The sequence below is a fragment of the Coloeus monedula genome, assembly GCF_965178545.1.
Source record: "Coloeus monedula genome assembly, chromosome: 6".
Taxonomy (NCBI): Eukaryota; Metazoa; Chordata; class Aves; order Passeriformes; family Corvidae; genus Coloeus; species Coloeus monedula.
Genome location: NC_138786.1, coordinates 57,117,464 through 57,261,642, shown reverse-complemented (window position 1 = coordinate 57,261,642; position 144,179 = coordinate 57,117,464). Strand labels below are relative to the sequence as shown.

The window sequence follows — 144,179 nt, the reverse complement described above, 5'->3', positions numbered from 1 at the left end:
ATAATGGAGCCATAGAATGGTTTTGAGTTGGAAGGAGCCTTTAAGGTCGTTTCATTGCACCCCCCTGCCATGGGCAGGGACACATCCACCAGACCACATTGCTCAAAGTCCTGTTCAACCTGGCTTTGAACACTCCCAGGGATGGGGCATCCACGGCTTCTCTGGGCAACGTCTAGAGCATTCATTCATGTGAATAAATTTTGAAATAATTTTCTGACAATATTAAGTTTTTTCCTTTTGTTGTGTCTTCAGGAGTGATTTCAAACTGGATTGACTGTACTTTGACAGACAGAGCTTGCACCAAATCTGCTGCATTCAATCAGCACTAAAGTCAGTCATTTCATTGCTTAAAAAGTCAGTGACTACTTGATCACTAAGTTGATGTATCAGTGGACTCTAACTGTTATCACTTCAGTTTAAAAACAGAAGGCCAGGTAAGGGTAGACAACAATCTGACCAGTCTTGTCAAAGTTGAGGTGCCTCTGACTATGCCACAAGAATGAGATTTAAGCACCTGTGAAATCTTAGTGTCCAAACCAACAGGGTTTGGTTTTAGTACGACAGGTACTTCCAAACAACATCAGCAAGAAGGAAGGATTTTCAAGATCCAATTTTGATCTTATTGGCACTAGTTCCAGAGTTAGCTTCTCAGTCCTCTTCTGAACATGGCAACAAGAACCTTTCCAAGGGAATTGTGTGCACTTTAGAGCTGATCCTAAAACATGTCTGAAGAACTGAGCATGGGTAGGAATTCCCAGTGAGGGAGGGGAAAGGAAAATAGAAAGAAGCACTTTTGAAGAAAAATGTAACAAGGCAAAAAAATATAATGGAAAGGAAGGCTTATCTGGGGAAGGTTATCAGAGGTTGGAGAAAAACAGATTATTACAGCCAGCCATGCAAGGCAGGGCCTGTGAGGGATGCACACATCAGTTTGAGAGGATCTGTCCCTACATGGTGTGTTGTCTGTAAGGAATTAAGAGAGGTCTGGGAGTCACTGGTGCTTTATCACTTTGGTTGAGATGTTGGAACCTGCCCAGGAGCTCACAGGCTGGCTGGAAGGAGGAGGGAAGAAAGAATACCTGTGGCAGAGTAGTTGAGGGAAGGATCTCAGCCAGTTGTGAGAACCAGAACACAGTGATTATGTGGATGATTATGATTAGGTTTATTGCAAATACAGTATTTAAATATTGCCATTGAAGTACATAAATAACAACTCTATTATCTATTACAATGGATTGTCATATAATCAGGTCATGGTGCTTCCTGTTGAGCCATGATCTTCAGTAAGACCTTGTTCTCTGCACTTCCCAGAGAAGTCTTGGTGTAGCTTGGTGCCCTTAGTCTCACATTTGGCCAATGTCTTTGTCTAAAAGGTTCTAATATAAGCAGGTTTGGCTAGAAAAACACATGCTTGCAGTCTTTTCCCTTGGAGAATTACCAGTTTCAAAGCACCTATGGAGCTACTTTGGAATTTTCTCTCTGTGTTTGACCAGATCTTTGCATCTTTACTCAGTGGTATATGGTGTGGGAGGGAGGGTGGAGTAGGATGGGATCCACCCCACAGCTGTCTGCAACCTTTTGAGACCAGTTTGCCCAGCTGACCCAGTCTCCAGCAGCATTTTATCCCCCTTTACAGGCCAATATGCACCCAAGTCAATCACAAACAGCTCAACTTCCCCTCCTTTGGAATTCATTAATTATGTGAGCATCCTGACACTTCCTCCTGCAATACCCACCTGGTGCTCTCACCTTAGGACAAACCACATGGCCAATCAGAGACTTTGGAAAGGAAGAAGTGTGTGTGTGTGTGTGTGTGTGTGTGTGTGTGTGTGAGGGGAATCATGCATGAGAAGAAAGATTGGACTGTTTCACTGCCATCATAATATCTCAGAAGACAAGATGAGGAAAGTAGGCTGGATGTAAGTGGGACAAGGTGTTGGTGATGTGGGATGGTACCTGTCCACTGAGGGCTTTTTGTGTCACTGATAATTTCAGGCTTTAAGGTGAAAAAGTAAAGAAAAGGTTTGCTTAGCATGGGACTGCCCCCTTTGCAATGGCTTCTGTTTAAGTGACACCTCTGCATCCTGCCACCTGTAATAGGAAAGGATGCACCAAGGATTGTGAGGTAGCACTACCCCATCCTAAAAAACACTAGAGGCAAGCCCAGGGGCACTAATGATTAAGAAATACTCTCCTGGACTCACCTACAACCACCTATCAGTACACACTGCAATGTCCTGAAAACACAGCACAGCACCCTGGAGACATCCAGTCTGTGGAAGGATCCTTCTCCTAAACTGGCCTTATCTGTATCAACCCAAGGGGCCAAATTCTGGAGTCTTAGACATGCTCCTGATCAAACTGTATTCAAGATGCATGGACCAGACTCTTGCTATCTCTGTGAGGGACACCAGCAGGAACAACACCACACCCACCACATTCCTTTCCTTTTTGGAGACAGGGATGCCCAAGTTGCCCATGATTTCCATGTAGGCAGTTTAGTCATTGCAGCAGTTGTTTTCCTCTTCTATCAGGTAAGAACACATAAAATTAGTTATATTTCCCCATACTAAAAATCATTAAAGAATGAGGCCAAAGCAAGAATGACGTCCTGACGGCAGAGGAGAACACCCAGACAGTCCTTTCCTTTTCTCTGTGACCCCTCTGTCTGCTCTACTGCAAATACTTGTCTCAGGTTGAAGTGCTCCATTTCCTTCCTAAAATCTCTTTATTGTACTAGTAATCAGGACAATATAAAATGTTCCTTTTAGACCATCTGGAAGCCACAGGAAACATCAATTAACTGCATATATTTGAATCATAAGTACATTAGGCTAGAAATTTCTACATATTCTAAAAATGAAATCCTATAAAGATTTTAAGCTGTGCAATATTTAATTAAGTGGTGGCCCCAGATTGTGGGGAGCAGAATCATGTCCCTGGGCCATGGAGCAGGGTTTGCCACAAACCCACACAAGCCAGTCCCCATCAGCAATGCAGCTATAAAGTTTCTTTCACATAGTGAGCTCCCTGTCTAGCTGGCGCAGCCACATCAGAAGTATTTCATGTATAGCCTCTTTTGAAATGCAGATGATTTTTTTGGGTGGCTCCAGCTGAGCTGCTGAAAAATAAAGGAAGTGTGCTCCCTACTGTCTGGAAAAGCTCTCAGTGGAGCCTGACAGTTTGATTCAAGCACACTGGTCTAAAATACCAGTAACAGTTTAAAACTTAAGCCAAGCCCTTTCTTTGTACGCCTGCAACACGTGAGGATGTCTGTGTGCATCAGAGCCCAGCTCTCAGCTGCAGCCAACCCAGCCACCAGCCAGCAGCAGCCCTTGGGTGGCCTCATGCTGCAGTGGGAAGGTGAAGAAGAAGGAAATATGCCATTCCCAGCCTTCCTGTAGGGAGCATTGGCTTTGGCTTTGCTTGGTGACCTCGAGCAAGTCACCGCACCTCTCTTTGCCCTTCCTTGTGGCCAAAGCAGGATTTGAATTCTGTCACTTGAGCACAATTCTGTGACCACTCCTGGAGCTCTGACTGTGAGCTGGCTGCTCTACAGGAGCAAAGAGATTTCCCTGCCAGCCAGGGCAGCACAGGACCCAGCACACGAGTTACTGGTTGCAGCATTCCCTGGCTCTCTGGAGAGCGGGAGGGAGCTGCAAGCAAAGGGCTAACCACCACCACTTCCGTGGCAAAGCCTTCAGAGGTCTGCTCTGTGCAATGAAATGGATAATGAAAAGACACTAAAGTGGAGACTGGATTTGCTGTGTTCTGCCCAATTCACCTGACACTGCCCTGTTCAAAAGCGGGGTGAAAAGTCACCCCTGTGTGGGTTTCATTTCGCTTGGGAGCAAGCCACAGGAAACTCAAACTACTGTTACGGAAACTGTATGGTGGAAAAGGAGTGGCTAAGGGGACGTGGCAATGGTTGATGTTAAGGTGAGAAACATGTCAGAGAACAGTTGTTGATAGAGATCACCAGAGGTGACAATTACTAATATTTGCATTAGTGAACTGAAATAAAAATTAAGGGCATTATTAATGGCATCTGTTGATGACACAAAGGTAAGAGGCATCATCCATGGAGAAAAGAATTAGGGATGCAGTATGAGAAAAATGGAGTGAGTTTAAGAAACTGGAGTATTAATAAAAATACTATGAAATTCACAGTACATAATTCACAGTACAATGTTCAGGGTCTTGCAATAAGGAACTGATGACAAAGCCTTTTCTATAGGCTGGGAACTCATCTGCTAGAATTGAGAGAAGCAGATAAAGACCTGTGCATATGAGGTGATTATGGGATGATTACATGCTGCCAATGTGATGTAGCTGTGTAAAAAGAAAATGTGGTCTTAAGCGGTGTCAGGAGAGACACTGACTGTTGTACAAACTGACAGTAAAACGTCACCCCTGTGGTATGCGACAGACCCTGATGGAGACAGATGAACTGCGCTGGGAAAGAGGCAGTGCTCGAGGGGGAGGAAAGTGCATTCTAAAGGGAGGCTCTGAGCATTTTCCCTCGCACAGCCGGGTGCAATGACGGGAATGCGGCTCTATCTGCACAGAACCCAGGCTCCCCACACCAGCGGCGGAGGGGACCTATTTAGGTCCACGCACAATGTTGTTCCAAGGGGGAACGGGTGCAAAACCAGTAGTAAAGTGAAGCTGGAAGTCAGGGGGTCAGCGCTGCGGGGATGAGCGGCTCCCTCAGATGCGTACGTGGCAGCAGGAGAGGAAAGGCGATGCTGGAGTGCCATCGTCTGTCTCTTTACAGCATTGCCGTCATCTCGGGAGCAGGATCGGCGCTGCGAGAATCAGACAGGACTTCTTACTCGATCTGCTAAGAAAGAATCCGTGTGTTTTGTACCAAAGCAGGGCAGCAGGTCCTGACTGTCACCTGGAAGCGCAGCTGGATGTGCAGCTGTCCCAGGAGGACACCCAGAGGGGACAGATGGACAGCACAAGAGGGACTCCTCCAGCTGGCCTCTGCTGATGGCTGAAGAATCTGTATCACGTTCTGAATGAAATCAGCAGAGAGAAATAATAGCTAAATACCTACAACCTCTGCGGGGAACAAATGAAAAAAAGGAGAGGAGAGGAGAGGAGAGGAGAGGAGAGGAGAGGAGAGGAGAGGAGAGGAGAGGAGAGGAGAGGAGAGGAGAGGAGAGGAGAGGAGAGGAGAGGAGAGGAGAGGAGAGGAGAGGAGAGGAGAGGAGAGGAGAGGAGAGGAGAGGAGAGGAGAGGAGAGGAGAGGAGAGGAGAGGAGAGGAGAGGAGAGGAGAGGAGAGGAGAGGAGAGGAGAGGAGAGGAGAGGAGAGGAGAGGAGAGGAGAGGAGAGGAGAGGAGAGGAGAGGAGAGGAGAGGAGAGGAGAGGAGAGGAGAGGAGAGGAGAGGAGAGGAGAGGAGAGGAGAGGAGAGGAGAGGAGAGGAGAGGAGAGGAGAGGAGAGGAGAGGAGAGGAGAGGAGAGGAGAGGAGAGGAGAGGAGAGGAGAGGAGAGGAGAGGAGAGGAGAGGAGAGGAGAGGAGAGGAGAGGAGAGGAGAGGAGAGGAGAGGAGAGGAGAGGAGAGGAGAGGAGAGGAGAGGAGAGGAGAGGAGAGGAGAGGAGAGGAGAGGAGAGGAGAGGAGAGGAGAGGAGAGGAGAGGAGAGGAGAGGAGAGGAGAGGAGAGGAGAGGAGAGGAGAGGAGAGGAGAGGAGAGGAGAGGAGAGGAGAGGAGAGGAGAGGAGAGGAGAGGAGAGGAGAGGAGAGGAGAGGAGAGGAGAGGAGAGGAGAGGAGAGGAGAGGAGAGGAGAGGAGAGGAGAGGAGAGGAGAGGAGAGGAGAGGAGAGGAGAGGAGAGGAGAGGAGAGGAGAGGAGAGGAGAGGAGAGGAGAGGAGAGGAGAGGAGAGGAGAGGAGAGGAGAGGAGAGGAGAGGAGAGGAGAGGAGAGGAGAGGAGAGGAGAGGAGAGGAGAGGAGAGGAGAGGAGAGGAGAGGAGAGGAGAGGAGAGGAGAGGAGAGGAGAGGAGAGGAGAGGAGAGGAGAGGAGAGGAGAGGAGAGGAGAGGAGAGGAGAGGAGAGGAGAGGAGAGGAGAGGAGAGGAGAGGAGAGGAGAGGAGAGGAGAGGAGAGGAGAGGAGAGGAGAGGAGAGGAGAGGAGAGGAGAGGAGAGGAGAGGAGAGGAGAGGAGAGGAGAGGAGAGGAGAGGAGAGGAGAGGAGAGGAGAGGAGAGGAGAGGAGAGGAGAGGAGAGGAGAGGAGAGGAGAGGAGAGGAGAGGAGAGGAGAGGAGAGGAGAGGAGAGGAGAAAGGGTGAATAAGCCCAACTCAGTTCATGTCTCTAACACTGACTTCACCATGCAGTGTCTGAGCTGACTGGTTTGCAGCAGACCCTCACACACCAGACCGTGTCAGCTTTTGCTCTGATTGTGGGGGTAGCACAGAACGAGTGTCTTTCTGCCACTCATCTCTTTGGTTGTTATCTTACACGAGACTTCGTGGTAAAGAAAAACTGCAAACATTTTCACTTGAAGTACATGCTTTGGCTCATTAATCCTCAACAGTATTGATTTTCTGTTGCGTTTTTTTCAGTTAATTGCTCCAAATGGAGAGGAGCTGCCAAGGCTGCAGTGCTGATATATATCCCCCCCCCCAACCACACACCTCAGGAGAGGATGGAAGGTCCATTTTTTAGCTGCTAAGTGTAGCTGTAACAGAACTCATAACCAGCTGTCTCTGTTTTGCATTTGCAAATGTTTTTCAATGTAGGTTGATGTTAGGGCCTGCCAGCATCTGCAGCAATGCTGCCAGCAGCTTATTAACAGGCCAATTGCCAATTGCTCAACATTGTCATATTACATCAGAGCCTGAAAGTCTCTGCAGTCAGAGCATCCATTTTCAACATCCTTTGCATATATTTATAATATTTTCTTCTTATAAAGTGCCCTGCTACGCCTCTGTTAAATACTCCCTCAGCCATTTGGTGAAGAAAAGCATTAAGAATAAAGAGAACTGTCACTCAGTACCACATTTCTGAAAGCAAACCCGTATGTGATGGATCCTTACTTAGCACTGTCACCGAGTTGGTGCGACAGGAGTGCCCATCCCAGGAAGAGTTTTGTGGGGTGTGCCAGGCGAGGAGATCAAACCCCCTGAGACCCCAGATCCTGTCACACTGCTACAGCACTGACAGCCCTGGGAAGGATAAAGTGCAGGAGCGGGGGAATATGACCCTCCTTGCAAAGATCTTTGGAAGCCTGGAATGCAAAAAAGCTCACAACAGCATGCAGGACCAGGCCAAAAAAGGCTGGTGTGTGAGGCTGTCCTGCAGTGAGCAGTCAGCTGGCAGGAGCAGTGGCAGTGCTGGGACACGTCAGGGTGCTTTTGGTACTCGGAGTGCCCAGCCCTCTCTGCAGTTGGTTGAGTGAGTGCTGTTTTTCAGAGCAGAAATGCTGTCCAGCAGGAGAGAAGGGACAGCATTTCTCAGCTTTTGCTCTGCATTCATGGCCAGGGCTGGTGTTGGAGGTTTCTGGCTCCCTTAGAGTACAGCCAGTGCCTCTACTCCTGCCTGTCCACCATCCCTGATACTGCTCCTCCTGACCTCTGCAGCCCCTCCTGCCCTGCCCACTGGGACAAACACTGCACAAGCTCCTGGGCAGAGTTATGGTGCTCATGTCAAAAAGTGCCATTTGGAAAAAAAAGTCCACAAAACCAAAGACCCCATGAAAGCAGCCACCTCATGCTGACAGCACTAAACTCCCTGAGTGTGGGAGGACACCCAGGTCTCTCAGTGTGTCATCACAGCATGGCATATTTAATGCCAAACCCCCATCTCTGCAGGATCATCCCATGGCACCATGCCCATCTCTGCACCGTGAGGTGAGGGAGAGCAGCCCTGGTGACCTGAGGGGAGGAAGGCCTGGATGTCTCCAGGAGAAAGCTCTGATGACCTGACAGGAGGGAGGGCTGCATGTCTCCAGGAGTAGCACGTGCTGTTGGGAAAGATGAAACAGGAAAGCCTTATAAATATGATTGCCTGACAAAAGATTTTGGGAATATGAAAACTATAAGCGACATCGAAATGAAAGCCACCTTTGAGATACCAAGTCTTAGTTACTGAACAACTGGAAAACAATGGTATGGCCGACTGAATGTAATCCCCTCTTGATTGAACAATACCCTCTGCTTGCAGGCAGGTCCAAGGGTCAGAGCAGACCCTACTAGCTCAGCAGAAGGGGTCCAAAGAGTAGTTTTAGAAGTTAAGATGTAACACTCTATGGTAATATAAGAACTCTTATAGGCTGTATGTAAATGCTATAGGATTTGTATCTTGTATTAGATTGGTTAGTGACAATTAGAATATTCAGTACAGAAGATGATTTATTGTATTGTAACCAGGACTTCACACACTTTTTACTACACTTCTTTTTACTATACTCTTACTATACACTCTTACTGTAGACTCTTACTATTCTCTCTTTGCTTACCCGCGTACTCTCTTGCTCTCTTGGGCCTGCTCAGAGCTGCCAGCTGCAGCTCTAAGCAGTGCCCCTGTACCCACGCCCTTCGCAATAAACCGCGTGCTCCAAGACCCCCGGACTACAGAGATCTCTCGTCAGCACCCGTCTTCACCGTCACCACCCGTCTCCCACCGTCCGAACCCGCACCGAGCGTCCCCAACCGAGCCACCCTGCTCCTACAGTCTGGCGCCCATCGTGATTGCCGAACCCCCCAAGAACCTTCAGCCTGGCGCACAACGTGATTGAAGGCTCGGTTCAGCTTTCTCCATCTGTGGGAGACTTCTCCATGGACGGTAACTAAAAGACCAGTTATAGCCACCTAGAACGTGTCGTGAGCACGGCATACCGTTGCTGCGCATCGTAAAAGCCGGAGCTCTATAATTCTGCCGAGGCAGCCCTCGAGCACGGGTATTACCTGGAGCTCTTGGAGGGAATTGCCTGGCAGTCCTCGAGCACAGGCGGCCACTGCTGCGCAGCGGCTCCCTGGAGCTCTTTGAGGAAGTTTGCTGTGGCACCCCTCGAGCACGGACACGCTGCTAAGCAGTGCCGACCGGAGCTCTAAGGAGGGACCCTGCCGCGTACCCCGAGCACAGGCGAGTAGTGCTCAGCACCGCCCGCACTGGAGCTCTTAGTGTGACCCACCCGTGAGGTCCTGAGCACGGAAAGCCGTTGCCACGCGACGCCTAAAACCGGAGCTCTGAGAGAGGACCCAAAAGCAGCGTCCTGAGCGCCGAGTGGAGTGCCTGGCCAGCCCCCCACGACGGACCCCTGAGCAAGGACACTGCTCCTACGACATCTAAGTGAGTATCATACTGGTCTGATAATGGGACAAATGCACTCTGCCCATGACAGAGATCTCTATAAGCAACTTAAGCATTTACTAAGCTCTAGTTCAAGACAATTACCTAAACAGGAGCTAAAAAACCTCTTAGAATGGACTCTGATTAATTTCCCAAATGCTGACCGTTCAGCCGTCTTTACAAGAGACTTCTGGGACACAGTTGGGGTTAAGCTCTTTAATAATATTTCCTACCGGGATATGGCTGCCGCGCAGCTGCTCCCAGCTTGCAGAGCGCTGGTGGAGCTGTTTGCTGCGAAGGCGCCGCCCGCAGCAGTCACCCCGCCGAGCCCGGCTCCTGCTGCGAGCCCGCCCCTTGCCGCCGCGAGCCTGCAATGGGGCACGGCCCCCGCCTCTCCGCCGGTCCTCGCGGCTCCAGTACCCGCGGTCCGGCTGACTCGCGCCGCCCCGCCCCCCGCGCTCACGGTCCCGGCACCCGTTGCCCCGGCCCCAGCCACCCCACCGGACCCTACGGCCCCTCCCACCATCCCCGCCCCCGCCATCCCGCTCGTCCCCGCTGTCCCGGCTCCCGCCCTCGGTTCCAGCGTCTTCGCGGCCCCGCCCCTCGCTTCTATCACCCCGTCCGCCAGCGTCTCCGCGACCCCGCCCCTTGCCCCTGCCCCCACGTGCCCCCCCGCTGCTGCCGTCATTGTTACCCCACCCCCCACTGCTGGCATATTCGTAGCCCCGCCCCCCGGCGATACCCCGGCGGGGGCGGCGGCCACCCCCCTGCTAGCTACGGGTGCTACCGCTCCCCCAGCCGCGCCGGTTATGGCCGTGGCTGCCATTATAGCCGGCCCCCCGCAAAGCCAAGCGGCGACCCTTCTTCCAGCCCCCCAGGTCCCCCTTGCCGCCACCGACACGGCGCCGGTGGTAGCTAATAGCCCATCCGCGTCCGTCGCTGCTGCGTCTTCACAGTCTCCTGCCGCTCCCGAACCACCAGTACCGACAGCGCCTGTCACGACCGCGCTGGGGCCCCCGGTGCCCCCGGTACACGTTGCCGCGGGAACCCTGCTCCCTCACCCTACCGTTCAAGCGCACACAGCACGCCCCGAGCTGTCCCCCGGCCCCGCGGCAGCACAGACGCCTATGTCTACTCCCGTCCCTGCCGGCGTCCCTGCGCAATCCCCCGATCCCGGCACACCATCGCTCCCGCTGGAACGCGGAGCGCCCCAGCCCCGCGAGCCACTTGCTGCTGGTGCCGCAGCGTCTGCGCGGATGACTGGAGCCCCCTCCGTGCCTGCCGCTGTCCCAGCCCCGTCTCCCGGCACCGCCGCTCCGGCAGCGTCGTTCCTGCCCGCCGCACCACCACCCACCCCAACCCAGCCTACAAGCTCCCAGCGGCAGCACGCCGTGATCCAGCCGCCGGCCCTCCTGCCTCCCGCCGCCCCGAGACCATCTCCTGCCGACAGAGCAGCTCTGCCGCCGCCGCCCGCCTCCGTGGCCCCAGACCGCACCCTGCTGTATCCACCGCAGCCTCCCGCTTCTCAGCTGCCAAATAGTGCAGTCCCACCGCCACCGGCATCCATGATCGTCCCATCGCCCCCTCCCTCGACCGCGGCCGCAGCCCCAGCCCCTGGTTCTGCAGTCCTGCCATCTCCCGCTCTCCCCGAACCGCCCGCCACACGGACTGCCGCCATCACAGCCTGCCACGTTGCCCTGATGACGCAACCCACGCATGCGCAATTGCTGCAACTTCCGGACCAGCGATATCACTGCGCTCACACTCCTCCAGTCGCAGCACCGCTCCCGGGACCAGCCGCACATCACCCCGCGGCTCCGCCGCCTGCCCCCCTGCCTCCGCCGCCGCATCCCGGAGCCAACCCAAGCAGCACCGAATCACGCCCGCACTCCCTCGAACACCCAGCCGCGCTATCGCCCTCCGCGCTCCTGGCACCGAATGGGACTACTTTGTATCACCAATCGATTGCACTGCCGCGGCCAGGCACACAAGCCGTGCAACGAGGAGGGGGAGGGTGGAATATGACACCTGCTTTTATAAATACAGGACAGACTGAGAACTATTTTGCCCCTGCAAATGCCAACACCTTAATCCCAATACAAAACAATTCCGAAAAAGAATTAAGTCTGTTCCCAAACAGGTTCACTGTCCCCCCAGTGTTTGGGACAGACTCCGCAACCCATAGAGAGAAAGCGAGTTCTAAGAGTTTGTCAGCGCTACCTTCTGAATCAAAAAATCCTCCAAAGTGCTCAGATTATGCTCAATTAACAGATTGGCATGAAATAAGACTCCAAATCTATAAAGATGAAAGTCTTAGTTTATTAGCTAAGCCTGTGATAGCTAGCCAACAGCCTAACAGTCCTAAAACGTGGGCTCCCATCCCCACTCTCGAAATTAAAGAACTAAAAAAGGCTGTAAGATACAGTGGCATTTGCTCACCGTATCTTAAACAACTGCTAAAAAGTACCCTAAAAGGAACACATCAAACTTTAAAACGCATTTTAAATCAACAGAAAAGGGGAAAAGCCCAGGCTACACCTCAAAGAAGGTTGAATAAAGCCTTGTATGTTTTTAATTTCTTGAACAGCTCTGCAGAAGAGCCTGATCCCCCCATTTTCAGATATTTCTTGAACAACAAAAAAGCAAAACTGAAAAAACACCCCCCAGTTTTAATTAAGATTCTAGAATCAGGAAAAATAGAAAGACCATACAATCTCATAATGTGGGGAAAGGGATTTGCATGTCTCTCCACAGGTGAAGGAACCAAGTGGATTCCAGCAAAGAAGGTGAAGCTGTACCACGCATCAAAGCCTGTTGTCGGTTCCACTTCAGCCAGTGACCCCACGAGTAGAAGCCGAGAAGCCGTCACCCAAATGTGAACTATGCAGAACCACTGAGAGAAGATCATCTGCCAGAAACGGCTCAAGAAAAAAATGGAGTTCTAGTATTATTTGTGTAGATGCATGTTATTTTTTACCTTTTGTTTTTGTTTTTGCAGTGAAGCTTTACCTGTAAATCAACCAAAGACAAATGTCTGGGTTGCTTTAGCCAAATCTGCAGGCTCCGATACCATCTGTCTGTCTGACACAAGCCCTGACAAACCTTTCTCAACTTATAGAGTGCCTTTCCCAGAAGGTTTTAGTACAGTTACAAAACCTAAGGGACCTAGCTAACCAAATTACAACAGATAACCCATCTTGGCTAGACAGCTTGTTTGATGGTTGGAGCTTTGCACCTTGGCTAAGGGAACTCTGTAAAATAGGCTTGATTATTCTAGTAGTAATAATTATAGTTCTAGTAGCAGTATCTTGTATACTTCAGTGTGTGCAAAAAATGACGAGTAGGACTGTGTCTAATATCTTAGTTGTTCATCGGAACGGGGGAGATGTTGGGAAAGATGAAACAGGAAAGCCTTATAAATATGATTGCCTGACAAAAGATTTTGGGAATATGAAAACTATAAGCGACATCGAAATGAAAGCCACCTTTGAGATACCAAGTCTTAGTTACTGAACAACTGGAAAACAATGGTATGGCCGACTGAATGTAATCCCCTCTTGATTGAACAATACCCTCTGCTTGCAGGCAGGTCCAAGGGTCAGAGCAGACCCTACTAGCTCAGCAGAAGGGGTCCAAAGAGTAGTTTTAGAAGTTAAGATGTAACACTCTATGGTAATATAAGAACTCTTATAGGCTGTATGTAAATGCTATAGGATTTGTATCTTGTATTAGATTGGTTAGTGACAATTAGAATATTCAGTACAGAAGATGATTTATTGTATTGTAACCAGGACTTCACACACTTTTTACTACACTTCTTTTTACTATACTCTTACTATACACTCTTACTGTAGACTCTTACTATTCTCTCTTTGCTTACCCGCGTACTCTCTTGCTCTCTTGGGCCTGCTCAGAGCTGCCAGCTGCAGCTCTAAGCAGTGCCCCTGTACCCACGCCCTTCGCAATAAACCGCATGCTCCAAGACCCCCGGACTACAGAGATCTCTCGTCACCACCCATTCTTCACCGTCTCCATCACCACTCGTCTCCGTCCCCGACCGCCCGAACCCGCACCGAGCGTCCCGAGTGCACCCCAGCACCTACAACGTGCCTCCCTTAGACATTAATTAAACATTGCCTCCTGTGCTGTATGCCGCAGATAATTGCCCTTAATTTCACATACTTATGTAAAGGAGAAGTAATAACTCCAGTGCCTTTGTTACCTGCCAAGGGCCTCATTACTGTCAGGGGATGCAGTCCTGGACGGGTGGCTGTGGTGCACCATGGCAGTACACCCTGCTGGGCTCCACTCTGCACACCCTCCCCTTTCCCCCAGGGCTGTTGGGAGTCTTTGGGGACTGATGGTGTCAAATCATCCCCCATGGGGGCCCTGAGCTCCTACTGGGACATCAGCTCTGGAAAGAAGGCAAGAATTTGCCAGTAGACCTTTGGCTGGAGCCACCAGTGTTAGAGTGAGATGTTTTCAGTCAGAGAGCAGAGAGCTTTCTCCAAAGCATCCAAACAGAGCCACCTTGGTGGTGAGGGGAAGAGGGCTGTAGGACATCCCTTCCAAGGACGTGTGCCAAGTCCACAGGAAAAGGGCTTCACACATTTGTTGACAGTGTTGAAGGTGTAAGAGACCACACAGCGACCCCCTTATCTCACCTGAGTGAAAACACCTCACAGACATGGATCTAAGACATCAACACTGCTCCACACACCTCACCCTTCTGGGTCCCACATAAGAGGGTTTATACACCCCAGCAAAACCAGAAACTAGACAAATTCAGATTATCCATGCTCCTTAAATCCTTTTCTCTGTCTTTTACTCACTTTTTACACCCAACAATCCTCTCCACCCTACCACGCATTCCTGTTGATCCCTTCCCTTCACAGCAGCCCCATGCTCTCTTCCAGCTCTTACTGCTTTGCCTGTTAGTCTGCTTTCTGGTCTCTCACCTCTTCATCCATGACAGTGCAGGTCATGACAGCCATGAACAAAAGGTGTGAACCTTGAATTATGCTCTAGCCTCTGAATGGGTCAGAAACCAGAGAGATGTTCCACAGGTAGTTTTCTCAAGCTTAGTATCTCTGCCTAAGCTAGAACAACCATTCATTACTATACTCCTGGCTGATCTGAATGACATCTCAAGCACACAGAGATCCTTCCCTGGAGACTATCCTACTCCCCTCTTGCTTGTGATGGCTCAGGAAGTTCCTGAGCCAGAGGTGGCTTCTTTGTGATAGGACTCATCTACTAGGCACTGTCACTTTTTTGCTAAGTCTGTGAGAGAGCAGGCAAAGAGGTTAAAAATACAGTTAATACTCTTTAATAGGATTTTTTATTATCTTTTTTCTGAAGCTGTATCATGTTCTGCATGTTAGGAGATAATTGGGTCTTAGCTGCCACAGATAACAGAGCAAAAATCTCAATCACGAATAACAGAGCAAGGTGAAATACACAGAAATTGGCAACAAGACATGCTTACTACAGAAGGGATCCAGTAGTGCAATATCTGGTCAAAGGATTGGGATCTTTCTGCAGCCCATGTTTACAGCTCAGCCCAAGCTGCTGAGATCTGTGGCTGTGATCCAACAAAGCACATATTTATCTCTCAGTATGCAACTAATCCTATTCACTTCATTTGTACCACTTACGTACCTCAAGATAAACAAATATTTGTGTGACTTGTCGGATGTGGCTCTCACTGAGCCAGAAGGAAAGAGAGAGAGGTGATTATGCAGTTCCATGGGGAAGAATGTTTTGAGATGTTTTTGTCTTCTTCATCCTTGCAAAGGATGCTGTATGAATTAGAACCCCAGTAAATGCTCAGTTACTGTTCATAGTTACTGCCACTGAGTCTGTTTTGGCTGATAGTGACAGGAGTCTTTAGGGATTGCTTTTTTAAAAAAAAAAATGTTTTCAGTGTTACATTTCTTTTAGTTAAATAGATCTCAAGACTGGAAGAAGTCTTCATGGCTGCTTTTCCTAGTGTTCTGTCACTCCTGTAACTAAGTAAGACCCCTTCTTGAGCCCTGTAAGAGCATGCTGAGCTGGTCCTTGCAAAAAGAGGATTTTTCGATGCATTAATAAAGGTGCCAGTGTTCACACAGCTGTAGCTGGTGTGTGTGTGCTTATGCAGATAAGTATTTTGAGCTGGGAGAAGCCTCTGTTGGCTGCACACTTGATCTCCCTGCTGAAATGAATGACATGAAGTGCTGTGAGACACATTATTCCCATTCTTGCCCCAGGCTGAGCTTGCCAATGTTCACATTACAGGGAGACCACTTGACCCATCTCCACTTACGATGTGCACACAAAATACACTTCATGATTTTACTACAGAGTGTATGATTTGCCTCCATGGGCCAGCCTATCATCTTCCATAAATTCCAGAAACACCTTCTGGGCAGCAGCCAAAATAAGGACTGCTGGGGAATCTGATATCTGTTTCATGTTTATATCAGGAGGAGTCAAGCAGTGATAGATCTCCTATCACTTCACTCAAGTTTCTTGCTCTAGGTTATGGGATGAGAAGAGAGTTTCTCCAAACAAAGTTGTGTAAACTTGTAGAAGGCAGTAAACTCAGAACACACCAGAACATAAAGAGTTATTAAAAATCTCCTTTCTCAATTGGTCTTTGTGCTTAAAACTGAACATTATCTCTTTTACTTTCCAACTTTCTTATTTCAGGGAAAACAAAAAAATACATAAAACCAGATTTTGATATATTTTATATTCACTTTGTGTGACAAAGTTCATTGTAGGCGCTTGTTGGGATCTCCTGACTTCTGTTTCTTCTTGAAAGGCTCTTTACACTCTTTGCAATTTAGTTTTTCTCCATAGCTACATTATTTCTTGGTGATTGCCCTAAAGACCAAGGAAGAATGCAAGACAGCTACATCCTGATAATAGCTTTGCTATCTACTGCAGCTGCAGCTGGCATAATAAGAAGTGATTTCTTCTGGGGTACATAAGTTAATTTTTCTCCAAGAGCTCAACGATGTACAATTAAATTTGTGGTTTAATGAGACAGAGAAATGTCATATCATTGCCATGAATTAGAAAGGTATAAAGCACTTCCCAATGGGCCAAGTCAGACTTATCAAATTTTAAATTAGCCATCATTATAGTTCAGAAATTATCACAGATTGTTCTTCCAAGACCTTTTAAAATGAAGATTTAAAAGATCACATAAATAATACCATGTGCACATTTTAACCCCCAAACTGTAGGCCAGTAAAAGGCCTTGGATGAAGTCTAATTAGGCACATGGGCCATAAGTGAAATGCAAAACCCCAATCACTGTCAATGGAGCCAAAATTCCAGCTAAAAACTCTGACACTTTGATCCTTATAACAAAACTCTCATTTTAACCACATTTTTTTTCATTCATTTATGGTCCAGTCTAAGTGTCTTATATAACCTGGGCTGCTCTCTTACTCAAACATGACTAATTGCCCTAATCATGCCAAGTTCCTGATTCAAGAATGTCTGGTACAGTAAGTACCACAGGCCAATCCTACAGTACATGAAAGCTATTTTTACCAACCTGAGACTTCTGTTCAAATGAAATTTTTCTTATAAAGTACGTTCTGTGTTAATTAAAAAAAATATTGACTGTCTACATAGAAAGCATAATTGGCATGTTAACTGCCAAAGTGGGTAAGAAGAATGGTCATTTCATAGAAATTTGTTTGCATTACTCATACTTTAATTTCTTTTCCATTTCTTCTAACTAGTCTATTAATCTATTGTTACTCCTCAGATGTCTTAAACACTCTTTGCAATGCTTTTGTTCAAAGGCAGCCCAACATCAGTATAATTCAGTTTACCCTATTGCCAACAAGTGGACTATATTCATTTTTAGCTCTTTTCATAGTTGGATAGATATCTTCATCTTACACATTGAAAAACTAAGTCTCTGGTATTTCTTTTTGTCTGCTTTGCTTTGCTTTAATCTACTATGTTTTCAAATGTACAATCTGGGTTTTAGCTGCCAAAACCATAATTATTTCAGGAACAGTGAGAGTTAAATAGTGAGTATTACAAGAGGAAATTTAACCTAGAGCTTTCTTCCTTGACATCCCACCAGCCTCCGCTTTTCACATGAACTTTTCTCGTATTATCCCAACATTACCCATGTCTGACCTGTTCCCCACCCCTCAGCAGGTAGTTTCCACCACGACATGGGCAATTTGCAGGCTGTGCAACCACCCCATGAAGGAGAGAGTGAGTCAGCCTAGAAGTATCTGAGGGAAAATTAATCTTCAAGATATGGCACTTTAAAAAGGATAGATATGGGTTATCTGAATCGTAGGTCATACATATAAAAATATGGCATCAAAGAAGCTCCCTTAACAAACATTCTCTCCACCTCTGCTTGCACCCCTTATCTGACTGAGGAGCAAATTAAGCTGCAGCAGCAGGAACAAGCAGGAGAGCTGTTAGTACCGCACCGAGCACCTCTGAACCACCGAAACCCCCGGGGACCACCGCAGTGTGAATGCTCAACAACAAATTCCAGATCAGATGTGCTCTGTTGCCCTTTCAGAGTCTGCATAGATCTTCAGTACTCTCTTCAGATCTCTTGGATAGCAAATTCCCCAGACCAGATCTGTACTGGTGTTGTGTGGATCATCTTTCTTCACGTTAATGGGGATTAGGCACGTAGGAATAACCAAACCTCCTAGGTTTCTTATTCCATTCCCTTGCCATTGCTACTAACCTTGCCATCCAATCACCAACACGATCTGTTTTAAGAGCACTTATCTCATTTGTGAGAATATTCCAATACTTTAAACAAACTAGGTTTTTTTTAATTTTATTTTGTAAATTTCCACTATCTCAGTTTTTCCCTCCTGAGACATCCTGTACATGCAGATTACAATTTCTCAAAATGCTTTCCAACTACTTTCCCTTTTTTTCTTTCTTTTTTAATTTAGGAAACATTATCCCTAGCCCTTTAATTAACCACGCTGCCCATCTGCTCCAAGCTCTCATCAAATAACACCACTCTCGTGGCCGTGCTCTTCATCTAGTGTTCATAGCTATCACACTGTCTGGCCTCCACGATAGCCAGCCTGCTGTTCCAGGCCAAGGAATCATCTCTGCTTCCATTCCCACGGCTGTGTTACTCGCAGGCACCTTGCTATTAGAAGCTGCTTTCTCCAGTGAATCATTACCCCGATTGTGAGCGCAGGCAGGATGCAGCCTGGTCCTGAGGACCCTTCCGAGGAGCAGGGACAGGCACTATCAGTGTGAGCCAGTAGATGGCTCTGTTACAAGCCACTGCAGCAGTTTTTGGGTCTGTGTGCGTCTGTGCGGGGTGATCTTGCAGTCCTGCACCTTTCTTTTGGCGAAGTGGGTTCATATCCAAATCCATTTCTCCTCTAAATGTGTCCACTGTAGATAAACTGTGCAAAGAATAGAGCCCATCAAACCCAAAGCAAACCAAATATGTCAAAACATGAGAGTCCCCATACACTCTGTGTACAAATGCTAAGAGAAAATGCTGTGACACCCCTGAGTATTAGGTCATCAGAATGACAAAATTAATTACCTCCATCTTCCCTCAGTTTGTCCTTGCTGATGTTGCCTAGAGTTTGAAGGTGCTCAGAGAGGTCACAGCTTTCTAGTATCACACTAGAGACACTGCCCTTTGTTGCACAGTATAATTTTTAATTGCACTTAACTGTAAGAATGGCCATACTGGATTAGATTAGTTACTGTTTCCAACAGCAACCGACAGGGAATGCCTAAGGAGGACTATAGGAATGTCAAGGAACTATGAGATACTCTGAGTAATTGCAGCCCTCAGCCATTCCTGCTCCAAGGATATTCTAAATTGGAGCAGTCTTTACCTAATCAATAACCTTCAACAGATTTTTCTTGCATGACCTTGTGCAGATTCCTCTTGCCCCCATTTAAGGCTCTTCTATCAACAGCATCCCACACCAAGAAGTTCCACAGCTCATCTACACCATCTGTAGTGTGCCTCCTTTCATTTGTTCAGAGCCTTTCCCTGCCATCTTCATATGCCATCCCTAGCTCCTGGATTAGAAGTCTGAGTGAACAGCCTCTGCTCCCCTTCCTTGTGTACTTCCTCATGTAAAAGATTTGTGCTGCATTTTGTTCAGTCCATGTACTTTCTGCCCACGTCCCCAACACATGGCCAGTATTAGGGCTGGAGATGTACCCTGGCCAGGTAATTCACATCCTTGTGTGCCTTGCTCACTTCCCACAGCTCAAAAATCAGTATATTCTACAGCTGTGCCAAGGGACTGAGAGGAACTGTGGTACAGACATGGCTTAGAAACCCATTGCTGCCAGCAGCACGGCACTGTCTAGCCCTAATAATGCTTTTTCCCCCCCATTTTCTGCCTTGAGCACCTGTTCAATTTGATTTTGTCCCATCAGCAAGAGTAAGTCTCACCACGAACTGGAACTAGGTCTTAGACTGTGCTTCTTGTCAGGCCAAAATGACATTCAGTGTCATTAAAAGGCTGTTTTCATGGTAGTTCCTGCTGAGTAATCATGGACACCAGGCACCTTGTACTTTTGGAAATGTCTCACTAATAGTAACCTGGGGGAGGAAGGAAGAGTGCTCCCTGTGGAGCCTGACACATCACTGATTCAAGTATGATTAAGTCTGCCTGTCCATCAGAGCCCTGTTCCCTGCACTGTGTCCTCCTCACTGCTCTGGCTTTGCCTGTTCCTTCTCTTCTCCAGGTTTGTGCCTGACTCTGCTCCTTGTTGTGGTTCTGTCCTTTGAGAAACATGCATCTTTCCTCAGGCCCTCTGGATTTCCAAAATCCCTCTGTGAATTGCTCAAACTAATATTTAAATACCTGGAAGGAGGGGGCAGTGGGACTGGGCACACTGCAGGTGTTTCAGTCCTTGTCTTTCATATGAGAAACATGCAAAAGCTAGCAAGAGACCTTTACTAAAAAGTGGTTCAGCTCCTCTGGCTGTTTTGCACTGTGGACAGGCTGTAAGGCTTTGTGCTGAACTGCAATAAACAGGAAGCATTAACAATAGCTCTGAGACAAGAAGGCTCCCCTGAAAGCCTGTGGCCCAGATATTTGGCTGGTGCTAATCAGAGCCATTCAGCTGGCCTTGGGGACCTGCATTGATTACATCAGAACTAGTCCCAGCTCACATGTCTCTTGTGGAAAGAACAGGTGACAGCAACAGAAAGTGGTGGGGAAATGTTTTATTGTCCAGCTGGATGTTCCTCATAGGTCAGAAATGAGCTTGCTTTCCACCCTCATTTCAATCTATGCAGTAAATATCTGCTGTTTTGTTGGTATTTTTGAATCACCCAGAGGAGATGCTGGCCTGGTGCATCCTCTGGAAGGCTGGATCACCCAATTAATCATTTCACCACAGGAAAATTATTCTTTTCTGTGTTAGTTCCCAGGGAGCATCTGATTCATAGTCTGCAAAACAAACCAAGGGGCCTGGTACCCATGGACAGCTTTGGAAAGAGTACGAGTGCAAAAAGTGCAAGGCAGGAAAAACCCTAATTACTGAAGTAAATAAACACCCATTTCCACTTCCCATGGGTCAGCTTGCTCAGCTCAGCCACCACTTGTCCCCACAACAGCATTTTATCTTTCATCTACTTCATCTAGAGGCAAGGGATTTTTTTATCTTCAGGTAGATGCTGGTGCCTATCGCCGAGTGGCTCAGGCTCCTGTCTGCCCTTAGGTGCCGCTACAGCACAAATAAATACAGCAGGGTTCAGCTTGGTCGTTCTCATGTGCGGAACCCAGCCCTTGCCCAGGCTGCCCTGCATGTCAGAGTCACGGGCAAAAAGCACCGAGTGCCTCACAATTACACCAAGCAAGAGTCATAAAACTCTCACGGCTCCTCGTGAAAGACGCTGCTGGTGGTTTTTTTTTTTTTTAATTCCAAAAACTGTTAAATTCAAGTGGCCTGATCATTCCCAAGCTATTCCTTTACTTTTCCATACTTAACATGTTTGGGTCATGTCTCCTTCCTAGAAACGGGGCATTGCAGTTCAGCTGTCCTGTCCCTTGTGTGGGCAGCCCCACAGGTGTCCAGCTGCTTGATCAAACACTTCCCTACCTCCAGCCTTGCAGGTGCTTGCAGGGGCTTCAACTTATTCCTTCAGGGAAGTGACAAAGTTACTCCAGACTTTACAGAATGCGCTAAAAGCAGTGATCCTTCACTCTCACCAGTGCAAGAACCATAAAGACTGATGGTGAAATGGTAGAAGAGCAGGATGGAGCTTCATGCTGAAGTTCACCACTCTTGAGACTTTAGTAGGTGTTGGTCAGTGTCCCGAGGTGGCCCTCACTGCTGCTCCTGGCTTTTCCCATGGATCATGGATCTCAGTTTCTCCAAGCTATGCAGCCAGTTTCTCTGATCCCCTGCTGTGAGAACAGCTCTTTTGCTATAAAAGCTTACCCTCCTGTTTCTCTCTTCTACCCCAGTTTCTTCTCCCCCTTTACATTTTCTTAAAGTGAGAACATCCTGGTTTCTTTTTTCCCCCATCTGAATATTCTCCCTTTCTCTTTGGACTGCAGAGTTTCAAGTCTCAGGCCAGATTCAATCTCTGAATCTCTGGCATTCAAGCAGAGCCTGGAATGAGAGCCTTTTTCCTTACTGCATAGAATTTTGCAGTGATATGGACAGGAAGAGTGAAGATGTCTCAAGGATACATCCAGGCTGCAACAGGCTCAAACACAACATTCAGTAATGCAGCAATTTCATCAAAATAACCCAAATTCATCAGTTATGCAAAGCCTCTCCACAGCACCCCAGTGAGTAAATTAACCAGTTTAACCCCAGTGAGGTCAAACCAGAACAAAACTCTGTCCCTGGGATAGGCAGTGACTTGCCCACAGCCCCAGAAAGAACAAGAGTGAGATTTGTTTTGTGCCCACAGATATACAGTTTCTGCTCTTGAAATCATTTCCTCGAAGGAAAGGGATGAATTAGAGGCCCTGCTTCCCTCTCACGCTGGGGAAAACTCTGATGTTGTTTTGCCTGAGGCATGTCATGAGCTAGGTAGGAATTGTTTATGTGGGCATCTCCTGCTCACCTGTAGGACCAGTCCAGATCGTAGGTGCTGCCAGGGGACACCTGGGCAGCAGCAGTGGCCAGACCCAGACACAGCAGTCCATGAGCACATGCCAGACAGGTGTGGCAGAAACCAATCCTGTGGAACACTTCTTTCTGTGAGTTCAGTCCTCTGGGTGCATCCCCGAGGATGTGATGCCAGAACTAAGGCAAGGGGGGCTGCGGATATGGAGGAAGCCTCTCTCGGGAGCCAAGTGCAAGTATTGGTGCTTAATGTTGTGCACCCAGCTCTGTAAACTGTGGCCAAAGCATTTTAACTAGGCTGGGTAAGGGCTTGCTTCTCATATTGCTTCCTGTGCTTTTGTGCATTGTTACTTCACAAGTTATTCAAAACATCTAAAGGAGGCTAAAGCAATTACACTGCAACTAAAATAAAGTCCTAATTTTGTAATCCACTTCCCCCCTCACCCACACAGAAAAAATCCACAATGAAATATAGCGCATGAGAAAATACAGAATATTCCACCCACCCTTCAACAGAGCATGTATGAGCACAACCCTATCACAGCCAGCACCAGGCTAGAGAGCTTTTCGTTAATTCGGAATATATATGGGCAGAAGCTTGATAAGCAAATAGCAGTGTTCCCAGCACACCAGCCAAGCCCCATGAAAACTAAAAACAATAAATTTATTGAAAGCTTTTTCAAAATAGGAGGAAATTATTACTCATTTGAATTCTGTTCATGTTAAGGTCAATGGTCTTTTTTTCAAATTCTGATTGTTAATATTAGATGAAAGGACATTTCCTTTACATTGTATTTATGAACTCTAGTGGCACAAGGAGGATAACAGCTACATACATTGCACACCAGAAACATTTCTCAATTTTGCATTGTTTAAGAATTAGTTCATTACTCATTTTCCTTTGACCTTTAAGTTAAAGCCAGGGTTATTTAAATACATTGGGCCTGATTCTGGTTCTAGAATTTGTGTGTATGTGTGTGTGGATACATGATTTGCATTCAGCCAATGCAACTTAGACTGTGAACATGGATAAGACTATGGTTTGAAAACACTGGTCTGAGGGGGTTCAGTTCTCTCATATTCTGTATGATGGAGACATAAATCTCAAGAGATTGTAGGATGTCACGTGTCTTCTTTTGAGTTTGACAGAACAAGCCCTGTTTATACCCCTAAGGTTGAACACTACAGCATTCAGCTGAATAAGCCTGGCTTTGCATGCTACAAGTTGCCTGCATTGCATAATACTGTGGGTATTCAGGAGGAAATTTTTGATTGCTCAGGTGAGAGCTTTCACAATGCTGCACGAGCACAAAATTATGGTCTTAGATTTGCTGCGGCTTTCTGCTAACAGCAAATATAATTTGACAACTGAAGGTAGCCCCAGAGCCTTTTCTGTGGTCTGTACCATGGGATAATTATCCATAAAACAATATAGTCCTGGTGACACCTCCATTGCCCCCAAAATTGCCTCCTTTCCCTTAGCTGGTGTTATTGTCATTTCACAGAACAACAGCAACACTAGCCAGAAGCTTTCTGGTTATGTGGTGGAAAAAAAGGAGCAAAACTTTCTCAGATTTGCCTGTGTTTAGGTGCTGGATATTGCTCCAGGTACATCCTTGCACTCGGTGATTGTTAACAGGGACCAAAGAGATATCAACATTGTCAAACTTTCACTCAGCAGTGGAGCCATGTCAGATCTGCCCTGATGTCTGCGAGAACCAGGTCTGGCTGTGGGTTTTCCCTCCCTTTACATCAGCTGCCAACTGTGTATTTTTGACAGCCAGACAACAGAACTGTGTGCTGAGCTCAAGCACTGCCGGCAGCTCTGTGACTTCCACCAAACACCTGTGAGCAGTGGCTTCCTCCTCACTGCTGAGACACTGCTCTCATTTTTCTGGTGAGAGTCACACCAGAGTACGTCCTTTTCCTCCTGAAGGCATGACAGTCTGTGAGCAGCATGGCTGAAACACCATAACATTTTAGACCAAATCCTTTCCCCCCATCTTTTCCTTTTCCTTTAATGATAGGGTGAATGTGGCCTTCTCTTGCCATGTCCTCATGCACACACCTCCATCCCAGCTTTAGCAGTTCTGAAGGAAATGGAAAGTATGTTGACACTTGTGAGTGGCTTGGAATGATTTAGAAGTCTCAGAACCATTCTCCATCACAACTGATACCAACACAGCAACAGTTCAGTCTGTGTCCTGCAGTAATTGTTAAAGGCTTCTAGAAAACGCATGAAATTAGTAAAGGCATTTTCTGGTTTGATTCAAAAAACTCTTGTGTTCTCAGATTCAGAATTCAGCAATAAACTCTATGTTTGGATATCACTGAGAAATGTTAAAATACAGGAAAAAAATTATCAGCATTCTAACAGAATGAGGCAGGCAGCCTTCTCCTTCCACTTTCTAATCTCCTGTGCTCACACATGATGCACAACAGCAAAGCTGCACAGAATATTTTGAACAATTCTAGTTTGTGAAGAACTCCACTAAAATTTTAGTCTCAAGTAAAGTTTTAGGGCCTCATTCATATTTCAGAGTTTTGGCCTAAAGAAAACACATGTTGCTAAATTATTGGTAACGATCTGGATAGCCACAGCTCATTCCAAATTTGCAATAATATTGCCTTTGTGATGAACAGTCATAAATTTTATGTGAAAATTTGCAAAAAAGGCATGTGGGGGATGCTTTGCAGCCTTGTGAAACAGGGCAAAGAACACTGTTTTTCCCATTAGCCTTCCAAACTCACATGTCTAAGGGCAGATTAAAGTGAAAGACACAGTGAGGGTGTCCCGAGGCCGCCCCTGCTCCAAAATAACAATAATACACAAATAGTTCCACTATTGAATAGGTTTGGGTAATCCTTTGTACTTTTAGTATTTCACCATCTGCCATGTCTAAAAAGAAGTACATGTAGCCAGGAGCACTGTGAAAGACAGGCAGGCAAGGGATCATGACCCCTGCTTTTGACCTTGATGCTGAGAACTCCCATCTCAAAAGAGATCTAGGGCTGCAAACCTGTCACTAGCCCTGCCCTTCGGAGCCAGACAATTGGCAGGGCAGATTCGTCTCTGTAAAAATGAGAAACTGTTGTGGGGGGCTTAAGGGGAGGAGAACACCAGAGAACAACTGCATTTCAAATAACCTCACTTATTCCTCTCAGCCCTCCTATCAGCATTTCCCTTCTCTCATTTCCATACCGAAGGCAGATATAAAGCTGTGAAAGATGTTCAAGATGTGGCACCCATTTGGAAACCTCCCAGGCAGCTGTACTGACATGTTTTTAAAGACTGCCTGTAGGTCTTTCATCTGGATTAGCTGCACATTCTTCCTTTGGCTTCTTTTCTGTACTGAAGAGCTCCCTCACTTTTATCCACTGCAGGACAAAGTTCCCCTTAAATCCCCACCTTAGAACTCGCTAATTTACACAATAGAAGAGACTTGCTTACCACCACTTTGCATCTGTATTTACACATGAGGGGCACCTGGATCCCAGTGAAGTTCCTTTTGGGGATTGACTTCCCTTTGCAAATCAGTACATTCCAGAGCTTCACTCGCTTTAAGTTCACACCAAATATGCAAGTTTAGCTGGCTTGTTCTTGAGAGTAAGGCAAGCAAGAGCTGGCCTCCTACTCGACCTCGCATATGAGCAAGGCCTGTCTTTTCTGTTTTATAGGTTTTTCTTGAGTGCCAGAAGTAAGCAGAAGTTTCTACTTTCCAAGGAAGGACTGGTGGATACAACACACTGATCTGGCTGTCCTGGTCTACTTCTCTTTCATTGGGTTGGTTTTTTTATTATTGTAGAGGAAAATAATATAGATGGAAAAAAAAATCAGGAAGGTCTATGCCAGACACATAAAGCCGAGGTGTTCATGTTTTGCAAATTGTTTCTTCTCCTGCCTACTCATAGATAATGGAGTTTTTGACATCGAGCCACAGAAAAACAGAAAAAAAATGTTGCCTGCCTTGGCCAACCTATTGAAAGAAATCATCTCCTCTTTCCAGTTTGTTTCCATTCCCCTCATTAATCCTTCTTTCCTGCCCAGCTTAACTCTCCCATCCTGTTATCTTCGCTCCAAGACAAGGCTGATGCCTACCATAACAAATTCCTCTGAGAGACCTGGCAAAAAGAGAACATGACAAGAATCTGCAGGCAGATAGAAACCTGAATGGCTACCCTTAAGCTATATTGATATTTCTGTAGTGATATATACAGGGATTGCAGTAAAAACCTAAAGCTTTGGCTCACTAGGGCCAGTTACTTGTTTTTAGATGTGGCTGCTAATTGTTCTTCCAAAGGAAAATGAAAAGTCCCAGTATTAACACCAAGCTCTGGTGTACTGCTATAAAGAGGAATTTTTTCTTGACCTTACAAATCAGCAAGATATGTCATGTTATTCTGATATTCTGGTATCCAAATACCTACAAATATTATCAATCAATATCAAATAAGAGAGTCCTACTCAAAACCCAGAGTAACAAATATGTGTATGAGACTATGTAATTGGGTCATATGTTGTCCTTTAAAAATGTTGTTTTCCCTTCATTTTGGAAAGGTTGAAATAAATGATCTGTCTCTGACCTAGCAAAGGGAAATGAAATAAGAACAGCTGGGTAGGTCAAGAAGGAGATGAGTCATGTTACAGTCAACTCATCAGGAAGGGCCAGAAATCTGGACTACAGGAATTAGGACAGCTGAGTGGGAGTGAAGCAATTGCAAGTGTATCAGACTCTTATCCAAATCCCTTAAAATGGCCTTTGGTTCTCGCAAAGTCAGCAGAAAACTGGCAATACATTTTTGGAAATGCTTGACAAAAGTGGAAAAGAAATTGCTTTTAACACAATGCTCAGTGGAAAATGTCAGTACTTCATTTGAAAATATGGGCTGCTGTCTTAAAATCTGGAAGGTTTTAGCAGAGAAATTGTTGTGGCAAAATATAAATTAATTTAGGTGAAATCAACAATCTATCAGAAATGTCAGAAGATTTCTCAACCTGACTTGATGTAGACTTTTTGGATTTCTAATCCCTGAAATATATTGTACAGTCCTAAATCAATACACTGAAATACTGGCAAGCATCACCAACAATACATATGCTTTCATTTTACTATTAGTGGCATTAATGTTAGAAAGAGCAAACTGTGCTCTTTTATATGTATCTGATTACTTCCATTTACAAATATGGATTTGCTCTAATAGTGTTCTTGTAGAACAGGACACACCCTGCAATGCTTCACACTTTTCCCCCTATAAATCATGCCTAAACTCCTTCCCAAGGCCAAAACTGACTGTATAACTTTTAATCACTTCCACTATTTCTGCTTCTTATCCACTCACTTGATTCCACAGTGTCCCGAGGTTATGAATGTCCTAGTGATGTCTCAAACCCAAACCAAGCCACTGTGGATGAGTCAAAAAAGCTCTGAGTCCCCAAGACCACAGATAATGCTCTAAATGCAACTGTGAAGCAAGAGTAAAAGTAAAAGAACTGAAAACTTTTTTTAGGTCAATGAAGATCAGGTAAAATTGGAGGCAAGCAAAGGCAGGCAAACAGTTTTTGGATTAAGCACATGGGTTTTTTGCTCTATGATTTTGCCTCAGGTTCATTTTGAAGTTTATAAGTTTTTATTTTTTTAATTATAGCACCAGTGTTTGAGGTTTGATTGGAATTTGGGGGGTTCTTTTCTTTTTTTTTTTTCCCTGGGTAAAAAGAATATCAAAATAGGATAAGTGCTCAGACAAACTGGCAGGAAATATTTTCTGAAACCAAGAGGAGCAAAGATGAAGATGAAAGTACCAGCTATTCACATTGTCCTTCTAGTCACTCCGGTGCTGAGGGTAGATGTTTTTTCATGAGGAACAAGAAGGAATGCAAATTCTCTGCAGGACCAAGGACTGGCACTGTGTTACCCAGTACAAGAACTCCCAGTAGCTCACTGCTAAATAGCTGCATGGTGGGATGCATTCAGGCATCCCACAGCATCAAGAGAGCAATGAGTGCTTCAGAGAGCGACTGTTGTGGAGTCTTCATCCTTGGAGGCACTCCAGACACAGCCAGGTATGATCCTGAGCAACCTGATTTGGCTTTGAAGTTGCATCTGACTTTGAAGTTGGCTGTGCTGCGAGTGGGCGTGTGACCAGGTGACACTGAGAGGTCCCTTCCACTCTAAGATGTTCTGTGATTCTCTCTAAAGCTGCTCTAATTAGTCCCCTGTGCAGCCAGGGGGACACAAAGCAAGACGGTGATAATGCTTTAGCACAGACTCTGTAGCCAGCAACACCAGTAGTGTCTCTCTTTCCAAGGGTGAAGACAAGATGGGAGCATTGCTGAAGTAATGATGACCTAACGACATAAACAAAGCAGTTGTTTGGAAGGTGAGATAGCATCTCTTTATTAAGACAGCTGATAACGGTGGAAAAACAAAGATAAGGTTTGGGGAATGTGAGCTTTTTTCAGGTCTGCTTTTTTCATGTCAGGTCATCTTCAGTTGATCTTGTAAATAATCATAATTACTGCATTGCTGAACTGTGGAGAGATGGTGATTCTATGCATATAATTACTTGAGAAAGTGAGGAATGTGAGATTAGGCTTTAAAATGTGCATTAAGGAGACATACAGACTGATGGAAAAGGAAATTTGAGTTTGTTTTGAAATAAAATACAGTGTAAAGGGAAATTCTACAAGCTGGATTTTAAACTTAATTTCAAAAGTAATTTTAATTTTCATGTCCTTGGGATACTCCAGTTCACACAAACTGCAAAACTACAGTTTGGTTCATTGGAAATGGTGGTATCTGGTGAAGAGAACCTCTTGTCTGGGACAGCAGAGGACATTTCAGGTCAGAACAAGTTCTTTGCTAGCAGTGGTGGCCTTCAAAGAGCTCCCGAGAGATGCACTTGCCTCATGTCAGCCCTGTGAGTCACTCTTTTACACAAGTAATAAATGCATCCAGATTATATACACTTAATGCAAGAAGCCAGGCCTTTTATCTTGTTTTGTTAGAGATGTCTTATTTCCTCAACTGTTAAACATGAAGACATCTCTCCAGTGCTGCGTGGCAGCCGTGTGTATCCTGCATTCAGAGAGCTGTCTGACCCAGTTAGGGCAGGTCTGTAGTTCAGACAGATCCAAACCTCCCATAGTTTTGCCCTTAGATAACCCCCTAGATTATTTGTGAAAAAGTCCCTGCCATTCAGCAGCAGAATAAATTATTTGTTTAGTGTTTGAGGAGAACCCCAAAGCTTCCTTTCCCCTCATTCCATGCAGCTCAGCATCTCTCTTCTGCTGCCTCTCATTCTGTGTGGATTAACTTGAGGGTGAAGTTATCTTGACAGGGTCCTGGGGGGCCTCTGTTTCCAAGTGTTGGTATTTTTAAAGAATTCAAGGTTATATGAGGGGTGGGCTACGTATGTCCAAAATAAGGCAGGGATTCTGAGAAAAGTCGAGATGTGCTGGTTGGAAAAGGCACAAAGGACCCACATCCAAAGCCCAGCGGATCAATGGAAGGATGTGCAACACCCTAATCTGATGGAGCACGGGGCAATGAGATGCTCAGAACCTGAAGCCTTTGATACCTGAGCCCTGTAGCAAAGATTCCCTGGATGCCACAAAGGTGAATTGAGTTTAGCAGGGAGCAGATAAATACAGGAGGGCGCAGACTTCCATGCACCTGATGAGGGAGCACAGTTTGCTTTCATCTAAGCGGGGCCCTGTGTTTTCTAAACACTTCAGATGCTGCGTTCTTGTTTTGGTTTGGTTTTCATTATTAAAAATGCAGCAAATGAAACCCCCAGAGAAGAAGCTGGAGGGAGAGCTGCTCCCACATTTTCACCTCTAGGTGGATTGCTTGACCCTGCCCACAGTCCCACCTCTAGGGAGTAGCAAAAACATAAATCCCTGTGGGACATGGGAAGATACGGGTTTTACGTACCAGCAGAGTGTGCCTCAGGAAAAGGCATGAAATCATTGCCAAAGAATTCCAGCGTTTATGTGCAGCTCCAAAGTAATCATCTTCTGTTTATTGCCTGGGTAAAACCCTTTATTTCTTGGGGGCTGCATATTTGAGTTCCTACCTATCACAGACAAAACAGGCATTTTGTTCTTGCAGCTGCACTCTATATACTCAGAAGTTCCCTGTGCTCTCTCAGATTTTTCCCTTATTTTCCCTTTATTGGCATAATTTCCCTCACTGAAGAACTATAGCAACATATTTTTTGTACAGGAAACAATGACATGTACCAGGGCTACCATGAACATCCTGTTATCTGTAAGCAATGCTCCCTATGCTTATTTTTCACTAAGAATATTTCCAAATTTTCAGACCAAAATGGCTTGAAAACTCATTAGTTTACACTAAGCTGTCCAGACTCATCAGGCCTGATATTTCTCTGAGTATAAGCCTCTGAAATCCATCCTCAGTGAATTATGTCTGCAGGGCATCAAAGGCCCTGTAGGGAGGGATGAAAGTTCCCTATAACTCTCAGCTCATGATTTAGGCAATGACACCAGTGCCAGGTGCCCTGCCTGAGGAGAGCAGAGTCAGCAGCACAAACCACTCTATTCCCTGTGTACATCTATTGCATGTTCCAGTAATGCACCAGGTGCACGTTTTCTGCAAAGCAACAGCTGATGGCGAACATCTTTTTGACACCTCCAGAGACTCCAAATCTTTAAGAACATCGTCCCTTCAGTATGGGATGAGAAGCAGCATCTCAACTGACACGTGATTTGTGACTATCTAGCCTAGCTTGTGACTGTCAGCCCTTGAGTTCCAAGGCAAGGAACACTCAGGCTAGGCACATTGTTCATGTCCTAGACACAGACACCCTCAGTCCTAGAAATGGCAAATGAGTTGAGGATGTTACAGACAGAAAATCTGTTCCTGGGTGCCACAGCATACCTGATCAAGGGTCAGCACAAAACACAATTGACTGGAGAGATTTACTTGAGCAAGAAACCCTGGTATTTCTTATCACAAGCAAGTTGTGCTTGGATAGAACTTTAAAAACCATCTATGTGGTTAGTGCCTCCTGCACAGCCACAGTATAGTCCATCCCCACATGGGCTCGTGCACACCATTGGCATGACTCAGGCTGTCCGAGAAGTTTGCTGATTAATCTCTGCATGCCAGCTAACGAGAAGGCACTGGCTGGCTGCAGGTGGTGGGTGCATTGGCTCAGACCACAGCACTCAGGATGACTTGGATCAGCCTTTCAGCAGTGTGCTATGATGGGAACCCTGTAAAACACTTTGGCAAACATGAGTGTGCACTGTGTGAATGTTACAGCCACCAAACCTGTTGTGGGTCCCTGTGGCTAACCAGAGCTCTACTAAGATTTTAGCAGGGATTTAATTTTGTAGGATCTCCTAGGGGCATTTGGGAAAGGTATCTTTCCTATAATTCCTTAGACCTTGGGGGAAACTGAGACCTAATCCTACGTAGTTATTGTGTAGGATTTTGCTAGAAGAAGGTACAGAGGTTTCATACTTGAGCACTCTAGAGCTAAGGAGAGCTGAGCTAAATATCCAATCTTCCATAGATGCTGACTCACAGGTTCTAAAGATGTGCTGGGGACTGCTGAATGGCACCATCTCTTCTCTGGTTATACCCAGGAGTCTGTCAGGAATGACATGGCATCCCCTGTCTGCCCTTCTCCACCTTCTCCTTCATCCTTCACCTTCCCAGCCCAGTGCTTGCTGCCTGCAGCTGGCAGTCCCAGGAGCTGGGGCACAGCCTCCATGCTTCATGGCTGCACTCCTGGACATGCTCCTGCTTTTAGGGGGCTGCAAAAGGCTGCTGTACCAAATTCATGTCTCTTGCAGTCTCGCTCTTCAGCTGTGACGCTTCCAAAGCACAAAGAAAGGTTTGTTAACACAGCACCAGCTACTGTGATTTTCAAAAATCACACCTTTTGCCTTGTGCTGGGAAATCTGTGGGCATTGGGGTGAGATATATACACACATACACACGTACTGTGTGTGTGCATGTTATAGAGGTTCTGCATATCTATGTATATATGGATCTGTATCAACTTACATGTATGTGTGCATGCACAGGTTAAGCCTTATCTGTAGAACAGGGTAATATGCCCTCTTTTTTTTTGAAAACCAAACATTTATTGATGACTTGTCAAGCATATTCCTTTTTGTTGTTTTTTTAACTTGGCCAGTTCTTAGAGTACAATAGTACATTGGCCATCTGTGCAGAGGAGAAGAGGGGTTTAATGAATAGACAAAGCAGGGAATGATTGACTGATTGGGACTGTTTCCCAGTCTCATTCATACCAGCCATACAATGGAATCACTCCCCATTTACACCGCCAGAAGTGAAAGGAGAATCACGTCTGTTTTGAGTTCATTCCTCAGAAGCTCAGATCATCCTCCTGGGCAAAAGACTTTAAAGCACGTGCTGCTGAAGCCAGGCTATCTGGTTTATTCAGAACATGCCCCAGCCTTTTATATGTGCTAGTAAAATTAGCTTCTCCTCGGCCCCTCTGATGGTGTCACGCAGCAGACGTGGCCTTTGTATAGGGCTAGGACAGTTTGTGTCCGGACAAACTTGTTTATGCAACCCAGTATGCCCCTTCCTTTTTTTGTCCCCATGTATAATGACAAAGTTCTAGGCATGTGGGCAGATCACTTACTTTCCCCTTTTGTCAGAGTACAAATTTACAACAGCCTGTTTGCATACCGTGCTCTGGATTTTAATCAAGTTCACTGTAAGGAGAGATAATAAAAATGAGAACCATGATTACTTCACAGTTGATTTCATTTGAATAAAGAGCTGCTCAATGACAGATGGTTTCTAGAGCTGCTCTATATGTGAGCTGCCATGATGTTGAATAGTAAGGAGAACAAGAAAGTATGCTGCTGTGGTCTTTGGGTCCTTACTTTGTCTTATCTATATTCATGTTTTATTCAGAGAGGAAATTAGACTCCACACCATTTTTTATTCAGAAGAGAAGGTTGGAAAGGGATAATACACAGTATGCAAACCTGCCAGCTTCTCTCGGATCAGGTCCACACCCCTCTACTGTGCCAATACAGCTTTAACAGTATTCTCCACCAGCAAAATGCCTTATTGTGAGTGTAGCTCATATCAGGGGAACTGCACTTTTGGCAGTGTGACTTGTTCCACCTGCAGCCCAGAGCCAAATGTGTTATCCCAGAACAGCAAAGCAAGGGGTTTTGTTTGTAAAGACCTGTGTGAGGAAGGGGTGTCTCTATGCACTGCCTGATGTGGCTACACCAGTGACTGCAGCACAGAGCTGAGTCTGTTTCCACTGGCTTTGAATTTGGCTACTTCTGTGGGTTACTTTTGCCATATGTAGTACAGTGTTTCACAAAACTGCTGAGGACTTTGTTCTCAGAGTTTTACTCTGTGGCAGAAATGCCCCTCTGGCATATATTAAGGGAGTATATATAGCCTGTACAAACCAAAGATGCTCGGTGACCTATCCTTGTATGAATGAGTGGTCTTTCATCAGCAATTTACAGCAATTTTAATCCCTCCCTCATTGCATGCTTACCTGATCCTACCTGCATTATTCTGAGCTGAAATGGAAAATTATTGACTTGATGAATTAAAATGCTACGATTGCTTTGCATTTGGAACAAGTTTTCCAGAAAAGGCAAAAATCTACAGTTTCTAGGAACCAATGAAGAGCTAGGAATGTCAAAATTTGCCAGGAGCGGGAATAGCTTTTCTTAGACCACCTGCTGTGCTTGGAAGGGTTGGACAAGTTTTTAAGGACACCACTGAGTTTCACAAAGTTCCAATCTTCAAAAACAGGTACAGGTTGAAAAGTACTGCTTTGAAATCTGTTAATACACCAGGAAGAGATACCGCTTGAGATGAAAGGTAGCTGGTGCCTGTGGCTTGTTGGTGTCAGAAGGGACTGCTACTAAAAGTGGATTCCCGAAGGGCATTAGCCCATGTGGTTCAGAGGGAAAGAGACAGGTAATTTATCACCTCAGGAACACAGAGGTATTTGCTGAGAATAGTTACTGAGGGATTAGAACATGCCATAAAACCACCGTCTTTACTGCATCCACAAATTTTGCATCCAATAATGATTAAAGCCAAGAGGTAAATATTTCAGCTCCTCGGGCCTCATTAATGGGAGTCTTTCCAGTGGCTTTTAAATGCTTTGAATTGTGCTCACATAGAGCACATTCATCTTGTAAGCTTTTGGACTAAACTTTTTTGGCTGTTGAGTCATGGGTTCAGCTAGTGACCACCTGTGACTCTTGAGATCACTGTGATTATTAGCTTAGGCAAATGCACTTGTCTTCCATTCCTCCTTCCTGTCTCCATTTATCCTACCGGGGTATTCACCTGTTGTGTACTGTCTAAATCCTTGATTAGGAGGTCTCCGGGTCAGGGCTTGTCTTTGTTTCCTTTGTTAGATCTCTTCTACATTAATCCCTTTCACATTGGCAGTATATGAAAGGTGGATTCCTCACAAATTCTTATGAAGTGCCCAATTAATAAGAGCAAGAGCATGTTAAGAGCACAGCATGGAGACAATGCTCCATTCAGATGCTGCATGAAATCTTGATGCTGATACTGTCACTTGAGTGAAGTCTGTCTAGGGCTGGGAAGAATCCCATTATAAGCACTAGGAAAGGATTATGAACAGAGCTGGACATATTTTATTTATTTACTTGGAATCTGGTGGGTGTGTGTATAATAAAATAATAATAACTGCTTTCTTTGTTTTTCACTATGCACCATTTTTACAGATTTTAGAAATTCAGATACAAATTGATCCTGGGTAAAAAAAAGAAAAATTGTCTAAACATTAGCCCATGAACCTGAGCATAATCTGGGGCTTCATTCTGCTTTACACCTTCTCTAGAAACGTACCACAACACATAATTTTATGGTCATTTGGAGAAACAAGCATCCTCTCCTGGGATAGCTCTGTGTTTCTAAGGGACTCATCAGTTCCCATGTGCCAAAAGATTAGTGAAGTTTGGACATCAGACCCAAAACATGAGTAGAACAGAATATCTAAGAGGATCAGTGATCTAGTGAATAGCAACCTAGGAAACAACATCCCTGCCCACAGCAGTGGGGTTGGAACTAGATGATCTTCCAACTCAAAGCATTCCATGACTCTGACAAGGAGGAATATTGTGGCAGACAGGCACTAAATAAAAGAGGGTTATATTAGGCTGAGAGATGAGCTGGGAGCAAGACGGCTCTTTGGGGCCGGTGACAACAGGGAATTGGAAAGGGCAAACTGACCATGAGGACAAGCAAGATGAAAGTTCTGGTATTCCTGGTTGAGAGAAAAACCTGGGTTTTACATGAAATGCCAAATTAAATAAGGTGCTGAGCTACAATATTTGCTTTTACAACAGATGGCTACAAATTCCCAGAACGAGGTTCACATCCGAGGTGGGTCCAGTGGGCCCTTACTGAGAGGGCTCAGAAACCCGGCTCTGCTTCCAGGATGCTTCCCCTTGCAGGGCTCCAGGCTTCCTTCTTCCCTCACTCCACATCTCCACACACACAAAGGTCAGAAAGCACAGCCACGCATGGAGTGCCTTGAGTTTCTGACTCTGCCATGGCAGTGCCTCAAACAAACATTCCCACGGTGCACGTCCGGCTGTGGGTGTGAGGTGATGAAGGCATGCCTCTGTGCGCTCCCAAAAGGGCTCCCAAAGATACTGGGTGCTCCTTTTGCCATTCATTGCCCTATAGAGCAGCCTTTAGGCCGCTCTGAATGGTAACAGGTGCTTCTGGCCCCATTGTGCCGTCCCAGCTGTCAGGGATTTCTGGGGACCAGTGAGTGAGATTGTGTAGGAGTTGCTTTAGTGGCTCTTTGCCATTCAGGAATTCTTTTTCGCCAAGGGAATCCTCCAACAGCTGTTTGGGCTGGCTTGGTGACAGCTTTGTGCTGCTGGAGCTGGGCAAAGCAGCCCCAGCTGGGCCAACTATCTGGCTCCTTGCGTGTAACTTGCTTATTTAGGCCTGTCGCCCTGTTTTGAAGGTAATTGCTGCTACTGGTGGTGAATGCAGCAAGCTGCTGAAGCCGGTGGCCTTTGCCAAGGAGCAAAATACCGACTGATGTAATTGGAATGTGAGATCTGCAACGCTTGAAAATTCTGCCAGAAAGTAGTTAAATGGAGATGGCATCTCATTAAAGGGAAGAATGGGGTCTCTGTGCATGTGTTCTCTCCTTAGACTGGGCAATGGAACCCCAGCAAGTTTCCACTGCAAAAGATAAGCATTTGAAAGAGAGGATGGGAAAGAAATGGATCTGTGGGTGCAATGGGTAGGTGCAGAGCTACTGTATTCAAGGATGTCACATCCAGGTGCAGCAAATGAAGGCCTGTCTGAAGGCTTACGAACAAAGATAAGCTTTGCCATGCCATGGTTTTGGTTGTGCATGTGACCTGAATGTCTGTCCTCATGCCTTTGTGCTACTGCCTATTCAGGAGCCACGAGGAGCAAATCATAAGGCCAGCTAGCGACTGTCTCCATATCTACTGAGTCACGATTGGCAACGCACGCCCCAAGGATCAGCTGTTTGATTATCCAGAGAGCATGTGGCTTTACTCAGCTGCTCCAGGCAAAAAAAGCGAAGAAGGACAACTGACTGATTGTCAAGGAGTGTGGACAATGAGGCAGGAGCGGGAATCCATGTGACTGGTTTCTGAGTACGGTCCTTCAGCACCCAGTCAAAACAGAATGGGCCTGGGCTGGCTGATGAGCTGCATATGTAAAAATATTTGTCCTTATTCAAAACGGAGTGGGACAACATATACTGTGAATGGAACAATGCATGCAAGCATTTGGAAATCCAAGATGTGCCTTGCAGCTAAATCATATGAAATGACATTATCTCCCCCAGTGTATTGTTGGTTGGGTAATCACGTCCCAACAAAGCTGCAAAGAAATAAAAGTGGCACAAAACAAACCCCTTGCTAATGAGCAAGCAATTTGTCTGCTCCTAAATATGTAAATACTGAAGCAGATTAAGCCACAGTAGCTTTAAAATAGGTATTTTTCTGTTCATTTATCTGTATTTTGTAGCCTATTGGATTAAAGTGTAAAGCTGACAGGCTGCTTTAAAGAGATGTTCCTTGGGGGACATTAAAAAGTCTTTATGCATGACACTAGACAAAACACCCACAGCACTGTCTTTGCTCTGAGTGAAAAATCAGCGCTTTTTTTGTCTGCTTTTTATAACCAGCTGTTAAAGAATACTCTTTATTTTGGTAACTAGACAAAGGAAGGATGTGCAATAGAGTTAGACATCACCTAGGAATTACAGTATTTGCCATTATTTGAAATACATTTCCCTCAGGACCATTCACTTCCCTCGCCTCTGTTGCAAACACTGTTACAGAATTATTTGGCCTGGGTTCATCCAAAATAATGCCTTGAAGGGACTTTCCCAAGGGAGGAGCAGTAAATGTGATCCCAGACTGCTCAGCTATTTCCTTCTGGACCTTAATGAAGACACTGCCTGCAGTTGGTGCTCCTGAGGGCTGCCAGGCTGGATGGGCCAAGCAGGTTTGGACAGCATTCCAAAGCTTATCTAGAAAAGAATGGAGCCCCAACACATCTCCATGTCTGGTGGGGAGCAGGAGGAGGCATGTGGTGTCCAGCGTGTGTGGACTGTTCCATCCAGCTTCCCACAGGAGGGGAGAGAGGCTGGCTGGGTTTGGAGCCTGGGCTTGCAGCTATTCCAATGCAGGGGTAAACTTCATTTGCACCCAGAGGCAGCACGTGGTGGGGTTGGAGGGAGGGAGGATGGGCTCTCCCTGAGGTGATATCCTCCCTGCAAGGGACTCTCCAGGGTTCTTAAGCGTAGGCTGCAGAAATCTTTTTTATTCGTAGATACATGTTGCTCTTCCTTAAAACAGAACAATTGCCTTTTTTATTTTTCCCCTCTCCCTCCTTCCCTACCTCAAAACTTTCTTCTCCCATGAAGACTTTATCCGAAGATAAAAGATTCCTCATTTTATTAAAAACAGCCATTCTGGGTATGAGCCATTGCACCAAATTAAAAATAAACCTGGAAAATATTGGCAATAATAATAATAAAGAGCCTGTATGGTGTTAGAAAACACTCTCTGAACATATTAAAATAGGAAAGTAAGGGAGAGCTTTTCTAAAATGGATCTGCAAGGATCTCTTTGGGCAAAGCCTGAGCATTGGTGGCCCAGCTCCTGCTCCTCCAGTCCTACTCCAGTGCTGTACAGGGTCCTCCCACATCTCCTGGCTCTTCCCCATCACACAGGGACTCCTTTGCCACATGAACTGGCGTGCCAGACCCATCCCATTGCCCCCACACCAGGAAATGTGGTGGTTCTGTGCGTAAATATTGGTGTGCATTTACCCTGCTCCAAAGCTAGAGCATAGCACAGATTAGGAAGAACAGCTCCACACTCCTCTGAAAGTCTGTGTCATCACAAGCTGCTACTGAAGGGAGAGGGACAGCTATTTGTTAACTTTTTGCAGTGCTTTTTGTCAGCTTGAGCATGAGTAATGTCAGCTCACTGATACTTTTCATGCTTTAATAAAACACATCCAACACTTTGGGAACAGCACGCATCTACATATTTTTCCTTCAGTCTCAACCACCCTAAAGATCAGCAGTACCAAACACTAGGCAGTTACCACGACTGAGCTGCAGTCACTGGTGATGATGGACCAGATAAGAGAGAGAGAATATTGTTTTCTCAACACCACTTTTGTCTCACACTTTAAACCCCCATCAAAGAATTTCATACATATTTCTCTACGTATTTCAACTTGTTGTAGGGGCTGGACTTGGATTGCCTTTTTAGTTAATTGCTACTTCACTTTATATTTTATCTAAAATACACCAGTTCTAAGAAGTTCTACTAGAACTTTGTCTCAGGTACAGCACAAATGTCAGCTATGTTTTCATTTGCTCCTTTACTTCCTTTTTTTCTTTTGTTAGGATTTTCCTCCAGACCATTCCTTCTTGAGGTTCAGAATCCTCGAACCTCTGTTCCAGCTCCTTCACTTTCCAGCTCAGCATCCTACTATGATTCATGAAGCAGTTCCAAAATGCACACATTCCTTACAGCTGAGATAAGAATCGCTGGGGTTTTCTTTGAGGAGCTTGTCTACCTTTGGCCTCACATGAAAATGCTGCCCTTCATAGGAAATAAATTTGCACCGCTTTGATTCACAAATTCATCTCCCCTGTCCTTGTGGACCTAATCCTGTAATTGGATCCAGACACAGAAGCTACATGTACACTGGTAAATTAAACATGGGCAGCAGCACTCCCAGGCACTGCAGCCAGTGGGAAAAGGCAGTGCCTGTGCTAGTGAACTGCCTGGTTAAAGCTGGTCACATGGCAACCACTCACTGGAAGTGGACCCTGGACTGGTCTAAGTGCTGTGCCTGAGAACAGAGTTAGAATGGGCAAATGGCCAGAGAAGTCCTGGATGCCCCATCCCTGGGAGTGTTCAAGGCCAGGCTGGATACGGTTTTGACAAACCTGGTCTGGTGGAAGGTGTCCCTGCCCAAGGCATGAGATGATCTTTAAGGTCCCTTCCAACCCAAACCATTCTAGGATTCTAGGATTCTACGAAATTCATGTCAGGAATGCTCTAACAGGCTGCTAGTACAGGCACAGCCCAGCACTGCCATGCCATATCTGAATTTACAAGTGCTGCTGCCTGAGTCTCTTGCTACAGAGCCCGTGCTGTGTGAGCAGTCCATAATGACCAACTCACTACTTTATCTGAGTGAGTGGTAGTTTTGTGGTGCAAACCACGTCTGCTGGATATTACAGCACACCACTGGTGTCTCAACTGCATGTGAAGGTGTATTTGTCTTAAGTATTATAAGATACACCATGAAGCTTAAGCCATTGCTAAGCCACACATATTATCTGGATGCATAGGTAGGCAGGTATGTAGATGGCTAGATAGGTTGATAGATCAGGATTCTTCATCCTTTGGCTCTTCTCCAAAGTCTAATTAGAGAAGATGATGTGGAAGGGACTTCAAAGGGATCTCAGTCTCACTGCAGAGCATTGACATAACCCTTACACAAGGCTCCCCATGAGTCCAGGTGCCCCAGGACCTTCTCTCTGACAGCGACCTGCAGTAGGCTTGTAGAGTCCAAAGCAGGGCACGATGCAGTAATCCTCCTGTGGGCATGGCCTCCTCACAGCTTTTGGCAGTCAACAACTCCCTCAACTTCTGCATTAGTAGACTCTAAAGGAATTTTTCATCATGAATGTTTCTGTTCCTTTTCTGAAACCAGTTATATTCTTGGCCTCCGTAACACCCTGGGCAAGGAGTTCCACCAATCCATTAGATGTGGTATGAAGCAGTATTTCTTCTTACTTGAGTTTGCTGCTTGATCATTTCTTTGCATGTGTCTCAGTTCTTCTATTGTAAGACCAGCTGTCTTTATTTACCTTTTGTATGCCATTTGGGATGTAAAACATTTTTTTCTCAGATGTTGCCTTTCATCATCACTTTTTTCCCCCATAAGGTAGATTCCTTTCTACTTGTTCAGCCTTTGCATAGAAGTTATTTCTCCATAAATATCACACCATATTCTGTCACAGTTACAGATGTAATACAGTTCTGCTCTGTGCTGTTGAGCTGGGGGAACCAGACTATTTGAATGTACTTGGATTGGAGTAATGGCTTAATAACATCCTTTTTTTTTCCCCCTTTATTCTCTTTCCTGTAATTATCAACATCCCATTTGCCTTTTTGATCGCTACTGAGCACTCACTGGTGGTGTGATAATCTCATAGTACTGTCCCCAGTGACCCCAGTTTCCCTTTCCTGATTGGTAATTGGCATATTAGAAGCCCTCATTACCTATGTAATATTCAGATTGTTTTTCTCTGCAGTGCATTACCTTGCTTTTTCCAACACTGAATTCCATTTCTGTTTTATTATCTGGCCACTCAGTAACGCCAACTTCTTCTGCAATTTTTTGCTGCCAGCAGTAGCTTTGACAGGCAGGACCTACCAGATTTGGTGGAAACACCCAAAGCAGACTCTTTATGGCACCCTTAATTCCTCTCTTTTAAAAAAAGTCAGTTCACAGAGGAGCCCTCCATTTCTCTGCAGACTCTCTCCAACCTACATGCCACTGCTCTTGTCCTAACAGAAATCTTGACGTTGACTTGCCATTCTTCTCCAGTTGAGGTTGAGCTAATGAATTAAATCTCTTACACAAGTTGCTGGGAATGGGACTGGACTTCTCCTACTCCTGAAGCCGTGTTCCACCGGCTCCCTGCAGCAGTTTTCATCTCCACACATCAAAGTACTTGCAAAGATGGGGGAGTATCAATGTCTCCAGGTGACAGCCAGGGAAACTGATACCCCTTTTAGCAGTAACAGTATGCAGTGTTCTAGAGTGGCCTGAATGCTATTTGTTGAATAAATTAGTTAATGAGTAACAGCAATAGTTGCTAATTAACATACTCAATGAATATTTATGCTGGCACCTTGCCAGTTGTACATCTTATACAATGTGTCTTTCACTCTCACTTTCCCCTTATTTATTTCATACTGTGAGCTCCCATCGGAAACGACCTATCCTGGCTCTGCCTCCCCAGCATCTGTCACAAGGAAAGTCAACGTCTTCCCACCCTGCAATGGCCAATTACAACCAAATGTAAGCCTCAAAAATCATCCCCAGCCTCACTCTTTCCCTGCTCCCCATTGCAGCAGTCCAGTCGATCAACAGCTCCTCCACAGCACCCCTAGGATTTAAAGGGTCAAATTGTGCAGAGGAAAGAAGACCCCAGCTCATGGAATGAGACAGAACCAACAAGTGACCTGAAGGATAAATTAGGTGTTGGTGTCACCTCTCCTTTTTAGATGTCCAACACACTTTTGGTCCTGCGAAGAGCATCCTACAGGCACGAAACCCAAAGCCTGATGGCTTTTATCCAGTACTTTCCTTAAGGATGAGACCCTAACCATTAGCTCTGTATTAACCTTGCCCAGTTGCTAAAAAGTGAAGGCTGACTTTGAACAGCAAAACAACTAATGCTGGTTGTGAAGAGTCACAGAAAATCTCGCTCTACCGGTGACTGCGATCTGACATTAGCAAATGATGAAATAGCAAATAAAAGTTTCATGATAACAAATGCTAACTCACTTCTACAGGGAAAAAACCTCACCCTAATAATGTCTATACAGTAATGGACATTACATTAGTTACTTCCTCTCAGGAAAGACACTGCAATCAGTGTGGATAGTGCTGCTAAGTACATAATTCAGGGTCTAGCAGCACTCAGAAAGCACAACTGAGCATCAGGAACTATCAGGAAAGAAACAGAGAAAAAAAAAAAAAGACACCTGTTCTCATCCCTGTGTTGCTGTGTACATTGATAGTGTGTACCCCTGCAGGCAGGGCTGCTCTCTGTACCCAGAAAAAACAGAGCAGGGCCAGAAATGTTCACAGGAGATCAAGAGGGGTGATCAAAGCTATGGAAAGTCTTCAAAATAAAGAAGCATCAAATGGGCTGGGACTTCTCAGCTGGGAAAGAGACCACTGGGACAGCAGACGAGAGAGGTGTGTGAAATCAGAAATGGTCTGGAGAATGTGATAAAAACGTATCTCTCATAGTGTGAGGACTGGGGAGACTTTACATGATTGAGTGTCAGGTTTAAAGCAAACACGCCCAGTGCATAAGCACTTTGTGACACCCTTTGCCACAGGATGTCATGGAGGCCAAAGGTATAAATGGGTTCAAAAAGCAATTAGAAAATTCTTGAAAGAAAAGTCCATCAAAGGGCCCTAGACTGCAGAGATGAAGATACAGCTCTGGATCAGGAAGTCCCTAAACTCCAGACTGCCAGAAGTTGGAAGGATGAAGTGGAGGACATATCTCTGTACTTGCCCTGCTCCTGTGCTCTTTTGCTGAGCATTCGCTACAGGCTGGTCAGAGACAGGATACAGTCTAGGTGACCCCTCAGCCTGGCTCCTTTCCAGCTGGGCTAATTCACATGATGGCTGCTCAGAGGCTGCATTTCTTCGTGTCCTGCTGTCATGTGTAACTTGGGTGTCCTGGGTTGCAGTGCATTCTATTACCATCCCCATCAGCCGTTGAAATCAGGTGGGGCAGTGTTTCCTTGCCTCCTCCCCCCAGACTGTCTTTCTGTTAATGGCCCATCATTGTCCTGCTGCCTGACTCATAGATAACTCCCTCCGGACTATCTTCTGTTAATGAGCCTAATCAACACCTGGCCTCATGACTCATTACCCCATTGTGAGATGCTCCACCCAGAGGGAGGAACCAAGCATTCCACCCTGGATATAATCTGAGATTCTGAACACCACAGCCAACCTTTCCACTGGATTTCCAGAGGAGAGGAGTTACACAGCCACCACTGGACCTTCTGAGGAAGAGCAGACCATTTCTACAGGATCACTGCTTCAGAGGACTGCAGCCACCATTCTACCAGACTGCTACCACCACCCTGACTAACAGGGTGTCAGGTTGTATCCACACTCTGCCAGTTTGAACCAGTGTTCTGCTTTTTTTTTTTTTTTTTTTTTAATTTCCTATTAAATTGTTATTCTGACTTGGTGCCTTCCCCTGGTTTGTTTTCAAACTAGTATATCGGGTTATCCAGAACACAGGATTTTCTCTGCCAGCCGAGACAGACCCTCACTGGGATCAAGGCAAAGGGACACAAGTTTTCAGACACAACGATCAGAGCTGAGAAACTTGGTACTATGATGTCAAGGGTTGTGATGGAGCTGCAAAAGAAAAGCAGTGACAAAGAGCTAAAACAGGCCTGCCACAACCTGACCAGCATTCTGGCAGGACCTCATCAGGGCATAGGAAACCACACTCAGAATCATTTCTTCTGAGACAGTCCCCATCACAAACCAGTGCTATATGGAGTGGGAATATGGACGTGTAAGGGATTTTGGATCCATGCCATGCCCAGAACTTAAACAGTTTCTGCCAACTTTGGGTATAACAGGGTGTATATATATATATATATATATATATAACAGGTATAACTACCAGGGTATAACAGCTCTGGGTTTTGCACTGGAGTTCCTCACTAAACAAAGGAGGGGGCGAGTGTTGCTCCAGGCTCTCACCAGGTCCTTCTCTGAGACTTCCCAGCCTTCCCATGGCAGATGCATAGAGCTGCAGGAGGTTCAGATAAGGCCTCACTCCAAAATTAAAAAAAAACCAAAACACAAAAACCCACCAAAAAACCAAACTGCTTGAGTACCCAGGTAATGAGCAGCACCTGTGCACCTCAAGGCACACAGCACTTCCCAGCCAAGCACACAGAGCTGCTCCCCGTGCTGGAGATGGAGGTGATGCCTGCATTTCAGCATTTTGCAGTATCAGGGTGTAAAATAGTGCAGAAAATCCCTCCTTTGGCTCACTCTGCAAAGCTACAGCGTTTGGGAACACCGTGCTGCAGATAAGTAGTTTAAGTGCATTGTAGCAGGGCGGCTGTTTTTGAATTACTAAAAATCTCAGCACACAAGCTTTGTCTGTGATAAGCCTAATCTTCTCATCATTATCATCCTAGAAATCACGCTGGAGGCCTCTATAATCTGACTTCATTTTGCATTAACCATAATTGTGAGAACTCGCTTTCTGTGTGCATGTTTGGGCAGAGACTGTTTGCCAATGACTTTATACAATTATTTTACTCCCAGAACTATGCCAGAATTAATTTCTTTTCCTTGATTTTAAAAAAAAAAAAAAAAGGAATGATCCCAGAGAAAAGAAGAAAATAAGATTAGAAGAAAGTCCTTGCTGTACAGCATGACACTGAAGTGTACAACAGTGGCACAAATTGCAAAGTTAGAGATACCAAATAACCAGGCTTCACAGTCAGCTTGGTGTACACTGCTTCAGTGCCCATTGCTGTGACAGCTGAGGTTCCCACACACTCTGCAGACTCTCAGGAGTTTTCCTTACCTCTAGGGACTGATCCTATTCCTTTCAAACCAACATGAGACCTTGTAGGAGGGGTGGGCCAGGGGCAGGGTCTGGGTTGGGAGCTGCAGGGGAAGCTCTCTGGAGTCAGTCAGGAGCTACAGGGATCAAAGAACAGAGCCAGTATTTGCAGCTGCAAAGCAGACCTGATGCTGATCCCAAACCTTTTAGATCCCAGTCTGATATGAGAAAATAAATTTTCATAGTCTTTCAATTAAGCACCTTATCAGCAATGTTAAAGAATCTGGAGTGACGGGGTGCTAAGGAGGAGAGACTCATCAGGAGGGGTTTATAAAGAGGAACACCTAAGAACATGAAACCAAAGGTATTATTATGGCTAATGAAACAAAGGCATTTGATTAATTACTGACATTGCAGAAGTACATTTTTGAAAGTGATTACTATAACTAGAGATGTCGAACGTGATAAGATGCACTAAACAACTTGCAATAGGGCAGGGGAAGATTTATGAGATTCCCCCGCACCTTGACTGCAACAAAGTTCATCAAATCCCAGGAGTTCACAGGAAGAGACCTGAAGAGCTGTGAATCTCCTGCAAGCCCCTGGAGAGCCACATTAACTAACCAGGACTGTCAGTGATCCTGATAAAATACTGGGAGTCAGCTAGAAGGGGTAGAAAGCAGCAGTGCCACTGGGCTGGTGGTCTGTTCCCAGTATAGGGGGTATGGTGGTTTGGCCCTGACCAGAATGTCCAGGGAATTTTCTAACAGGGGGCATGTGAAGAAATCGTGGTGCTCAGGCTTTGATGTGCCACTTCTTCCTGGCGGCCCTCATGGAGCAGTTTGGAGGTGGCAGGGGCATTCTGCCATGGAGGGGTAAAACTGGGTTTTCCTGAAGGGCTTCACCATGGGAGGAATTCCAGCAGACATGAACTTTTCTGCTGGTGCTTTCAACCATCCTGGCCATGTTGGAGTCATAAAGCTTCCCTCTCCTTTTACTTTGCCTTCCAGCACTTGGCCCTGGACAGTTTCCTTGGGGAACACAATTATTCATGAGCCTCTTCCTCTGCAGGGGAGGGAGTACATCCCACCTCCATTTTCCACTGCAACCCCAAGGAGATGGGGACAAACTGGCCCAGGGAGGGGAAGCTCTCTGAAGACAGGCTCTTGTAGCCTTCTGCTTCTGGATCAGGATGTCTCCAAGAGCTGGAGCTACTTGCATTATAGAGACAGGTGATGGAAAATAGGGAATTTTTCATCAACACCTTATACGTTGCCAGTCCCTGCACCTGGGTCAGATTAGTCACTGGTGGCTGGCAGAGCAGGCTGGGGATTATCTGCTCTCTGCTGCCCTGCTGTTATCCTCTTCCTCAGACACAAGCCCCTGGCTGCTCTCTGAGAGCACTAACACAGCCAAAACTCAGGTTACACATTGCATGTTAATTTGTAAGCTAATTTTGCTCTCTGGGCTCTGTTCGTGCTCTGGCTCCAAGTTGCTGCTCACAGTCAGAACTAGCCATGCATATTTAGACAGTGACGGTAAGGAGGGCAGAGCTCAGGACAGGCAGGCAGCTGGGACTTTAACATTTCCACCTGCACTGAGTTGAGGATATTACCTAAAAACACTGCTCCTCTCTGCATTCTGCATGGAAATATGACTTCATTGATTACAGGGGTGCAAACAGTCCCTGAAATGGCAAACAAATGGTGATCACAGAAAGAAAGACTAGTTACATAAAATGAAAAAAAAAGAGTCAGATATAAGAAGGCAAGTTGCAACAGTGAACACTGGGGACTTGTCCAAGGGCCAAGAACTAACCCGGTGTTCGTAGGTGCTCTTGGACTATTGTAATGTAAAGATTTTGAGCCAGATTCTCTGTCAAGGTAAGGAAGCAATGAAGTAAATTGCACTAATGTGATTTACAGCAACAGAGACTCTGCCACTAAAAGCACAGATCCCTCCAGAAGAGCAAGGGGCATCTTCGATGAGTCGCTGCATGACAGCAACTCCTTACGCACTGGAAAAATATCTCAGTGATTTCACTGGCAGATACATGCCCAAAGGGATGTTTCAAAAGGTGAAAAAAAATAACAATATCCTTAAGCTACCTATAACAATTGCTAATTTCCAGCTACTTTCTCTTTTAATCATCGAGACTGGTGTATGTTGACATTGCTTTATCATTGCTGTTAATCAGATTTGACTATCTCTGTTTAACTACCACCTTCATACGCCCCATGGCACTTTCTTGCATTTGTATGACAGCTCCATTACCTTACCCGTGTTGCCCCGCACTGACACCGAGGGTAATTGAACACCTCCAGATAAAGGTGCTAATAAAAAAAAACCATTTGCAGATGGCCTGAACGCGGCGGTGTGGGAGGGAGGGAGGGAGATCCTGGGTCCTGCCCTTGCCAGCAGAGGTCACTGCAGAATGGGAGTGTGAACGCTCACCCGGGAACCATTTCAAGACAAATACCTAAAAGAGTTTCTCTATTCCCAGGTAGAGCCCACACGCATTCGGTATTTAAAAAAAAAAAAAAAAAAAAAAAAAGAGGCTTGTGAGATCTGAATCCAAACAGTGCCAAAGCCTCCAAGTAGCTCAATGGATGTCCCTGAGCTCAAGTGACCAGACAGAACGTTTTTCCAACCCTCACTTCTCCCAGTCGGCCAGATCACACTGGTTTTAGATGAGGGATTCCCACTATAACCAAAAATGGTACATTTTCTGAACATAGCAATACATTTTAATATCTTTGCTAGCAGATTGGCTACTGTTGATAGCAGATATATTGTGTGAAAATAAAAGGGGGCTATTTTTTTTACTTATTCTTGTTCTTTATCTCAGTTTCGGAGGCACTGACATTGAATGCTGTAATCTCAGTGAGACTGAATCCTGATTACCCAGTATGGAAATATTTCTCCCATTCATGCCTCTCGGGTACATAAACACACTGTGAATATGGACACACTGTGAATATGGACACACTGTGAATATGGACCATATGGATTTCCCAGAGCACCCAGGGTCACATAAGAGTTGCCAGAGTAAGGACTGAAGGCTCTTGGCATGGAAGATCAACTCTGCTGTTCATTCAGTTTTGTGATGGGAGCTTTCATGATGGTCATCTGAACTGCTGTATAACCCTGATACAAAATCATCTCCCATGAGCTCCTCTCCATCTTCAGATGTTGCAGAGGAGATTTCAGGAAGTCATCCACTCTAGATTTAAAGGAGAAACTGAGAATCCAACTTTACTAAGTGGCAGGTAATTACCTTCAGTTTTTTTACTTGCCTTCTGTTCTGGATGTATCTAGCATCAACAACCAACCACTAGATTTTATTATGGGTTTATTTTCTGCTTGGAACATCTGTTGTATTTTCCCCATGCTCATACTTGTAGACCACAAGCAAGTCACCCCTCAGCCTTCCTTCAAACAGAAGAATTCCACTGAGTTCTCAGTCTCCTACCATAAAGTTTTCCAGATCTCAGGCTGCTCATGTACCTTTCCCTGATGCCCTTCCAACCTGTCAACATCTCTTTTGAAGTGTGGACTTGAAAACAGGGCAGAGAGTTCCCCTGGTTGCCCGGTGCTGTTGTGCACAGAAATAAATCCAGGTCGTGGCTCCTCCTGTGCATATTCAGGACATTCTGCACAGCAGCATCACACGAGGAGATGACATTCACCTGGTTGCTGACCGTCACCCCTACATTTTTCCAGCTCCCCTGTGGTGCAATGGATGGAGCCCTCTCCCAAGGGATCTTTGACCTCCCAGCACTGTAATGAAAGGCCAGCCTGGAGCTCAGGGAAGAAAATGGCTCCCCTGATCCTTGGACCATTTGGCTTAGGACCAACCCCAGGTTTAAGTTAGAGCCCCAAGGGAGACTCCCCAGCTGCAGCAGCACAAAAAGGATGGAGCTGGGAGCAAGGGTGGAGCCTGCATTCCTCAATCTAAAAGGAGACTTTTAGTCTATTCCTCACCTCCCTTTCTTTGAAATGTCTCTCAAGAGATGGTTAGAGAACAAAGGCAAGGAATGAATAAAACACACATTATCAGTAGTTTGCATGAGTCCTGCAGGGAAAGGTAGCAAGCTCCCTCCTTTTCTCCTCCCTTTCTAGTTCCTTGCTCACCACAGTGACTCTCCCAGCTCTGGCTTGGAGTGGCTCTCTGGCTTGGCATCCTCCTTGCCATTCTTTGCAGATCTCTCCTCAGAGACACTGGAGATGCTGGCTCCCTCCTCAGAGGGCCTCACTCCTTTGCTGGTGCTTATTGACATCCCAGTTAAAATTGCCCCCATTGGAATGACACAAATGGCAGTAGCAGAGGAAAACACACAAGAATGGGGACAAAATGCTACACAATGATAAATGAAAAGCCATAACTGCTGTGGGGTGGTGCACACCACTGACTCACTGGGGAGCAAAGCAGAGCCCTATCACTCACTGCCATCAGGAAAACCTGGAAGGACTAATGTTATACCTTTGAACAATGACATTTTAAAAATGAATATATTCTTTCTTTTCTGTCTCTTGAAGCATATTTTTGAGAACTACATTGTCCAGTGCTGCGCCATAATCTTTTTTTTAATAGAATTTTAATGGAAATTACTTCCTTTCCAACCCATAGAGCTTTACACACAGTTTCTCCAAGTGTTACACCATTACTGCCATGCAATGGAAAACCAAGCCCTACAGATCATACAAATTGCTCAGAGTTACTTGAATAGGCCAGAAAATCTTTCAGATGCATTCTTTTATTAGCTGTTAGGGGGGTTGTGCCTTTTCCAAGCAAGTTCTACAGAAGATGAGCATTTGCAGTCTGCAATTTGTCAGCATAGCTTCATGAATGATGTAAAGCCAAATCTGAATGATGCCACTGCTGTTAATTTGCATGGCTGCTTAATGTCATCACAGAAAAACTGGATAGGGATGGACTGTCAATTGTTTTTTGTGGTGCATGAACCGGGTTCCAAACAAGAAATGGTAGTTTTGCATGCAATAGATAGCAGATCTATGGAATTGCTTGCCAAAGGATATTGAGGATGATAAAAGTTTGTAAGGGTTCAACCAGTGACTGGACAAGTTCACAGCAGAGAAATGCACTGAGGTTACTAAAGAGAGAAAACACACCTTGCTCAGGGAGTTCCTGACCTGAGAACAGCTGATGCTAGTAGAGGAATGTATCTTAGAGGTTTTGCTCTTCCTTCCTCTTCCCAAGGCATCTGTTTATGATAGCAGTCCAAAGATGGATGCCAGGCTAGAGGGACCTGGACATGACCTGGTACAGCTGCTCTTCTGGTCTTATGTTTGTGGTACAGACACTGCTGATAAGGAGGCTGTAGCTCATACAATCAGAGAATGGTTTGGGTTGGAAAGGACCTAAAGGATCACCTTGTTCCAAACACCCTGCTGTGGGCAGGGACACCTTCAACTAGACCAGGTCAGTCAAACCCATTTCCTGAAGTGTTTAGATTTTAAGAGAAAAATTACCTGGATATTTGTATTTATTTCGACCATTGCAGTATGCTTTGCGTTATACATGGCTTTCAAGAAGCAGTTATGGCACTTTCACTCATATTTTCTGTGGATAAGTTGTGTCTTCTTTATTCACATTCTCACAAGAAAATCAAGACAGTAAAAAAAAATTAAAAATAAAGAAATCAAGTACACGTGTTATTTTGACCCAAAACAAGTCCATGACAGCTTAGTACACACAGACATTTCAACAGGCATGTTGGCTTTATAATCCCTTTTTTTTGGCGTCAGCATAAGTGATGAAAGGTAGCCATGTGTCCAGATAACTCCATATGAGTGATTAGAAAACCTGGTCATTTTTCCCATGGGACAGGCCCCTACCTGCATTTTCAAAGACAGCTTTCATCCCAGATGCTTGATGAATGCCAGCTTGTTGCAGTATTAGCAGTAATGTCATATACCTGTGAATGTACAGCCCAGCCCTGCAAGAAGCAAGTGCCAGGGAAGAGGATGAAAAGCAGACCCTAAAAGCCTGAATACTCCAGATGGGCAGGCTGTCCCCAGGGAATGGCTCTCCTCTTGTTTCTATCAGCAAGCAGAGGGAAACAGTTAAAAGAAACAGGCCTTGTTTGCATTAATATTTAGAGTGTTTTGCCCAAAATGTAGCTAAATAATGAATCTGAAGGTACTAAACACTGTTGTGTGAAGCTGGAGCTCAGAGGAAACAGAGGAAGAGAGGTGGCAGGAAGGCATCTTGGGGGAGCAGAGAATCTACTTGGCCCTGTGTGCCATCAAGATCTTTCTGGAGGATTCCACAGAGATCAGACTGTGACACCATGACAAACCTGACAGCAACCTCAGGAGGAAGCACTGATGCTAAATTAAGAGCCTCTGGAGAACTTTCAGTGAAGCAGGTAAGGGCTGCAGCTCAGCTGACAAAATCCAGCAAGGGCTTGTCTATCCAGCAAGCCAGAATCATGTGCTGAACCAACCACTGAAAGCAGGAAAGGCATCACTTCCTTGAAGGGATGGACATCACCTGGACTTCCCTAACACTGCTCAACAGGACAGTGGAGGAATAAGCTCTAAATCAACATCACTGTATCGGATGTTCAAACTGCAGGTGGAGAAATGAGCTCCAGAGCTACTGACAAGATGTTGCTGGGGGTGGGAAGCAGCGATCTCACTGAGCAGCCACAGATTAGATCTAGATGCAGACGCAGATATTGTTGGTTTATTAATGCTCCTGCTCTCAAACTGGGTGGCAAGTCCCCCGGGGGGCTGGAGTGCAGAAGGTTGAATAGTTTACCTCTGTGAGGGAGAAAGCAAGGCTGAGGCAAATCCCCCGCACTTCTTCCCTCTGTGTTACTGCTTGGATCAACCAGAGTGGCTCTTCCAGGATGCCAAGCCCCACAGGCCACATCCGATGCCCACATGGAGCCCCTGGCTCTGCACAGCCTGTCCTTCCCCAGCCAGGGACGTGCCCAGCTGCTCCCACCATGGCCCTGGAATTGGCCTGGCTACATTCCCAACCCTGTGCCAAACAATCTGCAGCTATTCCTCCTGCTCTCCCAAATTAGGGTGTTTTCCCTGAGGACTCCTGTGTGACTGTCAGCTTTTCCAAGCTGAGGCTATGCAAGCTTTGCATTTCCTCTTCTTTCCTCATACACTAACCCAACCTTTGTCTGTAGGAAGCTTTCTCTCCTAAAAGCACCTGGTGAATATCCTAGTATTCCTAGGCTTCCAGGCTAGGGCTCAGGCTGGTGGCAGCCATTATACCTGACAAAATCATCAGGCATGCCAGTGCCAGCTGACAGGCTGCAATATCAGGGTACACAATAGCAATTTATAATAATGAATAATGTATGAAAACTGACCAAAGATTAAGGTTCCATGTCTGATGCATAGGTGTTCCCACTGCAGAGAAAAGGTGGTCTACACTAATAAGCAATCCTGATCCTCCTGATTCTCTGTCACGTTTTATTTCTGTTCATGCAAGTATTTGAGTTCGTTCCTCTGGTGAAAGAGCTGGGTCCTTGCTCTTGCTCAGGAGGATGTGCTGCCACAGCAGTGTCCTTGTCTGTGCCCAGGGCAGAGGTAGAGAGCCAGTCCTTGCCACCTGGACACTTCTGGACAAGGAGCATGGACACCCATTTGTCAATGGTGTCCCAATCCTCCTTCAATTTCTGGATCATCTGGGAGAGCATCAGTGCAGAAGAGGTGTGAGAGTGGGTCAGAATAAAGGGGGTTTTTTTGGTTCCAGTGACTGGATGCTGGCTGAGGTCCTGCCAGAGCCCACGGGTCTTCTATCACGGCCAAATGATTGGGCAGGAGGTGCCACTGGGATTATCTGATGGAAAACTGAGGCCAGAGGTGGGCTTAGTGACCAATGAACAGCCCAGTTCACCAGGGGCACAGCACTGGAAGTGCGTAAGTCTTATAATAAGAAAGATCACCCAATGATGGGGGAAAGGGAGGAAGATATTCTGCCTTAGCCTCTCCTGAAGATCACCACAAATTTGAGTCCTGAGTGTAGGCTGGAAGAAGGCTCTTAATTTTGTGATGAGGAATGCAGAGTGGATTTGATGCTTGAGAACTCACCACTGGAAAGCTGGTGACTTTCCATAAACAACCCCAATCAGCCGAGCCTGACGCTGCTTCAAAAGATCTGAATTTCATTCTAAGCAGATATATTTGTTTTGGAAAGGTGTCTGTAAAGCTGAATGTGGTGCAAGTATGCTGCTGGCGGTGAATTTTCTGGCACAGTCTCTCTTGGCATGCAGCAAAGTTACCAGTCCAGCCCCCCATTCATGCTGGGCCTGAATCACCAGCGTGTTGCTGCAGCTTTGTGCTGGTACCATTCCAGAAAAATGAGTGAGAGGCTCCAGAGAGTTCCTGAGCAATGCCATGTCCTGCCTGCATGGCAAAGTCCGTGGCAAAGCTGCCTGCCAGTGGCTGGCTCTTTGCAGGACTATTGCTGCAAGCATGTCAGCATCATCTCAGTGTCATTTGCCACCTGCCTGCTTGTGCCTCATTTCCTCTCCTGGTCCTACACCAGGTTGGGTGGGTAGGGAGCAGACAGTGAAAGGGATAAGTGGCTCCTGTGCTTTCTCCACAAAGCAAGAACTGTGTCCCAGCTGTGCTGCAGAGTGGTGATGACAGGGAGGCCACAGTGGAAATCGAGGAGAGCCACAGAACCCTGATAAGGTTGGCATCTGACCCGTGCTCAAGGTTAGCAGAGCCCTGCCTTGCTAGAGGAAAGAGTCAAGTGGCTTCGAGTCAGAGGTGTGCCTTGTACACACAGACAAAGAATCATTTTGAAGCTAAAACCCTCGAAAAGGGCTTGTAATAATGGGATTTAGCTCTCACCACTGTCACAACTCCCACGTGTCACCCAAAAATGTTATTTCTCCATGTTTCAGTTCCTTCCCTGTGGAATGGAGAAATCTTCCATCTCCTGCCCTTTGCTGCTCCTGCCTATTTAAACTACAACTTGTTCAGGCCAAGCATCATTTCTCACAAGGTGTACACACAACAACATATTCCAGTGCATATCACATACACCTAGGAATAAAAACAAAAACTTAGGACTCCTGTGAAACTGACAGGTCTTGATAAGGGACATGCTCGCCCTGCAGGCTGTGTCTACCAAGTGGCTGCATATGTGGCCAGCGCTTTGAGAGACATTAACGTGATGTTTCCTTATGCCCTCAGTCTCTTGGACTTTGTGTGCTGCCAGACATCCATGGCTACAGCAAGTCTCCCTAATCACTGGCTGCTGGCAAATACACAATCAGTCACCAGCCACTTTTGAAGTGTGCCAGACACATCGTGGAATATGTGCTCCTCTCAACCCATCTGCACAACAGGCTACAGATGCCAGCTGCTTTTCTTGGAGTGACATGGATGGGAGAGAAAGAAGGGGAAAGGAGAAAATGGAGTAACTGAAAACCACATTCTCCACACTTCTTTTAACCCATTTCCCTCTTGCCTACATACTACTTGCAAATTGTTGTCCCAAATTTTCTGTCCTTTTCATTTTTCCATTGATTAATTACGCTGTCATTGAGTCAATGAGGTTTTAATCATATGACAATAAAATAGATGTTCCTAAACTGACACTGCAGTTTTCTTTGGGAATATTCCCAATTTAAACAAGGATAAGAGAGAAAAGAGCACTGGGGATAATAAGCTTAACCTTCTTGTCCCTTATACTTTCCCAACACTGCTCTGACTTCACTGACCATGATGACAGTACTATCCTGTTGCAACACTATTAACAGGGTGATGATTTCACCAGGATTCTTGTGCAGGACCATGCCTATTTTGTGCCAAAATTTTAGAAAGAAAATTTACTGAAAATTTTTATCCTCCTGGTGAAAATCTACATCCAAATCCTCTTTTAAAAGAAATGTAGCTGGGTATGATTCTGAACATGAAGGCACGTGAGCATGGCTGAATCACCGGAATGAATCCCAGTTCAATGGGATTGAACTAATAATGCTACACAAAGTGCATTGGAACACTTGGATATAGGAAAAAAAGAGGAAAGAGTTCTCACTGTGTGCAACTTTTCCTTTTGAGAACAAAATGAATGAAAGCAAGCAAAGGTTAATTATTCCATGTGCCTTCAGATGAAAGGCGCTTGATGAGCACAAGAAGTCATCCTGGGAATTTGGTATTTTTTAGAGCACAACTGTTTGTGAAATTCTCAATTTGGGCAGCATCTCCCACATTAAGCTCCCCAGCTTATCTGGGGGCCCTGCAGACCCTCCCCTCATGTGTAATGAATAAATCAGGATTGTGAACAGCAGAAGCCACATTTCTTCTAAGTAAAGTCTGTCTGCACAGACACACCATATGAATGGAACCATTTTCAATTCACAACTCTTATTAATTTGGTGACAGAGGGGCAGAACACAAGACTGCTGGGTACAATGAGCTAATTGGATAAAAGGCATGTGAAAACACCATACCTATAATGTACCTTGTTAGCATATGCAAATGACATAATTATACAGGCTGATAGCAGTTGGGCACAGTAATACATAGTCCATGTGAACTGTCCACAAATACTTTTGAGATCAAGAAATAAAAGTAAATTCTTTAAACATCCTAATTGGTTGCCAAAAGGAAATTCATTCCAACTAGAACTTAATTCAGTGTAAAGTAACGTAACTCATTTGATCTCAACAAAGATCAAAAAACACGTATCCAGACAATCTTGGATTACAACACGTTGTTTGTATATATTTACTACATAAAGTTATTATGCAAAAAACAGTCTTAGTGAGATGAAGGCTCCGTGAAATCATTCATTACTATTTCTTATGTGTTATTTGTGAGTCAAACATTGTCCTGTTCGTGCAAGAAGACACAATGTCTTCCTAAAATCTGGGTTTGCATGCAGGATTTCTGCCAGCCAAACGGATAGTCAGATGTTTCTCATTCCCTCAATTGCACTCAGTGATTTTGCACTTCAAATTTAGGCCAGCCTCTCACCTCTGAAACTATTAATGTACCTCAGAGACATTTTCTAGGGAATTATTTAGGTAGACAACATTTTTTCTACTTGGTTTGCCATGAAATGACAAGCACTGTTAAACCAAAGGTTAATCATTGATTGAGTTTAATGACACTAAAAGAAACAGGTCATGTGAGAAAGCAATTGCACTTTCATTTTTGCTGTCACAGGTCATTTATAGCTTTTGATTCAAATTCCACCCCACGCAAAGAGTTGCTAACAACATCCTACTTCAAATTCTAATGTACTACAACTGCAGAGCAAGCATGTGAGCTGGCAGTAATCAGGTCATTTGTAAAGCATACACAGATTCTTTCATTCATCCTGGCCATTAAACTGCTTGAAAAGATTACTTTATTGTTCCACATTAAGAGGCAGTGCTTTTGACAACTTGCTTTACAGAGAAGAGCCCCTTTTTATTTGTGTGCAAGAGTGTTCTGCCATTTTTGTGTATTTAAGAACCTCATACTCATCATCAATTCTTCCCAATTTGGTGCGGACACAAAACAAAACAAAGCAAAACAACAACAAAAAAAACCAAACTGACAACAAAAAAGGAAAATAGCTTGAAAATATATCGTTTGCTTTCTCTGTGAGCAATAGTTCTTGTGCATCAAAATACACAAGGAGCTGAAAAGTCAACTGTAAGACTTTATGGTTCTTTCAAGGATTGTTACATCAGCAGGGAGCTGCCCAGACAGCAACAGAAACTCCTGATCTCATCCTCCTTTGTACCCTGCCATATCCATTTGGTTCCAGGTCATGACTCTTCCTTTACACCACCACCAAGCAGATCAGAATCAAGTCTTCCACCTGCTGAGGGAGAGTTAATGGGCATTGTTAATCCAATATTCATCTATGCTTTGGCCCACTAGACAAAATAATTAGCCCTCTAATGAAAAGAGGACCCTTTAAAAACTTAGATATGGGCAGAAAATAAGCAAGAGAAGTAGACCATGTGGCTTTATAAATCCTCTGTACCCTTTCTTTTCTTCTTTTTCATCCATGTAATAAGAAAAAGAAGGGCCTAGTTCTCTAAATTTTTGGGCACTTACATCAGAACCCACATACCTGATGCATAAATAATTTTATGATGCATAAAGATAATTTTATGATGCATAAAGAATTTTCGAAACTGACCTTGTTTGAAAGAAGAAAACCATAAAGACAGTGATATAAGCTTGACTTAAAAAGCCAGGATTTTTGTTAGAAAAAGCACTTACAGGCAAAGGGGAACTGTACTTTCAAAAAAGCTAATGGTGGGACAAAAGACATGAGATTGCCTTTATTTGTAGATTGTACATGAATTCAGGGGTGAGTCTTGCTCTTTGGAACTAGACTGTTGCCAGATGCAAAGCTGCAGAGAACAGTTTGTCTCTGAGGCATAGCACTGCTTCTTCCTGCAATGGGCAAACGACTCCAGGTGTGATTTGATGAAAAAGGGCTGTTGGTATAGACCAACTCCAGAGTATTACCAGAGCTCATACCAAAATATTGGCTTTAAAATGGTAGTAGAAGTGATACAACAAAAGGAATGCCTTGAAGCATTGAAGTATTTCTCTTTTCAAAGAATGCTGCGAGGATTTTTCAAATCTATAAAACACGAGGAGAGTGCTCATTCTGCAATAGCGACAAGATTTTTTTTCCCTTTAAATCTGGTTCAGGAATGACCATAAAAAGTGTGCATTAAAAATTCTCATTTTCAGTGTGGCAGAGCTGGACCATTGCCATAGACTTTTTGAAGAGTCACTTCACATCCACATCTATTTTCACCCTTTCAGCCCAATTCTACATTGTTACTGCTGAGTGGTGGAGCTGCCTTTGAAAACATACAAAGCAGGTGATTTTCAATTGTGTAAAGCCATGTTTGACTTTAGGCATTTGAATTCATGGGAATAGCCTTTCAAAGTGCCTAGTCCAAAGCATAGTGAAGTCAGTGGAAAATCTCCAGGTGACTTAACTGGACCTTGGATCTGGTCCAAACCGTGGAGCCTCGAAGTCTGGAAGTCTCAACTGGGCTTGAAGTTAACCCTGATTGTTCAAAAAGGGAATAAGAATTTTGCTAGGTCAACCTCCTCCACACATGCTGTGTCCTATTTTGCAATGGCTTGAGAGTCTCCTTGAAGGCTGCAGGCATTCAGGACCTTGGAAAATGACCCCCCATCTTAGGATAAACCTTCATACAAAAGCCACTGCAGTAGGTATGCAGTGGATTCATTACATTGTCTCAATCCATCTCTGCCGAAATTCATCCAGCTGTGCAGTCTAGTCATCTTTAGCCACAAGTTGTGGTTGCAATTCATCTGCTAAACTTAGCAAGCCACATGGAAATTCACTTCTAGGAGACTATTCCCCCCAGGGATTGGCTATGAAAAAGAAAGGAATAAATACAAAAATACAAAAATTTAAATTAAAAATGTGATCTGACTTCCAAAACAATTCTTTATCCATAAAGTTCCCACCCAAGGAACCAGTTAAATGTTTCAAGGGACTATATTGTTTAAAGAAACTGTAAATGCCACACAGTTAAAAGAGAGAGATGCAGCTAGATTTAGTTAAACAATTGACTAATAACTCAGTCAACATTATTCTTACCCTAGGTAGTAGTTATCAGCTTAGACAGCTGTTACAGTCTTTCACTGTAATACTTAAAAGGCAAACCACTAAATTCAATACCATATTGTTTGTGTAGTAGTGTTTGTTTAAAGGTAAATCACTCATAAAAGTGTAATTTCCTGCTGATACATAATGGTGGATAGCGGCAGGAAGCCAGTCGGAGCAGACAGACCCTGAGATATGCAGTGCTAAATCTCCAGCAGTAGCTACCCCAGCTCTGAAATGACTGTGTTTTTACACCCAGTCACACCTAAATTAGCATCAGTATATTAGGCCTTCTTGCAGACGCCTCTTTTCTCTTTGTGCAACAGCACATGATAAGAAAAAGTGCTACAATTGACACAATAAAGTCATGTTTCTCCAAGTAAAGATTCCCTTCCTGTCGGGGAGACCCTGCTGGGCAAAATTCCCTCCCCAGTCTGTTTTTCTTACCGATTTTCTACAGAATCATGCTTATACTTTGGGAATCCTTCTGCTTGCTTTCGGCTGATGCACTACCTCACAGGATTCTATCATTTTTGGAACTGCTAATTGAAACTCCCAAATCCACAGCGTTTTGCTCTTCTGGCTTCTGAGTGTCAGTGGCACAGACAGAGAGCAACTGCTGCAGGCTTTGGGAGAGCTGCTCTAGATTCATGCCAGTATAACCAACACCCCAATTAACTTGCCAGCATGTGCTGAGCCTTCACCCACTGGCCCCTCAGCCTGTATAGAGCCTGGCAGTATGAAAGCCATGGGGATGCTCCCAGTGATTAAGCCTGAGACACTGACACTGTATCGATCATGGGATATGAAACGTGCCCCGAGAGAAATCACTTTTTGTTTCCATCTTGGTCCTTGGAGCTGAATGCTTTTTGTCCAAGTTCATCTGCCTAAATCTCAGGTTGCTGAGTCCAAGACAGCTCACTATATGATTAAATTATAATCAATGATTAGACAGACAGAAGGTAATTCATGCTGTGCACTCCATGTACCTTTTTTTGGCAGAATGAATCAGCATCCATCTTTCCGATAGTCCCTAGTGCCCAGTGTGGGTGGATATGTATTTTACTTTCCTGCATTTCTCTAAAGAGATTTCCTGGGATGCCATCAGTATGCCTTGATGGCCTGCTGCCAGAGCACTCCCCATGTGCCATAAGAATGCACTGGATAAAATCTCAGCCTGTAGCTCAAGCCCACGCAGAATGGGGAGGAAAGGACTCTCACTGCCTCTCTCACCCTTTCTCTGCCAAAGCCTAATTGCCCAGAGAGATTAAGAGAAGAAGAAGAGCATGTGTCCTCTGCTCACTCTTACCCGTCTATACCTGAAAACCTGGACCCAGACAAACCTGGATCCAAGCCGTAGCGTTCAGAGGAAGTTTTGACAGAGTGAGGATGTTGAGCCTCATTTTGCAGGAGGGGCAGTTGCTGTGCAATTTGTACCAAAACTTTCTTGTTCCTTTGGATGGGAGAGACTTTTGACATGTATATACACAGGTATTTTTACAGAATTCCTTTCAGCAGTCCATAGAAAGGAAATAGGAGTCCTGCAAAGATTACAGAAGAGTGAATTACTATGCTAAATTTAAATTCATAAAACATTAATAGAAGGCTAAATTGGAAATCAGTTCCATCTTCCTCCATCTGCCAAGCTCTACTTTCTCAGCAGCAAAGCACGTAGCTCAGGGAAATTCTCCCATCTCCCTCCATTAGGGTTTGATGTTATCAGCATTTTCCTGTCATACACAAAAAAATTATCTTTAATTAGCTCAGCTTACAGCTACACTACCCAGACTTGGAAACTTGTTTTGGGATATGAGGAACTAGTTGTCTTCTCAAGTGTCTTATGAATCATCAGCAGCAATAAATACATCAAAGTCCTGTCGCTCAGGACTGTTGTCTGGCATAACCGAGGCCAATGCTTATCTCTGGAGATGGAGCTCCAGTGCCCATGCCAAGCCCACAGTCCCTCATCCAGTCCCCTTCAGCCATCCCTTCCCCATGGCTATCAGCACTGAGAGGAACAAGAACAAAAAGCTACCTTGCCTTCCAGTGACAGCAAGTGTATCCCAAATTATCACCTAGATAGAAGAACTGCTTGCCTAAAAATGCTGCTTTTTTCACCTACTTTTAGTTTGGGTTTTTCTTTGTTTTGTTTTGTTTTTAAACTCAAATGCATTTAGGAACATGAGTTTCCAGTGCAGTGGGAGCTGCTCACATTCCCTGAAGTTCAGGTTGTTAGAAATGAAGAGGGATTCATTTCCTGGTAAGCTGGATAAAATCCCTTTGCAGGTTGCATTAGTTCACAACTAAATATAGCACTTGTCAATGCTTTCCTCACCCAGAGGAAGAGAAGATTGTCTATTGGTTTCCTCTTCATTAAACAGTGGCTAAAATAAAATGTCTTTGTTTAATTGAATGCCTCTGCGGACCTACTCAGGGTCCACTCCTGTTTCTTCGAACAAAAAGATAACAAAGGAAACATGGATCTGCCATATAACCTCGTCATTTGCTTGGAAGGGAGGAAGAGCTACACGCCAGTCACAGGCTTCCCTCAGTGCTTCAAGGACAGAAGGAGCAGCTGCCAGTCTGGGGGCAGCAGGATGGAGGAGGTTCACACACTCTATAAAAGCAGAATAGCATTTGAAGAGAAATTGCAATCAGCAGGGGAATGATTTGGAAAAGGCTGTGAGTGGCACAATTTTGTCATGGCAATTCTCTTTGCTGGACCATCAGGTTTCTGCTGTGGTAGGTGGTTCATCACCCAAAAATTTATCTTGGAGCCAAGAGAGATTTTACAATGACCCCAGTGTTTGTGAAGACACCGTAATTTGGCATCACTTGTGCAAAATGTACCTATTTGATATAAGGATTGAGCTACTGACCTGAGTAAAGGATGGGCTAAATGTTTGTTCTTTCAAAAACAAATATTACTTCTTATAATAATATTTATAACAATATTGCAGGTTTGTACTGAAAACCCAGAGTGAGAACAAGACCTCTTCATACTTACAGAGGCAGACTCTGCCCCTCCAAACTTGCATTTGAAATCAATGAGAGAGATGTTGTATGGCAAAAATAAAAGAAATGGAAAGGGAAGGATTAGGTTGTCATAAATCACACTAGAGGTCAGTGGCTGTGCCTGAATGCTGATTTTAGGATGCTAATGATAGAAGGTAGGAATATAGGGAAACAGTTAAAGAAATCCCCCAGGTATTAATAGTTGATGAAATACAGGGTTTCTGAATAACACTGTGTTATTCATAATAACAGAATTCAGAACTAGACACTCTGAACAATAACATACATAGAGCCATGGTTTTGCAGTCTGTACTCCAAAAAGCACAGGAATCTCAGACTTTTATTTTTTTTAATTGATCATGAATTTTTTCTCCCTTCAGTTATGTTTGGGTCTACTTTGTGGGAAGCCACTGAGTTGTACCAGAATGGAACTCAGAAGAGAGCAGACCAACAGCAACTCCCCTGCCATGCAGTTGCAGTGAGACTCTGCCTGCTTTGCTGCTGTAAGACATTTGCCAGCCTGTAAACTACTTCAATGGAGCCTGAATCTCCTCATCCCTTTCTCCCCACCTTGAATGGGACAGCACAGGCAAAGCCCCATGCTGATCTCTGGCTGTGGCAGCCCATGCACTCACAGCTCATGATCTCGTGATCATTCAGTCTGACCTTTGGAGTAACCCAAGTTGAAGAAATTAATGCAGAAGTTCCTGCTCAACCCTGTGGTCTCAATTTGTGGTTGCTGGTGGTTTAAAAAGTATGGCTTGCTCCAGTCTCCTGATGATGGAGAATCACCACATCCCTGGTCAGGTATTGCTGTTGTTTGCTACACTCAGTGAGTCAATTTAACACAAATCCTCTCAAGCCTCACAGGCCTCCTATCCACTTGCAAGCCTGGAAATCAAGACATCTTGCAAACTCTGTTTCAATACAATACAAATAAAAATCTCATGTTGGGTCTATTATTCAGCCTAAAGCATCCACCAGAATATGTGGATATTCTCTAAAAAGTGTCACTGAAGACAGGAAAACCTACTTTCTACCTCCACCACAAATTTACAAGTTGATGTATTAGCCAGCCCAGATGTTGTTTAAGCCAGTCTTGGCCTCAGAGAGATGGTCTAACTTTGCTGAGAGGCTCCTAAGGACATTGAAACTGAATTTCTTTTCCTATTTGAAAACATCTCTCACTGAAACACTCTTTGAGGGAAATCACAAACGCAGGAAACATCAGCTACAGTGCCGCATGTTTGTCCGTATAGAAGGAATGTGATGATATCATTTTGGAATGTGCTTTCTTTCTCAGGTTTTTGTTTTGGTGGTAGGAATGTCACTTTCTTAAAAAGTAAAGCACATTCTTGGCCGTTGTCTCCCTCCCCCTCCTTCCGAATTTTGCCTACAAATCAATATTCCCATCTCCTGCCATGTGTTTTTCCCAACCTGTCAGATACCGTTCTCATGTTAGTGGTACAACCATCTGATGTCAGGCATCCCAACAGGCAATTATAAATAGTAATTTACTATTAGCTTAGAAGGTTTATTTCCACAGATATAAGCTTCAAGATGTTTTTTGCTATTTTAACTTGAAAGCGCTATGTATTTGCATTTGGCAGAGAGGATGTGACCATTTAAAATATGTCCATTTCTGCCATGCTGAAGTAAAACCCCAAGACAAACCTTTGCTGTCTGAAATGATCGGTAAACACCTCTTTCTATCAATTTCCAGAGGAGCCCAAAGGCACATGTTGTCCTGTTCTCTGCAAGTCTGACTGGGTACCTCTGACAGGTCTGCCTGAGAGTGCCCATATCCCAGTGGATATTTCCTTATAGCCAGAGTCAGTGCAGATGAAGCTGGCCAAGTATGATGATCTACTTTGCTATGATTTTCTGGTGAACTGTCTCATTTTCCCCCATTTATACCTAATCCATGTGCTACGTACTGCTACGACATCCCCTATTACATCATGATTTTAAACTTCTGCTTCCAATTGTTGTTAAGACTTCCTTAAGGATAAGCAAGATCCTAAACCATTTCCTCAATGCCCCCAAGGGATTGAGGTGCTGGAGAACACACCTGCACTTCCAAGAGGCAAACCCTGCCTCATCGTGCCAGATTGCTGTCCTTCCATCTCATGGAGCAATGAAAATTCAAAATTAACCAGGAAACAAACAGTCAGACAGAAAAATCTGAGTGTTTAACACTATTCTTCTCACCTGAAGAGGTCTCTCATTGTGGATTTCAGTGTGCTTTGCAGGTGATTGGGAAAGGAATGATTCTTTCAGCAAACAACACAGGGGAAACTCTACGTGGTTGGAAGGTCCCCTTGTCCACAAAGCCATGATGAGAACAGCTTTCTGAGAAGAAAAGTCTTCTGCCTCAGGAGTTTGTCCTGCAGGAGTTCCAGACCTCTTCAAGTAGCAAGGGGATCCTTGCTGGTTGGAAGGACAAAATGAACTTCTTGTCCACCCCAGCAGCCAGACACACAGTATTTAAATTTTGATATTGAGAGGGGCAATACATATCAAACCAGTGAATTGCAAGAATCCTACTGATCCCAAAAACCAACATGTTTTCTGAAAAAGTGTGTGCTTCAGCAATGAACATCTGGTAAAGAAAACAGTAGAAGAACAGCAGGGCATTGCCAACATGGCAGGCAATTCAAAAGCAAAAGTGTTGCATCCCGTGTAAAAGAAGCTGATTCCAGAAAGCTGTCTTGGAATCTTCTTGTCCTAGCATATCTCATGTCTCAGAGATGACATGGTGTGATTTCTGGGTCTTTATTCTCAGAGAACAGCAACGTTAATCTCAGTCACACTGCAAATTCTGATCAGGATCATAATGTTAATAGCAATGAAGCAGTTTTAGTGAAACTCAGCTCACTCATCTAATGTTCTGTCTGATCTCCAGGGTCATTTGCAATGAACACTACTGTGGTTTTTTTATCACAGAAGTCCTTTTATTGAAGAATGTTTGACAAAATGCTAAGGGTCTGTAATTTGCCAGAGAATCAAAATTATCTGTATAATCAAGGAGACTGCAAGATCAAATATTGACTTTGCATAAGCAATGTCATTGCTACAAAAGAATTAAGAAACCTGGCTGGGCAGATGTAATCATGCAAGCATCAGCCAATACATTTTTGTAAGTCTCTATACTGGCTACAAAATGCTTATGCAAAACCAGAGGCTTCCTACTGACTTAAATCAGGATTGTGTGTGGGTGTAAGGGTGTGCCTCTGCTGGAGCAGCTTAGATGTCAGAGGCCAGAAACCCAACTCAACAAGTCTCTGTATTCTTTAACAATTAGATAAACCAGTAATAAGCTCATAATTGCAATTCCACAAGGTAATTTCATGTGCCTGGGAGATGACAATATGCATACAATTAAAAGAAGAAAGCTTTTCATCCCTGCAAACCATATTGCTGAATTCTGCGATCTTTGCTATTTGCAGCACACAGAAGAAGGGAGGGCAGGGGTCGCCCTGCACAGGGTGGAGGTACCAGGAGAGGAAGAGGGAATCCCCAAGGCTGTACATTCACTGAGTTCAGTTCAACAGAAAATATGGAAATGTAGATCTCTCCTATGCTACCTCTTCTTAGCAATTTTCATCTTTCTGGTTGTATGCAAGAGGAAATGTCCTGGGATTAGGTTCTTAGATCTAGTATAACAAATAGGGTATGAAAAATACCCTTTACTCTGACCATCTTTGAAATAACAAAGCAGCTCAATTTCTGAATTATTATATTTAAGCTGTCTTTCAACTTTCCTTTTTCCCCTGACAGCTTTAAATCTCTCTGTGGGTGGAGGTCTAATGTCAGCACATGTAATTCTATACTTTAATCATTTTTTAACTACAAGATCAAAGCAAGTAGGTTTTTATTACTCCAGTGTCCGATACTTCAACTTAACTATTGAGTATCAGGCAACAGCTCTTCTCAATGCACCACATTAAAATCAATCTTTCCAGCTACACTTCCCTTCCACCAAGAAAAGTACTAAAGAAAAAAATACCTTATTAATCATACAAAAATAACAAACTTGTTTCTACGTTTACTCTGGGGGTGTGCAAGCAGCATACTGCCTAAGAAGAAACCCCATGGCAAACATCATTAATATTCTCATCTTATTTTCATTTCTAACACTTTTCTTCACTTTCCCTGCTTCCACACAGGAACCCAGAGAAATTAATACCTGGCCCGTGGCCAGCCTGTCTGGGCGAGCAGTCCCCTGGGGTATTATTCCTCTGGCCATGGCAGTGCAGAGCCAACCACAGGAGAAGAATGAAGGCATCTTTCACCCCCCTGGTGTCAACCCCTCCCTAATTGTGCCCGAATGCCATCTATGGTCTCTGTCCACTACCCTGTCTGTGGGAATTCTTCCCATTCATTTGCTGGTGTCTCACTCTCATGGCTGGGTATCACAGGAATAGTTTTCTGGACTGGCCGCACACTTTGTCCTCCCATTGATACCACCGGCTTTGCATTTGGGACACTAACTTCAAGACAAGGCAGAAAGTTGATAATTCCCTCATACTTCTGGAGAAAAGGTGTCACTCACATTATACATGACTTATTAAAGTACTCCCTACTGCTCACAGGGGAGCGACATACTCCTGTTTAGCCCAGAGGAATCTTAACAGCGTCTTACTGCGATTACAACAGAAGCTCTGAGCCAACCTTTCTGCACATGAACCACTCTGGGCACCTGGGCAGCCCCACTGACCCTCACCATTCATCTGCTCTGCACGGACACGGATCTGCCGGCCAGCATTTCCAACAGAGCCGCGCACACACAATGCCTGCACTTTGTTATCCTTCCAAATACTTCTCTGTCACAAGCTGTTCCAATTAAGAAGGCATGCAATAATATCCCTAATTACATTTTACTTTGATGAGAGATCTAGGCATTTTTTTGAAAATGCATGTTGTATAGGGTTAGGAGAATCTTCATTTCAATTCTTTGCATATCTTGGCATGAGCTGTGTCTCCGCCCTCGGCGGGCTCCAGGCCCTGCGGGGCACGTGCATCCCTTCTGCTCCTGCAGCCCAGGCTCTGGATGCCAGACACCAGCAGAGCAACACGGGGCTAGTTTTTGCTGACTAACCCAAACACTACATCTGTGAGCTCCGACAGCTCCAACACAAGAATTAAAAAAGACCCTGAGCAGTCCGGGGGTCTGGATGGAAGGGTCCAGCTGTAAAATGCTTCCTTGGAGCTGTCAGGCTCAAGCAAGTGCTTGGAAGGAGATTTATATTTTGTTGATTACAATGGTAATAAGCCACAAACACAAAGTCAAAGAGTAAGAGTGAACCAAACCCATGTTTTCTTTGAGTGAGATAAAATCTCTACCTTTTACACGCCTATCTATTGATGTGTTCCTGGATAAATTGGGTAATTTTAATCAACTGAAAGTACCTGCCTTTTATATTGGACTTGGTGCTAAAAACAAAGAAAATCAGACAGCAAAAATGCCATGCTGGCTGAGTGCATTTTTCTTCTTTGCTGAGGAATTGGTGTTTGCACTGCTTGCCTCTCAATCAATACACATTGGTGTGTAATTGGTGACTATAAAAATATTCCCCCTCAAGGTGTTCAGTGTCAATTAGCATCACTTGGCTAATTCTCTGACCAAACAGGTACAAGCATTTATACATTCTGCTTCTCTGATGCAGGCTCCATAGGTAAATTTCTTTCTATTAGTGAAGCAGCTACAGGGAATGTAATTATCCCTAAAATTAGGAAGGAAAAGAAGAAAACCTAAAAACAAATGTGTTGATACAGAACTAAAGTTAAGCACAAGGAAATTAGATTTTTCACTGTAATTGTTTAATACTATTCTAGTATGAAATATTTGTCTCTGTTATTTCAACTATTATGTCAAAACCATGTCCATTTAACACACATATTTGTAAGTATGGATGGAGGTATATATATTGTATTTGTCTGTGTATACCTCAACAGTGTGTGTTTTTGTTGGCTCTTAGGATTATTTGGTCAGCTCAGGTCCCTTGATCGTACTAAAGAAGAATTTTAGGTCAAGAATTTATATTTACAGTGAACCAAATATCTAAGCAAATGGGTGTTTCATTAGAGCTAACTTTTAATCTCCATCCAGGCCCAAGTTTCAAACACTCCTTCCTGGATATCCTCTCTGCCCAAGGGTTTTGCCATCTCACTCTCTCTTTCAACACCACCCTGTTGTTTGGCTAGCAAGACACGTCGCTTCTCTATCTCGACCAAGGATTTTGCCAAGTCCTGTTGCTTCCACTTCTGTAGCATATTTAGAATTCCTCCAGCCCTCTCTAACTCAAAATTCTTGGCCCTGCACAACTGTTTTATTTTGGCTGCTAGAAGCCCAAACTAACCTCACCAGATTTTGGCTGGTAACACAGATCTTTTTAACCATGTCTGTTTTTCCCTGGGCACATCCTTGTTTACTGAGTCTGGTGGTGGTGGAACCAGTACAGTAAAACTCAGCACTCAAAGACACCGAGGAAAATCCATGCTGAATCTTTAAAACAAATAGAAGTGCCACAAAACAGAGCTGAGGACATGGCTTAGCCGAAGTCTCAAATTTTCTTTGTTGGGGTTTTTATTTTTGAGGATAGGTGTATATTTCTACTGACTACAGCTTCTTTTTAATGTTTCCAAATTGCAAGCATACAATGCACAGTTTTCATTTTTTCTGCCCAGTTTGCACACAGGTGATTGCCCACAAGCAACTCTCTCTGGATAAGGGCAAACATGATGGAGAGACTCTGTGATTCTCTCACTACATCTGACTGAACTGGGCTATTACAGCTAATAATGTCTGTTAATGTATTAGTGGACTGCTGGCTAATGTACACTGGTAGATAAATGCAGATGTCACCATTGGTGATGGCAGTGATAAAAATGCAACAGTACAAACAGTCTTCTGCTGCAAATCACTTTTTCCTTTATTACTTTTCCCAAGCAAAATTCAGCTTTGATTCTAGTAGCAAACTCTTAAGCAAAGCTCAGATAACATTTATCCCAGACCATTTTTATCACTATTATCCTCCTTCTCTGGTAGGTTAGATAGAGCACCAACTTCAACAGTTTTCCTATATACAAGGTGCACAAGGTTGCCATTGTTGAAGAGTTGCACCAGTGCCTTACTAAAAGACAGAGTTCATCTTTCACTTTTTTTTATTTTTTAGAGCTTTTTATAAAACCCATTTTCACTGCACTTGGAAAATGTGACTGTACAATGGGAAAGGGCAGGCCCTCCTTTTTTTTTTCTTGCCTGAACACAATGGCAGGATAAGGGAGGCACCGCTCATTACAAGGAATACACTTTAATCAAGTTGCCCAGCACCAAGTGTTTGTCTTCCAGCACTTTAGATGCCAATGTTTATTTTCTCTCTGGGAGAAGATACAGACAACACTTTAATTTTAATAGAAATCTTTCAGAATGAAGAGAACAGATGACCTAATTTGGAAGACCTACTTCTTTGCTTGGGTTGCAAATAAAAGCAAAGTTGACTGACAGGCTCCCATACAGCATTGCTGGAGGAGATTTAACACTTTCCTGCTCAGTTAGCTGGGAAGTGTGAGATGGATTGCAATGCTGTTTGATTCCACTTTCCCTGCTCTAGCAACAGTGTCATTACTATCACATCCTGCTTGGCTTGAGTGGGAACTGCAAAATATGCTGCTGTGACTAAAGCTCCACTTGGAAAGGTGGAAATCTGATTTTATTAAACACATGTGGATGGCTGTTAAAATTACTTCTGCAGCTAAAGCCAAGACTTCAGTTTCACAACAGTCTCATTCTCTGGTATGAATCCATTGTTTCCAGGTTTAAGGGTATCAAAGCAAATCTTCTGACGTGTTTCTTTAACCTACAGTACTGGGTGTCTAAGTAGACAAGGACAACAAATCATAATCATAAGAAAGACCCATCTTTCACCTAAATAATTCATTTCAAGCCTCCAAGTTTGTGAAGAAAAACACAAAATCATTAAAGACTCCTAGTGCAGGGAAACTAAAATGTTTATTTATTGTGAATCCTCATGGCAAATTTCTAGGACTTGGAACTCAAATGCTACATTTTTTATGCTGTTGGCTAACAGCAGATAACAACATTTGAGGGCCTCAAGCATCTTGTCCTGTCTGGATGTAGCATCCAGTAACAGCAGAAACTTACTTTATTCTCTGTGACCAGGTAGAAATAACAGCCTAAGACTCCGTTCTGTTCTAGGATTCATCTCCTTCAAAGCCAGGTCTCCCACTCTTTTCTCCCAGCGGCACTGAACTCCCAAATTCAAGGGAGGGAAGGACAAAAGGAAGGGTGAAGATGCAGAAACATGAAGCTTAAGTCCTCTTTTCCCTACATCACCTTCAATACCAAGGGAGCAGCCCTGCTGTCACAGAGCCGCAGGAATAAATGGTGCCAGTTCTGCAGTTTGTCCTCCTGAGGCTCCCTGCTGGGAACACAGGAGGGACACCAGGTAACAGGAGACAGGAGGGAGTGGAGGACTGGAACCAGTGTGTTTTCTGCCATGCACTTCTCCCCAGATAAATCCCTACTTGCCTTGCTCACAGTCTGTAACAGATGAAACTTGGCTGAATCTATCAACTTGTCTACGAACTACCAGAAAATATCATATTAACCATCAGCAACCATGCGATGGTTTCCCTTGGAACTTGTGCTCCCATGGTGAGTGATGCCCACTGTTGGAAACACACTTCTTAATTTTCATTTAAGCTTGCCTTCCTGTGGCTTCTTACTGCAAATTCTGACTATTGAAATGCCATACAGCATCTCCCTGCAAGAGTGAATTGGGCAAAACTGAGGCACTCCATGATACTGGTTTTTTTGTTTTTTTTTAATTTTGTGAGAAGATCTTGGGACCTGCTCTTGTGCCTGCCTGCACTAGAGCATACAGTAAGCATTACTGACAGCAAAGAGCTGCTTTGGAGGACAAGGATACTGTGCAATGCAGCTAATGTACAAAAATAAATGGTCTGTTGCAAGGATCTTGCAGTGATATCTGGCTGGACACTAAACACCTTGAGGGGGGGCATTGACTGATGACAAGCATGGGACTCAATCTTCGTCCCAGATCCATCCATGAATGGTTCGGTCCTAATTTTCACAAAATCATTGTTTATTCTACTGGCCCACTAATTGCTACTATTAAAGCAAATGGTACCATGTATGGTCTTGCAGAGTATCAACACCTCCAGCTGCCCAGCACTTAGGTGTGTAGCAAGGTGCTGCATGCAAACACCTCCACCCAGAAGACAGGCATTTCTTTGGTTATTGCTCTGCTTTACCTTTGCCATCTCTTAGGGCAGCTCCCCTCCATGGGCACTATCCATAGATACCAGCTGCCTTCCTGTTTTAGCCAGCAGCTGCTGCCAGCTCTGCGCTATTCATTCGGCAGAGCTCTCACTCTTGAGCAGGTTGTTACAGTTTATGGACATTTTCCTGTGTTGGAAGGACCAGGAATGAAGGTGCTTTCATGTGCTTTTGGCCCACATCACCTCTGTGTCACATGGAATATCCAGTTCCTTGAAACCACATTCCCTGTTTGCTGCTGACATTGGGGAACCATCTGGATTCCAGGGTACAAGATGTGATTTGCTATGCACTTTTCCTCCCAGACACTGTAAACCACCTTGGGGTTTATTTCACCATTTATTTTAGTGTTACCAAGAGGACGCTGGATTAATATTATCTCTACCAAAACCAGCAACACTGTCAGCAGAGAGTTTGTCCCATAAACTGGATGGGAGCCTGACAGGCAGGACTCCTGCATGAACAATGGATTGTTCTGGAGCATAATCTATAGAAATCCTGCTATATCTCACCCACAGAGAGGTGTCAGGGATCCCAAGCTGGGGCTAAGGAGTAACTGCTGGCACCCAGGATAGATTCCTGAAGACTTCACTACACACAGCGCAGCCACTAGGCTTATCAGCTCCAGCATAAGGGTTTCATATAGATCAAAACAGTTCAAAGCAAACATCTTGCCATTCATCAGTCATGCTCTTTTCTCTTTTTTTTTTTTTCTTGTTGTGAGAAAATGAGCAGAAAACAAGTGGAGAAATATAAATTTATTGTCCATAGACTGGAAATCTTTTTTTCCGGTCAGCTCCATTCCTGAGTCAGCTATCCATGTACACTGCCAAAGGAAGTAATGGAAGTTGTCTATACAAAAGAAAGGGAGCACAAATCAACCAGAGAGAAAATTGGGTTTATCTTGAGCCACTGGCAAAAACAAAGCTATCAACCATGTGAAACAAGACAGGGCTCACTGCAGAACTGCAGAGCCCCTGTACTGTACTGATGATATCTAAGTTGCACGACTGCTTTGCCACTCTTTTGCCTTTAATCCAAATAGTGTCAGCCTTCAGATTGCTTCTCAGCCTATCTGTCTGCCTGCAGACACTACTGCACTGATTTCCATCTGGTGCATGTTTTAAAAGTTTTCCTCACAACCTTAAGGATTAACTGCCTTTTTTTTTTTTTTTCTTTTTTTTTTTTTTTTTACCGAACTTCAGATCCTGAAGCATGCTGAGGAAAACAATCACAGCAAAGAAGCCCCAAATCTCCTGCAAACTCTCCCCTGATCAGTGGGCATTCAAAGATCTACCAGCAGCTGTTAATGTTGCGTTATGGATGATTAGCAGGACTTCCTGTAACTAATGAACATGGCTCTTTCAGTGAGGAGACACAGTACAATGCTGTCCCAGGAACATAAAAATGATGTAACATTCAGTCAGGAATGCATTTACTACACGGCCCGGAATGGTGAATTGATCTCATGCTTCTGTAACAAAGATCTCATCTGTAGTCCCCATGCACTGCCAGCACTGGCACAGCTTCAGAACGAGCCCGACGATCCTGCTCCCAAAAGGAACTGATTAGGAGGGATGTTCTAGGAGCTATTTGATACAGGCAGCACAATCCAGAATGCCATTTATAGAGCAAAAATAAAATAATACAGCAATCTTTAAGTATTTTTAAGTCTAAGTCTGCCAACGGCATCTTCTAACTGATAGTGAAAATAAGTTTTAAGCACCCCTATAACCATGATGTTCCTGGATTTGAAGCAGGTAGAGTGGGTGGACAGATGTTCTGGTGTGAGCATGGCAGATAACAGATAAATATTCAGTTTGGTTTTTGCTGTTCTCCTCTTGATTTTAACTGGAAATTTAAATGTAGACCCATTTAAAATCCCACTGCTCATATCTCTACATCTTGTTGCACACACCAGGGATCCAGGATACCCAGGTATATGTGAAATAAAATGTAAAGTTGTGAGATGACCTATATGGTGAAGGGAACAAGGATGATGTAAATAACACAGGCAACTTGTAAGAAAGGCTTTCAGAATCTTTTGCCCAATATCCAACTTGTGGCAACAGTGCAAGCAAGGGGGTGAAAATGTACTTGGAGTTTTGCTTCATCAATGCTATAAAATGAACCCAAGTTAAAATGGGTGTTGTCCAATCCAATTGTCAAACATTGTTGCTGCAATAAAAAGACAAATGTTTATTGGCTTAACTTTGAAACTGCAGTAAATGCTCTTCTATTCAATTAGATAAACAAATACAGGACAGAGTATATAGTAGGGCCCTTTCAAGTAAATTATGCTTTCTAAGTCACGTGTAAAAGAAAAATGACTTTAATGTTTATATTTCTGTAAAATAAAAAACCATCAAGGCTCTCCTCCTGCTATATTCTAAATATAAAAAAATAAAGAATGTTTAAATGATGTCCATTTTATCACAAAGTCAGCAAAGCAAAGAAGCATAGCCAGGCTGACAATCCAGCTTTTCTTCTCACCATTACAAGATAGAAGGAGAAAAAAAATCTCTATTCTGTTCTCATTTACAGTAGCACAAATCCCCAGGAACTGCACTGACTTCAGTATGTTATTCTGGATTTACGGCGCACTGAAAGAGATTAGAATTCAGTCACACATGAATGAAGAACAGAACATCCACATTCATTCTAAACATATTTTCCTTTCTTGTGTACACAGAGCAGCAATGCTGTCCTTAGCAATGACAGATTATGTGCTATTGGTTTACCTGCTTGCCCAGAGGTATTTATATAGGTACCAGGCAGGATGCCTTCGTGAAGGAAGCACTTTGTTCATATCCTCTCCAGCAAATGCATCCCAATTTATGTCCAGAGAGAACTGCCTCCTCTACAGCATCAGGGCATCAGGCAAGGGGCTAAAACATACAGCATTATGCATCCAGTGATGAAAACCACCTGTTTGTGAGTCTGTTGTACTGTCTCTGCCAAACACTGGCTCTAAGTCCTGACAATTTTGCATGCAGATACATTAGCATACGTGTACTGTCTGTCTTTAAAATACAAGTAGAAAACTGTAGTAGTTGTTGGAGAGCACTGTGGTTAAAATATATAATTCCTGATCTTTATTGAGGAGGGCATTTTCACAACACAGTGAATAGATCCCATCAGTTTAAAAGCAGTGATATCCTCTGCACAGCACAAGGCAGCTTCATACCCTAACACCCCATGCCTTGTCCGTCATGTTCAGCCGAAGTGCAAACTCCTCACACACAAGCAGGGAGCCAGACAAACACTGCCTTTCCTCTGGGCTTGACACCTGTCAACATTAAACACATCCACCTCTCCTGCTCCGCAGGCTTTCTAATGAAGTGGCTGCAGGCAAGGAAGAGACATTAAGAGAGGGAGCATTGCAAAAGTAAAATGAAAATAGGCTGCTCTGGGAGATTGACAAAGATTAGGGTTGGGTATCCCTGGGCTCAGTTTGACTGTGAGCATAGTAATGCCCACAACTCCAGCTGAAAAGCTCTGGAAACCTTCTCTGCAGCCTCCAAGAACACAGTACAAAATAATAATTCCAGCAAGATAATCACAAATAGGAAAGAGGAGGAAGGGTTGCTTTTTGTGGTTATTTTTTTTTTTCTGAATTATAACTAAAGAATTGAAAAGTATGCAGAACATTTATTAAAAATAAATTGTCAAGGTTTCAAAGTCAGGCACTTTGAAAAGTTAGGAAAGATCAGTGCCAACAGTTTTGAGAGTCCAGTATAAAATGCCTAGGATTTTGTTTTTCAGAACTTTGATTTTTATGGAGATCCAATCTCTTCCAGACCCAATCTTTTAAAGACTCAAATTCTAACTTTCCAGCTAGCCCTCAACAACAAATCAGCTCAACTATCTGCAGGTTACTTGCTAAATCATTTCAACTCACTCAGTCCAACCCTTATACTGCTTCCTGACTTCAAGTCAAGAATGAAATCTTGCTGCTCCGTATCTCCAGCCCACATCCCATGCTGCCACAGCACTCCCAGAATCATTGTCTCTGCTGTCCTTCAACCACACATTTTTTGAAGAAAAGTTATAACTCCTTGAATTAAGTTGTGGGATGCCTACCCTGTCCTTCCTCTGAGCTCTTCTCCAACTCACTTCCAACCACAAGGATCCCACTAGAGCATTTAGGCTGTTTTGTTCTGCAATTTGATACCAATGAGCACAATAAAGCTCTGGGTTCCTAAGCACTGGCACAATAGAAATAAACATGAAAACAATATAATATACCTAACGAAGAGAAGGCAGGAAAATGGCCTGCTGTGTCTCTTTACTCTTCTATCACATAAAACACATATACATATATTTATTTATATTTAAATACGTTGAAATAGAAACCAGGTACCTGCTCCTTACATCTGGTGAAAAAAAACCTCTCTGACTATATTTTTATTTTGGAATGTCTCAATTTACCAAACAGAAATATTTCATCCAGACTAGTATTCAATTAAATTCCTTTGAAAAACAGGCAAGCTTCCACTGGAGCTATGCCAGCCCCAGCTTCTGAGCAGCCCAGATGGTAGTTTCCTGAGGACCAGGGCTTCCAGCTTCCACAGTTTCAACAAATCTTGCTAGACAAATTGCCTGAAGATTGAGGACCCATGGGCTTATAATGCCCCCAGTCCAGGGCAGAGTACCAGGCACAGCACAGTGTCGTGGTGACTGGGGAGCCCAGAGACACCAGGGTCATGGCTACAGCCACGGCCAACACTCCAGTATCCAACAACTCCGGCTCCAGTCCTTTTTACAGGCAATTTCAAACTGCTGGAACAACAAGATTCCCTGAGAAATCAAAATACTTTTCTCCTTCCAGCTCTATTGCATACATATGTGGCAAACAAAAGAAGATTCTTCTCGATCTTTTGCTCTCCTTCAGCTGCTCCTTATTACTGTACGTTCATCCTGTTTGTTCTTTTGTGATAATAATTTTCCTGCTTTTCAGTGAAAGACGCCATTTTTCTACCTGTATTTGAACAGTTTCCAGCATAATGAGATCCAGATATTGGCTGTATATGGTTCTGTAATACAAACAACACGGTGTTATCATTTTCTTTTTTCTCTCATTAGAGAGAAGTTTATTGAAAAATCAAAGCCTTCCCTCTAATCATTTTCACTCTGTTAGCTGTAGGCAACATTTCTTGGGTAGTTAATTAAAATAATATAAAAGTATCTAAATTTTGCATGCATATTGTTTCTTATTTTTTCACAGACTGTGTGTTTGTTCTTCCCCCAGCTGAAAAGCTAAAAATGAGAATTTACTTCCCAAGTTCTCACCTCCCCTCCTCTACTTTATACCATATTGCAACTTGTCATATTATATTGTGAATAACTTAAGAACTATTTGACATATTAGTTACACATTTATGTTGAAGAGCTTTTTTCCTTCACTATTTTTAGAGAGACCAATTTTACATGTCATGATATCCATATCTATATTTATCCTGAATATGTTTAAATTTTTTTTCTTACCATATTTAGTTCAAGGCTTTTACTGATGATAGGCACTAAAAAAAGAGCTACTTATCAGACCTTCATTTCACAAGGCAGATGGACAAATTTCAGCTCTTCTGGGAAATCACACTATTCTAACTAGACACAGGTGAGTTTCCTACTACCATAAGACAGTTCTTGACTTTGCAAAGTAAAGACCAAGATGGTTGTTCTCATTAAGAGAGATACACTTTTTCTGAAAACAAGGTGGAGCTAATCAAAACATCTAAGGGAAACAAACTGAAATATTCCTCTAACTCGCTGCGGTGCACATCAGCAATACCACACACCATGCCTGTCTTGATTATGCTGTCAGTCCTTACAAACCAAATTCAGGAATAATTGCTCCAAGTTCTTCAGACTGAGGCTATTCATGGATTAAAGCAGCCCTGAACCAATTGACTGTGAATAAAATTGTTGGAACATAATGATACGTACTGCAGTGTGGACCTCTAATTTTATATTTTGTAATTGAAAAAAAAGTCGTCTCAGGAAAGTTACTACTAAAATCAAAACAAATTTCTCTAGGACTCTATTTACAATGCCAAAAGAATTGCATAACCACGATTCCTGACTTTCATGAATGTAACCAGGGTGGTTATGCCCCAGAACCGAATAATAATTAAAAGTTAGATATTGGCAGCTTCAGGCTTGCTTTTCCCCAGGAGCCTAAAGGGTAAGCTTTAGAAGGCAAACTTCACAACAGCCACTTCATTACAGAAAGAACATGCATCTGATCCCCAGAAAGGTACTCAAAACTCACGTCTCTGTGGCCATGCAAGGATGGCCCACATGAAGAGAATACGATTTCATGCTGTCAACCATAAGGATTCCCAACATGAGTTTACAAAATACACTTCATTTTGGACACTTTCATCCATCCTTCTCACTAAGCCTGTACAACAAAGGTGTCCAAATCTCTTAAAACCCCTATGTGACCTCAACAAAAACTGCATGTGGCCCAGGGAGCTGAGGGGGAGGAGGAAGTTCTGGGAGCAGTTTCTAGGCAGAAGACAATGGCTTTGAAGGCATCCCAGCTGGATGGGGCTGATGTGGGTACACAGCTGGATCCTGGGTCAGCCAGCGCCTCTTGGCTTCAGCAGCCTCTGCCAGCATTCTTCTGCCCAGAGCTGGGGATTCAGGTTACCTGTCACCCCAACAGCAAAGCTTTTCTACCAAACATGTGGCATCACCTCAGCACCTCGGTTTAACAGCTCACAAACCATTACGTTTGCCATCATTTACATTTCCATCATTTAGATTTCCTGGCTTTTTTCCCTGCAACCATGAGGATTAGAAATATTTTTTAAAAATGAAATTTGAGAACTGCAAGTCAACATGCAAGTCTAGTTGTTGAGGCTTTCATACTTGTAGTATCTCAGTAACTACTGTACTCACAAGTATCAAAACCAATGCTACTCCACAGTATATTAAGGAGTCCTCTGGAGATGAAAGGCTCAGGGCCTGATGATTTTTTGTTCATGAGCCATGGCACATCAAAGAACAAAGTGAGCCTGTCAGGGATTGACGGAGATTAAAAGTACACACAGACACGTACACATACAAAAATCACGATGGAAAACGTGCTGCCTAACTCTGCATGAGTGAACCCAACAGCTCAGACACCTTGCTAAGCTCCAGTGGGAAGAGGGAAGTACTGCAAGGGACATTCCTGGGTGTCCACTCATCATAAACCTGCAAGCAAGCGGAGTGAGAGGATGTGCTTGGCTCCCGGAGCCACCGCGAGCAGAAGGGCAGCAGCACCGGGCTTGCGACTGAAACATGTCCCAAAGCAAACAGCAATAAACCAAACTGCTAATGAGGATGCAACCTGACCCTCTGCAGAGTGCGTGCCCAAGGACCTCGTGGCTGTAAGGGGAAGGGAAGGACAGCATCGGCAGAAACTTCAAGCTCGAGGGGATTTTTTAAAAGAACAACAAAAAAAAAAAGTTTGGGTACTTTGCTGGTAATAAAAGTTACTCACGAAGTAACACAGAGCAAAGACTGCTTTGAAGGAAAGAGAAGTCTGTGAAACAAAGAACTTTACCCTGCAGAAAGAATTCCTTTTTAACACTAATGTTAACATTTCATTTTTTTGTAAGAAATGCCAGTGAATCTTCCCTTAAGACTCTTCAGCTCTAGATAGAACACTTTTCTTTTTTTTCCCTCTCTGCCTGCTGACATACTCTTCTTTCCAGGAACGAAACAAATTTCTATTCACACTTTCTGCTTTTCTTTATTAGGTTGTTTATCACACTCTTACACAAACCGTTCTCAGAGCTATTACATCCTAGGGAGAAAACATCTAGATTTTACTATTTTACTGCAGGAGACCAGCAGCTCCAGGAGACTGAAAAACCCATAAGCAAACTACTCATGACAGCATTCACAACCTTGTATCTGCTTCTTTTCTTTTAAATAACAAGAAAACAATCCAGAAGCCCCTGCTAAGGGAGAAAAATGAAGGTATTTAATGTAGTGAAAGGCAAACTGTCATTCCAACACATTCTTGGTTTTCTGGAAGTCAAATTACCGGTCATACTTGGCAAGGAAGATGTGATGGCATAAGGCACTTGGTTTGTGGAAGGACATCAGCGGTAGCTATTTCGATTAGAAGTGCAATGATAAACCTGGATAGTGGTCTGCAAAAAAACTGTGACAGACAAGAGTAATCCAGGATGTAAGAAGTTGGGAACTGAGGAACAAGGGAGAGGATTGTAGAAACATAAATGACACTTACTGGAATAGTGCTAATCACACCTAAAAGATTCTGCAGGCAGTTAAACATGGGCTTAAACTTAAGCACTGGAACCATCTCATTGAAGGTAATAGGCATGAACACAGTCCTTTAATATGTTGGAATTATGGATGTCTGTTTTCCCAAGTTTCTGGAGGAATACCACCACTAGCATTTCTGCTTTAAAAAAGAGCAAATACACAGGGATGCCAAGTAACACACAACAGAGTAGCTGGGGCAGTTTACTGAGCAAACATGCCATGTCCTTTGGAACCAAGATGGGAACAGCGCTCTCCTGACCCCTGAGCTGAGGGGCTGAGCAGCATCTCTGCAATATATCATCTCCTACTTCTTGCTGTGAATTCAGTGCACTTAGAGCCAGGTTGGTGTCACTGTGCCAGTCTGCCACATAAGCAGTGAAAGGGAATGGGAAAGCAGGAGTGTGTTTTAGCCATACAAAAGTAAGTTGTTTCCCTTCGTTATTGTCCCTTTGAATAAATGGCAGTTGAGAGAAATTTCCTTCTTGGGATTGTTACTGGACTAGCAAATGCAAAGCCACTTGCTGCACAGGGTATCTAAGCCTTAATAAAGAACTGTAATGAAATTCAAGTCCAAGTGCTGAATGATAGTCCCACTATGCAGGACATATTTTTCCTATTTATTTTCTTGCTTGGATTTCACCTGTAAAATGGGAACACTAAGGCAGCTCCTCAATCTCAGCCTGTTAAATCCTCAGTTCAGCTGGCATACTCACAAAGAAGATTTTCCAACAAAGGAATCAACAGCTTTCCATTGCAGTTGCAACACCAGAGCATCCTGAAATGCGTTTTCCTGTGACACTGTGCTCAACTGTTCCAGCTACATTAACGACATCGGGTCTGTCACATATCACAATCCCAAAAGCTTCCCACCTAAGCCTAGGAATGGAATAAGCAATCCATCACACAGTATGACACGTTCCCCAAAACACACACACACTCAAAACCTGAAAGTGGTGTCAGAATGTTTATTGAAGAGGGCAATCTGACTGGCTGAACCGACCTGGGTAGCCGGTAACTTTTAACATAAGCAAACAGAGATACTGTAAACCTGCTGTGCATGGAAACTGTGTTTATACTTAAATTGGACTTGGAAGACTGAAATAACTTACTAGAAAAATATAGCTTAAGTTCCCAGGAGCTCTGAACGACCTTGAGATCACTCCGAAAAAAACAGAAATATGTAGACATATACAGTGATACAAAAAGAGTTACACAAATATTTTCAAAGTCAGCTAATAAAATGCATTTCCTTGCCTACTTTTTATGATAGCTTTGTAAACATACTTTTAAAACCCCACTTTTCAGCCCCACCAAGCATTTTTTTTTGCCACTTGCATTATCAGAACTGATGGTAAGCATTCTGCAACGTATGTGTTGCCTCATTTACTTCTAGGTGAGTTTTGTAATTGCTGGATTTGTTCCTTTTAGCTAGACTGCTAAAATTCTTACTACTGCATGACAGGACAACACACTTTCTTAGTAAAGCAGTGGAAGTACAGAGCGAGACAAAAAGAGAAACAGATACATGAAATTTCAGATTATTCTTAGTGCAGTCAATATATTGACAAAATAATTTGATTTATATAGCAACTAAAATAGCTGTACACAGGCACATCTGCATGGAAAGTGACCACAAATCACAGAGGTAACAACCACCACAAATTGTGAGCTCTGTTGCTCATAAACGTAGAAAATCATTATCAGGAGTATTAAAGCACCCAGGGGAATGTAACCTAATAACTGCATAACTGTCATCAAACTCCTATGAAAATCAAGAAATGGCTAAATCTGATAGTGCTTTGCTTAAAAAAATAATGGAGTAAAAGGGGAGAGGATAACTATTTTGTAAAGCCAGGGGAGTCTAACTGAGCTCTGTTTTTTCCCCTGCCATGGGCTGGGTGCATGGCCAGTACTGGAAGCTGACCCTCAAAAGAAAAGTTAGAGAAGCATCAAGTAATGGACTGCAGGCTATCCATGAATCTGTATTTGTACGTGCATTTTCCACACCACTCACACAATCCCCATGCACCACGCATACAGGCAGAAGGGACTGTGTTTTTCACAGCAAGGTGCTCATTCTGTAAAGCCTGCTGATGCCCAGGAATGGCATAAGCTGGGAGTACGTAGATTGCATCAAGGCTTTAGAGGAGGGGGGCAGGTTTCAGTTCAGTGCCGGCATACCCCATAAATTTTGCTGTGAAGTGTGGGAATAACACCCTCTGAGAACATCCACCAAGCTCCTGAGAAAACAGGATCGCAAATAGGTGTTTCTTGAGAATAATTCTACTCCCTGACGGGAGGTTGTAGTGAGTGGGGGCCGGTCTCTTCAGCCGTGCGTGCAGTGAGAGAACAAGAAAAAATGGCCTTGAGATCAGAGAGCAGACATTCAGAAAATATATTAGAAACACTTTTCCACTGTTAGAATGGTCAGGCATTGGAACAGGCTGCCCAGCGAGATGGTGAAGGCACCAGTTCAAGAAGCGTCTGGATCTGGCACCGGGCTATGTGGTTTAGTGGTTTAAGGGTTACAAGGGCACTGCTGGGTGGACGCTTGAACCGGATCGTCTTAAAGGTCTCTTCCAACCGTGGTGATTCTGCGAAATAAAGGAGGCGAGGCTCCTGTGTCCCCGTTTCGGGGGTGAAACGCAGCATTCCGAGATTCCGGCTCCCTCTGAGGGGCAGAGGCCGCAGGAGCCGTCAGCTCCGGAGCCGCTCCCGGCCCGTCCGCCGGCGGCTGCGCGCGCCTCTCCCCTTCCTCCTCCTCCTTCTGCTGCGGTCGCTGCCCCCCCGGCAGGGATGGAGGCTATCGAGGAGCTGGCGGTCCAGCCCTGCACCTCCTCCCTCTACCTGCGGCCTTTCCGCCTCTCTTACCGGCAGGTGAGTGGCGCCGCCAGCCCGCCCGCCGCGCCCCGTCCCTCCGGGGCCCGTCACCCCCCGCCTGCGCCATTTTGGGGCAGCGCCGGTGTCGCCTCATGGCGCGGCCCGCCCCGCTCCGCCCGCAGCGCCCCCGGGGCGGCCGCGCTGCCCCTCGCACGCCCTCGGCCCGCCCTGAGGTGGTGCTCGAGGGGGGCAGTGCAGGTGGCCCGACAGGCCGTGGGGTCGCTGCCTTGGGGTGCCACCGGTTCCCTGCGTCCCCGTGGGTGGCCCCTGTGCCTGCAGCCCACGCGGGGCTGGAGCTGTCGCTTTCAGCCCGTGCTGGTCTTTGGGGTCACCTCTGGATTTGGGCCTTGCTTTGGTGTGGATTGTTCACATCTCGAGACCTTTGCTGGCCAGACCTCAGCAGGCCATGACTTAACATCCACGAATGTTTTAGAGGTGTGGGGCATCTCTTAGGAGGAGAGATTGTGGGAGCTGGCCTGTTCAGTCTAGGGAAGAGAAGACTGAGAGGGGATCTCATTAATGTATATAAATATCTCAAACGTGGGTGTCAAAGAGGATGCTGTCAGACTCTTCTCAGTGATGCCCAGTGACAGGATGAGGAGCAGTGGCCATAAAATAAAACACAAGTTTCATTTCAACATAAGGAAGAACTTTATGTTGAGGAGCAGGAACAGGCTGCCCGGGGAGGTCACGGAGTCTCTCTCTCTGGAGACATTCCAAACCCACCTGGACTCATTGCTGTGATACCTGCTCCAGGTGACCCTGCCATGAGAGGGGGTTTGGACTGGCTGATCTCCAGAGGTCCCTTCCCACCCTGACTATTCTGTGATTCTCTGAATAGCCTCAACGCCTGCAGGTGGGAAGCAGGGAAGGACATCCTGTCCCTTATCGTGTTTATATCAACATGAGTCACCTTTCACAGGATCACTGAGAACTGGTACCTCCAACAGCGGCAGGAATGCAAGCTGTGAAAGGAAAGTCACTTCTCACAGCACAGAGCACTGCATGTTCCTTGGATGGTTTCCTTGGGCCTGGTTGGTGGCTGGTCCAGGGTGAGCTTTTACCCAGGCACAGTGGTGGAAGGGGAAATGAAGGAGTTTGGACAGACCTAGAAATGGGTGCTGCAAAACACATCTCATTCCTTCTTTGCTTTGCTTCTAAACACATCAGTTGGAAATGCAGAAGAAGATCTATTGAGTGCCAGCAGTGAGATAAAGTACAGAAAATGAAAAGCAAAGGCTCGAATAAGTTTCATTAAAGCAGATAAGCTGATTTTTAACATTTTTTAAAATGCATTTTGTACATGGTTTTTTTAAGGAAAGATCTCATCTCATTCGTTGGGATAAATAAACCATTTTGATTCATGAACAGCTAAGAGCTTTACACTGAATTATGTCTTTCTAGGTATCAGAAATAAATCTGAAAAACATTATTTCATGTTTTGAATTTTTGCTGCTTTAGCTTACAAGTGATGGGTCTTGCTACTTAATTTCATTTCATTTCTGAGTCATGTTCTATTTACATGAAAAACGAGATTTAATTAAAATGTACAAAACGGTATTGCAAAATTACATTTAATTGAATAGATGTGCCTTAGATGTGATGAGTATTGTAAAGAAGAAATAAGGGTATGTTTGGTCATGTGCTGTGAATTGACAGAGACCAGCATTGCCACCAGATGAAGCAGACTTGCCCTTCTTCCTACTTCCCCTCCTTGCACAAGTGTCTGTGCAGCAACTGAGTGAGCTGGACCAGGGTCAAACCTAATCTAGCCAACAAAAAGAAGACAGTTTTAACCTAAACAAGATCAGTGATTCAATTCATTATGCTGACGGAAGGGAGGTGGTAATGTGGTAGTTAGGGATGAGTGTTTGGGGCCTGGTGAGGGCAGAGATTGTTTCTCTTGGCTGCAGCACTGTCTTAAAATGAACTTGAAAATGTAGTTTCTATGGCATCTGTGCAGAGGCTGGCTTGGGTCCAGCCTACTGAGAGCATGAGCTCAATGTGAGCACGACTGTCTGTACCTGACCTGAGAGACAGGCCCTACGTTTATTAAAATACATTTTGCATTTAAAAACTGACTTACTAACCAGAGGAAATACTAAATATTTTCAGTCATTTGACTAATTGTTTCAAAAGCATTTAGGTCTGCTGAAAACCCCATTAAACAGTCAAGTCTGTAATATTCAAGAGAGTCAGATGCCTGTTCTGCTTAAGAATTTTTGAAAATTCCACCACTCCTCTAAAACTGACAATTGTTTCCAAAATCTAGCCCTTGATCTTAATGCTTTTATGCTGAGTAGGTCTTCCCTTGTCCAACTATTTTAATTCACTAGCTGGAAAAAGAAAAGAAACTTTTCTTCTTCCCAGTTCCTAATTGTTGTATCTTACAGTAACATTAATTTCCCCCTTCCATGAATTCCCTGCACTTGCTTGCTGAACTTGACCCAAGATCTAATAAAAAAGTCCTTCTGAATAACAGAATAATCTAATGGGGAAAACCTGAATAATGGCATTTGTTGCACTGTGAAAACTGAACCTAGTTTGGATACTTAAATTACGCAATATGTGGCATTATGCTGCAATTGGAAGGCTTGGGGTGGTCTTATAGGTATGTTTTGTGACGCTGTGACACATCTTCTCTAATTCCTTGTAGTCCAAAGAAGATTCACTGATGTGTTTTTTGGTGTTTATATAACATTAATGAAGGATAATTGGGGCCTTGAAGACTGAGAGTTTGAAATCTGTTTTCAAAGAGGTATATTCCTAAAATAGGCATTGATTGTTTAACATATATCCACTGTCCAAGGACATATAGAGAGTGATTTTTTTAATTCATTTGGGTTTTTTCACAGCTACTACTTTTCTGTACAAATAGGAAATTGAAAAATATTTTACATACAGCGTAGGATTTTGAGATTATTTCTAAGCATTCATGAATGCTTAAGTAACGGCATTGATTTCTAGACATTTAATATCAAAAGTATGCTACTTGTGTGGAGATAATTTGAATCCCACTACTATAGCTAATACAGTAAGGTCTTTAACATAAACATAAATTTAGATAAATTCAGATAGGTGATTTACATCTCAGTGTACTCTGCTAGCCTGATTTTATCCATTCAACCTGCACCCTACTGGGTTATAAACCACTATTGTTCTAGCAGCTTTACAGACCATTCAAAATCTGCAAGACATCAGAAGAGGATCCATTTGGGGGCTGAAATCTAAACAAAATGTTGAGTAGATTAGCTCAGTTGGTCAGAGCATGGTGCTAATAACACCAAGGCCACAGGCTCAATCTCTGTATAGGCCATTCACTCAAGAGTTGGATCAATGAACCTCATCGGTCCCTTCCAGCTCAGGATATTCTGTGATTCTGGGAATGCTCTTGTAAACCCACACAGGTTACACATCTCGAGAAGGCTGTTGTCACGCCTGATGAAGAGTGGAGCCACAGACTCAGATCATTGTCTACCTGCTCTCAGAGGCATTTACACATTTACAGTTGCAGGCCCAAGGATTGGATTAATGTTTTGGCCAACTGAATATTCTCCTTGAACATACTGAGTATGTCTTCCCCACCCTGGGAGCTGTGGACAAACACAAGAACAGAGTTGTGTCTATGTAGAATCCAGTCAGGCAGTTACTGTCATGTTAGACAAATCCCCAACAGTGTCCTTGTAGGTTTGTGCTCGAGTGCCAAGTTCCCTTGTGTTGTAAGAGCTTGACTCATCCTTTAAATTTTATTTGGTTCCATATAGAAATACTCTTCTAAAAGATCATGAGAAAAATCTCAGTTTCTGGCTCTTCAGCTGAAATGATGATTGTTAGAAATCACAGCAGTTCCTGAAGTTACAGCAATTTATGCCCATGGTAGATTCTCTTCTTCCCAGAGGGGGTCATGAGATCTTTTCATATGAGGTCTTTCATCATTTTCTCCTTCTTCCCACCTGTATTTTAAATGAAAGTGATGATCTCTGAATTTCTCCTGTAGAGCATAGAAGTAGGTGTATACCCTTCTGAAAGGCTTCCAGGTTTCGGACCTTGCCGATTGAGGCACCCTGCAGCTTGGTGTTGGGCATCCAAGCTGTGGAGAATAGCCTGGCTTGCTGGACAAATCACTGTACCCATCACTCATTTAAATGATTACTTCTGTCTTTGTGTAATGTAAAGATAGAAATGGAAGTGCAGCCAAGGAGGTGTGGAATTCAGGAAGCTGTAGTCGGATTTTGGTGAGGGCCAATGTGGAGGGCTAAGGTGCAGATTACAATTACATTCTTCCAAATAGGCATCTGACAGAACCTCAGCTTCTGATTGGGATTTTCAGCTGTCAGCCCTGCTCCAGGTGGGGCCCTCAAGTCAAATAAGCCATGTTTGAAGTGAGGTAGTCTGGAGTTGAGAGATGGACAAGGTACCTCACTTAGCCTAACGAATATTCTCTTCATTTTGTCAGTAGCAGCCCAGTGTTCCTATATATTTTGGTTCTTCTTGGTACCGAGAGAAGAAAATTAGTTTTTCTCACATATAGGATAGCATCTGTCTAGCTTTTATGTGTACTTGCCCCCAAAGTGCAAATTGATTTGTTATCTAAATTGGCTTTTTTTTTTAAACATATATCACCTCCTGAAGAATTGGCCTCTTTACCAGGAACTCCATGGTAAATCTCTTTTCACTTTTTCCTATTGAAGTTTTTCTGCTTTTCATAAATAATTTATTCAAGAGACCAGAGGGATGGCTAATGAGAGATTAACTCAATGCCCAAGGGCTAGGGCATTTCCCTGGGATGTGGTAGAGTCAGGCTGCAAGATCTCACTTCAATTAATATTGCTTCCCACATCACAGGAGAGTGTGCTCACTGCTGGGAAACACATTTGTGTGTAAATCTTCAGCTCTCTTTTGTGTATGCTAGCCAGGCACTAGCCAATATATTAGACAAAAAAAAACACCCAAAAAAACAAGTTTAAGAACTCTGCTGAGACTCCCAAGTCATGAAGTCGACTCTGAGTAGTAACAGTTAAGGAGAGTCATCAGGATTTTGAGCAGCATTAAGTATCCAAAAGGGCTACAACGAAATCTTCTTAATCAGCACCTGATCAGGGAGGGATTTCAGTGGTTCTGCACGTTGGATTTGGACCTGTTCACAGGATTTTGACAGAGCTATGGTGGATCTTTCTGTAGCAATTTAAGAAGTTACTGCCTGCAATTTTTTCACTGTGCTAGTGGTTCTTACCCCCTGGGAATCAGCAGAAGATGGCTTTGCTCCAGCTCTCACTCTGTTGTTCCAATTCAATCCCACTGCCATCAGCCCTTTAAGCCAAATCACTGAGCTTTATACAGAACTAAGTGAATTGCCTTTGCATATTGTTTTTGGTGACCTCTGTGCTAGAGACAGCACCCTTCAAAGGGGAGGCAGAACATCCATCAGCTGGGGGGAAGCATCTAGCTGGGGGAATAATACCTTGAGCTGTTACAGAAACTTTTGTCCAGAGTTCACATATCAAAGCCTTTGTGGATTTCGCCCAGACTCCTATAGCTTTGTTTTTGAAGGTTGTTCTGGCAGGGGAGCTCTTGCCACTGTTTCCTTGCATTGTATAAACATATATGTGCATTTTGCCCAGGAACTTTTAGAAGTTTGCCACCAGACTAGAACCAACTGTCAGTAATTTTCCCAGTGTGTTTGTATGTGAGTGAGTTTGTGTTTTGAATCTGTGGAATGGTGAATGGGCATCTGTTTCAATGATGCGGGTGGGATAAACCTCAAAAACTCCATGCATATCGACTGAACCATGCAGTCAGCAGTGGTAAGTAGGAAGTATTTGCTCTTTTCTGAGCTTCACATTCCTTCCACATTTCAGAGTAGGTCAATGCCTTACCATCACATTTCCTCTATTGATTTAATGCTTAGAATAATTTATTTTAAAGTTAAATATGAAAAAGGCTCCCTTCAAGTTCATTTTAATGCATGATGTTTTTCATTCACTGTTAAGGGAATTAAATTATTATATCTTTCAGTTTTGCAGTCATTCTAAAGTCATTTTCAAGCCTGCTGTAGATTTTAACACCTCTTGAACTTTGTAATGGGTAGAAAATGTGCTTCATGAGCAGGGTGCAATTCATCAGTGAAGAAGGCATTTCTTATTTCTAATCTCAGATTTGCTACTACTTTCTTTTGTGACCATGAGCAACTACTGTGTCTTATAATTTTAACTGTCTTGGAGATGTCATCAAGATTCAAATATGTGTATGCATGGAGAAAGAAGTGAGGCCTGCATCATTAATGTAATGAAAACTTTGAAGATGAAAAAGCAAAGCAGGGCAGTGTAACAATAATATTAACAATCTTACTTTGCATTTAGAAATTTTTTTATATGGTAATAGCAACATGAATGTGCCCAGCTGCCTGAAATATTCTCTGGAACTTCCGTCTGCTTTTTTATAGACATAAAACATTCTTTTCTGTTTTGACAGTTAAAAATTATGCTGTTGAGGGAGTAAACAGATTTTTAAGTTACCTGTTCAAACAAGTAAGTCTTCTGTTGAATCTTCAAAAGGTTCCAGTAGTAGGAAATATGTTACCAAGTAACACACTTATTTGCAGTTCATTTTTTTCAAGCAGTAGTGCAGTGAAAGGAGATGCCATTTTTTCCTGTGAAGTTTGTCTCATTTTCTTCAGCTTGTCAAGTCTGTTATGTCAGTGTTGAGTATTAGTCTTAAATGGAAACATACTGCTTCTAGCTCAGGGAGTCCCTGAGCTGCAAATTGCAGGAGTCTGAGAGTATTTTAACAATATATTCTTCCTTGGGCATCTTGCCTTCTGTCAGAGGTAGATCCTGGATGAGACTGATTTTTGATGTGACTGCTGCTGTGTTAACAGTGAATGCAGTTGAGGTGCAGTATAATTCTTTCATATGGGTGAAAGAAAAGAAAGAAAAGCTTTTGCAGAGACAGCATTAGGGAGTTAAGTACTGAGGGAACATAATTTCCTCTGAGAGAAATGGTGTTCTCTGCAATTAGAGCACAGATTTAAGAAAAGGAACTAAGGAATCTAGGCATATCTGTTTCTGGCTCTGCCGTATGCTTTGAATTCAACTCTGAAAATTTGTACAAGTTATTTTTGTATAAGACATTTATGAATTACCGAAGGGGGAAATGAGAAGCATTAGTTAATAAGAGCAGTAGTTGAAAAGAACACTAGTACTTGTTTTTGTTTCAGTGAAATTATGTTGCGTTAGTCTTAATTTCTTTATCCAGCGTGCTTTGACAAGTGAATGTAAGCTTTGAAGTAAATGCATGAAAAGTAGTTGACAGTGACAAAACTTCGTATTTTTAGGTCAGTCATATTACAATTTAACACACTTGTGACAGCAAATGTCACTTAGTGGAAAGAATAAGGCCTTATTGAGCACCTCTTGTAGCTGAAATGGGTCTGCACTTGCATAAACGATCAGTAAAATCTCATTTAATGCCATCAGACTACTTGGGTTACTGCACAGTAACTGTGAAGTTAAGACTGAGTTTGGGAGGAGGTACGTAAGTTGTAGTGAGCTTAAACCAGTACTTCTCAAGTTCTGGTATGCAGCTCACTGAGGGCCATTGGAATACTTGCAGGTCATCCGTATGAGGCAGCTAAGAAAAGCAGATCAATTATCAGCAGGCTTAATGTGCTACCAAGGCCTGCAGCTTCACTGGAAGATGTTTCCAAGTCTGCAGATGAAGAAGTTGAAAACCATCAGCTCTGACAATACCACTCCAGTAGCCTCATCTGCAAGGACTTGTCTACACAGGACTTTCCAGATTAACTCCATGTCTCATTCTACAACAAAGAGTCTGGGTCTGTTTACGTTAAACCATTTTCAAAGTACGATTGCACTTTGAATTCATACCCTACCTTAATCCATGTTAACTTTCCAGTGCGTGCCCTAAGGGAGCAGTAAACTAAACAGGATGACTGTGTCCACACAGGGGTTTAATGGAGTTTAAGTAGCAGAATTCAAGTTCATCAAGGTATTTATTTCAGATTAATTTTCTTGATGTCCTGGTATAGACAAGCCCTAAGAATAAAAGTGGTTTAGTTCTAAGTGAATGAACCATGTTATAAAATTCATCACTGATGTTTTATTATACTTCTGTGTGTGAAATACAACTACTGTAGGGTATAAAGTAGGCTTTTTTTGTCTTGTTTGGTACCATCTTTTTTGTTGGAATTGCAGTTAGACCTGAGAAATAAAATAGTGCTCATGTTCTTCCAACAATTAAATGCTGTATTTGTTTTTCAGTTTGGATCAAAATTCACATGATTGCTTAAATAGCAGAAACTTTTCCCCATACAAAAAGTCTGTCATCTGAATCACAATCTCAGCTATGACATTATGTGTATTTGATATGTTTTAAAGCAGATGAACACTAAAATTTTAAGTGTTTATAGCAAATCTGAATATCATGGAAATTAGACATTTTCTGTAAATGGCAGTATTCTTTAAAATGTCAGGGTTTGATGTTCTGTAGGGGATGAAACTATCCTACTCTATTCCTGAAAATGTGTATTTTAAATAATTTTATCTCAACTGCTGCCATATTTAAAATAAGTTTGTATTTTCAGCTGTAACTCATAAAAGGTCAGCTCCCATGCTTTGAAAACTCTATACAAGTTGATACTGCATAAATAAGCATGTTTTACACAGCAGGCATACAATGTTATCTGCCCCTCTGACTTGCATTCAGATTAATTATTCTTCATTATTTTAAACTAAAGAATTTAGCTTTTTGGCACTGTCCTTCAGACATTGATCAAAATCTTGTTAATACAGTAACACTAAAGTTTACTGAAGTTTAAACAAAGTAAAGCTAAGTTTTTCTTAGTGGTCAGCTCATGTCACACTAAAGCCCTGATCACTGATCAAAACAGCATTAATTATTTGTTTCACGTTGCAGTTGCTGTGTCAAAATCCTTTAAATACCTCTTGGAGCAGAGAGGGAATCTTACGGCCTGTGACAGAGCAGCTGGTGTGGACATGGGCTGATGCCCCAGTTGACAGGTTGTTGGATTAGAAAGAATATCAAAGGCAGTGAGTAAGATTAGGGATAAGTGAACATCTGACAGCAGTTTGCAGCAGGGGAGAACAGATGATAAACAATGGGAGCGGGGTGCGTGGGGGGGGTGAGAGGTGAGAAGGCCATGGGAAAAGTGTGGCGGCAATCACTAAAGCTCCAGGTTGCTGAGCCTCATGAATAGAACAGGAAATGGGATTTGCTGGGACAGATGTGCTGAGTGGTGATGAATACATTATAGGGAAATGAGGCTAAACTCCTGAAGGTGAGACATGTTCTTTCGCTGAAAATAGAAAATATGGGAAAAGAAAAGTTTACACCTCTGGAGAAGTAAACATTCTTGAAAATGAATACAGAAAGAAGTAATGCTAATGCTAATTTTAATTAAATTATTATTCCACAGGGAGTGTTCATGATGTACTTCCAGCATAACAATCTTACAGTACTATTGCATTATAGGATTGAAAATGTTTATTTTAGTCATAAGATTGCACAAATGTTGGAATAGTTTGAATGATGGAACAGCCTGGAATGGAAGCTCTGACTGGGTAATGCTTAGAAGCATATTCTGTATCTGGCATGTATTATATAGCACTCACATAACATATGTTTGATCCTGCCACCGTTAAGAGACTTGTACTGACTGATCTTGTGAGGTCCTTCCAGCATTAACATTTTTTCTATTCTGTAAAGTGATTGAATGCTTGTAGAAAATCATACATAACTCTTCCTGTTCCTTTGGGTATTGTTTCTTTACTTCTTGGACTTCCTTAGTTTATATTCTTGATGGATCCTTTTCCAATATTTATGATATAATTATGTCAGAAAGCCAATAGAAACTTTTTGTATGTTTACTCACAGGGCTGTATCTCAGTTCTCTGACTTAGATTTTCTTATGAGATTTTTTTTCCAAATTTTTAAAAGAAAAACTCGTTAAAAAACATCTCGCACTAACATTTTAATAGTGTATTACTTTAGCTGAACAGAGGGAATGCAGAAAGTATCATTGTTAATGTTCGGAGAAAGTACCAATAAGGTTTGTGTACAAGACATCTAGAAATTTATTCCACAATGTATTCTCACAGTTTGAGTTACAAATACAAGTTTGGTAAAATAATGTGGAAACACAAACTGTGAGAGTCACCAACTGAAAACATAAAGCTCAATGTTGTAAGGACAAAGGTGACTTAGCTGTAATGGGAATGCCCACCATCTGTCCTTCCTGACCTCAAATCCCTCATATGTGCTGCCCCTGTCCTCAAGTTGAGGAGACATGAGGCCGGCCTCCTTTAGTTCCTGTTTGCTCCCAGCCATGTGTACTGCAACTGTAGCTCTCGTTTTTAAAAGAACTAGGGATTGTAACTAGAATCTGGGGTTAATGTGTCACATAGCCCTGCTTCATGGAATTAGCTGTTCATGTTTGAGAAATCCTATGTTCGGTATCTTGACCACAGTGACATCACTTGAATACAGCAGCTGAAGAGTCTGTAGAGCTCTGGAATTACAGATGCTCCACAAAATTAGTGACCAGTGAAATTTGTCCTTCAGTTGGCCATAATCAAAGAAACAAAATTATGGTGAGCTCAGCAAAACAGAGACAAAAAATCTGCTCTACTGATTCTGATTAGCTTAAATACTGTCCTAATACTGCTTGTTTTCCATAAAATTGTAATTTCTGCATTTGCAGGAAACTATAGCCAAAGAATTTATCATTTGTTACAGGCAGTTCTCATTTTAAAGATCATTTACTGTTGGCTTGCATAGTTCTTTACTTTATATCCCGGTATTGAAACTGTTACAGGGTCACTGTCATGAAGGTTTCAGAAATACTGCAGTAACACATAGAACTGTATATAAATCACTAATCAATTAGTCACCAATTAATTCCATTTACTGAATGCTGGTAGTATATGGTATTTAAGTAACAGGTGCATTTCTCACTAGTAGTGCTGTCTATTAGAATGGATGACAGATTAGAAGGTGTTCACAAGTTACTTGAATCTTTCTGTGTATCACTTTTTCGCAATGGGAAGATGATAAGATGACTGCGCCTATGGGAATCAGTTTTCAGTTGAGTCTATCAAAATAGAGAGGTAAAAGTGAAATTAAGAAAAGAGCAGAATCTGGAGCTAGTTGCATCTGTCACTTTGAACTGATTTTTGGGAGGGGGTGGGAAGAAAGGAGAGGATGAAAAGGCCTGAGGATCTTTGTGAGGAGGGTCTGTGAGAAAGTCTTAGGAGAAAAATCTAAAGATTGTTCCTAAGCCTTGGCTTCTGTTAGCCCCCTGCTGCTGTTCTTCATCAAGTTGTTTTAATGGCTTTCAAAGCAAGTGAGTGGAAAATGGTTTCTCTGGAACTTTAAGGAGACTGAACTGAAAACTGTCATTGCAGTATGAGTAAAACACATCAAAGATTGATGGAAGAATTGCTTGTTAAACACATTGTAGATTTAATTAAAAAAATGGGTGATATCATAAAAGAGACATCAGATCGTCATAACTACCTAAAGGTGAAAGTTTAATGGCTTGTCATCTGCTCAGGAACCTGTGTTAAGCATCTCTTTCATGGCTTTTGTGACCCCCTATATGTCTGCAAGATTTTTTTTTCCAGGAGTGTTGTGGTTTTTTTCATAATGTACAGATGGAAAAGTACCAAAGCATAAAAATGTAGGTGGTTGTACCTGTGCTTTTTAATTTTCTGTCTGTCTTTAGGGATGCCTTTTCCTGGTATTTTTAACTAACAAGTGCTTCAAATTCTTCTATTTCTGAAACAGTTGTTTTTCTTTGTGTTGCAGTGCATAATATTTGTTCTGTGTGTTCAGTGTGTGCAAAGTGCATTTGTGTATCATCTAGTAATTTCATGTTTCTTCTGGAACCTGCTCTCTCATTTTCTTCTCCTCTCCCCACTGTCATTTTCCTCCACAGTCCTCCCAGTCAGTAAATAGTGTGTTATTTCCTGTTGGGTTGTAGATCTAATACAAAAAAGTGAAGAGAAAAAAGCGTGCAGTGAAAACAGCATTTCCACTGAGACTGTGAGCCTCATTCGTTTAAACCAAATGCTTTTTCTGATCTCATGCTGCATATGATCAAGGTGCACATTTAGTAAGCAAATACAAACAATTCTTTTTAAAGACTAGAAGAATTCCTCAGTAAGTTGATAAAGCACAATATCCATCTTCAGATTTCAAAAATAGTCAGTGTTGTTGTTCCAATTTTAATTCACCAGCTCTTTTCAGAGTAAAACAGCTACATCTGTGTTTGATTCTGACTCTAGATCTGATTCTATGAAATGTAGAAATTTGTTTTTCCCAAGAGCCTAACGTGTGATGACTGCAATTACTGGATTTTCTGCAAATGATGAGGCTTAGAAATGGTATGTTTCATCAAAAAGCATGACATTATTTGAGTGAAATCTCTTAAGATTTTCATGATGTACAAGATCATTTAAATAGAGAGTAAGAATATTGACTATCCAATCAAGTACATAGAATTTGGTCGCTTGATGTTATCGTTTTAAGGATTCTTTTCAATGATAGTTGTCATTTTAGATCATGTTTTAATTAGCTGCAGTGGTTATTTGTGAACTTAGAATGAATGTAGCATTTTGGTTTGCTGCATAACAAGATTCTAGCCAATAAGTGGGTCTGGCCAGATATTAAGATCCTTGGCCTGAATTTTTGTAAATTTCTGAAATTCCAACCTTGCTGAATAAAATGGTATTTTAGCTCCTCTCATTGATGAGGCCAGGTCATCCCTTACATTGTTTCTGTTCAGTCCTAGTTTAAGCAAATTGGAAAGCAATTTGAGTAACTTGTTTTTTTACTTAGTAGGTAAAGTGATTGGAGTAGCAGCAGTTCAGTGCTTTTTAACCAGAAATTATATATTCTGACAAACTGAGCTGGAGGTCAAGATGTGGAAGAAATAGGGGAAAACAGTAAATTTGTATATTGACTATAATATTATAAATAATTTTTTAAAATTTAGGCTATGGTGCTGTATAGCTCTTGTATATATTCTTATCCAGAACTGCTGAAATAAACTATCACTGTTGGCTTTGTTTAGTTTCATTTTGGCTTCAAGACCTACCTTTGTTATCATTATGCCACTTAAACTTGTTGAGCTTTTGAAGCAGCAGGATTAGAAGAAAAATTGGCTTTCAAAAATCAAATCTTCTGGCAAATCTGTCTTAGAATTTCATATGTGTGTCTGCGCTTAGTACTCTGCTCTCAGCATTTCTGACACTTGAAAATATTGGACACAGGCAATTTCTGGCTTACTTTGCAAAGCTGTGTTGCTCTTCAGAGTGACATTACCATAGCACTGCAGTTTGTACAGCTTAAAATTTTATCTGTAACTCATCTGATTTGTACTGTTCAGACAAATTAACAAACAATGTGAGATTATTTCATGGAGTGATAGGACAAGGGAGAGTGGCCTTAAACTGAAAGAAGATAGATTTAGATTAGCTATTAGGAGGAAACTCTTGGCTGTGAGAGTGGTTAGGCACTGACACAGGTTTCCTAGAGAAGTTGTGGGTGGATGCCCCATCCCCGGAAATGTTCAAGGCCAGGGAGGATGGTGCTTTGAGCAGCCTGGTCTGGTGGAAGGTGTCCCAGCCCATGGCAGAGGTTTTGGAACTTGATGAACTTGAAGGTCTCTTCCAGCCCAAGTCATTCTGTGAATATTGGCCTCCTATTCAGTGAAACCAATCACTAATAATTAGTACAGAAATTACTACTGTAGTATTTTACAGGATAGTTCCCCCAAATTTGAAATGTAAATGTCTCTCTGATTGTTTCGGTAAACCACCCTTATTTCTTGTCAAGGAGAGGTCTTGTCTGGAGAACCCTGTTTCTTTTTATCTTACTGCTTTCTCTTTGATCTGTCTAGGAGTTCAAACCTCTTGGCAGAACTCTCACAGGACTCATGGGAACATATGAGCCTCCCTAGAGCATTACGGTGCACTCCATAGAGAAAGATTAATTTGTTAAAGTAATAATATAAATGTCAAGATTTAAGTGTAAGAATTACGTTGGGGGGTGGAAGAGTAGAGATGGAATCACACCCAGGGGCTGAAAAAAGTCAGGAAAGCTATTTCACTAAACGGAAAAACTGTTGGTATATTTGCTTTTGAAGTATTACTCAAAAAACTCAGATGAATGCCAGTTGGCATTATGTTTTCCCTGCTCTCTGTCTGTACATTTCTTCTGCAGCCCATAGGATAAAGCAGTGTCATGCCTTCCAGTCCTGCAGTAAGTGGGATGACAAACCACACCCAACAGTTGTGCCTTGGGGAGAGCATGAAAGGGAAGAGAAACAACTTTCTGCAGTGGTATTTTTGTATACTTTTTAGGGAGAAAAGTGTGTCTTGCTCTTGCAAGGGAGGGTGTGTAATTGCCTGTAGTAGTTGTGGATGTGGCATCTTCATTCTCAGACCAGCCCTGCTGACCCTATGGAGTGAACCTGTGACCTTCATTCTTTGTCTAAGATTCAGGCTCTTCTGTATATGCTGGGTTCATGCCATTGCATGCTCAGAATAAAGTCTTAGAGCTTAAAGTGTCTTGCTGTTCTATTGAAGGAGCCAACAGAAGTGGCCAGTAAATAGTTTTAACATGCTCACAGTATTCAGAACTGCTGAGGAGACATGTTCAAAATCCCGGGACCCTGTCTATGAACATACTTGGAGGAAGTGGTAACTTTGAGTTCCTGTGAGATTTAGTGTATAGGATGTGTCCTTCCCTGCTCCTACTTCCCCATGGAGACACGGCAGTGCTACATCTGGCTTTGTTCCCAACTTTGATGGAACTCAGGGTGCCCCAAGTGCTGCCTACTAACCTTGGTCAATCTTGTCAATGCTGGTTCTTTGTTGGCAGGTACCAGCCTGGAGTGTGAGGCAAGGTGTACAGTTCATTGAGCTGTATTTTCTGCATTGATTTGATTGCTGCATCAGAAGTATTTTGTCCTTTGTAAGTTATATATACAAATGAATAGATTTATTAACTATTTTAAAATCATACTCACGTGATCTTTGATATTGCTTATCGGGTGCTTTAGGAAAACCAAGTAACTTTGCAGTTATGCATGATGGATTGTTTTTTTGAGTTGTTTGGGGTTTTTTTAAATCCAGTTTTAATGATACAACAGTCTATGGACAGGGTTTTTCTTATCAGCCTTCTGCTTCAGGTGACACTTCAGTCAGTATTTGGATTGGGTTTTTTTGATTAGAACAGTGTTCATCAACTGCATAGTTTTTGAATGCAGATTTTTTATCTATTTAAATATGGAGTAGACCAGTTTTGTGGTGGAAGAGGGATAGTTTTATTTTCCTGCTGGCTCTTTGTCAGCCAGAAAAGATTTTAATCAGATCCTATATAAGTTGCAGTGGATTGTTAGAATGACTAAAGAGGTAATGAGAAATATTAGACAATTGATAGTGGTGATGAGCTTTTGGCTGAAATACCAGTGGCAACTTAAACTGTGGTTTTATGGTGTTGTTAGTGTTGTTTTCCTGAATGACATAGCAAAATTAATGATGAAAGGACAGTTTCTTTCCTTCCTCTCTTGGATGAGGGTCATGACCCAGGGTAGCAAAGGAGAAGAAATTATGCTTGTAGGCGTAGTGGTTGCCTTGGGACTGATGATTTTAAGATTCATTTTCTCCTTCTACCTACTATACTTGTGTTTGCTTCTCTCCTTGCTGTGCCTGCAGAGATGAGGTAAAAGCCCTAAATCCCAGCAAAGTCAGGGGGTGAATCTCTCTCTTGAGTCAGAGATCCTACATGAGGCTGTGCTATACCAATAACTGGCCAGGGACTCATGAATTGTGGGAATGTGATGTGGACCAAAGCAGTGTTTGTCCTGTGTGTAGCATTTTGAGAGTCCTCTTCCTAAAGGGTTGAAAGGTTATTTTGACTAATGAGTGCGCAGGATGAGTACAGGAAGGGGCTCAAGAATATTCAGTGAGAATTCTCATCAACTGTGGGGTCTCGAACTTGCAATGGGTACTTTATATTGAATTTCATTCTGTCTTGAAGCAGCTACTACAGACAGACATGATTGATCTAAGTATGTTATGATGAGTGCAGAATTATTGCCCCTGCCTGTCATTAAATATCACTAGTCTGAAATTTCAGTCAGGCCCTTTATCTTGGTAACTCATCAAAAGAAGCAGCTGCCAGTGGACAAGAAAAGATGAAAACAGGTTTCTTGGAGATGTTTTTGATTTTTTTGGTATCTCTGAAAAAAAAAATTTTTTTTTTCTTATAGTTATGTGTGTCTTAGTAAAATTTAGAAGTTTGGAAAATGTTGTCTTTAATAACTTAGGAGTTTAAGTGTCATTTTCCAAAGGAATTTTCAGAAATCAGTCTCAATTTCACCATTGCTCCATCAGGTAGTAGAACAGAACTAATTCTGTAATCCTAGACAAATATTACAGTTTAAGTCCCACCACAGAAATTACATTATTCAGTAAAAGTGTTTAGATGCAACTGGGGGCTTCTGGCATTTGGCTGAAATTGCAGTGGTCCAGAGTAAAGACTAAATTCAATTCTTACATCATTCTAGTGAGGGTCTTAAAGGTGAAGGTTATTGAATGCTAAAAAGTGCTTTCTTAAATCTCATCTTTTCAAGTTATTCATGAATTACTATAAACTGGGAGTAGGGCTGTGAACCCATGTCTATGTTCCCGAGATTCATTTATTACTGAACTACAAAGGCCATGCTTGTTTGCTTGTTTGTTTGTTTGTTTCCAACTAAATGAATATGCAACAATTTATACAAATAGGGAAAACTCCAGAAAAAGAAATGAAGCACAGAACACCCAGGAGTTCTCAGCAGCCTTTGGTTGAGGTATTGCCCTGGCTTTTATACTCTGAGCTGGAGCCAGCAGATCTGCCTTCTGGATCTATGTTTCTCAGCCTCCTATTACAGTTACTGCAAATTGTATGAGAGTTTTTCTTAAACAACAGAAAAGTACTGGTGAAAGATTAGAGAAAAGGCCTTTCCTGGGGAGGTTTTCAGCAAGTATGGGTACAAGTGTGAGATGTGCAATACATCTGTTTGAAGGTACAGCACTTATTTACAGTAAAGTATTTTGCTGTCACATTGGCTGAAGGCACAGTTTCCAAATTATGTTATCTCTGTTAAAACTTCTTTTGTTATTAGGAATATATTTTTATCTATGTCCAGACAAAGTTTCAGGTTTTAAGTTTTACTACAGTGTTCCGGAAAAAGTAGTGAAAGTAATTTTGTAAATATGGAAGGTGTATGTTCCTTTTATTCCTGCAAAATAAGAAAGTGTGTCAGAGACTTCAAAGGGAAAGCACAGTTTACTGAAAATGGCAAAATACATGCAGCAAAATTCAATCATATAACAGGAATTTATGTAAAAGAACAGTTGAATATTCACTTTAAATTTTATCATTTGTATGCAATGACAGAGGAGTCTGGAGACTCTACCTGTTAGCAATTGGTTCCTTTGTACAGAACTGGATTTAAGTTAATACTAGGAAATCCCCTCATCTGTATCTCAACTTATAACCTTAAATTATATACTGACTTGGCAGTAAAATGATGTGAGAAAAGTCGTAAATTTGACCTTTGTGCATATTATGTTTCTTCATGTCCTTACTCTTTGTAGTATAGATTTCAGTGCACTGCTGTGGATTTGCCTTGGAATAAAGCGTGTTTGATCTGTACATGCAATTGTTCTTGATAATGATGTGTATTAAAAACAGAAAAATGAGGTGAGAAAGGAGATTTGATTTAATTTAATGTGCTTAATTCTAGTGTTTTATAAATTTCATTCAAAGGTAAGCAATCTTAATGATAGCTGAATGCCAAGGTAAACTGCAACAACTCCATTGTTGAAAAGTACACACAAAAAAACAAACTGTGACCTGAAAAGTAAACTTCCAGAGGATTATAGGAGAAAGTTTACTTACACATCAGGTATCTTAGTTGTAATTGTTCTGGCAGTTGATGTACATAAAATGAACAAAGTGGCTTGGCCCAGTATTGCATTAACAGTTGAATAAATTAATACATTCTCCATTGTTTATTTTACCTCCCAAAGTGTGAAAAAATTGCACCTTTGAACAGTAAACTCTATTGCTGTAACCATCTGTTTGCAGTTTCATTACACACTCCTACCAGAATAACCCTCTCTTTGAAGAGAAAATTGATATGGGTTGTAAAAATTACAGTCTATGACCTTAGGTTTTATGTCTCCTGAGGTATCTCTGGTGTGGTCTCCACTGGTATATGTTAAGGTTCCTTCAAGAAGTACCTTTATGTCTTCCAGCTAATTTCAGATAAGAAGCCCATGCATCCAAAAGTTGGGTGTCACACAGAACTGAGTGCTCCAGTCTCTTGTTCAAGCCTTAAAATGAGTGTAGTGAGACCACAGCAACTTCGTCCTGCCCTGCCCAGAACTGCTGTGTCAGCTGGGGCTGGCATGATGTCCTTTAGTGTAAAGGATGTTTTGTCCCCATGGACTTCACTAGCTCAGTCTTACTTCTGAAACTGTTAATATTGTCAGTTACAGCCAATTAGCAGCACTGCTATTTTGCTTCAGGTAGAGTGTTCACTTTTAATACTGTTAAAAAGTCATCAGTTTGTGTATTTTTGGATGCATGTTCCACAAAGGCACTAAAGTCAGTCATTTCTAACTGAAATACTTGAATAGGGAAGTTAAAAACTGAAAAATGCCATTATTTGTAATCATGATGCTTTTAAAATAAACACTCTGGATAGTTTAGTAATGAAATATTACAAGCTTTGTTTAAAAAGCAAACACTCCCCCCCTTCCTCTTGAGCTTAAACAGTGGCTTGTTTAAAAAACCCAGTAAAATTCCATAACACTTAAACTCTTTTGAAGTAGTTTTTCAACATCAGCAAGTAATTCTGCAAATTGCTTTTGAAGATGAGGCTTCATTTACTCCAGCGTGTGCAGTCTGATGGAGTGGATTAGTGGGTGTGGACTGAAATGGTAATTTAGGCTTTTTTGTGTGCATGTTTCTCTCTGTAGAATACTCCCTATCAGACACATCTCTGTCCTCTTGGAGTAGTTGTGAGTAGACCAAGGCTGTTCTGTTTAATAGTCACTGCTGAGAACTTGCAATCTGAAAATGACATTACATTCATGTTGACTAATAATTTTTCATTATTAATTTTTCACTTTCATTCTACTAAATAATTTTTTCATCAGGTTGTTTTTTTTTTCTGGAGCAAAAAACCCCTTTTTCAATTAGGTCAGTTCCCAGAATCAGCCCACACAAATCTCAGTGGTGGGGTAAGGGTAGAGCAAAGATGTGCAGCTCGAGTAGGAAAAGGGGCAGCCTGGGTTTTGTTTGACTTACACTGTTTCGGGACTGCACCCCAGGACACAGTGACTTCAACTTTGCATTTGAATTAGTAGTTAATGTGATAAGATAGCCCAGCATAGAACAGTTCTCTAATACTGATGTATACATTCAAAAGGGAAAAAAAAACATTGCTCAACTAATGCAAATTGAAATTATTTTATCGATTTTAATGCGTTTTTTTAACTGAGTTGCTTGGTTTTATGCCAGCTGAAAGTGCTTGCTTTCACTTTGAAAGATAATGTGGAACTTTCTAAGAAGGCTGTAATTATATAAAAAGAAGACAGTATTCTCCTTACTTGCTACAAATCAAACCTTTCAAGTAGACAAAAAGAATTATGATAAGTCATTATTTCAAACAGATTTCAGATGCAAAGTAGTCTATTCAGGACATGGTTTTTCTTTTAGATGAAAAAGCTGAATATTAAATGTTCTTGAATTTTTGACTGTTCATTTGCATTTTTTTTTTTTTTTTGGATGAAGATTTTTAGATACAGCATGGCAATTCTTTAGCTTCTATAAACAAAAATCCACCCCACTGACTCATTAATCCAAAAATTTTTTTGAACAGGAAACAATGAAGCTTTTAAAGTGTATTGAATAGGTACTTTATTATCATTTGGAAAACTTCAGAAGTCCAAACTTGCTTTAGCTGTCTATCTCAGTTTGATTTCTGTTCTTCATACAGATTTCACAGCCTTGTGCTTACTACCAATGCTTTATTTCTTTAAAAAAATTCCGAACTGTATTTTGTGGGTGATTTTTTTTTTTTTTAATTAATTCACATAATTTCTGGCATGTGCTGAAAATGCTGTGAAAAATGTTCAGACAGTGCAAGGTAATTTGGTATCTAATTGTCTCTGATAGTGAAGTGAAAAGAATAAAGTCCTGAGTTTGTCCTGGATGTGCAGTTTTTGTGGGCACATCATTGTGGGCACTGAAAACATTTTGTATTGATTCTATAGAACAGTGAGTTCCAGCATCAATAATTTAGCTGACAAGAAATGGTTTACATTAGGTTATCAATCCTTGTATGTTGCCACTGAAAACCGCTACAGATGTGACATCAGGTTCCATTAAGCTAAAAAAAGAAATGTAAGAAGGAAACCTCAACTGATAGCAGCACTTCTTCAGCAGTGAGTGGAGAAAGGAAGGGAAAGGTTTGTGTACAGAGGGATGAGGACATAACTTTTATGACTTCACCATAGGGGAAGTCCACTCTGTTTAGCCCAGGATCTGTGACTTGAGAAGCAGCAGATAATACACATCTTTGCTGTTGTAGAACCATATATTTTCATAAAGCAAAAAATTCTGAACTACTGAGTTACTTTTATTGAAAATGTATCCCTTGACAGCTTTCACTCGTCATAAAAAGGTGAATATGGCTGAAAAGCATTAAGCTGAGACCACTTAAGGAAATAAAGGTGGCAGGAGGCAGCAGGAGCTGGTTGTGTTGGTGCAAATTTTTGTCTTCATGAGTCAGTTACTTGACTTTCCAGGCACACTGCTCATCTGGATTAACCTGACAAAAGCCCATCTGATAAAATGACAAGTTCAGTGTTCTCTTGCTATGAAGATCTGGGCAACAAGTAGATGCTTCAACAGGAGAATGAATGGTGAATTTCCAGATAGAGGCATTGCTCTGCACATTGATACTAAACTGTGTGACTACATTTGTAGATTGATTGAATGTGAAAATAAGTGCAATAGAAAAACAAGCTTTACTTTTTTTGAAAGAAAAGCATAACCCTCAAAGCTTTAAAAAAGTTTTTTGAGTGCAGAAAAAAAAGCAAAAAATTGTTTATTCCTCCAGGGAGTTTTACTGCTTTGGTCCATGTAAATCATTAAACAGGGACCTCACACTTGCTTGGCTTTGCTGACTCTGGTTTAAGACCGTTATTTGCAAATTAATTCTCTTATCTGTTTTTCTGTACCTGTAGTATAGTTATTTTATTACATGAAGAATGCTCATTATCCCTTTGCATTAAGGACATCAACTGCTTTTGTGCCTTAGGAGTGTGGAAACAGAGTAAATGGAGCAATAAGGACAGAGTTATTTTTATAATTGCTTCAACTTCTTCAGTTGGATTTTTTCACAAATATGGAACATTTGCTTCTTGGGTGACTGCTTTAAACCCAGTCCAACTGGTAGAGACTGGGGAATCATGACTGTTGTTTGTCATTTTAACCCTCATAGCTTGTGCTTGTAGCTTATCTAAATCATAATGTATTTGTAATTTTTCTTAACTGCCTCTGTTTGTTTACATCAACTTTTGTCTGAGCTCTAACTGAATTGTAAGATCATTGAACAGGAACTGTTCCCACTACGTGTGTTTAGTGCCTTTCACAATGGGTCGCCAAACCTCATGTTGTCTCTCCTGTAATGTAAACAAAAAGAAGTTAATCATTGTCATGGACAGATTTTTTTTTTTCTTTTTCTTTTAGTGGTATATTTGAAGTTAGTTTGCTTATTTTGGACATATGTCTCCTGCATTATAAGTGATCTGCCTGCACAGTGTGTTACCTTTCTCCTCAAAAATACATAATACAAGGTACTAAACACTTTTACTGAGGTGGTTTTGGTGTAACTTTACAGTTCTTGGCCACTTGGACTTTTTCTGTCCAAGCAGAAGCTTTCTGTCGATAAACATGGGAGATGACATAAGGCAGTGCCTTTAATTTGGTCACTTTTAAAATTATTGAATACTTGTGTAAGGCAAATAATATAGGAGAAGCTTTAAGTAGATTTTGGGTAAAGATTGTTTCTCCTTCAGTCATGTGTTTGTCCAGAGCTCATTTCAAGGAGTCATTGAATAAGTGACAATCCAATGTAAATTTTGTTTTGTGGAATTATCTGAACTCCCAAAAGAGTAACTACAGGAAATCTGTTACTGTAAACCTGTGTGTGGAGGATTTATTTTGTACCCCCTTGTGGGATGTTGTGAAAAAATCTTTACGCAGAGTTAAAGAAAACATTTAAAGCTGTTTTGTGAGTGTTCTTTCACCTGTTACACCAACAGGTTTTCTGTTTACTCTTCAGAATAAAACTTTTAATAAAATCTAAGAAGAATATGCCTTTAACTGCACATGTTTAAAGCATACACGTAATGCAGTTTGTATGTGGCTCTTTCAGAAGCTCTCAGTTAATTATTTTATACATAAGCAAGGCAAACCTCTCTGTGCAGCTGCAGGACTTGAGCATTGGTTCATTGAGAGGAGACAGATCAGTGCACAGAAAAACCTCAGCCTTTTTCCCAGGTAGCCAGCTATGTCATAGTGCTTCTGTATTATGAGAAATAGTGAGTATTTGTTTCACATTCACCGTCTCTGTGTCATTCATGGTTTTACAGACTTCTGCAGTGTCAGCCCTTAGCGTGGGTGTCACCATACCAAGGTTACCATAAGCTGCATGTCATGGACTGCAGCACCACTGTCCTTTCTCTTCCTCACCTTGAAACTCAGTAGCATCTTATAACTGGCATACCACAGCTCTAATTCAATTAAATTATTTATAAAAAGGAACTCGTTCTTAGAATAATCCTTGAGGAAAGGCCTACATCTCTCTCTCTAAAATTGTGCTTAAGTACTTATTCCTTCCTTTAGAAAAAGCTGCATCTGCTGGGAAATTGTGAGTCCCAAGAGGGCTGTACAGCACAGCCAGACTGAGGGGGTTGGTTTGTTTGGGTTAGGGGTTTTTTGAAAGCCCAGGATGGTATCAGTCTAACAGTGATGAGTACTGGTACCTGTGCAGACACATTACCTCATGTGAGAGCTGGTTCAAGACATTCTCAGGTGGCAGACTGCGCATGGGCACTGCCCTCAGGGAAAAGAAGGAGGAAGGCATTCAAGCTGCCCCAGATGAAACGTAGAAACTCCCAGTGACTTGTGTCAGAGCCTGTCCAGGGTCTGTGACATGTGGAGCATACCCAGTGTCACCATACAGTGCCAGTGAATGTTTCTTTCTACATCATTAGCACAGCAAGTCCGTTTTCTCTTCTTTATTGGCCTGACTGGGCTAAGTCTTAGGTGAGTTCCTCTAGCAAGCAAGAGTTACCCTTTAGGTATTCTGGCAGTGATTTGACCTTGTTGTTCAGATATTATATTGCCTCAGGTGGTGGAGGAAAGCAAAGGACAGCAGTATCCATGGCACAGTCATCCTTAAGGCATTTTAGCCAGAGGATATGTGGGAAAAAGAGTGGTATTTTGATAGGCTGCAGACAAGTCCAACTTACCCATACCAGACGGTGTGAAGAGACTCCTGCCTGTAATTATGGCACTGAGCAGGTGCAGGAAGAGTCTTAGGAAAATGATTTCAAGGGTGGTAGCAGGACAGAGAATGTGAAGATCAAGTATGGGTGACATAAACAGCTCTGCAGAGGCAGGAGTCACATCTGCTGAACTTGCATCCACTGTCAACACTTGTCTAGCAGAGAGCATCTGGCAGTGCCTGGTTGTCCTAGAATCACTTGTACCAAAACACATTGAGTCTCCTTGTGCAGACTGTCAAGCTGGGGGTGAGCTGCTGTTACTCTGATTAAGTTATCAATGCCATTACCAAATCAGTCCTACAGACAAGATGGTCTTGTGACACACTTTGCGCATTCAGGTAGTACAGAAATGGCTGTTTGCGCTTGCTTTTTGGAGTTGGGGGAGGATCGTGTTCAATTTGGATGCCTTTTTGAGGCACTGTCTTTTGCCACTCTTCAGCTGCCTTTTGTCAAAGGCTTAGAAGAATGTTCTGGAGAAGCATTGCTGTGTGCTTTCTCTGTTCTTAAATTTTAGAGACAGGTTGCCAGGCAAGATGGACATCTTGTCTGACCTGGTATGGCTTTCTTATGCAATTAGTACTTATGTAAGTGATCTGTCTTCTGTGTAATGTGACACGGAGTTGTCTCACATGCTGCCTCTCCTGGAATACAGCTTTATTAATTTACACATACTATATGCACTAGTTGAGTGTTGCAACATCACAGAACCTGATCACTGAGCACAGAACTAGAGTGTGATTACTTTGTGATTAAAGATTTACCAAATCGATTATGTGTTACACTAGGTTATTGCAGTATCAGAACTACTATTTTGAACAGATTAAAACTAGTATAAAATACTTCCGACATATTTGTCTTTATAAACATCACAGGACACATCTCCTATTTGAAGAATAATTTTTTTAATCTTTCTCAAATGTCATAATATAATCCTTTCTCGTTCCTGTCATCAGTGTTTAAATCTCCCAGCAATCAGTTACACTCAGTTCTTACTTCATTGAGAGATACTGTGATTGTTCCTTATTAGACATTTGAGAATGTACTACTTATAATAATGCAATTACATATGCTTATTAAAATGAAAAAATGTTAAGGGTTTGAGAGAGCCTTTGTGTTTCTCAAAGATACTTCTGTTTTGTGGGAGTCATGTTGACTATTGATACCTTTAATATTCCAGCTATCTGTAACTGTGGTGATAGCAGAGCTTTGTCAAAGACCAGGATATATAGACTGGAGCAGTTTAACAAGTAATCATAGCCACTTGGCTTTTAAAAGCATGAATCTTGATCAGTTCAGCAAGTAATACTTTTGTCTTAAAGATAAGATAGAGATACTACATACAGCTTGATATAGTTGGTTAGAAGCTGGCTGGAATTAATGTTCTGTAAAGTATGTAAAGCAGCATAAGAACCATTGGTAACTGTTTACATGCTATTAATAATTAGCAACCTTCCTACCAGTCTGTTAGGAAAGAACCATGCATTGGGCACAATAGAAACCCAACTCTATACGGTTGGGTTCAAATTACATTTGACTTCGACAGTAGGGCATGAATGGGGCTCATTTGAGTTCCTGCCACTGTAAACAAAGAGATGTTGGAATGTTTCATTGGTTTATTGATTTATTTATTTGGACAGGTGCAACTTGATCATATGAAATAATTTTTTTATTCAAATACAGGCAGAAAATATCTTAACAAGCATTGTCCAGTCAGAGTATATGATACTAACCAATGTCTTGACTCAAATTAATTTAGCCTGTGGCTGGTTTTGAATTTGAGTCTTAGACTAATCAAATCTTGTTCTAGAGAAAGTGCTTTATCTGGACTTAGAAAATACAGATTTTATTTTCTGATTAATTTCTTTTTAGGTACTAAGTTCCTTCTTTTACTTTCTGCTAAAAATTATGTGCATGTCTGTGGGGTAGATTCTGTTAATGGTAATGGAACTCATCCTTGGGAAGAGGTCATTCAGTTCTGATGGATCCCATCTGTATGAGGATGATTCTCTAGGGTGTAATTTTCCTCAGCTATTTGAAACCCTCTCTTAAGTGCTCCAAAGCAATCAGGTTCTATAATTTGCAAAATGATGGAAGAGGAAAGAGCCAGGAAGATTGTTGGTGGGATGGGTTGGTTAGAGTGCAGTATCACAGGACTACAGCCTAAATTAATGCAAGGAAAGACTTGATTCAGGCTTTTTTTGCCATCTCCATCAGCTGGACACCCACATTTCTCCAGAGCGGACACTAAAAAGGGAGAATGGATGATGGTAGCACATCTTACAATTTGGAGCAGGAGAAGGTTGAGACTAGAGAAACAATATGAAGTTACATGCAGAAGACATTACCCTTGGTCCTCAGTTTTCCAACTCTTTTGTGTTAAATGGAAAATTGCTCAGCACTCTGCTAACAAATCCCACAAATACCTTGCTTACAGGTAGAAATAAACTGACAGAAAGATTGAGCTGACCTTGCACATTTAATACCTTAAATCATCTTACCATACAACACAGCCCATGTTGCAGCTGTGTGTTGTATCATAGTCCTATCTAAGTTGTTCCTCTGTCTCTCACCAGGTGGAATGAATTGGATATACACTCAGCTTTGGAAGCAATGGCTTGGATATTTCAGTTCACACTGAGATTTTGCTGTCTTTATTTCTCTTTCAACATTATATTGCATTTAAACAGTATCAGGACTTCTCCTGTAATGCACACGTTCGATTCCTGTCAGTGCTTACAGAAGGCATGTGCATACACCAATGGAAGCACGGATTAGAGTTTCTCTTGAGGTGAACAACTGTTTATAATTAGAGTTGTGGGAATGAAGAAAAACCCAGCTAGCAAGCAAACAGTCCCTCTTCCAAAAAGCTTGGTAAACTCATAAAGCTCAGGGGCTTAATCTCTGAACCAGAGTGCTTGTTATCTAATCCCCACCAGCTGTTGTGTACTTGGTAGCCATGACATCTGTAATAGAGCTGAAGTGCCTGTCTATATTGGTTGGCACCTTTACCCACCAACTGAACTTGATTCTTCTCTCATTGCTCGCATTTACCTGCTTTAAATCATTAACCAGTTGCTCAGGGTTTGATCATCCATTTAACCATACTTTATAATAGAAGTCAAGTGCTGCTTTTCACGTTAAGCATATTTTAGGTATGTAGCTCTTCAACAGGTCTCGGTTTTGTGTTGCTAATAAGAAAAAGGTATCAACCACAAGAATTTCCTCTGGTTTCATACTGATTCCTAACATAGACTTAAAACTGACCTGGGAGTGAAATCTCTTGAGTTGTATTTGAGCTGAAAAATACCATCACGCTTCCAGTAAACAGAGTAAAGAATTATATGCATCTCCATTAACTGGTGTGTATGAATTGCTATAGGTAACTGTAGACCATAGAATGAAAATGTAAGCAAAGTGTATACGTGCTCATTATAGCTGCGAAAGAATGCTTGTTTTCAGAGATCACTGTCAGCTGTGCTGTAGTGGATACTGTTCTTTTTAAACTGGCAGAGGACAGGAATTGGCCCAGCTTGAGAAAATCAGCCATTTTATGTCTCCCAGTTCTTGAATGAGTGCTGTGACTCAAGCCTGCTGCGAGACAGTGCCCTCAGCACCACTAGCAGTGCAGAGGAACAGCTGCTGTGTAGAGTGGAGTGTAACCCCTTCATGTTAGGTGTGGATAAAACTCCTATTTTGAGCCTTGTGAGGGGTTAGAGGGAAGGTGTCTTGTTCCTGGATCCCACATGAGTTTAGTTAGGAAGTAAGTGCTGAACTGTTCTCAAGGTAAGACCATTTCTGGACATGGAAGAACATATCTGTGGGTTGTTTTACTGATTAAAACATAGCTGTTTATGGCTTCCTGGCACCTTGAATGGGCAGCTGAAGTTGATGCTGGGCCTGAAGACTACAATAAACTTACGTTAGCTGTCATCATAATATTGTGGGTCTTAAGATTTTAAACTGTCCTAAGACAGTTCTCAGTGTCTGTAATACTGTCAAAGTCCAGAATACTGGCATCTTCAATAAAACCAGCTGTACTAAATTTTCAAAGAGATACCTCTTAAGTTTTATTAAATTCCATTAAAGTAATTTTTCACTTGGAGTTGATTTGACTGATTTTCAATTTTTTTCCCCCCAGAATGGCACTAAGAAGTTCTGGGATTTTATGAGGACACATGACAGGTAACAATGGCATCACATTATTTCCCACTGTCTTCGTGTTCTGTTTTATATTGTGTTCTCTTTCATTGGTCAAATGTTGATGTTGTCTTTCCTCCAGTTTCCTCTTCAATTCTCACTTCTTGTGTAATACTTGCAGGTTGTTGTCTACTGTTTTAGATGGAATTAGCAGAAATTTTAAAATCTCCTTGTGGTTTATTATGTTTTCAGTAAGTTTTGTCTGTGCTTGACTATTCAGATATTAAGAGTTTTAACACATAATTTATTGTACCTTTTAATGATTACACAGAAGATGGAACTGAAAGTTTGGATTGTATGAAATCCGCTTTTTTGAGTGGGAATATATTACCTGAAGGAAGGACTTTCTTCTGTCTTTCCAAATGTATTTCTCTGATCAGGAAAGAAAAGCAGTTAACTCCCAACTTCAAAGATCAGTTCATACAAGATTATAACAAATAAGGTATATATTAAACCAACCAAGTCTCAGTGTTATTACAAACTAAAATATTTATATGTCTTTCAAAAAGCATTAATATTTAATCTGTTTGCTGAAAATTCAGGTACTAGAATACAAAAATAAAAAGCAAGGCTGACAATACTTTTCCAAGAAAAAGCTTTTCTAAATCTATTAAATGTAAAAAATGTAGCAAGACACTAAAATAAATTGTGACATAAACATAACCACATCAAGAGATGTGTTTTTTGTGTGCATTAAATAACTAAAATCAGTTACATTTAGGGAAATTCTTCTCTGTTGGAACCCCCTAAGTCCTTACATGAGTCTTTTTGCGACATGAGTCTTTAGATGTGTGTGGGTACCTGGGAGGAATATAAAATTCTAGCAACACTTTTTATCTATATAAAGATTATGAAGGTAAAATTTTCAGGAGGAGTGGGAAAGTATTAGCTGGATTAAAAATGCCTGTACTGCTTGAGAATGAGGACAGAAGAGGGAGTGATATTTCAATACTGAACTTCACACTTGCTTTTGGAATTTGCCTGGAAGACAGTTCTGTCTTTGCACTTTGTCTGTCCATATGGGCGTGTGCCTGAATTTATGATAGCAGATACAAAGGCTGAAATCATAATTGATTGCTGGAAATTTAATATATGCCCATTCAAGCAAGTGAATCCAGCCTCAAGTCACAGTGCTGAGAAGATGACTTCCAGATGAATTTGTATGACTATTTTTGTTTAAACTTTAGTTTATCACTTTGTGATAATGTGTGAATATATGCAACTAACTGAGTGGGGTAAGTATTAAAGGATCAGTTTTCCATGAACTTCTTGGGAACAGTATTTCTGAACGACTTTTGTGGACATTTTTAAAATAGTTGAGAACATAACTTTATAGAAAGGCTATGGCCACATGTCATGCCAGTCATCTCTGGTCACATAACATTTGTTAGCTTCAGATGTACAACAGCTGCCACCCGAACTTATTAGTGACTACTGTTGAACTGCAGAATGTCTAACACTCTTTCACAAGGAAATTCATTGCAGCTTCTGACACCAAAGGTAGTAATGTGAACTTTCTGCATAGGAAATCCATGGGTTTACATAAATTTTATTTGTGACTAGGAAGGCAATTATTATCCAATACATTAGTCAGATTCAAAATCCTTTATAATTCATTAAAGCCCTATATTTTGCTGTATGTTAATAGCTGTGATGCTTGTTATATGGAAAAGTCATGTTAACTAGTTGCTGAAGATTCTAGAGAAATTCATACTGAGAGAGCTCTTAGTGGTTCATTACTGTTAATGAAGGATAAATATTGAAGAAGAGGAGAGGTTTCTGGGACATATGTTCTGTTGGTCAGGATTTCCCAGTGTGTATGTCTGCTTGAGGAAGATTGTAGATGTTTTCCAGAATTAAGATCCCTTTTCCATAACACTTTTCCATAAGTGTTCATAACTTACTACTGATGAAAATGCTGTAAGACTGTTAAATGCTCCAAGATTTTATAACAGGTATGTTTACCTGAACTGAGCATGTTGGAATTCCAGATCAGTAAAGAACACATGTATATATTATGTATTTACATAGAATTGATATGTATAATAAATTCAGTGATGATGAATAGAAAAGCAACTGTGTAATCATACGAAACCAGACATTGTGTCTAACCCATGTCTTTATTTGTCATCCTCTTTCAGCAGCACAAGTAAACATGCTTAAGACTGACTTCCTTGCTGCATGATAGTGAACTGACAGCTTGTGTGTTGGGTTCCTTTGGGACCCCAGTGTTCTGTCTCATTTCAAATTAGGTCAATATAAGCCAATATGTAATAGATTTGTATCAGAAGATACAGGAAAATATTTACCAAGAGAGATGAAGTTATTGTTGTATAAATGTATCCTTTCCAACTGTTCGGATGAACAGCTGATTAAAGTATACAAAGACAAAAACACAAAGACTGCAGTAGTCACTTCATTTGCCTTGGGTGTGAGTCATCTTTTAAAATCTCACTATATATTGCAGTAGGGCAAGATCATTTAACCATATGCAGGCTGGTGTAACTCTAGCACAAGTTAAAATAGCAGAATTGGTATTACTTTTCCTTTCCGTTCCATTCCATTATTGCAGATCTGGGCATGAGTCTACAGTATGTGGTTCCTGAACTTTCTTAAGACCAAGATCATTTAGAACTAGAGTTACCAGTCCTGAAGTCACCTCTGTAATTTACATTGAACAAATAATTGCTTATTCCAAATCCCTCCCAGCCACTTAAAGATAAAATTAGTTATGTGCAATTTATTACTAGTCACACAATAAACTGTGGCCAAGGCAAACCTTCAGAACCTTAGCTGTCAAAAGTTAACTGAGTGTCAGGATAGACAAAAGAAGCAGTATTTCTTACCATATTTAGGTTTAAATTGTAACAGAAGGAAGCTCCAGGACACAAGGACATACCCATGGACAGTAGTTTGGTCCTGGAATGATTCACCCAGAGAGACTGATGAATCTCCATCCTTAGAGAAGTCCAAACCTTGACTGGACAAGGCTCTGAGAAATCAGGCCTAACTTAGAGGTTAGTGTGACTTTTAACAGGAGATTGGATCAGGTGATCTCTAAAAGTCGCTTACATCCTGAAGGTTTCTATGATTTTACAAGCATATTAAATGTTTAATGAGTATTACAGTTCCCATCTGAAAACTATCAAAAATTTGCAAACTTTTCAAGAAATCTGCCAATTTCTAAGCCATTTTTCTGTTGGAAAATAATGAGCTTACTATTGTTCTTGTCCTATGGAGACAGATTTAAGTTAATCTTCCTCTGAAACATGCAGATGAACATTATCAGAGCTCACTGGAAGGTTTTATTATGTCATTAGAAACAACAGTGAAGTTTACTAAAATGAATGAAGAGAAGTAAAAATCCTTGATTACCTCTTCTCCATGGTAATTATAGAACAAGTTTATTGAGGTGGTGCTCCTAAGTGCTACATAATTCTGGTCTGTTGTGTTAGGCACACAGCAAAAGATGCTTTCTGCAGTTCTGCACTGCTTTCTTTTCTAATTAAGTATAATTTTCCCTTTAATACTCAAATGATGTGTTTGGTCACACATATCCTGATGAAAATCAAGAAGTGTGCAAGCAATGGAAATTTAGATGCAAGGTGTATTTCAAGATTCTTTTTAGACTTGGGTCTGTCAGAACTGGTTAGCAATTTGTGGGGGTGTGATTTGCGGGCTGAAGAGCTGTTAATTTTTTTTAAGGACTTGGCTTTTAAAAATAAAAGTCTTTATCAGAACATTTTCCTTCTGCAAATTTGTGGTGATTTTCTGTTAGAAATGGAAACATACTAAATTTTACAGAGTAGCCATCGATACCTGTAACAAAAAATTATTCTCTAAAACCAGACTCAGGTTACAGTTATATTCTCCCTCATCCTAATTTTGCTATATTTAGTACAGTAAGAGCCTGAAATGTAATACTTAAGTTCTACATTCATCTACTTTATAAAGCAATAGACCACATTCGTTTCAGGTTTCAGCAGCTCCCCTTAAACAGATTCAAGGCTTTTAAAAGGCATAATTTGGGAACAGATGAAGGTCAGTGTACAGTCATGTGCTCTCTTCTGTGCTTTGAGTAACAACGCTTGAGAACAGGGACACAACTGTACCTTTTCCTAGTTGACTAAACAATTTTATGTCTACTTCTCTATTGGAAAGTATGAAAAATGCACTGTAAAGTTCACTACATTTAAAGGAAAGCAAATTTGAGGAGACTGAAGTGTGCAAGATAGTTAAGTGAGTTCCTCTCAACTCTGAAAATATCATGTGATGAGTAAAAAGCATTTGGACTGAAAAACTTGCAGCTCTACATGTGCATCATACCCCATTTATGCTGTGGTTTTACCCTCAAAAACATGTCACAGTGACTCAGCAATAGTTCCTGACTTAAAAATTGTTCATGAAAAAAACATTAGGTTTATTCTTATATTCCTGCCTTGCAAGATTTGCTTTTTTTTTTTTTTTTTTTAAGTAGAGAGATTAATTTGTTTCACATTTAAAAGAAATTAATTCCTAATCTAATTTGCTTCCTTGGAAAAAATGACTTTACAATTTATCTATTACAAAGACAACTGAAAAATGTATTTTTCTATCAGGAGTGAGTTTACAGGGCGAAGGAAATCAAGGCAATCTACACCTCAGCTTGTTCTATCTTGCAGGTACCAGTCCTGGGGACAAACAGGAGGAGGCTCTCAAGGCAGGTTAAAAATGAGCATAACTTAGAAGGAGGAGATGAAGGTATCCAGGCTCTGTGCTCTGCAGTTACCTGGCCGAGGGCAGAAATCCCTGGCTGAGGGGAATAAGGAATGCAGCCCAACAGCTGCGCCAGGAGGTGGCTGCATCCCGGCTCTGGCCACGAGAGCTGGCCGGGGATGGGTCACCAGAGCCGGGCGAGTGGCCTGCAGGAGCCACGGTTGCTATTCTGGCTCGGTGGCTGTAGCAGGCAGCTATGGAGACAGAGTGGAAGTCATGTGCCCTGACCACATTATAGGAGTGGATTAAATTCCTTCTCCTATTTCATATGCCAGATCATTTGGGCTTTATGGAAACTTTATCCTGTATGTATTTTTCTGGTTTATGTCCTAGTGTATTATAAGACACCATGAAATTTAACTCAGATGCTTCCTTTGCACAAGAATTATCACAGTAGTTTTAAAATACAGCTTTTTAACATCCTTATAGGTAAAAAAAAAGTTTTTCTTGGGTGGCATCTTGGGTGGCATATGCCTTTTACTTGCAGTGATGTGCTGTTGTTCTGCAAACCTTGTCTATCTTTGTAATGTCTCCTCCAGGGTGTCGATGATGTGGAATTTTCTTGATTATCTTCAAAGATTGTGTGGAGGATAATGCAGTGTTTAAAATCGACTGGAGATAGTTAAACAAACAAAAACGATGAAAAGTTTAGGGAAATAACAGCTGAGAGCAGGTAATGAGGGCTGGGCATGTTCATGCAGAGGGTAGCACAACTGAGGAGAGAAATTACCACTTATCACAAAATGTAAAGGAACGTTACAGAGCAGGCCAGAATCATTTAATTTCATCAGTAATCAATGGCAGAATGAGAAATTATGTGTGGTGGGGAAAGTATTTTTAAAATTAAACACTAAGAAACTTTTTTTACCAATAAGCAATAAGACAATCGAGGAAGGCATGTTTTGTAATCACTGTCATTGAAAACGCTCAGGTCTAGGCTTGATATCTGTCTATCAAGGATGCTGTCAGGATAATGATAATTTTCCTGGTATTAGAAGGAAAAAATGTAGTAGCCTATTAGTTTTCTTCAACCCAAGTAATTACAGTATTTGTTTGCATACGATATTTGCAAATAAAATGCACTTAATGGTGTGTTTTTCGTTGTTCATTTTTGGCGTTTTTTGAAGTGAAGACTTGACAGATCCTCTGCTTTTGTGCCAGGAATTCTGCAGGCGTATTTACTGTCTTTTAAAATGAGTTACTCTGTTGTTACCTTAGGATCCAATCTAAATAAAAGCATAGGAATGAGAGAAATGTTAATGTATTTGATGCTGTAAAGTTATCAGAGAGAAACATGAAATCATAAGCCAAATTTTCAGATTCTCATTTCATCTTTTTAAGCATGTGATATGAAAGCACCCTATAGCATATAATCTCTTCTCTGCTGTATCACTGAAACAGGGTAAAATGGCAATAAAATCTTTATTGAGGGCATCGCTTCATTGGGAACTTAAATATTTGCCTGATTTTAAGAATAGAATCATTTAAAACTCTTACAGCTGAGCAGGTACACAAGAATTTTGGCTGGTTAATCATAAATTTCTGAATAAAGGTTTCTGGTATCCAGATTAGAAGCATCTTGGGTTTTTTATAAGTTTAGGGATTTTATTTTCTAGTGTTTCCAATAATATGCAAAATAAACAAATGTGTTTGTTCTCTTATATTCTCTGAAATCAGAGTCTTCCCTCTGCTTTCGTGTGATTTTGAAATAAACCTGTTCTGTGTGAAGGGTTCCAAGAGTTTGTACATGGGTTAGAGACAGTAGCATGATCATGGCCTGCATTTGGGATTGGTAAAAATAATCTTAGGAAAGCTAGGAAATGTTCTGCAATTTGAGTGTCTGTATTTTATTATTTTAGCTGAAAATATCTCTTGCAAAAGTGGAAATTATTTACGCATTTTTCTAGAGGTAGGAAAATCTGGGAAAATGTGAACAGCTACCAGTTTCTCACTGATGGTAGTGAGACTGTGCAGTTATACCTGGCAAAAGGTTGTGTTAAGCACACCATACTTGGATTTTGGTGGGTAATAAACAAAGTTGCTGGTTTTCCTTACCTTAGTGCAGAACACTTGAACTGTTTGTTTTGTGAGCTGTCCTTGAAACCTGATGTTGTTTTAAAACTTTGACTTTTGCCATTTCAGAATGGAATGGAGTCATACTTAGGCCTTTTAGGTGGATTATTCATTGGTCTTACTATGTGACAGTGTTTATCAATGGCAGTTTCACAAATAATTAGGAATTGGAACAAAAGCCCATCAGGCTCTGACATCTGTTGCACATAATGCCCATAAAGCTGTATTCAATCAAATAAGTTAGCATAAAACCTGAATTTATTTATTTAAATATTTTGTTGAAAGAATCCCATTGAGATGCAATGTGTCATTTCCAAGGGTATCCTGGGATACTGGCCAAGATATGACACTTAAGGAATGTTATTGAGAGCAGCATGCTTTGATGTCTCATTTATTTTGCAGTTGAATTTTCTTTTTATTTTTTTCTTTGTTATACGAAAATAGGTTGCTGAGAGAATTGTTTATTCCAGAGAAGTTGTCCTGATAGTATTCTCTGGTTGGCAGTACAAATTGCTACTTTACAAGTAGGTATAAATTGTGTTTTGAAAGTGCATGTGTATGGGTTTACTACCACTTCTTAGTCCATTTTTACGCTGGTCTGATGATTAACCAAACATATGCTTCCTGCTTTATGGTGTCATGAACAACTTCCTGCTGCAGTTCAGTTTACTGAAACCAACCTTCCTTTTGATTTTTTCTAAAGTAACATTTATTTTCTTAAGCATAAGTGGCTCACCACTTTTTTCTGGGTTTATTTAGTATTAAATATTTATGTTGTATTGGAGGAAGCATTCAAATTTCATCAGAATACAGAAGTCTTTTAGACATCTCTAATTATCTATTGCCAAATTCACTTTATCTGTGATTAGTATGAAAGGGTGAATGTTTTTGTCAGGAGCTTATAGCTTTGCTTTTGTAATAGGCTGCATTTTAAGCAGCCAATTGGATTGGTGTTGGCTTTTGAAAGATGCAAAATGCTTTGAAGGAAGACTTAAATGAGCCAGTAAAGATTGTGCAAGCACACACATTAAATCTCAGGACTATCTGCATTGTAGTTAAAGCTCTGGGAAACTAAAGGAATTGCTCTGGAGAATAATCAAAGGGCACAGCTTTATTACATCTCTGTTCCGAAAACGAAGGGGCTGTTTTCTCTGGCTTAAGGACCTGGGTGCTGTGCTGATAAAAGGAAGAACACAGTGCTTTGGAGACCACATTAGAAGTTTTCAGGATGTGTCCAGCTGTGAAATGGATGGTTAATTTGAATACAGAAGTGACACAGGATCTATATACAATTTTTTCTTATGGACATCAAAAATAATTTTGAAATAAGATGAAGTAGGCCCTCTTGAAGGTCGGCTCCTCCCAAAGAATTGCTTTTGAGTGTTGGCTCTCTAACAAGTTTAGGTGGTTTTTGATTATCACTTTAAAATTGAAAGCACAGTCATTTTAGATTCAAACAAGAAAAGGACACGTGTTTACAAACATGAACGTGGTTTTGTGGAGACCTTACAGCACCTTCCAGGATCTGAAGGGGGCCCACAGAGAAGCCAGAGAGAGACTCTCTCTGTCAGGAGCTGTCGTGATAGGACAAGGAGTAATGGGTACAGATTGAAAGAGGGAAAATTTAGGTTAGCTATTAGGAAGAAATTTTTTACTGTGAGCGTGGTGAGACACTGGAACAGGTTGCCCAGGGAGGTTGTAGGTGCCCCAACCCTGGAAGTGTTCAAAGCCAGGCTGGATAATACCTTGAGCAACCTGGTCTGGTGAGATGTGTCCCTGCCCGTGGAAGAGGGGGTTGGGAGTAGAGGATCTTTAAGGCCCATTCCAGCCCCTTAGCATTTTATGAACGTACTTTAATCCTGATCTGGGGTGTTTCTCAAACATAATAGTTTAAAAAGACTAGATGGAATTAAAGTCTTGACATGGCAAACTATGAATAATCAATTTGTCAACCTTCTATGAACAAAGAAAGCCAAATTAATATAAGATCAAGAAGAAAAATTTATACTTCAAAGCTAAAACAATTATGGGACTTCTAAATTATTTATTTATATATTTTCTTACTAACTTTTCATCTAGTATGATTCATAAATCTTGACATTTTCTCCTTTATGAGCATTGTGGGCAAAAATATGAAATATATGTTTTATATTCACATGCTCTCTGGCAGAGATGAATGCATCTCTAAATACTTCTGTGGTTGCACACTACATTTGATTATTTTCTTCTGATTGTATCAAAGGGATTTTTAAAACCAAATATCTGTTGAGAGTCAAGGGGATTGATTAAATCACTTACTTGCTTTTATTCCTGCATGCTATTTTTGTGTCTCCTTTTGGAATCTGCCATTTCTTTGTCTTCTTTGAGAATGAAAACTGAAATACTGCAGGCTCTGTATTAGTGGTATTGAAGGGGTTTTGATAGTTTGTTTTGGTTTGTTTATTGTGTTTTTTTAAAAATCATACATCATTAGTTCCTAAAGTCTCCCCCATGGAGCTGAGATTATTGTTTGTAGGCAGCACTTACTGGTATTACAGGCTTTAAACTAATTTTGAGATATTTTTTACCCTTTAAAAGTAGGTGAAAGTAGCTGAGGTTAATAGCTGAGAAGTCCTGGCTTTCAACATTGTCAGTCTTTTTTTAGGTGCTTTATCTTCCATTATTCATTTCTGATCAGAGTTTGTGTGACACAAGCAGCTCCTGAGTTGCTCTTACAAGGATTTAAGAAAGGTCAACTTCTTTGCCTGTGTTACCTCATCAATTACTTAACATATTAGCATTTTAGTTATTAGTACAAGATTGTCATTGAAAGTCCTCATCTCCAGCCTTGAGAGTCTTAGCTCAATGACAGAAGTACAGGAGAGCCTTGTCCTTGTCTTTGTGATTGCTATACTGTGGGGATTTTCTAAAATTATTTTTTAGTTTTACAAATTCACATTTGTAAAGTCAGCATTAAAGCCACACCTAAGAATAAAGAAAGACTGAATCAATCTTTATTTATTAAAGGATTTTGAAAATTTGTCTCATGAAAAGCAGTTAGTAAGTGTCAGCAATTGCATGTGGATTAACTATAGCCCAGGTTAACAACTGTCAAATCATGAAGACAGATTACCAAATTGATGACTACAAGGCGAAATTGCATGACTACCTGAAAAAAATAAACTATAACAAAAAGCAAAAAAACTCCAAACCTTTGGACAAAAAAAATAACCCCAAAAAAACCACCAAAAAATCAACAAAGCCCCCTAATCCCAAAAACCTTCTTTCAAGTATTGGAGCTCTAGAATTACATATTTAAGAAGCTGTGGCAAAGTTTATTTGCTGATCTCAGTTGCGAGGATGTATTTCAAAAGAATTAACTTTGCATGGTCCATATGTGTGTGTGCACATTTTAACAGGATGTCAGTTTTCATCTGTCCCCTACCTCAGAACTGCTGTGGTCAAATGCTGCATGTCTTGCGTTGCTCCATGAAACACCACCTTCCTTTCTCAGGTTTGAGAGTGTGAAGTTGTAGTATTTCTAACTAAATGTCTGCTGAGCTGGAATATCACAAAGCATCAGTTACTGTGATTTCAATAAATACAAAGCTGTACTGTGTTGGGGGAAGGAAAAATGTGGAAGTAGTTTTCTATGGCACACAATGGAGTCATTTTCTGAACTCTTCTAAGAGGTGTTTTCAGCTGTAGAGGTTGTATTCCGGTGCATATTTTCTCTTTTGATAAGGGTCTTAAAGGTAGAGGAGGAATTAAGGTTCTGCACTCTTTATGTTGCAGTATCCTTGGGTCAGCTGTCTGTAATTTCTGCACATTGACTTAGACAGTTTAGGGAAGTCAAATATCCATCAGAGGATCCTAATACCTATTTCAGTCAGGGCTTTTTTGAAGTTTAAATGGTTAAATGCTACATGACAGCCTTGACTGAATAGTTGGAATCCCTTTCAGAAAACATCGTGTTATGGGCCAAGACCAGACACACTGCAACTGCAAACTTTGAGTACAACAACAGCTTAAGTACAGGTTAAATGCTCTTTATGTGACATTTTAGGTTCACATCTTTCTTAAAATGTTTTTAAGCTACTCTTAATGTTCCTGTATTTATAGAAAGAGCAATATTCTATGTCATTGCACAGTAAGCTGTTTACACGCATGATTTCTTTGGGAAAAACTACTATAATTATAGTAGTGATTTATTTCATCTATAAAGGTAAGCTACTGCAGCTACTGCAGTGAGAAGTTGAGCATGAGGCTGGGCTGAAGGCTGAGTAGGTCTGTGGTCTTCAGCAACCCCGGGAGACACTGCACACACCCTGTCATCTCTTAGTAAGTTCTTTTTCTGTTTGGTTGTCGTCCCTAATGCAGCTACTGGCAGATGTGTGGAGGAGCCAAGTCTCCTTCATTAATCAGTGGCATTTACACTCCTGACCTCTCCTTTTACACCTCTGATTTCCCTCAGAGTCAGCTGAGGGAGGATTAGCCAGCAAAGATACACACCTGTGGAATATGGTAAAAGTGGTGATCTGCCACACAAAATGTAAAGATTAGCGGGTCTAAGCTGAGACAGTGTTTCCTTAGTGCAGAGGTGTTATAGCTTGTTTTAAGGCATGGATGGAAGCTTGGGATTTATCATGATCCTTTTATATCAGGGTATTCTTTTCCTTTGTAAAATATAACAAAAAAGTGGTCTTGTGCTGCTGTTTGAGACATGGGTGCCTGAAGCCTTTTGCTGCATTAGGACCTTTGATATCCATTTTAGGTTACATTCTTTTAGGAAATGTGGCTCAGCTTTTTTTTAATTTTATTTTCTAGTGCTTCTGTATGTTTTTTCCCAAATGTGCAGCTTTGGCTTAATTTCTTTTCTGTATCTTTTAGTTGCAGAGATTCTCATGAAAGTCCTTGTGGATGTTTTAATTTTTTACATTATGTGTTTACTGCTCACTTTAAAGCTGTGTATATAATACCCTAAAATAGGTCTGGTTGTAATCTTTTGAAAGGAATTGCCTTGAAACATCAAATACCTCTGTAATACGCCATGGTATGGTACCACTGAAAGATGTACTTGGACCTACTAATGGATTTGTAGTAGTTCTTTTTGGTAGCCTGTATCATCCATAAAAATAGCAATCTCAAACTAATTTTGTAATGAATTCTTTGTATGGTGGTTTAAAACTCCAGAAGATAAGTACTTTCCTTATAGGCCAGACCAAACATCTGAACCCACACATTTGGGTCGTTATAAGGAAACCCATAGAAAATGGGAGTGAAGCTCCTCCACTTAGCTCAGTTGAACTGTCTTGCTCTAACTTTGTGTAATACTCAAATAACTGTCCTGAATGCAGCCTTCAGTGGGTTTTCAGAAGTTACAGACCTGGTGACCTGTGGAAATATTTCATGTTATGTTGTTTCTTGTGAACAAAGAAACAGCAAATGGCATTCCCAGTGTTACACCCCTCCTAAGAAAGTAAAATTCTGAACTTTCTCCTCCATGACTCTCCAGCTCTGACAGGAAATAATAGAACTTGTGTATTGTGGTTTGTTAAAAAATGTAAATTTCTGTTCAAAATTGTTTGTCAGTCTCTCAGAAAATTAGAAGTAATTAAATAGAAAGTTCTACAGATTTGTGCCATTTCTGTACCCTCTCATCTCAAGATGGTGTGAGAAGCAGACAATTGTAATAACTTGCTGCTACTCCTTTCCAGCTAATTTGATCTTGTTCCTTAATTCTGACAGATTGTTTTTAATTTTCCCATCTGTTCCATAAAAATCTCAAGTGATTGACTCCTAGGAAAAAATAATGTCTAATAGCTGAGCCATTTTTAATGAGTTAGTATGAGTTATTTAATGAGACGTGCTGAAGAAGGCAAGCCAAAGGAAAGATTGGGCCTGGGGTGGTGGATGTAAAGAAAGGTAAAGGGCAACCATCTGCTTCAGGAAGCTTCCACTCTCCTCTTCATCAGCAGTTTTAGGCTGCTGCTCTCTCCAGTTTCAGGCAGTGCCCATGGACAAAACAACAAAGGTTCAGTAGCAGTAATTCCTTTTTCCCTTTTATTTAGTGCAGTGTCTGCCCTCAGACAGTACTGCTTTGGGGAGAGGAACAGTCGTGAAAAGGAAAAAAAACTCAAAGAATAAAAGAATAATGTTTAAGTAACCTTAAAAATGTTGTGGTCTGTGGTTTAACTTCATTTCTTCCAGCAACCTACACAGACTCCCAGGTATTTCAGAAAGAACCCCAGTGCCAGTAAACAGAGTGAATGTTCTCCTCCGGCCTTTCCGAAGGCTAAAACCTTTGCTTTAAAATTCCCTGCAAATGGCATATCCCAGGGCAGGAAGCCATCAATATGCAGTACAGGTCTTTGAGAATAGCAACCATGAATATAAATGCTAACATCTGGACTTCTCCCTTCTGTTTTGGTTTTTATATATTATTATAATAAACATTAACATTATTTTTAATAATCATCAGATAGCATTTTCTTTGGCAGCTTGAGACTTCATTATTAAATCAAATAGTGAGAATAAATATACAGTTCTTTTACAAGGAAAGTTGAAAGTTTGACTCAATCCTGCAAATATGCCATTGTGAGTCTAATCTATTGTAGACTTCATAGAATAATGAATTAACGTCTCGATTGCATACAGTGAGGCAGAACAAATGAGAGAATGCTGCCATGGTAATGAGCAAAATATACACTTGGGGTTTTTTTGGCAGTGGGCTACCAGCTAAGGAGGAAAACTTTTGTCTGCATTTTCTTAAACTAGTAAAACCTGAGAGTGTGTTAAGCAAGCAGAGAACATCAGTACTCTACACATCCAGAGCATGTCCAAATACTCAGGCTGTCAGGTGTCCCCATGACATTTATTGCAAGCAACCATGAACCACTGAATGTAGCAGTTGAAGTTACTAGTTTAAATTTGTACAAAATCGTACTTGGATGGTGTCTGGTTTGAAACCTGAGCTCAGCAAGTAGCTACAGATAGGAGATGCTCTGTGCTTATACAGAACTCACTGGCTCTGATTGAGACTAGGCTGTGCCTGAGGTTTTGACTATCCTAATTTGAGACTGATATAAGGGAACATATGTTTTCATTTGCAAGGGTTTTTTGCTATCTAGTACCAATATTCTTAGACTGAAAGAGAGGGTAGTGGTGGTGTTCCTGTTGGGAAGAAGGAATTGATTGGTGCTTATTTTCATACCACAAGACAAAAGTGACTTAATTTTGAGTAAATTCTCATGGGCTTTGGGAATATGACCCATTATCTATCCCTCTAGATGGATTTTGGACAAGGAGCTTGTTGGGTTGTGGCTTTAGTAATAAATCTTACATGTATTTATACAGTTGCAATTAAATTCACAAGATGTAAGTTTAATAGTTCTGCATTAATCCTTCATAAAGCGTTGATCTTTTGGTTTTTTATTTTCCTCCTCAGTGTGTCAATCCTGATCTTTAATACTTCTCGGCAGTGCTTTGTTGTGGTGAAGCAGTTCCGCCCAGGTAATCCTCTTTTTTAGATTTACTTTTGCTCTCTAGTGAAGCAAGCTTTTAAGGGTTTAGCAGTTAAAAGTTGGTGCATCTGTGGTGATAAAATCTTTGTTCTATATTCTGTTTCTTTGTATGATAGCCCATCCTTTTCAGTCAGTCAGAATTTCTAACCAGGGAAATTTCCATTACAGATGAAACAAATGATCAGGGTAGTCTTATATTTTGCTTTTGGGCTGGTTATTGTCCTCTTTTGGATGAAATTACAAACAGCTCTACAATGATCGTGCAAGAAATTGCTTTAATTTGAAGTTCCTTCTTGACCTACTTGTACAGAAGCACAGTATTTTTCTTTTTGTTTTGTCTGAAATATTCTTTTTATTTTTACTGTCTTGTTGTGCATTGTATAGTTGGGAAATTAAAATGAGGGAGATTCAGGACTGTGTGCTTTTTCATCAGTATGTGGACAGCTTCATTTTACCAGTTATTATTATTAATTTAGTTTAAAATACTTATTTGGTTTTTTTCTGAGTTTTTGTATCAATTATTTTAACTCAAAGCAGTATTTACTTTCTGGAAGTTAAAAAGGAAATGCATATTCTCTGCATGTTAATTAAAAGAAATCAGAAGGTATTTCACTGACTGTTGCTAAGAGACCATTTCGAGACTGCTCATGGTAGACTTTAGAGGAAACTTTCTAGGGTAGTGTCACACTGCCCCTTCTTACTGACAGTGATTACAGCCTCTGCAGTGCTGTGCAGCAGTGTTACACTGACAGTGCATCCTTCTCATGAAGTGCTAATTGCCTTGTATAAAGTGTTTGTTTATCTGTTCAGCACTAATCCACTGTCTTTTATTTGCCAGCGAATAAAGGGCTCCTGTAGCTGTTGCTCTCTTTGAGGCAGTTTTCAGGAGAAGCCTTCGTATGTGTACATATATATATTAATTTATATATATATATGTGCTGAGCAGCAACACATTCATTGCATTATCTGTATGGAAGTGTCAAATCAGCCTCAAAAGAGTGGACTGTTTGTGGAGTTAAGCCATTCCAGAGGCTGGAGCTGCTCAGGCACCTGGCCTTAGGCACAGTGGTCAGTCAGACACCCCACAGCAGCTCAGTCATCACAATCATGCCCTGACATTACTCACATCCCTATATTTATAATTATATCTCCATTCCATGGTTATTGTCTGCCCTGGTGCCTGTTCCACAAAGCAAAGACAAAGGCTGAGGCTTTTCTCATTGCCAGATCCTACCAGGATCCCACCAGGAAGGCGATCACTCCTTGCTGTGAGTGAACAGCTGCCTCTCGCTCTCCAGGCACGTCCCCTGCACGTGTGCTGGTGCCATGTGTGCTCGTCCTTCCCTAGGCTGTGCTGTCAGGAGCAGCTTTTCCCACTGATGTCTGTGGTGCTTGTAAAGGCACTCATCCCTCCCTGCCCTTACATTCCCACCCCATTCCCTTTGGAAGCAGCAGCCCTTATGCAGCCACAGCAGAATGGCTGCAGACAGGAGGTCTGAGGATCAGGCAGCTGAAGGAGTTCATGCTGATTTGAGGGGTGGCAGGAGCACACAACCAGTGAGGCAAACAGTGTGCTCTGAGCTTAGATCATCTTGAATGATCATGAAATCACACATTTGGGAGGAGCAGAGAGAAGAAAGTTAAACGTGTATCTCTGTATATGTTCCTCACCCATGACTAATTTGCAAAGGTATTGGTCAATGCTTATTTTGGTAGGCAATTGACCACACATTTTCAAATATAATAAAATTATATATTCCTGGGAAGGGCTGGAATTAGGACCTATGAGCATGTACTCTGGTTTGTTCACTGTAAGTATAATGACCTTTCAATGGATTGTGATGTTTGTTTTTCCACTGACTTAAAATAAACAGTATCAAAGATTTGAATCATAAGCCCTGTTCTGTTTCAGGACATACGAAACACCAGTGCAGTCAGAAGTTAGAGAGGAGCCAGCACCTTCCCCAGACAGCCAAACCCCATTGGCTCCTTAGTCCCTACTGCTGTTTTCTTCTGTTTAGGGGTAGCAAACAAGTCCCTATATGTATCACCCACAAAGGCTGCTTTGAGTAACAGTAGTGATCTTATTTGCTCAGTTTGGTTGAGCCATCTATCCTTTGTCCCACCTTACAGAAAGGAAGGTGAGAACATCAGTTCTACTGGAGTTTCCGCTCTGAGGCTTCTTACAGCTGAGTGGCTCCAGGGTAATTAGTTCAGATGTGGATTCCACCACTTCCTTGGGAAGCCTTTTCCAATGCCTGCCAACCCTTTCTGTTGTCATTCTTCCTGATGTGCAACCAGAAGCTCCTCTGGGCACAGGTTGATTCCTCGCCATGCTGCCTCTCATGGCCGTGTCCATCTGGCGATGAAGGAGATTGCCCAGCAATGAGGAAGTGGCAGTTCCTAGCCAAGGAAGCATCAGAAAACAAGGGAACAGTGGGACAAGTGACTGGGTGACTGTGCTGGAGCTTCTGGATTCTGCTTTCCAAACTCTTTTTGGATTTGCTGTAAAATGACAACCTGTGATGAGGAAGAGGAGAGGTTTCCCTCTGAAGAGTGTGCATTAGCCAGTAGGTCACACACTGCTTTTCCATCCGGTTTTTTATCACCCAGTGCATCACCTGTGCAGTCAGATTTGCACCTTCAAGAGAGGTATGGGAGATTCTCTGATCCCTGATATTAGCAGGCAGCTTGGCTTTCTAGGCTTTGCTTATCTTAGAGAGATAAATTGAGTTTGAACCTTTGCAAGCCAGGTGATACTAAATTCATAATCAGACTCCTTGGTGAATGCTCTTATACTTGGGCTCTTAAAGAAGTGGCTGGTACTGCTTCTTTTCTTCCTTATCTACAGAGAAAAGCTGTTCCTGGGCTTGAAGTGTGGGCATATCCCAGGACTTTGCTCTGAAGAGGACTGCTGGATTATGTCCTTCTGGGAGTGTAGGTTTTGATCTACGTAGAGCCCAGTTGTGCTGAGGGAGAAGGAGAATGGCAGGTGCCTGATGGAGTGACAGGATGGATTTCAGGGATACAAAAGACTTTTAACTCTTTTAGGTCACATATTTCATATTTCTGTACCCCACACTCTTACCTGCATTGTGTTTTAATGCCCAAAGCCTTTAATGACATGTATGTGTTGTTCCTTTGTTTAATTATCTGATATGGGTATGTCAGTACTGAAAAAGAAATAAAACTTTCAGAGGATTTGGCTCATCTCAGAGAAATCTTGGATGTGGTTGTCATTTATGGTAATTTTCCTAGCTTTTAGAAGTTTTTGGAATAATGACAATAGACACCCTTCAAGGAGCTGTCCCTTAGAGCTGGCAGGGAATAATTTTTTTTTTTTGGCTTCATGCTGTGCTTTAAAAAGAAAGCTGAGCTCTAAGTCATGTCTCTCAAGTAAGAAATGGAAACTCCTATCTGTACCTGTTTGAATCTCAAAGACCTGGATGTAACCTAAGACAAGCAGCTTTGAAAGTTTTGACTTCTGGGGAAAGATTAGATTTTGGATATTGGACTGACCTGACACCTCCCTTTCAAGTGCTGGTCTTGCTATTCTACACTTCTGAGGTGTCAAAACAAGCACTGCAGAAGGAGCCCAGGCACAGATTCCTGGGGTGTAGACTCTGCCTCAGAGACCAAGTGCTTAAGAAGTCACTGTGGTACTTCACTGTTATGCAACATTTCTCTAGAGACCTTTTTTTAAGAAATACCGAGCTAATCCAGTACCTGGAAGGACAAAAAGTTTCCTATTAAACCTGAGTTCTTTTATATCAATTCTGCAAGATTTAGAATGGGAAATAAAAGAGAAACTAATTTGAAAACCATGTTATGTGTATGTGAAATATGCATGTAAAATATTTTAATGGAATAAAAACAGGTTCAAAGTTTAAAATAGTTTCATTCAGGATGGTTTATAACACTCTCTTGGAAACCTTTCATGAAAAGCAAGGGGACAGACATAAGGAAATTTCAAGGAACAAACAAGTGGAATTATACCTGTATATTAAATTTACAATTATCTGGAGTTGTCTGTCAGTAGGGATTCTTCGTGTGTTGACATCCAGTCCTGCAGTTCTCACTCAGGCAAAACTTCTGTTGACATCAGTGGGAGGTTTTGCTTAAATAAGGACTAAAATCTGACATTGGCACTTTCTTTAGGAGTGCATTACAGTGGCAGCTGTTTGTAGATTAATTCAAGAAGTCTTTTTCAGACTCCACACAGGAATCTGTGCAAGGAACTATATGTTCAAAAGAGGATTTTTTTTTTCCAAAAAAACATACATGCTTTTCATACCCTTTCTAAATAACAGCTGAGTTGACAGGCTGAAAGACTCATCATTGTGCACATGGTACTTTATGTGCAACCCAACTTTCATGCAAGATAACTGCATAGTTTAAATTAAGTCCCGATATCCGCATTGCCCAACAAATGGAAGCTGTATGGTGCTTCTGGCACTTAAATTTCTTGGATGAACTAGCTCCCCTTTTCAATTTTTATTTATTTTAAGGTGTGCAGGAATTCATTTCAGATGATGTAAGTACCAATAAGAGTTTAAAGAATAATTTTATGGATGTGGCAAGAGAACCTTTGTTCTTTAAAATGCCAGTTTTGTGTGTCATTATTTTAGCAGATAACACAGCTGAATTCCTTGTTACTCTCAAGTACTCTCATGGTTGCGAATTTCCAGGCAAAATTTGTCTACCACCCTTTATTCTACTTAATATGAATAAACTAATATATTGCCCCTTGTATCTTTCTCTTTTGTGTTTTGGGGGTTTTTTTAAAGCTGTTTACATGTGTGAAGTAGAAAGGCATCATCCTCAAGTCTTTCAGAATCAGGACAAGGAGAGCTTCACTTCCCTGGAGAATCCCTTACCTGCTGTGGTTGGAGTCACCTATGAACTCTGTGCTGGCATTGTGGACAAGCCAGGCCTTTCTTTAGAAGAAATTGCTTGTGAGGAAGTCTTGGAAGAGTGTGGCTATCGTGTTTCCATTGCAGACCTCAGGAGGATCACTTCGTACAGGTAAATAGCAGCAAGTTAAAACACCTTGCATTTCATTGTTGCACAGATTGCTGAAGTGGCCTGAATGTTCCCTCTTCCCTAATTTAAGCAGTGTGTTGGAGGAACATGGACATCTGAAGATACAAGAAAGGTATAATTTTTAGCAAGTGAGAGGAGTATTTACAGAAATGTAAGGAATTTTAAATATCATATAATCAGTATGATAATTATGGGATTGAATTTCCGGGAAGAATCGTACTATTGTGACTTATTCCAAAGACTATTAGAGCAGGGAAAAGTTGCATTGGGCTCTTCAGAGCAGTTTGTTACAGCACTAGAAAACAACCCATCCTAACTATGGTAGGTGTTTTCCGTCTCTGATTCTTATTGTTCAGATTAACAGTAGAAACTGCCCGAGATGCTCTCTGATTAACCTTTAACATGATTTTGCAGAAGCATGAGAACCTGTGCCACTACATCTCTTTGTAGTATTTAGTGTGTAATTAAAGCTTCTTTGAATTGGATAATAATTATTGTTATTTATGAAGATTTTGTTGATTTGACTGAAAAAATTATTACACTGTATTTTTGCAGGGTTTCAAATAGTTATTGAAATAGTTTTTAGCATGTTTTAAAATATTCATTAGAAGTAAAGGGAAAAATTAATATGTAAGTGGAAAAATAAAAAATGTGAGTTGTTGGTGAAAAAAAACCCCTCAACAGAAACTTTGCACGCAGCTTTAATCCTATTATATCTCATTCCCACCTTTTAGTATTGTTATCCCAAATGTATGTATGTTTGTATTTTACAGAGAAAGCAGCAGGTTTTTTACTTTCTTTATTTTACTTGACATCTCCATTGAACTAGGCCCTGTCATTGGTTTTTAATTTGGGAATTGAATACAAATCCACAGCTGTCAATCCTGGCAAATGTTATTTCCTGCTGGATTAACAAGCAGTGCTTCTGTTGAGGGGAGGGGGTGAATCACAGGAGCTGTCTTTTAAAACTCATTGAAACCAGATTAAGGGTTTGTTCTACTGAAAGAAAAAGTGTCTTCCAGATTTATGAGCAAAAGCTGTCTATAGAATTTCATAGGCTGGGTGACACTGACAGGCTGCTGCATGCAGATATATACATATGTATATGTATGTATGTATGTGCATACAAATGCAAAACAGGAAAAGTAGAATACAATTTCTGTAGCTGTAGGAGGTTGTAACTTCAGTGTAGAAGTTTAATTCAATATTAATGATTTTTATCTGCCTAAAACTCTTATGTTGTGGTGTTGATAAATGTCTTTGTATGTTACAGGTGGTTGTTCATTCCATTGCCTTTTTTTTTTTTTAATTGCACTGACTTGTGAAGAGTGTATACAATTTGGGTTTTCTTTGCTGAGACCCTTGCAAAGGGCTCGTAATCCTCCATTGTCCATGTGGACACAGCTTTCTGCCCATGGAGATCCATGCTGAAGTCAGAAGGGCCTGTATAATATTTACATTTTTAAATTAATGTGAAAAGTTGAAGCCTCAAAGATGATATTTTACAGTTTTTTGTTCGATTTCCCATGCTCTATCTTAGGATTTTATTCTCAGTGTTTTGGTATTCCCATTAGGAGTGTCCTGTTCTTTCTCCCACCAAGGATTGACATATCTTTCTGATTCTTGAGGATTTGATGCAAAGACAGGAAGTAATCGGTTGCTTTATGGTCTCCTAAGGACATTTTTTCTGTAATGGCTTTATTACATATAAGAATTCCTGGGCATTTTCCAAGTGTAGCAGGTTTTTCCAAATGGTCAATGCTGCTGTTTCATGCTGTGGCTGTCAATACAAAGCACAGGCATAAAGCATTGCATTAATGCATATGCATGCCATTACAATTACAGTGCATCCTGCACTTCTGCTCTTATCTGCCATCCCAGCAATCTGTGTAATAGTTGCTCTGCATTATTTATTGACCCAGTGCCTCAGGTCGGAGTTTTGGGGGGCTCTCTCTAGATGGCTCCTCTTCCAAAGATCAGCCTGAGCTGGACTGACACCAGTTGTGACAAATGTGCAACTGTGCTTTCTCTCAAATCTGATCATTCCATGGCGTGTCTTGGAGGGTTTTGGCATTCTATCTGAAGTATCTTACCTGCCTGTACCACAAGCAACTTTTCCCTCATGTCTTGCCTAAATTTCCCTTTCTCTACTTCAAGACTGATACTTACTACTCTGTCCCCAGTGGACATGAAGTACTTCTGCACCTTCCACCTATTTGTTAAAACATGTTCCCTTTTTTTTTTTTTTTTGCCTGTGCAAAACTATTTTAGTTGATTTAGTCTTTCTCTTTAGATCATGTTTTCTAGATATCTGATCATTCCTTCTGCTGCCCTCTGCCTTCTCTCCATCTGGTCTGCATATTTCTTAAAAACTTAGTGCCCAAAGTGGAGCACAATACTTTAGTGGGGGCTTTCCTAGGTAGAGTGGAAGCATTAGCTCCCCTAATCTCACAGATCATTCTTTATACTCTGGTGTTTGTTGTTTGTCTTTTTTGCAGAGGCATTACATTACTAATATAATTTGTCTTCCACAATGCCTTCCCCATCTCAGAACTAGGAGTTGAACTTGATGATCCTTGTGGGTCCCTTCCAACTCAGAATATTCTCTGATTCTGCATTGTCATTCACCTCCCGTCCATATTCTGTGTCATCACAGCCTTTGATTTGAAAGTGGGGAGTTGTCTTGTATTCCTAATGACACCCCTCTCTGGAATCATGGTCATGAGAAGGAAATTGCCTGCCTGGAATAAAAGCAGGAGTTGAGCTAGACCTGACAGAAGGACACGAAAAGCTGAAAACACATCAAATATAAAGGGAGAGATGGTTTTGGCTGGGGTGGTCAGTACAGTTCTGTGCCTAATGGATTAAGAAAGATAGCAGATAGACAATTCATAGGGAGAACTTAGACTATGGGGAAAAATGGAATAGAAAAACCTTGAGTGGAAAAAGAGGAAGAAGAGATGAAGGAACAATGCAGAGAAAAATCATAGACTGGGAACTAAATGGACCTGGGGAAAGTACATTGATTGTGGTGGAGAATAATTCTCTGTAAGGAAATGAGGAAAGTACTTAGGCTGTATTCAACTTTGCTCTGTTCTCAAGCAGTGGGAACTGTAAGGGTTAGAGGCAATCTGAAGATACCAGGGGCTTTCCTCATTTATTATCAGGGCCTGTAGCAGTGGTTTTGGGGGATTTTTTTAGTGTTTCTCACCTAATCTGGAAAGTGTGAGCCCAGTCCTGCCACGGGTAATTCCTACACATGCAGGTAACCCACTGGACCCCATTATTAAGCTCTGTTGAAGCTCCAGTGACTTAATATTCATCACATAGAAGTCAGGCGCTGAACTAAGCAGATCTCAGACTTAATTACCTTGAATGATCCACAGAGGAGCTATGGAGTCAATGAGGAATCAGGAAGGAAGGCAGGAGCTGGGGAATTTACGCCATTTGAGTAAGAATCTTTGGAACAAGTTGTTCCAGCAGCAGGAGGACAGTACGGTGTGGGTGAGTGAAGGAGGCTAGACTGGGGGCAGGTAACGAGAAACACAAACATATTTAGAGGGACTTGACTGGAGGAGGACAGAGGAATCACACTTCGAAAATCAGAAATATCTGTTCCTATTATAGAAAAATGCCAGACAGGAGGTGAACTGAAATGCAGATGGTGCATGTTGCTGTGTACATAGAGGAGTGATCATTCTGAAAAGAATCTGTATTGTTTGCAGCCTGTGTGGTGGGTTTCTTCTCATCATCACTACACAAATTTCTACTTTTGTGCTTGGCATTCAGTAACTTCATTTTGGTATTGCAAAAAGTTCGGTTTAAATTATGGCAGCAGCTAATTTACTTTTGGAGGCTTCCAGAAATTTTGGTGGACGCTGGTGTCTTGAGTTCTTGTCAGTTGTATGTATGGCATCAGTCAAAAATAGCATAGGTGGTAGATGTGAGGGGTGTAAAGGAATCACTTTGCTCAATAATAAAATAACAAAATGAAGCTAATCCTATCATAGTATAATTATGAACTGAGGGTTCATGAAGGCTGAAGGGTGCCAGTTAAATTGTCCATTAGTAAAAGCTCTAAAAGAAATCTGTGAGCTTCCCTTAATGTTTGGGGTTTTTTTCACAAATGCAAAATTTTTTAGGTAGACAATTTACCTTGGACTTACTCATGTATCAGATATAACAATTTTTCTATCTGCCATGATCTCCCAGCAGTTTTCAGATTGAATCCCATGTGCTGAAATTCATCTGTGAGTTAGTTTCTTAGGATGAAGTACTTCCAGCTATCTTCCTTGAGACTTGTTTTCTTACAAGACACAGGCAGGGAAATAAGTTGTTGTTGATGATGATGATGATGTTATTGCTATTGCAAAGTATTTTCTTTTAGTTCTTGAAATTGTTGGTTTTCTTGAAGAATAATTGGACTTCAGTAACACCTCAGAACATCAGTTTCTGGTTCAACTTCCTTTTCCCTTCATTGCATCCTTTTATCCCAGAGACTGTAAAAAACTCTTGGCTCTGACCCGGATACAATAGGAGCTGTAGGTTCTCAGCCCTGCTGCAAAGAAATCAGATGGATTAGTTTAAAGGCCTGGCTGCATTAAAATAAGTACTTACTTTAATCTTCCTACATTTGATTTTTTTCCCAAAGTGTACAAGAAGAGCATTCAGAGAATTAATATTGGATGTTCCAATTACTGTGCCATGGCTTTTAGCCTCTGTGCAATGAGGTAAAAATGGTTTGTATTCACAGGTTTTTATGTAGAAGGAATAATAGCCCTGAAAATGTTGGAGTACATTATAATTAGAAAGATCACCTGCTATTACACCTGTTGGGTGATGGCATAATGTAATATAATTTTATGTTAATTACTTCTGTGCTTTTTTCCCTGCACCTGCTGCTTATGATGTCAGAACTGTACAAAGGTCCTAAGAAGTGACAATAGGAGCTGCATGTCACTGATCATCAGTTTACATGTTGCATGCCCAACTGGATCTTGATTTAAGCATAAATAACAGAGATTTGTGTCACATTTATTTGTAAACATGAATTATGTATTCACTCTGTACCCAAATTCTGCATCCAGATGGCTTATGTCTTATAAAAGGATATGTTTCTTTCAGGAATTTGCACATTAACTATGTAAGATTAAAACAAAAAAAATGCATATATTTCTGTGTTGATAGGAATGCTGATTGTTTATAGATTGTGTATTTCTTTAATATTAACACATTACAAGAAATTTAGCCTTTAATTGCTGTCTGTCAGACTTCTGAACTAAAGTAATAAGTCTTCACAAGGATAAGGCAATTTATTTGTTCCCCATGTTGCAGCAGAGGAGTAGAATATAAAGTATTGTTTCTTTTGTCATACATGCTTGTTTCTTCAAATTAAAAGTTTAATATTTATGCACATGATACTTATGAATGAGATAATTGGTTGGCATAGGCAAGCACCCAGACATGAGAAAAAGGCAAAGCTAATCTGAAATGAAAGCTTTGAATTTTGACCCTGATTACCAACATGTTTGTGTGTGGACATGCACACGTGTGTGCACACTCAGTGTGAAGAAAAAACTCACTGACTGTTGGCAAGCTCAATCTCACTTGTGGCTTCAGACACTACTAAACCCTTTTTTTAAGCCATAAGATGCTGTTTCTCCGCCTCTGCTAAAAAATGTATGTACTGTATCTTTATGCTTGTGAACTTAGATAGGACGAGTGAAAAGTCCCATTTTGTGAGCTGGATTTCATGTGCTGTGTACTTCCTCATGCATTTGATAAAAGGGAAGAGTTAAAGGCTTTTTGGTAGCTGCTATTGTCGTTTTCAAAAACAGATTGGAGTGACAGTCTGTCTCCTGTGTTTCCCCTGGTCTGAGAAGGAAGTAGATGGAAATACTGTAATTAAAACCTGGTGCTGCCAGCCAGTCCCACCCCTGGGCAGGAGGTGAGACGTGCTTCACAGTCATTCTGCAGAAGCTCCTTCTCTGGTGTGATGTTGCCTAAAAGTGTGTTGCCCAAGGCTTTAAAAGCCATAGCATGATTTAATCTCACTGTTTGAGTGTTTTATTCAAAATGAATTACGGGAAGGCAGCATACAATCTTGTTTTGATGTGTTAAACTTACATGTAAGTTACTATTGTGATGAAAACCATACGGCTTTGGTATCCTTACTTTGACATGCTTACATTCCTAGACGTGCTGTTGTCAAAGGTAATGGAGGTTTCTAACTGTCTGAAGCAATGCAGAAAGTTCAGTGCTAATAGTGTTTCAGGGTTTAAAATCTCTCTGTTGAAATTACAGGCCATGTGAGCTTAAGCCCTAATGACTTGACAAGGAGTATTTGTCAGCCATGTAGCTGTTAATTGGAGCGACCATAAACTCCTTGGAGGAAACTGATCCTCACGATAAAGAGGCAAGGAAAACAGAGCTGTGTTTTGTGCAGATCATTTGCATTTGTCCCCCAGTGGCAAATAAGTCAAGCACCGTGCAGACACATCAGAATACAGCTGGAACAGTCAGCTAGGTCAAGCCAGGCTTAGTAGGTCTGGGTCAGTGTGAGCCGTGATATGCCGGGTTTGGGCAGCACGGTGCTAAACCCTGGACTGACACCGAAGCCTGAAGTCTCACCGTGGACTGGTGCTGAGTTCAGACCTGCTCACCCTCCCCCCACCCAAGCCTCTCTTGTCCCAGGAAGGCGCCTTTATCAGGAAGGTGGCTTTCCCAGGGTGAAACTCATCACTTGCAGCTCGGGTGTGCTGACCCCTGTGATTTCCACAGATGCAAAGCTAATGAATATAGCTGTAATCTGTTAATAGGTGACTCATTTCAGACCATGGCAAAAGTGTTTATTTGTAGTGGGAAATACTGGGGTAAGGAAAAGCGTATGTTACAGATGTGGGACAGAGGAAGATGGTAGCAAAAAGAGGAGTATAAATATGAGTAAAGGCACATCAAAATTCCTTAAGCATCATACTCAGAAAGTGCAGGTAATTATGAAAAAGCACAGGAAATTCCTAGTGACAGATAAACCTGAAAGCACACTGCAAATGTAATATTCCCTGTAGCCTATGCAGCAGTCAGACCCACCTTCTCCCTCTCTGCTCTCTTCCTCCTCTGCACCAGTACCCAAAATCATTGCAATGTACAATGTTTTACAAGGTTATATGGAAAAACACTTTATTACTTCAACCAGAACAGCTTCAAAGCAACAAACCTAACTTTTGATTTCTATAAAAGCCAAAGGTACTAAGACAGACAAAATGTGAATAGCATTGATTTTTGTGCAATTTTCTAAGGACAAGCAGGATACATTAGCAGTCTGGAAATGTCGTGAAAGACAGCAGTAAGCAATACTGGAGAATATTTAATTTAGTAAAGGGCAGTCCATGTGGATCTATGCAAAAATGATCAACTGGCAGTGTAAGCCAGAGCATTTAGAGAATGAAATACCAAGTGAAAAAAGGTACGATATTTGCCTCTTGCAAGAATTAAAGTATATTTCTGTATCTTTCAACTTCTTTCTGAAACCATTGAAATGGTCTTTTAGAATCACAGACTAGTAGAATATACTGAGCTGGAAGGGACCTACATGGATCATCAAGTACAGCTCCTGACCCTGCACAGGACACTGCAAGGGTTGCACCATGTGCCCGAGAGCGTTGTCCAGAGGCTTGAGCCCTGTCAGGCTTGGGGCTGTGACCACTGCCCTGGGGTGCCTGTTCCAGTTCCCCACCATGGTCTGGATGAAGAACATTTTTCTAACATCCAACCTAAACCTCTCCTGACTCAGCTTCATGCTGTTTCCTCAGGTCCTGTCACTGACCATGAGAGTGAAGAGATCACTGTCTGTCCCTCTGCTGCCCCTCGTGAGGATGTTGAAAACCCCATTGCGGTCTCCCCTCAGTCTTCTCTTCTCCAGGCTGAACAGACCAAGTGACCTCAGCTGCTCCTCATAAGGATTCCCCACCAGACCCTTCACTATTCTTGTGGTCTCCTCTGGATGCTCTCTAATAGCTCAACATCTTTATAATATTGTGGCACCCAAAACTGCCCCCAGCACCTGAGGTGAGGCTGCCACAGAGCAGAGCAGAACAGAGCGGGACAATCCCTTCCCTTGCCCAGCTGGTCATGCTGTGCCCGATACACCCCAGGACAGGGATATCCCTCCTGGCTGCCAGGGCACTGCTGACTCATGTTCAACTTGCCATCGACCAGGACCTCCCTTCCCACAGTGCTGCTCTCCAGCCTCTCATTCCCCAGTCTGTCCATACATCCAGGGTTGCCCCATTGCAGGTGCAAAATCCAGCACTTGGCCTTGTTAAACTTCGTATGGATAGTGATTGCCGATTTTTAATTTGTTGAGGTCTCTCTGCAGGGCCTCTCCACCCTTGGGGGAGTCAGCAGCTCCTCCCAGTTTAGTATCATCAAATCGGGAGGAACTGTCAACGCCCTTCAGGGAGATTAGTTAGACAACAAATTAAAGCAGTGAAAATGTTTATAAATAACGTCCTGCAACAGTCTGCAAAGTCACCATCTCAATAGTGAAGGGATTCTAGGTAGGCTTAGAAATGTTACATTTGCTGGTTTGGGGAGAAAATAGTAGAACAGAATATCGCAAGTAGTAATACCAGCATTCTTTAATTTTAAAGAAGTTTTTGGAAGTTGGAAGTTTGGATTGTTTTTATTACTTCGTAACGAATATCTTGTGGCAAAGTTGCACCAGAGAAGAGTAAGTTAGGTAAACAAGTAACAGAGAATGATCATGTGGGTGTGTCCTCGTTTGAATATATATTGTTACAACTTTTGTTGGTTTATGTGGCTAATTATAAGCCAATAGATGGGAAGAAATGCCGTAACTTTGGACATTGTAACAAAGGAAAGGCATTGTATCCAGGACTTTCATCTTTTCAAGGATATTCAGTGTAGTAGCTACTCTTGATATATTTAGTTCAGAAGAACAGAGTATCATATGAGTAAGTACAATGAAATAACACCATATGGAAACCACTCCCTGCTGTTTGAGCTGTGGTGTCAAGAACCTAAATCTTATGGTGTAGCACCTTGGAAACTGGTTTTCCTTTACTTTAGAGAAAAGATGTGTGAACTCCTGATTTCCACGGCTGTGGTTTTTCATAAGTAAATGGGCACAGGTGCTGTAGAAGGAGATTATGCTATAAATAGTCAAGCCAGAGCTTCTCATAGAAGGGCTTCTTAAATAAAGTCTCTGGTTTTGTGTGTAACCTTTGAAAAATATCAAGTAGACATGGAAATACTCAGGATCATTTTCATTCTCCATGTGGGGCATCCCAGATGAAGGTGTCAGACTTGACACTCATCATAACTAACAAGACATTAAATATATTATACACAGCCCTGTGTTTTTCATGGAACCTGTGATGACCAGCAAACTGCATTCTTTGTCTTGAAAATTTTACAGTTGGTTAAAATGTGTATCAAAACCCCCAGTCCTGACACTGGAATAAAGTGATAAGCACAGAATAAAAGAGGTCCAATATCAGCCCTTAGAGTTCCTGAAAATGCCAAAGGTGGTTAAGTTTCTTTTCACAGATGTACAGGAATGATCCTGGAGGGGTGAAGCATCTTGTCCAAACTCACAGAATGTATCAGAAGTAATTTTAGGAAAAGAATTCATTGGTTTGCTCCCTATTCAGTATTTTTTAAAAGTCTATATTGATGTAAGAAACCAACTTCAATAGTCACTATTTGAAACAAACTTCAATAGTCACTATTAATTCCCCAAACAAAATAATTGCCACTGTTTTTAGAAAATTGAGAGACAAATGATTAATTCCTGCTATGGGGTGTGATGTGTGCTGGATTAACTGAAAGATTTAGTTGCCTAATGGTTGGGTAAATCTGGATATACACTCTAAGATCATAACACTGTGACAAATCTGAGAATCCTCTGTATGTGTAATAATATGGAAGCTAATTTTTCATCTTGCCCTAATGCCTCATTCATAGTTTCAGTGAACTTTGGATCCAGATTTAATGTGAAAAATCGCCTGTAATCATGTGAAATGAAGAAATTGCGATTACAATGTGAATATTTTCTTGGAAGGACTAAATGAGTGGATTATGTACTTATCCCTTATTTAATAATACCTAAATTAAATAGTCCTAAGGAAATAGAGGATTAACAAATAAGAAGTATAATACACAGCAAGCGGTCTAGCTGAAGAAAGACTACATAATCTGAAATATCCTCAACTAAATCCACTGGAGCAAATTTAGCAGGGAGACTGAATTACTTTGGACATGTGCGTGCTTACAGTGGTCCATTTGGGTCAAGGCTAAAGTTCAGGAAGGATAGAGAGCGAGTCTCAGACTGCCTTTCTCTTCTTTACCTATCCAGTCCATGAGTGGAGGACTCCAGCTGTGAATGGACATAATCCTCTTAAAAAATCTAAATATTTGTGTAAAAACAAGCAAACAAATGTAGCACGAAAGCACAGAGATACACTGGGGAGCTTCTTCCTGTTGTTTGTTCATCTCTGTGAGTCATCCTGCACTTCTGCTCTCCCTGAGGTCAGCTGAAAGAACTTCTGTTGACTTCAGTGTATGTAGAACAACAGTTCACCAATACAAAACCTTTTTTCTTTTTGTATTTTCTCCCAAACTCACATTTTTCCAAAGCTGCAGAATATCATTGAAGATGGATCCATTTTATGTGGAACTGTATTCGAAAGTGTTGGTATTTCTGCATGAAAGTTGCAATCATTTTCTGTCTCAATAATTCTGTCTCAATCGATTTCTGTCTTGCACATTAAGGACCCGGGTTTCCATTCCTAGCTCCTTGCTGCCTTCTGGCTATCTAAAACAGTGTTTTCTCTCTGCTTTTTTCTAGGTCTGGAGTTGGTTTGACAGGTTCTAGGCAGACATTGTTTTATGCAGAAGTAAATGACCAGATGAGAACCAGTGGAGGAGGAGGCCAGCCAGAAGAAGGAGAGTTGATTGAAGTTGTGGAAATACCTTTAGAAGAATCCATGAAGTTTGCTTATGATGAGACTTTCCCGAAGACAATGGGTGTCATCTTCAGCTTCATGTGGTTCCACAACAACATAGCACCTAAACTACCCAAAAAGTAAAGCACCATGATTAAAGGAAAGCTTTTCTGCTGGTACTGTGCATGCAGAAAGCTGTAAATCTGCCTGCCTCAATCAATTCAACTTCTCACAGAGCAAATCTTTCTTTAAATAAATTTGGAAGTAAAATCTGAGTTAAAATCTTTACACAATTTCCATTATTAAAAAAACACTTACTGGCATCACTGGGAACACTTGGAGAGGCAAATGTTGATTCTTGTGCAAAGGTTAAGGGAGTGTGTCCAGTTCTCCTTTTTCACAGCACTGTGTTGAAGAGCTGCCCAGGCCCTCAGTGCAGCTGCCTCAGGAGCCTAGTCTGTACGTACTAGCAACTGTGTATTCATTGTAATTTTTGATATTTTTTTGAAGAAAGCAGCAAACCTTAACATTCACAGATACCTTATCAATGTTCCTGAGTTCAGCACAGCTTTCAGAGAACAGCTTTCTGTGGTGTGTGGCTCCTGTGCAGAGGAGGCGTTTGCATTTCTGAACATGCAAACCTTTATTTTATAAGCAAACAGGTCTGTAAATCCTTCTGCTAACACGTCACTTTGACAATGGAGCAGCTGTAAGATTATGTGCTCCTGTTTGTTGCCATTACAATACTGAGCAGCAGTGATGGTGATGGAGGGGTGAAGGATGGGGGCTTCTGCTGGAACACATGCTTCTTTGTTTGCTTTATGGGCAATACTTGATAAATCAGATCAAACTTTGTCCTCTAGAGCAGGACCAGAGAGGCCGAATTCTTTTAATTTGACTATGAGGTGACTAACACAAGGGATTTCTCTGAGGTTTTCTGTGGTCTAAGTTTCCTTATCACCCAAGTGGGAGTAATGGGACTTACCCCTCCGATAACACTTCATGGAATCTAATAATTGGAAGTGCTTTATTGTGATTTTATCATGATCTATGCAGTTTACATGGAAGCCTGTGCAACCTGCACAGATGTACTGAGCAACACAATTTGATTTAATAAAGTGGTCTAATTAGGACGTATAGTACTTGTTCTATCAGCATAGTTTCGATGTGGACTGTTTGTCATGTGAAACTATTGAGAGCATGAATGAAAGAGAATCAAGTCTGCCAATTTAATTATGCACTGGATTATGTTATTCACTGACTTAATCAACATGCCCCCATTATATGTGCCTCCAAGAGTACTGAGGTGCAAAGTGTGTTTAGAAGAGGACTGCAAATATGCAAACTTGAACTTAACAGCTGGAATAAGTGCAGCAGAGGTGTCTGATGGTGAGCAGTGGCTGATTTTAAAGCACTGCATATCTAAATAGTAAAAATGAAACAGGTTTTTTTAAAAAAGCTTTTAGAATTGCTGCTTGCTGGTTCTCCTACTGATAGGGAGGAAAGGTCCTTGGAAAGCCTCTGTTTGTGGAGCCAGACTTTGTGAAAGTTCAGACACAGCTGTGTTGAGCTGGGCCTGGTCCATGGTGAGTCAAGGGCTGAGTTATTGTGAGAAGCAAATAAATTCTGTCTGTCTGATGTATTTACATTGGAAGGTGTTTTAAGGTGGGGTCTCCACTGCTCTGTCTAGTACAGTGTGTCCTGATTGCTGCTGAGGCCTTTATGAACTACTACAGTCCATAGAATAAATAATGCCTTTTATTCCAGGCTGTAGTTACCAAAGTTTCTGTTTGATTCCGTCAAAATTACTGGTCACACAGCAGCTTGTTATCTGTTAGAGTCAAGCTAATAAATGTGTGGGCATACATGTCAGAAGCCTTTTCTCTGTATAATGCAGTAATTGGGAAAAATAAAATATTTTGCCCCCTTCAAGGCGCTGTGACTGTGCCTCTTAGCATTACCAAACCTCCTCAAGGGCAGTTCCAGGCTTGCCAAAATCTGGCCCCAGCTCCTGCTGCTGGTCAGCAGGAGGCTGTTCCCCATCACTCACCAGGGTGGGGGACTTGCAGGAGGTGTCTGCTGGGGCTGTGCAGGGTGACACTGAGGAGCCACCGCCACCAGAGCAGCAGCAGAGGCTTCTCAGGGGTGGGGTGTGAGCTGGAGGTCACAGTGTGGGAAGAGGGGGACGTGTGGTGGTGTGGAGGGAGTGTGGGGAGGGACTCCACAGGGATGGCAGGGTGGCATCAGTGCTCTGCTTGCTCTGAGGTGACCTCACCAACGCAACCTACAGGCTTCAGAGTGCTTTTAGGCAGTTGATACCCGTGGATAATGATGATGGAGGGCAGTGGCATGAGCTGGGCAGTCCCTCAGCACTTGTCCATGATCTAGGCAGCCAGACAAGAAGCATTGTCCCCACCTCCCAGTCTGCTCCTCCCCAGGGGTCTACTGGGCACACACCTACAAAATCCTAGGAGATGCCGTGGCTCTGAGGCCTTTACACTCCAAGGGGTGCTGGATTCCATCCCTGTGCTCTGCCTCACCATCCTCGCAGTGTGCAATTCTCAAACACGCAGAACAGTCACCGGACTACTTTAATTTTCTTCCACAGTTTGGGACTTTTCCACAGAAACAGCAGTATAGTGAAAGCTGTGCATAAAGCAGTGGGGGATCTGGTGTTTGAATTTGTAATACTAGATATAAATGTGTCTTCAACCTTCTATTTCTTCCATGTTGATTTTGGTGGGAGTTTTTATAAGCAATTATGAAGGTTTGAAAATGTGGGACAAAGGGCTTGACCATGTTGGGTTTTTTTTTTCCAAAACTGTAGATGATCATATTTATAAAAATAAAGCTGGAACAATTCAGATGCCACTTCACTCATCAGGGCTCATGTCAGAGATCATAAGTAGAGCAAATCCAATATACATCGGCCAAGCCAGGCAGGAAAAAAGTTCTTCTAATGGAATATTGAAACCACATCTGCGTTTTAGATGAATCCTTTGGATGTGCCACCACACATACATCCATGGAGGGTGGGCAGTTAGCATAAAGCACGGTCCTCATTTGCTGCTAATGAATACTGGCTCCAGCCTGCAGAACTCTGATCTGATCTCATCCCACCATCCCCATGAGATCAGCATCTTTTATTGAGTACAATTGAGTGGTCCACATTTATAACACAAGTCTTAGAATCTCTGCCTTCTTTACGATTTGACTCTGAGATGTAGAAATAATCTAATGAACCTGAAGTTAGGACTCAAGACTTCTAATGAAGCCTGGAATGATAAAATCTTCAGTGCAGTGTCCCTGTCGGGCTCACTATCGGGTGGCATAAGAGAAGGCACCAGCACCTCGCAAGTCCATGGACCTCGTCTGTTACTGCTCTTTGTGACCCTATTTGTAAAGTGGCTGCAAGCCCTGAACTACTCCCAGCTCTCAAGAGCAGTGATATGATTAAAACCTCTTCTCCAAAAGGCTGCCAGTGTAAATAAGCGAGCTGAATGACCCCGTGGGGTTGGAGGGGTGCGGGATTCCCTGGGCGCGGGGATGCTCCCGCGCCGCTGGA

At 42.0% G+C, this 144,179-nt stretch overlaps 1 protein-coding gene across 1 annotated transcript; it reads left to right on the top strand.

The window, feature by feature from the left end:
• The first annotated feature begins 82,089 nt into the window (after positions 1-82,089).
• On the top strand, positions 82,090-141,208 carry NUDT14 (nudix hydrolase 14). The gene is made up of 5 exons (XM_082282786.1): positions 82,090-82,396; positions 110,216-110,259; positions 124,529-124,593; positions 129,392-129,629; positions 140,518-141,208. Exons 1-5 carry the CDS (start codon positions 82,316-82,318, stop codon positions 140,756-140,758), a joined length of 669 nt encoding a protein of 222 aa, XP_082138912.1. The 5' UTR covers positions 82,090-82,315; the 3' UTR covers positions 140,759-141,208.
• The last annotated feature ends 2,971 nt before the right edge of the window (positions 141,209-144,179 follow it).

Excerpts from the sequence above, each read along its gene's own strand:
- NUDT14 (XM_082282786.1), top strand. The coding sequence starts at position 82,316 with ATGGAGGCTATCGAGGAGCTGGCGGTCCAGCCCTGCACCTCCTCCCTC. Across the intron at positions 124,594-129,391 it reads GGTGAAGCAGTTCCGCCCAG|CTGTTTACATGTGTGAAGTA; the intron begins GTAATCCTCTTT and ends GTTTTTTTAAAG. Across the intron at positions 129,630-140,517 it reads AGGAGGATCACTTCGTACAG|GTCTGGAGTTGGTTTGACAG; the intron begins GTAAATAGCAGC and ends GCTTTTTTCTAG.